The sequence below is a fragment of the Prunus dulcis genome, chromosome 8 (genome assembly GCF_902201215.1).
Source record: "Prunus dulcis chromosome 8, ALMONDv2, whole genome shotgun sequence".
Lineage (NCBI taxonomy): Eukaryota > Viridiplantae > Streptophyta > Magnoliopsida > Rosales > Rosaceae > Prunus > Prunus dulcis.
In genome coordinates, this window is record NC_047657.1 from 14,731,373 (window position 1) to 14,865,354 (window position 133,982).

The following is a 133,982-nucleotide window of genomic DNA, read 5'->3' on the forward strand; positions in this document are numbered from 1 at the left end:
TTCGACTAAATTGGCTCATGATGTACTTGGAAAAGCGACAGCCACAAAATATAATATGCTATGCTTGTCAGCCGCAGTGGGGCTTGGCTTGTGCAAGGGATTAAACATAGGGAACAAGAAAATGAACCACGCCTTTCATAAATATCAATGCCCTTTCAATTATTTATTCCCAACTTTTTCTTTACCTATATTATACAGGGCCGGTCTTGAGATTTTAAAGGCTCTGTGCAAACCTTAAATTGGGCCCTCACATAAGCTAACACAAACTTACATCATTATATAATGCCATACAATAAATGTTTTTTTTTTCTTCAAGTGATCAAAGTACCTACTCCCAAGGACAAAATTGAAATTTCACAAAAGAATTAAATTGGATTAAATCGATTACATTGGGTCAGAGATGTTACACCTTTTGAATAATCACCATGATTGTGACGATGAGTCTTTGTCATAGGTCATACTCAGATATTAAATATTTTTTAACACATAATTTATTTTGTATCAATATTCCAAAAACATCATTAATTTGATGCAATTATTTAGGTTGACTTAGGTGGATGCATTATTTTTGCCCTAAACCCTGAATAGAAGTTGAGGCTCTACAAACCAACACAACTAGAAACGTCTGTGTCAACAATTTGCTCACTCTGTATATATATAACATTTGTTATACATATAGAGTGCTGCTATTTCCACCCACCTGTCCTATTTTCTCACCCACTATGTAAATTTGAAAAATTAAAATCCTACTTTTCCACCCACCATTATTCCTAAAATACCCTTTAATTATTAAATTTTGACTAAACACCATCAACTCCAAGTTAAAAACCTAAAAATTTTAACCCAAAAAAAAAAAAAAAAACATTCTTCATCTTCTTCATGTGTTTTCAACATCACGACCTTACCCTACCATAATAATATTCTCATCAACCCCTTAGCATTACTAGTGGCTTCACGACCGCGACACCACCACCACAACAACATACAACCAACAAGACTACAATGAATTTTTAATTGAAGTGATGTTATGTGGAATAAGGACCCGTATGTGGGTTAATCAGACTAAAAAATCTTTAAAATGGAATAAAATTAAAGGACAATTTGGCCTCTATTATCAACACCTACCAACCCTGACACAATATTAAAGGTGGAGTTGAGAATTTGATTTGAAATTTTTTTTTAAAAACTTTTCAAAGGATTGGGATGGGTAGATCAATGCTCGCTGAATTTGTTGAGGTCAGGAAGATGGAAAGAATATGGAGAGTAAAATAAAAAATTTATTTTCTTTTTAAAATTTGTTTTATTTTTAGGGTTTTAGAAGTCATTTTACATAGAGATAAATTTGTCTTTAAATTTTTTAAAATAAGGTGGGTGGAAAAATATGAGGTGAGTGAAAATAGCAACACTCTACATATATTATACACATGAAAAAAAAATTGGGGCCCCTAATTTTGTGGTGGCACCACTTGCACACCCTCAAGGCCACCCCTGATATTATATTGACCCAAGAGCGACCGACATGACATACATATTAGCTGATCATTCATGCACATATTGCCAATCAACATATGCTAGAAATACACATAGCAGTCATACTAGTCACACAAATTTTTGGTTATATTAATTCATGTGACAATTTTTTATTTGTTGAGAACAAAAAAGAACGCGGTTATATAATTGGTATCTTAACAGTTGGCAATGGTGGATTTATTTGAGGGCGAGTGAAGGCTATTTCTCGTACTCACTCACTCGCCCTTTTGGCTGATTCATGAAGCTCCATTGATGCTCTTTAGGGCAAGGAATGCAATTGGAGAAAACTGTTAGATAAAAGTCCTATGAGAGGGAGTCTCTGGACTGCAATCTTATAAATATCTAGTACTCAAATTTTTTTGCTTGTTGCTTTACATCTAGTTGTCAATAAAAAAAAATTTCTGAATCCGTCGCTCAAAGTTGATTTAATAATTTAATTTCCTCTCGTCCTACCCTACCATGATAAAACTTTCCCAGTAAAAAAAAAAAACAGCTGCCAAAAGTTTCATGGGAATAATTATTGATAAACTTGAAAAAATTGAATGAGGGGCGGCCGGCACTGTATATATATATATATATATGTGTGTCAAAGGGCATTCTCGAATGTAGAGACAAATTGAAATAGGCGGCCTTTCCCATGCATGTTGCAACTTGCCAGCCATGTTTTATTCTGTATATACTTTTAAAAAAAAAATTTGTATATATTTATGATGTTATTTTATTCCGATTAAATTTTGGGTGACATATATAGATCTGATTTTTTTTTGGAATTTTCATACATTTTTCATATGCTTTTTGTAATGGTTCAGTTAGCAAATTGTCATTTTCTCTTTCTTTTTTGTATGTTAATATATATATATATATATTTTTTTTAATTCGAATGTCTGCACGTATATATTTCTTGTTGGTGATTCACGTATCAATATTTTGCCCTAAGTTATGTTCAATCCAATAAAATATTAAACGTGTGGACTTTTGAGTGATTGGGAAGTTGGAATCTTACCTCATCCCTAGAAGGGTTCCTTCCACGGAATATGAGCAAAGACAGGGAAAAGAAAAACAAGATGTGCTGCGAGAATCATGCACAGATAGCTGCAATTTGTATTTATCTTCAAATCATTTTTATTTTTTGGGTAAGACCATGTGAGAGTGATTTAAATTCACATAAATTATAATATGGTGATATGTCACACATTGAAGAATTTTTTTCCAAGACAACGCACATAATCTGTCTATTACTAAAGATATTTAGCATAAATTTCTAGATCTCTTTGACCTGCAGGTTGCTAATTAAATACACACAAATCGACAATCTCAATAAATTAAAATAGGAGTTTGGTTAGACGTTACATCATGGTGTGGATCATGAATTAGGTTTCTAAGTACAGTCAGTACTTTGTCTGTTTAAAATATTTTACAAAAATCTAGCCTATGTCTGTACTTGATTGATCAAGACCTACTATTGAATAAATGGTATTGTAGAACTTGGATTCGCGTGTCAAAATCAAATTCATTGTTAACAATGTCTAACCTAGTGAAAAATGACATTAATTGATTTCACGTTCGAACTCTCATCGCGTCTTAGTAGTGTGTGCGAGAAACCTCATTCTCCTTGTATTTAGATTACGCTTATATGCAACAACAAAAAATCATTAGTTTTTTTTCCTTTTTTTTTTTTCTACAAAAAATCATTAGGTTTGTAATAGCAACATTGTCACATAATATATTAGTGTATTTTGATGAGACTACACTGTTGGGCCTTCTGGCCTTTTCCCAAAAGAAAGAGGCCTCTATTTAGGTTGGGTTCTGGTCAGAGACAAAAGTTTGTTCAATCCAATAAGTTCATTTTTCTTTAGGGCCCTTTTTGGAAGCTTATATAAATAAAGCACTTTTGCTCATCTGTGCTTTTTTCAGAAGCACTCTGTTCAAATTTGTATGAAACACAAGTGCTTTTATGAAAAAAAGAAAAGAAAAAAGGGCACAACGTAAAGCTCAACTTTCTGCTAGCATAATTGTTGTATGGCCCAATTTTGCAAGTGCTTATATGAACATAATTTTCATAAGAGTCCCTGGAGATAAAAGGTTGGACAGCCCAAAGTTTGATTCAATAAGTAAGCCACCAAAGTCAGTTTTATGTATCCCTTTTTGAGGGCCCAAGGGATGCCATATACACTACTGTGGGGGGTTTTTTTAGGGTCATTGAAAATTATTTGAAGTCATTTGGATCTATGAGCCACAAAACAGGTTTTGCTGTACTGATGCAGTTCAAAATATGCATAGATATGACTTAATTTCTTAAATTTTGACCAACTTTAAGTTATACGCGTGGCTGTTCGGTCCAACATAAATTTTAATGTTTTCGCTAATTTTTTTAATAAAATGAGAATATCTAACTCAAAATGAATTTTAATAAAATAAGAAATGCCCAACATCTGTACATTGCGGAGTAGTTTTACCCAGAAACATGATTTAATTTCATCCTTGCCTCTATATTATGCTGAGACACATTTTTTTATTTAAATAAAAATTCAATAATACAATGCCCTCAACAATATTTTTTTTAAAATTTAAATTTACTAAATGCCCTCAACAAATAATCATAAATCATTTGTAATTGTTTAATAAAATAAGATTAATCATTCTAGAAAAAGAAAAAAATAAAAAAAGATTATTAGAAGGGAATAGCGTCTTTACCCAAAAAAATAAAATGTAAAGTAAGATTAGAGCACCTAAACTTTCTCCTTGTGTCTGTTGGACCGGAAATTCCAGGCCTTTGTTCTCTGCCTCTCTCTCATCAGTCTTTCTGTCCGAGTTCAGAGGTCACTGGCAGCACCGTATTTCGGTCTTTCCAAAGAGGAGAGAGAGAGAGAGAGAGAGAAAGCAACATGGAAGATCAAGCAGGTGGTAGATATAAGCCTACTTCTTAATTCAGATAAACAAAGCGAGAGAGAGGATTGAAACGATGGGTCGAGAAATCACCGCTCTGCTTCAGCCACGATCCCTCCTCATCTTCCTCGTTCTCGCCATTTTCCTCATATTCGTCTTCTCTTCCACCCATAAAAAGGTAAGCTTTTTAGCTTTCATGGATCTGAGTGCCAATTTGTAGCTCTTTGTGCTGAAACCTGGGATTTACAATGTGGGTTTGATGTGTTTTGTTGAAATTTTGGTGCTTTATGACCTGGATGATTTGTGTGGGTTGCTTTCTCGTATGGGTTTGGTTGGAGTGTCTTGCTTGTGGCATCTGGGAATCAGAATTTGCGACATATTAGTCACAGATACTCTATGAATGCTTAATTGGGTACTAATAAATTGGAATCTGTTAAATGGTGAATTGGTTAAGAGTGGTTAGATGGGGATGCTGTTCTAAATGTTGGAATGGAGCCTTGTATGTTGGTCAAACTGTGTAAATGCCATTGTTATGTTATATATCCAGAGTGCTTGCCTATGTAGCTCATGTCTATAAGTCTAGCTATTTTCATTGTCATAATATATTCCAGATTCAAGCATTTTGTTTCTTGAAACATAGTTACTAGTTGTGGGTTCTGTTCTCTAGCCCCATGTGGGATCTGTAATGTCCAGAGACTCTGCCGGTTTGCTTAAAACAGATACCAGAATGTAAGTGTAGGTGGGTGTGGGTAGTGGGGGATCTTTGGTTCTTGACATCTGGTTTCTATTTATATCACCCCAACAAAAGAAAACATTACGGGTGTGTCAATTCATGCTTCGTTAAGGATATATATAAGGATGATAAAACATGGCTGCATGTTATTCATGCCTTGTTGGTGTACCAGATCCTGTGAAGTCTTGGTGGGCTGCAAAACTTTTCTGAATAGATGGGTGTAGTTTGAAGTGGTTTATTCTTTGAGTAATGATGTTTTCAGCTTCTGTAAGAGTACAGTGGCCTGTATCTAAAATCAGTATCTACAAAAAAAATTGATTAGAGTCTCTAACTTGATTTGTAGGAGGAAGAGAAAGTAGAAGAGGTGCCTGAAATTACCCACAGAGTATACCTGGATGTTGATATTGAGGGACAGCACTTAGGTACAGCTTCATGTCAATACTATTGCATGAACTACCTTCCACCAATTTCATATTGGTTTCCTATCCACTGATAACTTCTATTTTCTCCTTTACATTTGCAGGTAGAATTGTGATTGGATTATATGGTCAGGTTGTACCAAAAACTGTTGGTACGTGTTCATTTCATGTTTTAATGCCTTTACGTTAGAATTTTAGAAACCTAATTTGTTTCAATTTGTCACAATTTGGTATTTAGTTCACAAATAGGTTGACAATAATCCACCTTATTTTACATATCCAAAGGTGGGAATATAGACAGCAGTTCATGGTGATAAGCTGTAATCCTTCTCAAGCAGTGGCATTTTCTTGCTGATTTTGATTGCTATATTAGAAATGGATGTGCCCACTTGCTTTCTCTTTTGCACCATGCTTATTACATTAGCACTTTCTTGTGAATTGATTATGTTTACCTCATACCACTTAATTGCCTAATACTTGAATCTTTGGTTTGCAGAAAATTTTAGGGCGTTGTGCACAGGTACATGGACCTACTTCAATATTTTATCACTGAAAGAAGCTGTTCTTACTGTCATTATGCTGATTGAAACTTTCTTTAAATTTAGGGGAAAAAGGCAAAGGTGCTAAGGGAAAACCGCTCCACTATAAGAGAACACCATTTCATCGTATCGTATCTGGGTTCATGATTCAAGGTGGAGATATTGTTTATCGTGATGGGAGGGGATATGAATCTATATATGGTGGCACATTTGCTGACGAGAATTTCAGAGTGAAACATTCACATGCAGGTGTTTAATTTAAAAAAGTTTATGGTTGTCACTTTTGTTTTGTTAATGATCTATGGATTTCTAAAGCTCCAAGTTCTCTAATTCTTTCTAGTTCATTTATATTGCTATTCCTCTGAAACTGCAGTTTATGTGCAGGTGTTGTTTCTATGGTGAATTCAGGACCTGATTCCAATGGCTCACAGTTCTTTATCACCACAATCAAAGCCAGTTGGTAAGCTATTCTTTAGGTTGGAATTCTGAATGTTAGGACATGATCCGAAATAATTGGCTCTGTACAAAGTTTCAGAGTGTACAGCCAGACAAACGCATAATTGCTCTTTTCAGAACTTTCCAATAGTATACTTTTTCTTCTTCTTTGAGATAGGTCCAACTGTCCAAGATTGTGTACTTATATTATCCAATCTGCTCCTAAATTCCTAATGACTATTTAACTGCTACTAGACAGCTTCTCCTGTGGTGCTTCGATAAGAGTAGTTGGACTTGACCATGCTTAGTCAAGAATTTTATGCATATGACAGAAGATAAGATCAAAGCTATTATTATCAAATGGAGTTGACAGAACATGTGAAGCAGGCCAAAATTAAAAAATTTAAATAAAAAAACAGGAAAGAAAGTGTCTGTGTTTGTGTGCACGCATCCACATGCTTGCATGTGTGCTTACACACACATCGCAAACAGGAGGTATTGAAAACTTTCTCATGCATCTATGATGCTGATTTTTGAAATCTTACCTTTCAGAATAACACTGAAGTTTCTGAGGATCATCAACTTACATCATTCTAGAGATACGAAATTACCTTCAGAGTGTTTGTAATTGTAGCCATTATAAGAGGAGGAGAAAAAAAGTTATATTGCATGCTATATAGGTATGAGGTTATGATGCACATCTCACCTGAAGCTAGTTATATAATGGCAATGTGTGGTATGCGTTCTACAGGTTGGATGGGGAGCATGTTGTCTTTGGCAAGGTAATTCAGGGCATGGACACTGTGTATGCAATTGAAGGCGGGGCTGGAACCTACAGTGGAAAACCCAGAAAGAAGGTTACTATTGCTGAATCTGGAGAGATACCCCAGAGCCAGTGGGATGAGGAAAGTTGACACTTTTTACAAAGAATTTTTTACTTTGGGCTTACTAGATTGATTCTTAGATAACTGATACACTTTTGCCCCCTTTTACCAAAGTTTCACTAGTCTTGGGCTTTTCTCCTGGATATATTACAGTCTCTCCTTTTGTAATTGGCAGCAGTTGTTAATACAAAACATGTCTGTTGTAGAGGAAGTGAGGAACCGAATAGAAACCACCGTTCTTTTTTACGTTTGCCTCAATTTTTCCCAGGCTTGTATATTTGACTTTCATTCTGAAGTTTGCTTTTGAAGGCATTGAAGTAGCTTCAAAGGACAAGCATTTATTGTTGTCAATATGACTTCCCATTTGTTGTTGCCTGCTTATGAAACCATGTAAACGCTCATATTATGTGAGAAAGTTTAGATAAGAGTTGGTGCGTGTAATATTTTACTTATGTGTAACACATTGGACGGCGACATGTTTACATAGTTTCTTGAATTCTGTGTGTAAATCGACACTCGAGACCGATCAAAAAAATAAATTTGTTCTTCTCTTTTTTCCTCTCTATCTAATTTGCAGCTAAATCATACTTGATACTAGGTCCTACGACTAATCACAACAAAATAATGAAGATTTTTGAAAATAACATATGAATACGACCATTAAGTTGTACTCGTATCTAAACATAAACCATGTCATTATCAAGATGTTGAGTTAAAAATTGTTGGATGCATGTTATTAAACGAATGCATATATTTATAGGACAATCAGATCAGACATAGATTCATCAAAGTTGAAAACTTGAAACCAATTCATGTCTGGCAGTTATGCCTCCCAGGGATATCAAGGACAGAAGCTCAAATGTTTCAGAAAACACACTTGACTTTTTAATTAAATTTCGATCTTTTATTTTTTTTATTTTTTATAATAACGTTTTTAACGAGCAAACTTAAAAAAAGAATGTGTAAAAGTAAGAGCCTCTCAGTCCACTGTTCCGAACCGACCAAAATTTGTATTTGGGAATTGCCAACTCATTCTCTTTGTGCGGCTTATCATCCTCATCATCATCTACTACTCCACGCACTCTCAGCTTAACAGTCAACGAAACCAAAATGATCCTCCTTCTCCACCTTTCCTAAACCCAAACCCCAACCACCATCTCCTTCTCTCTCTCTGAGCTCCGATGGGCAGCTCTGAAGAACCCAACAGGCCCATCTCCTTCTACGACTCGTCGTCTCCCTCCGCACCCCTCCTCTCCAAGCCCCCCAACCCAATAGACGACCCACCGCCGCCACCGCCACCGCCATCCTCACCCCCGTCTTACACCGACCAACCCGATTCAGAATCCGACCCGACGCAGTATCTCCAGATCTCCTACAACCACGGCCCACGCCCTTTCAAAGACCTACCCTTTCTAATCATCTTCGTCCTTTTCGTCCTCGCCACCTTCGCCTTCGGAATCTTCTCCGTCTTTCACCGGAACACCAGTTACTCCAACCTTTCCTCCTTCGTCTACGACTCTGACTCCACCTCTTGCGTCGAAAACGACACTTTGGCCCATCACCCCAACTGGGTCCTCCTCACTCTCTCTTCTTCCTCTTCGTCTTTTCTCAAAGATTTAACATGGACCCTCGTAATTACGTTGATTTTGAGCTTGCCCATTTGCATCAGCTTGCTGTTGCTTCTCAAGCACTACGCTAAGCAAGTTGTCTATGTCTTTCTCCCCTTTTTCATTGTGTTCCCAATTTTCTTCAACGTGTATTGGTTCGTTGCTTGTACTCTCAGCTCAACTTGCAGCGATGCATTGCCTTTACTTTACAGAATTTTGATTTTGATATTTGTGTTTTTGGTAATTGGGGTCCTTGTGTGGATACTTGTGGTCAATTGGCATCGAATTGAGCTCACTGTGAGTATAATTGGGGTGGCCTCCGATGCGCTTTCGAGGAACTTGGGTTTGTTTGGGGTCTTGCCATGTTTGACTTTGGCATTGGTGGTTTACTATGCTCCCATTGTTGTGTTCTTGGTGTTTGCGAGGTTGAATGGGAAGATTGTTCCCCGAGAATCGAACGATGTGTATACCTGTGTGTGGAAGCAAGATAGTTGGGTGCCTGCTTATTATGCATTGGCAATTCTCACTATGTTGTGGTCTCTAACGACTATGGTGGAAGCTCAGGTGTATGTGATTAGTGGGACTGTTGCTCAGTGGTACTTCACTAAGGAGGATTCAACTCCAAGGCGGATTATTAGAAGTTCTTTAAGGTGAATTATTTATTGCTACTTTCTTTTGTCTTTCTTCTATGTTTAGAGTGATTTATATAAGTTCATATATATCTTTGTTATTCTTGAAGGTAGTTGAAACTTGCAATTGAAACGTACACTGCTCCAAACTAGATGAAAAAGAGTAGTAGAGCTTTGTAAAGTTGGTGATTCACTCTGTTGAATTTCAATAGGCTAGGAAAACACAGTCAATTTACTTGCAAACAATGTATATATGTATATTAATCCCTTGTAGGGAAGGTAATCTGTATACATTTTTGTCCGGGAGGCCGGTGGGCCACCAATTTGTATTCTAAGTTCCACCTATTCTGAACCAACCCGTCAGAATGACTATATTGTCTCTAATGTAAATATTTTCCAATTGTGATATAGATACTAGGCAATCTTTGTTTAGCTTGTCTTCATTGAGTCAGATGGGTACCTGCTTCTTGTTTTTTTTACAAATTTGTTTTCTTGATACAATTATTCTTACTTTTCAATCATGTTCTTTATTCTTTGTTTTGTCCGTGAATCAAATCATATGCTTGTGAGAATAGTAATCTGGTCAATATGATGTTCTTTTTATCTTCTTTTTTTTTTTTTTTTTCTGGGGGAATTGGTTGACATATGAATCACAGCCAAGATTTATGCATTACTGTACATGTCATTTGTGTTCATGATAAGATCTTCCCTTCTCATGTTCCTGTAAACACTTGCAGAAATGCCTTTGGCCCCTCCTTTGGCACAGTATGTGTATCTGGATTGCTTTTAGCTGTTGTTCGAGTGGTGCGTGCCGTGGTTGATGGTGCAAGACGAGAGGGTGCACCTGGAATGGTGAATTTTGTATTACGCTGCTGTGTTAATGCCTTATTCTCAGCGATTGACTTCCTCAACAAGTTTACAATCAACTTTGCAGCAATAACTGGTGAAGCTTACTGTTCTTCTGCAAGGATGACATATGAGCTTCTAAAACGTAATCTTCTCTCTGCGGTGTTCGTAGAAACCATCTCCACTCGTCTACTGGCTGGAATTGTTTTTGTACTCTCAGCAATATATGCAATTGCGGTATGTTGTCTTTTCAAATCTCAATCATTCAGCATTCCATTGATTAGTGCATTATGTGTGGTATGTGAGGAACCCGTCTATATATTGAACATTTGAAATTCTTGCAAGTTAGTAAAGGCTCTGCTTAGATCTCCTAGTGCAATTAATGACATGTGACATTCTTACCTTTTAGTCCTACTCCGCTGCACTTTTCGGTGTGGCCTGGCTGAGCAAAGAGAGTTGAGGGTTCTCTTTTAGTTGCATCATCTTTCTTTCATTCGCTTTTTTCCTTAATGTCTCCTGATAATGGATTTGCATCAACAGGTGTGTGCTATCTTAAAGGGTGTAAGCAATCTCGGGGTTGATTCGTACTTTGTGGCTTTGCTGGCATGGGTGCTGCTGATCTTGGTACTGGGTTTCTTTGTCCATGTGCTGGACAATGTAATTGACACCGTGTACGTGTGCTATGCCATAGATAGGGACAGAGGTGAGGTTTGTAAACAGGAAGTTCATGAGGTTTACGTTCACTTACCGATTAGTCGAAACCATAGACCATCATCTATCATCTCCAGAACTCTGGGTGTATAAATTATCCTTGGATTTCAATCTTGTATTGTTGATTTGTTCCGTGTATCAAGTTAGAATTGCCTGCCCTCAAATTGTGTATACCTTTGAGTGTTGCCTTGTACAATTTCTGAGGTTTCATCAATAAAGAAAAAAATTCCAGGCCAGTTTGAGCATCAAGCCAACTATGAACCTGTCAACCTGGTTCTTGAATCAATTGCTCCTGTGTAGGATGTAGAATGCATTTGAACCCCACATCTCCATGAAGACCATAATCCAATAAGTATAGGTTCCTTAGTAGGAAGCAGTTCCTATTTGATAATCTATAATGGCATTTCTGAGGCAGAGGGGCTTAATCTTACCCAAGTTAATTTAAGCACTGTGATCCCGTTTGGTTGACATTTAGCGGAGCTTGGTGGCTTGGTCTGGACTTTAGACTATTTCAATGAAATTGGTTTTGATTGAGCTTTGGTGAACTTATTTGAATGATAATTTACAAATTTAAACCCAGCTATGAAATTGTGACCCCGTCGTCAATGATTTACAATTTTTTTTAATTCTAAACCACCTTAAATTACGAGAAAGGAGATCGAACTCGAGTGCAAGGGAGCGACACACTGCCTTGGCCAACCGGCTTAACTCAAATGTATATCTTGTATTTACAAATTTAAACCATGCTCTAAAATAAAGAACCCGTTAATTAGTTTTCGTATTGAAATATAAAATTGTACTATTTATGGAGTGACTTCTTGATAAATAAAAGAAATAAATAAACGAAAAGAAGCATAACATACAAATCCATTTTGGGAGACACTGTAACTTTACGCATTTACAGAAAACACTGAGATACCTTCTTGGAGTTGTGAAGCCAACGTTCCACAAACTCTGCAATCATGGTTCTCGAGGTTAGCCATCTTCTTCTTCGAAAGTTCAGATCTTTAGGGTTTCTATACGATATTGTATGGTGATTATACTTAAATTTGATGAATTCTCAGGCGACTATGATCTGCGTCGACAATTCAGAATGGATGCGGAACGGCGATTACTCTCCGTCCAGATTACAAGCTCAAGCTGACGCTATTAATCTCATTTGTGGTGCCAAAACCCAGGTTCTTTTTCTCTTAATCAAGTTCTTCCCTTTACGAATTTTTGGTACCAGTTCAATTTTTTCAATAATGGTGTTTGTAATTGGAGTAGGCCAATCCGGAGAATACAGTCGGGGTATTAACAATGGCGGGCAAAGGGGTTCGCGTGTTGGCCACTCCGACCTCTGATCTTGGCAGGATTTTGGCTTGCATGCACGGTATTTTCATTCATTACTAATTTGCTTGTGTTATATGATTCTGATTGGAAAACTTTATATGTTTGCCTTGCTTATAGAGTCAAATAGCTGATAAAAATATATCTTTGAAGCAGTTAAGAATGGTTTTAGCTAAGTATAAGTGATCTTGCTCAAGGGGGGCATTGGTCTTTAGAAAAGCCATATGGGGAGCTCAAGATAATAATTGAATGTTGTTACTTTTGGTTTTAAAGAGAATGTTGAAAGGGCTTACTACTAAATAATATATATGCATTTGAGATTGGGTCTTACTATATACACTGTGAGAAAGTAACAAGAGATGGTTAGGCCTCTGCTTGACTATGATTAATTTTCTTTTGGATGCTGGTTGTTAATATTTTAGTTTAATGGGTACTCTCTCCTCTCTTCTTATTTTTCTATCTCTAATTCCTTATATATAGGTCTGGAGATGGGAGGTGAGATGAACATAACAGCTGCGATCCAAGTAGCTCAGTTGGCTCTTAAGCATCGCCAAAACAAAAACCAACAGCAGCGGATTATAGTTTTTGCTGGGAGGTATAGATAGTGCTGACTTCTGACTTGCCCCTCTCCTTTTTTCTTTTTATTTTCTTGCTGACCTCTAACTTATTTGCTGCCTGTTCAGCCCTGTCAAATATGAAAAGAAGGTGTTGGAAACAATTGGAAAGAAACTGAAAAAGAACAGTGTTGCTCTTGATATTGTTGATTTCGGTGAAGAGGATGATGGGAAGCCAGAGAAGCTGGAGGCCCTTCTGTCTGCTGTTAATAACAATGACAGCAGTCATATAGTACATGTCCCTCCTGGTCCAAATGCTCTCTCTGATGTTCTTATAAGGTGCAGTTTTTAATTTTTGCCCATGTCTGTTTATATGTAAGCGTATAACCAATTTTAAAATCATGTGTCACTGGAACTAATTGGAATATATGTTTAGATTGATGATACTGTTTATAAAAACGATGCATGTTAAACGAAGGAAGAACAGAAAAGTGAGAATAAGAGGTATTGAAAAGACAAGAGGAGAATTTGTGGAAGAACATGCATATAAGCTCAAAGTATTATTTGCCAAATTACTTTTCAGAAATTAATAGGCATAAGTTTCCAATTTTCTTTTTATCTTCACATATGTTTTACGTGTCATGGCCAATTTTTGCTTGTTGAATAACACAGTAAACACATCACACCAGATCACTCTTATTATACGTCTCCAATGATGATTTTTCCCCCTATTTTATGGCAGTACACCTGTATTCACTGGCGATGGAGAAGGAGGTAGTGGCTTTGCAGTGGCGGCAGCAGCAGCAACTGCGGCTGCTATTGGTGGTGGTTCTGGCTACGATTTTGGCGTAGATCCCAATATTGATCCTGAGCTCGCTCTTGCCCTTAGAGTTTCTATGGAGGAGGAAAGGGCTAGGCAAGAAGCTGCTGCCAAAAGAGCTGCTGAAGAAGCTGGTAGACAAGAAAAAGGAGAGGAACCATCATCCAAATCAGAGGATATAACCATGACAGATCAAGCCAATGTTTCTTCTTCCAACGAGGATAAGAAACTTACTGATGATGCGGTTGGTTTCAATTTGCTTGTGTAGTTCTTAAAGTCTATATAATTGTTGGTTTTTATGTCATCATTAGTTATCATTTAAAGAACTGCTGTAATCCAAATTGGCCTTGTCTCGTGATTTGTGTGATAGGTTGATGAGAATGACTTGCTGAAGGAGGCTCTTGCAATGTCAATGAATATCTCTGGAACTGGTCATTCAGCAGGTGATACCGAAATGTCAGAGGCAACTAGTGGAGATCAGGAGTTGGCTTTAGGTGTGTTTTTCTATTTCGTATATCTCAAATTATTTAGTTGTGTGTGGTAACTTTGGTTTCTTGTACTTGATTACTTGTGGAAATTGATGTACAATGTGTTTGTGTTTATTCCATTCCATGCACAATTGAGGGAACCCTCAAGAAAGCTTAATTAAGGGACAGTGCCACTCCGTATTGTATTTCAATGACATTAAGTATTATTGTGCAATTATTCCTTTCATTTGTACAAGTATTCTTGTACGATTTTTGAAGGTCACAATCCTTTCATTTTAATAGATTCTAGTTTATCTCTACAACTATTTGACTTCATATTTCTCCTTTTTTTTCCTTTTGATAAGCAACTTGGTAGCAATACCATCAGATAAATAATCCATTCATAGGTTTATACTTGGCAGTTCTTTCTCTTTACATGTTGAGTGGTCTACTTTCTTCATGTGTTCCACTTTGGGCTGTTCTTACTAGTGGTATCCTTTACTGAATCGCAAATCTATGAGTTATGAGTTCATGTAATTCATAGTCATTGCCATGTACCGCTTCGCTGCCCCGAGACCAATTTGGTGAAGTTGGGCATCAGAATGTGATCACCTATGGTGTGGCTTTTTATTGATTGATTTTTATGTTTTACCTTGTGTCTGGTTAATATGGAATTTGATTTGCCAATATTCGGAACATTGGCAGAGAAATGTGATAATATTTGTTATTTTTGCATGCTGATTATATCTTTGCTGCATGCAGCTCTTCAAATGTCCATGCAGGAAAGTGCCGGAGAGCCCTCATCCCAGTCCGATGTCAGCAAGGTGTTGGAGGACCAGTCTTTTCTTTCTTCTATCCTTGAATCAGTATGTCCAGTTGAACCTAGCCTGTGGTACTATATGTATAGCTATGTTTCTGTTTTTCTGATATGTTATTTTTTCCTTACAGCTTCCGGGAGTTGACCCCAATGATCCTTCAGTGAAAGATCTTCTTGCATCTCTGAAGAATCAGTCTGAGGTATGTTCACAAACCTTACACATAAAACTTCATGGGTAACGGGTTACGCCTCTGATTATTCTATGTCATAAAGCTCATCTTTTGACTTGTTGTTAAGATCTGTTATTGCGAGTTTCTAGATCTACCAACTAATGATAGTTTTTCATTTCCTGTAATCGCTAGTCCCAACAAAAGGATGAAGAAGAACCATCAAACAAGGACAAATGACAATGTTACTAGAACGACTTTTGCATCTTCGAAGTAAGCATTCATATTCAGAATCCAATTCTAACTATGATGACGCCTCCTCTGTGTTGACCTAGATTGATTTTCTCAGAAGCATCTGTTTCCTGTGTCGCAGATCAATGAGTTATTCGTTCCAAGGGAAGGCTTATTTATGTTGTGGGAAGATGATACAGATGCTGATTAGGATTTCTGAGATTATGTTACAAGTTAATCAAGTTATGCTGCATTTCAATTCATGTTTTTTGTAATGTAAGCAATGGGATGAACTGTGACAAACTTCATGGCGTCCTGTATGGTTGTTTTAATTGATAAAAAGGGAGAGAAGAAAAGAACAAATAGATTTCCAGATGCTTTAACTTTGCTCCATCATAATTTGGTTGTTCTCAATCATTCAGCTGTTCAATCAAATTTACGCCATCATATAACAGCTCATCGAAACCACACTTTCTTATTGGCTTCTAATAGAATGGCTACTTGGTATGGATGCCTTTTCGTTTGGAGCCTCCAATCTAAAGCTTTGCTTCTCATTGTTTAGATGTAATTTTTCGGTGCTTAGGCCCCCTTACCCGCGAGACGAACTTGGTCTCTGCAGGAGCTTTTAGAACCTTTCCAAGAACTTTCTAATGCATGGAGGCTTGCATTTGGTAACCGTTGTAAAACTCTTGGTTACTTTTTCAATGCCAAGGTCTTAAAGAATTTTAAAAGCTGATCCAGCCACCATGCTTGACCTTCTTCTGTAGCCTTATCCCTGGTTTTCGCATAGATTTGCTGGCTAGCTGGTTTTGCATGAAAATTATATTTGCCTCTATAGTTGCTAGATTTTTTTTAATATATAATACAAGCGATAGTTTAAACTATCATAAATTAATTTAATCTACGGATATGATGATTCAAACTTTAGTGCAAAATGACGAGTTCACTGTCCTAACCAAGTGGCTTAACTCATGTCTGTTGATAGTTGGGTAGGCATTATGCCATCAGATCAATGTGAACCACCATTTAAGCACTTCCATTAAAAAGAAGCTGAGATTTGTTGAAATGGTATCAAATCCAGGTCATATTATTCCTAACTAAACCTTGCATTGAGCATGCGTACATATACATGAGGCCTATAAACTGAGACCCTAGAAAACAAATGAGCCACGCCCACAAGTTGTGGGGCTGATGGAGCTTTTTGTCAAGGGGTAGGGTCTTTCATATGAAAGGGCATGTTCCCCCATACACGTCCATCCATGCATTTCCTCTTCTTGTATGAAAATTTTCCTGGATTTTAGTGCTTGGTATTTTCTACCCTTTCTCTCTCTCAGATGTGTCATGTTTATCACAAATATTAGGTGTGGATTTTGCTCCATTATTTTATGCGATGAATGTTGGGTTGTTGCTCCTATCTTCATCAGTTTTTATAGACAAATTTGTGGAAGAACTCAAGCTTTGCAATAATTATGAATATAAAAACAAGCAGAATATGATAAAACAATTGGGCACTGGGCAGGCAAGTGAACCTAAACAGAAAAACTCTGATTGGAGAGGCACATACATTGACTCATCTTCACCGGAGAAAATCTATTCTTTTTCATTTTTTATCTGTAGTCCCCCCCTTCCCTTCTTTTACTGCATAAGGTGATGAATTCTCTTTTCTTTTTCTCCTTTGCTTTCACGCAAAGACTCATAGAAGAACACATAGATATTTAGATTGAATGGGAGATTGGGATGTGGGTGTGCGATCCAAGATGGGACCAGCATACCATCTCTTAAGAAAATTTATATATTTAGTTATAATTTGATCATATTGACCAGCTTGTATATAGGTCAGTATGTTATTTCAGTAATTGGGTTAATGAACCTTGCACTAATTTGCTATTGCAGTTTGTGCTCCGATCGTTTCTTTTGCTATTGTAATTTAGGGTGTGGACGATGTGTTTATACTTTAGGATATAGGATTAATAAACATACACGTGTGTTAATACGATCACACTGAGGAATTACTTGTTGGAAAAGGACCTTGGTACAATTATTTGCACAGTAAATTACTGGAAATGGGGTAAGAATTCATGTTTAACTGCATACAATGAGTATAGAGATGAGTGAGAAAGAGTTAAATTTCAACCAAGTCTGCTACTTTTTTCCCCTTAGCACCAACACAACAAATTCATTGGATAACGAAGACAATTAATGGTTGGGATAAAATTTATGCCTTCAAATAGACAGATATTAAAAGCTAAAGAAAATTTTGAAAAGTCATTAAGCTGCAGGCATGTTGCCTTAAGCTGCATGTACTACTACTTTCGTAACACCTTCCTTACTTTCTCTGTATCGTTCTAATTTTATCGGATTACATTTTACGATGGTCCTTATCGACTCTCAAATAAAACCCGGAAATCGAAAACTTGTGATTGGTTAAAATATGAAGTTACATACAGACATTTGGGTGTAAAATACCAACATGGTAAAAAAAAACTCACCTAGAAGGGGAGACAAGAGCCCGAGTGTTACCAACTCGACGACAAACGAAATCTACTAATTTAAGGGCAACTTGGTCATTGAAAATGAGTGTGCACAGCATGGATAGATCTAGCATGGAGAAAGTTGTAATATAAGTGAACATTAATGGGCATTTGAGCAACCCGATCTTTATATAAAGCGCAAAGCACAACTTTGAAGACTCAGCCTCAGAGTTTCAGCAGAGCAGCAGCAGCAGCAGACCCCCTTTCTTCAATTTCAAGTTTTCAACAACCATGGCAATGGCATTCAAGATGGTACAAAGTCAATTAATTTCTTTAAATATTTAATTCCTTCTTCTTCTTTTTTATTTCAATAAATATAATTTGCTCTCAATTTCTAACTTGTGGGTCTTAATCTGTTGTGGCAATTATAGGCTACAACTGGGATGTGGGTTACAGATGAGTGCAAGAGCTCATTCATGGAGATGAAATGGAAGAAGGTCCACAGGTACATAGTGTTCAAGATTGACGAAGGATCAAGGCTGGTCACTGTTGATAAGGTTGGAGGGCCTGGTGAGAGCTATGATGATCTGGCAGCCTCCTTGCCCAAAGATGATTGCAGATATGCTGTCTTTGACTTTGATTTTGTCACTGTTGATAATTGCAGGAAGAGCAAACTCTTCTTCATTGCCTGGTCAGTTTATTTTGTCGTCATTTATATTTCTTTTTTAATTTCCATGGTCATCATCAAGATCAACATCTGTATAATAACGTTTTAATTTTGTCTGTCTTGTGGTAATCATTGAAATTGTACCTAATTAAGCCTACCCAATTGAGAGGCATCACACACCTAATTTTGGATTTCTGATAAAATATTTGCTTACATGGGGACATCAGAAACTAAACCCTTTTTTTATTTTGGAAAATGGGTTATTCTCCTAATGATGATTTATGCAGTTAAGCATTTTGTATTATGGGGGATTTAGAGGTGACGGGAATTTGGGTTTTTTTGGCAGGTCACCAAGTGCATCAAGAATTAGGGCAAAAATTCTGTATGCAACCTCCAAAGCTGGGCTGAGGAGAGTTCTGGATGGCATCAGCTATGAACTCCAGGCCACTGATCCAACTGAGATGGGGATGGATGTGATCAAGGACAGAGCCAAATAATTGTGATTAGAGCAGCTTAATTATGTTCTGGGAATCTTACTTTATATTTAATAACTCCAACCACATGGGTTTTTTTTTTTTTTTTCTTGTTGGTGGCATCTTTTAATTTTCACCTTCTCTAGATTTTTGGCACTAATGTAAGTTAATCCTCTAATTTTTGTAATAATTATAATAATTGTGTGCTGCTAATTAACCACAAAGTACTTGTTCATGTAATTACTTTGTCTTGGAGAAAAGGTGGATTGGATTGGATCGGATTGGATTGGTGTAACTTTCAAATGAATGTTAGATGTGCCTTTGTGATTTTGATGCCACAACACTTTATGTATGCACGCCCTTCTGAGAGAGTAAATGAGACCTTGGCAAAATGACCCTTTACTTTGTTAAGCAAAAGATGGTTTTGTGTGGTGTGGCAGGTCAAACTGACCTTTCACTTTGTTTTTCCTTTTTCTTTTAATACATATCTTTTCCAGAAAGTTGTAGCAAATCGTGTGGCATGATTCATTGGTTTCTATCACTTTTTTGGAACCCGTTTGCCCACAATGTTGACTACACACTCGCATTTTGATGGTTTGATCTTTGATGGGTAAGTCTAAACTTAATCGGATATGATTTGATCTTTCAGGTACGGGGGACATAAGTACTTCCCCGCTCTTATCATCAACAGGGTGGACCCAAAATAACATGATAATCCCCGTATAGAAATGTTGCGGGCCGGGATAGTTGTCGTGAACTACTCGTCGTTCGCTCATGACTCACGGCTAGTTGTCATTTGCAAACGACACAGATAATTGTCATGAGTGACCGACCAATATATTTTGGTGTAATGTGAACACCACATATATCAACCGTTGTAGTTTTTTCGAGTGAATGACTTATAAATATTGATACAAATGTATATTTACATCAACAGTTGTAGTCGGTCACTAGTTCGGGGACGAAAGAGGGTGTCTAGGAAAATATTCATAATACTCTTATGCAAAAAATATAAACAATAGTTGCCTCTTGAAATATTCATTTAAGACTGTTAAAAAAGCATGGATGCGAGGGTTGGGGAAGAAAGCAGGAAAGATAATGGGGATTTGATGTCATGGGCCACCGTTGAAAAAACTCAAATCATGTTTTGGCATCTTCTTGTTAACTTTATCCTCTGAAATTCTTATTACCACCTTCCGTTTTCGTTGTCATGATAATAATTTCTCTTTTTGTTGATTACATTTGGGGCTGTTACAACAACCATCACATTGTAACACTGTTTTAATGGAGTTGCACAATTATTCCACATGATTTGAGTGGCATGCCTTGTGCTAACTCATATGAAGAAAAAAAAACATGGAAGTTGGCGCTTTATCCGTCTTGTAATATCTTGGTTGTATCGTTAAAATTTATTTAGTAAAATTTGCTATTTAATTGAGACTGCTAATTTTGAGTTTGCTTCCAAAGGTATACAATTACGGAGTACTAAAAAGAGAGTATACAATTAGGAAACACTGCTAATATTTGCATATACATACTGAATTAGGAAACACTTGAAATGTGAAATAAAATTTTGAATTATTTCTGACAAAAGTGCTTTCAACAAAAACGCATATAAACAAAAATGCTTCCTAAAAAAACAGAGTATGAGATGAGTTAGTACCTATACATAGTACAATAAACGACAAAAGCCCAAAGTAAGAATTTGGATCAAAACCTCAAAGCAAGGATTGGATCAGAGCCCAAAACAAAAATACAATCAAAACCCAAATAGCCAACCCAAGAATACAAAACAGCGAAGCCCCGCTACCGCAACTGCCATCGCCCTAAACTAACCAGGACCACCACCAACATTGGGCACCCACCAAAAACAAAACCTTATCACAGACATCCCAAAAACATAAGTGAATTGAAAAACAACACATGAGTTTTTTTTTTTTTTTTTTGATAAGAACAACACATGAGTTATCAATAACACATGATAATTTGTATTCCTCCAAAGTGTAAAATACTCTAAACAAAACGACCCATTTCATGAGTAAAACGGCACAGCCCAACCAAACAGTGAAACTTCAGACTAGTTGGGCCTACTGTAGAAGCTTCAGTCCAGTTACAAAAATCAGCGCCAATTACGCCTTTGACTGTGTTTCGGATCGTTGAGTCAAACAAAAACCCAAACTCGGATTTGTCGTCGAACGTACCTGGTCCGTCCAACCGCAAACAAAAACTTTCCAGCTAACAACAAAAAGAGTGTCTGCTGACGTCATCGCAGTCGACACTGAGCTCGCGGGACCCACTCCGTCTGTGGGCACATGACTGAAACGAAATGATCGAAAGCGTGGCTAGTCGCCGAACACTGGCTCAGTCAATGATCATCTCACGTTCCGAGACGCTATCATGACCGTTGGATCGAGCTACAGGTAACAGTGTCAGTGAAAAGGCAATCCTGCAGAAAGTACTGGACCACGCGCCTACAGAGTACGTCCTCAACTACCTCTGATCACTTTGACCTTTAATTAAGCCCGTAAAAAGGAGAAGTTGGTAATTACCTTCATTAATGTGATAAATGTGTTATTGGTATAAAAGTTTGTTTGATTATCTTTGTCTAATAATTGTAATAATTGTTGAATTTTGCATGTGAATTTTACATGAGTCGTTGCACAATCCCGGCAGGTAAATCTCCCAATTAGCATGTATGAACGAAATTTATGAGAAGTATCATACAAATAATATGAGCCCTGTGCTTAATCATTTGCATGATCCAAGACCACAATTGTGCAAAAAACCAAACAATAATCTAAGATTGAATTTGATAACCATTTTGGTTTTGGAGCTCTAAGATTAATTTTTTTTTTTTTTTTAAAGGTGATCTCTAAGCTAAAGCTTGCTATCATGTAAACTCTTACTGCAAAACTTATGCTTCGTTCTTTCAGATTTCCAAGGTCATTGCTGAAGCAATTGACAATCTTTCTGCTTTTATTTTGTGTAGTATAATTTGTACTAGAATTTGTGTTTGATTCTTTTTTAGTTTCTTGGCTTGATTGATTTATCAATTGTTGGATAAGTTGAGTTTGGTACGGCCAAACTAAAAGTAAGGAGGGGGCAATGCTTCCAATGGCAATGCCATGAAAGAAGAAACATGCTCCCTCTTTTCTTTGGTACACTTTTTGTTTGCCCATACCTAACTCAAGTTACCCAACAACTTAGAAATCAATCAAACAAAAAAAAAACAAAAAAAAAGACAAAAATTGTCAATTTCTTCAACCATGTAGGTCCTCAGAAATCAGAAAGAAGGAAGCATAAGTTTCATAGTAACGAGTTTACCTGATAGCAAGCTTTAGCTTAGAGAAACACCCACCTAAATAAAAAGTTACCGAATTTCCATTCCAACATGAATATATATAGTGGATTTGTATTATGTTACTAGAACCTCTTGCATCTCTCATAGGTAATAACTACCCAAAATCCCAAATGATTACATAATTAAACTTTATTTTTCATATTTTGGTATCTTTAAACATTGAATCCTAGTTCCGTCTCCAGCTAAAATAAATCATGAATGTTGATTGTGCCATCTGTTGTCATATTTTATTTATTTAGCTTTCAAATGACACTTATTTCATGACAAATGACATCTAAAGTTGAATGATCATCCACTTTACTTCAATACTCATAGTAGGTATATCTCTCAATTAGCATGTATGTATGAAATAGATGAAAACATCACACAAAATAGATGAACCCATACTTAATCATTTGCATGATACTAGAAAAATGAAGTGTACAAAAAAGCAAACAAAATCTAGCATAACATATGGGATAAACGATTGATAATGGATATGGTATATATTTTAGTGGATACTGTTTGACTCCTTTTTTATAAAAAGATACTCTTTATTAATATGAATAACAGTTTAACATATATACAAAAATAATTTATAAAAAATTAAAAATTAGAAACTTATACGTTGTATTGAGGGACTTATATGGTTGGATAATGTTGTCAGTCAAGTTCTAATTAATTAACAAACAAATAGCCTCCAAAAGAAATCAAAACGACTGAGATTCCGTTCTAAATGCGTCTGGTTGTGTCTCACATCAATCCACTTTAATACTTCTATCCAGCTAAAGAATAAAGATTTCCTGTGTCTGAACTTTAGGAGCAGTCAAATTTATTCCATCCCGGTTATTAATAATCAATTTGCCTATACTATATGCCAAGACTCGTGCATAGCATGGACAACATCATGATCATCTCCACTAATCCAACGGTCATTATTAACCATCATTCATTCCCCCAACTCACACTAATTTCCTCTTGAATTTTGTAAAGGGTAATTATTGTGCATCCGACATCTTGTATTTGAATCCAATTTCTCTACTATTTTTCATGCAACTGAGATTTTGTGTTCGGACTAGTGTAAATAAATTCCCACATTTTTCATTTTTGTTTATTTATGAATACCTCCCTCCATTTGAGGAGTAAAGTAACGAGTAGGAAAACCCTAAAATTGATGGACCGTCGCTTTAATATCTTTTTCTTTTTCTTTCTTTTTATGGGAGACACAAAACGACATCACAATCTACCAGTTTAAATTAAGGACCCTACGCCGTCGTTTAGGTAGCATGATATAAAATCCAACGTAGTCTGCTTTTCTTAGGGCCCGCAGTAAAGGGCTGACTCATTAGGGTCCTTGTCACGACACAATTGTATCATTCATTCACACTCCCCCGCTAAATACTCAAAACTCTCAACGTTTATATTGAAAACTAATTTTGATTAATTAAATTTTTTTTTATAAAAACAATAATCTCTCTCTATTATATCGTCAGTCCCTTCTCTGTCGGTCACTCACAGTCCATTCACTTCACCCTCACTGTCTGCTCTCTCCAATGGCCGCCACTTCTCTCCCCTTCCTCCTCTTCCTCTTCATATTCTTCAAATTTTCAGCTTCGCAAACCGCCGATCAAACGCTCAAGACCTTCCTTTTCCGAGTAGACAGACACTCCAAGCCGTCTATTTTCCCGACCCATTATCACTGGTACGCATCGGAGTTCGCCGACCCACCTCAGATCCTCCACGTATACGACACCGTCTTCCATGGCTTCTCCGCATCTCTCACCCCTGACCAAGTCGCCTCCATCTCCAGCCACCCTTCAATCCTCGCCGTGATCGAGGACCAGCGCAGACACCTCCACACCACTCGCTCCCCTCAATTTTTGGGACTCAGAAACCAGCGCGGGCTCTGGTCCGAATCTGACTACGGCTCCGACGTCATCGTCGGAGTCTTCGACACCGGAGTCTGGCCAGAACGCCGGAGCTTCTCGGATAAGCATCTCGGTCCGATTCCCAGACGCTGGAGAGGGGTTTGCGAAACCGGAGTGAAATTCGCGAGAAGTAACTGCAACAGGAAGCTGATCGGAGCTCGGTTCTTCATCAAGGGACACGAGGCGGCGGCCAATGCCGGCGGTCCGATATCCGCCATCAACGACACGGTCGAGTACCGGTCCCCGCGAGACGCCGACGGCCATGGAACACACACCGCCTCCACGGCGGCCGGCAGGTACGCCTTCGAGGCCAGCATGTCTGGTTACGCCTCCGGCATCGCCAAAGGCGTCGCTCCGAAAGCTCGGTTGGCGGTTTACAAGGTCTGCTGGAAAGAATCTGGTTGCTTCGACTCCGATATATTGGCCGCCTTCGACGCCGCCGTTAACGACGGTGTGGATGTCATCTCCATTTCCATCGGAGGCGGCGACGGCATTTCGTCTCCGTATTATCTCGATCCGATCGCAATCGGCTCTTACGGCGCCGTTGCGCACGGTGTGTTCGTGTCGTCGTCGGCCGGCAATGACGGTCCAAACGGCATGTCAGTGACGAACCTCGCCCCGTGGCTTACGACGGTGGGTGCGGGAACCATCGATCGGAATTTCCCGGCGGTTGTGATTTTAGGCGACGGGCGGAGGCTAAACGGCGTGTCGTTGTACGCTGGATCGCCTCTGAAAGGCAAGATGTACCCTGTCGTTTATCCCGGGAAATCCGGCATGCTCTCTGGTTCGCTGTGCATGGAGAATTCCCTGGACCCCCGCGAGGTCAGGGGCAAAATCGTAATTTGTGACCGCGGGAGCAGCCCCCGCGTGGCTAAAGGTTTGGTCGTGAAAAAAGCTGGCGGCGTGGGGATGATCCTGGCTAACGGAATCTCTAACGGCGAGGGTCTCGTCGGCGACGCTCATCTTATTCCCACTTGCGCTGTGGGTGCAGACGAGGGTGACGCAGTTAAGTCGTACGTGTCGTCCACTAAGACGCCCACGGCGACTCTCGATTTCGAAGGCACTGTGATCGGAATCAAACCGGCTCCAGTTGTGGCTTCGTTCTCCGGTCGCGGGCCGAATGGGTTGAACCCGGAGATTCTCAAGCCGGACCTGATTGCCCCTGGAGTTAACATTTTAGCTGCCTGGACAGACGCGGTGGGGCCCACTGGCCTGGAAACGGACAGTAGAAAAACGGAGTTTAATATATTGTCTGGGACTTCCATGGCGGCCCCACACGTGAGCGGAGCCGCGGCTTTGCTCAAGTCGGCACACCCGGATTGGAGCCCAGCCGCCATAAGATCGGCTATGATGACCACAGCGAGCGTGACAGATAATCGAAACCAAACCATGACCGATGAGGCCACTGGAAAGGCCTCCACGGCTTATGATTTGGGTGCGGGTCATTTGAATCTGGGTCGGGCCATGGATCCCGGGCTTGTTTATGATATCACGAACGACGATTATGTTCGGTTTCTATGTTCGGTGGGGTACGGGCCCCGAGTGATCCAGGTGATAACTCGGACCCCGCTCAATTGCCCGGCCAAGAAGCCCTCGCCAGAGAATCTCAATTACCCCTCAATCGCGGCGTTGTTTTCGACCGCGGGTAAGTCGAGCAAGACGTTTATCCGGACCGTGACAAATGTGGGCCATCCCAACGCGGTGTACCGGCCTAGGATCGAGGCCCCGAGAGGGGTGACCGTAGCGGTGAAGCCGTCAAGGCTGGTGTTTAACGAGGCCGTGAAGAAGCGGAGCTTTATAGTGACGGTTGGAGTAGATCGGAAGAATGTGGTGTTTGGTGAGGCGGGTGCTGTGTTCGGGTCGCTTTATTGGGGCGATGGGAAGCATGTGGTTCGGAGCCCCATTGTGGTGACCCAAATGGATCCCTTGTAAAAATCGGAGGGAGGATCAAAACACGTCGTTTTGATCTTTCGTAAGGGTAGATGTACAAGTTGTGTGTTTACCTATAGGCCCAAGAGCTGGTTTTGGAGGGTTGGTGTAGTGTGAAATTTTCCTTTTCTTTTCTTTTTTTTTTTGGTTTTTTTTTTTTTCTTTCTTTCTTTAAATTATAAAATCTCCAAGTTCGTTTATATCTGTAGGCTGTTAGCCGTCTATATATATATATATATATATTACTGGATAATATAAACTTTATGTCAATGGCCAAATTTGAAATTAAAATCAGTCAATGCAATCGGAAACCATGAGGAAAATGTATATATATTTCAGTTTGGAATTTTGTATAATATATTAATATATAGAATGGTATTGGTAAGATATTCAAAAGGTATCGAATTTCTTGGTTAAAAATTCCTACTCCCACTTGGTAATATTCCATCTCATGTTTTATAATGGCATGGTGGGAAGCTCTCAAGAATGTGGGAGCACTAAATTAACCTTTTCAAATCTTTTAATTTTGTCACATTGAACCACCCAAATCTTTGTTCCTTTTAAAATTAAAAAAATAAAACCATCAACGGTCTCTTTTTCTTATTAATTTATAAATTAATTCAAAGACCCATCAACAGTCGCTTTTTCCTTTTTAATTTATAAATTTAATTTTAAAATCTTATACGAGCAATAATCTTATACAAATTATCATGACGTTTGAACATAAGATAACTAATCTGCAAATCAAAACTAAACCTCGTTGGCACAATCTAATAACCTTACTCTTTCTTTATTGTTGACCTCACACTATTTTCCTTTGATTGATCCTTCCAAAATTCTAGGCTAATTTCTGTCACGTGTATATATATGTCCTATATGTGACAAGTTGGTGACAGGAAGGACGTTACCGGCCCTGTGTTAATCATCTTATGCTATACCTTAGTAATCTAGCATATAAATATCAGGGTGGGTCCCATGATGGGACCTCACTAATGAACAAAAGATTTGTACCCCACAATTCACCCATCTAGTAAAGAGACGAGCAATAACACAGAGAGAAACAAATACAAAAAGGTATGCACTTCATGATATGTAATTTCGTTTGAGGAGAGATGATGATATAAAACTATAATTGGGTTAAACTTTAGGGTTTTTTTTTTCTTCTTCTATTTTTTTGCCCAAGGGTTAAACTTTAAAGTCTAGTGTCACGGATTGAGCATTTTTGTTAGTCAATCCAATCAATTAGTCTGCTAGATGTGATGTTTTTTTCAATTGAACGTAGTCCTTTTAAATATGACTACCTGTGACAAAGAATTTGTAGTTTTGCTTTTCAAGAAAGGTCATGGATTTAAGTCATAGTATTCGTCTAGTGTGTGTGAATTTTAGTACGTTACTGTCCATCTCAATAGAAAAATTCTTTTATAAAAAAAAATCACGACCTACTCAAATTCATGTATTCGATTTTCCATTCTTTTTACCTGTTTTTATTAAAATATATATATATATATATGTGACTATTTGTAACACCACTACTACACCTGCTAAAGGCAAATCAGTTCGTTGAGCATGCTTTAAGTGAACAAGACGATTTATATAATCTTTTACAAAATTGTCTTCAAAGTTTTTTGATTGCTTGCGCTTTGAAGCATTATTTTAAGAACTAACTAGTACCAAAGTAGTGCACAGAGGTGTGGAATCCAACTTTTTTTTATCTAAAGTGCATAATTTAAGATATGTGGACTAAAGAAATTTGTTGTTAAGATGAGATCGAAATTAAAGTATGCACAAACTGCTTGCAATTTACTCTTTCCTTTTTCTTTTTCTTTTTCTTATTTGGGCACAAAATTAAATACGATTTTGATTTGATTCCCGCTTTTCCCATGCATAATTTTTCTACTTTGATGCCATCCAAAGTCATCTTTGAAGTGCGTTCCAAGTTCTGACCACAAAAGCCAGTTTTTCAGTGATTAAAAAAGTTAGAATACTATTGTCATTGTCAGTTTGTGAAGAAGATGGTAGAAATGGTGGGCCTGGGTGCAACACATTGGATTGTATTGTCAAGTGGGTGAGCCAGCCCAATTTTCCCATGGTCCTTTAAGGAATTCAGTTCAAGTTCCCACCTTGATGAGCCAAACGAAGCTACAAACGTACATGTAAAGTTTCAAAACTTGTTATATGTAGGGTTTCGAATTTGAGATCACTGATTTATAAGTTAATTTTATTTTTTACTGAGCTAAACTCCGTTAGCGAAGTTTGTACATATTTTGTTTTACCCTATTTTGTTCTAGTAACTAAAATACTATCATATCATATACCCATCTACTGTATACACTCAGTGTGCATATTCCTAAAGTGTATACGCTCGAATAACAACGTATTAGAGTTTTAACATGGAAAAAAGCTAGAGAGAAACATATTTCATCTACACTAACGACTTGTCTACTGGTGACTCCATGCACATATCAAGATATGTAATTTATGCTCATTAAATTCCTCCTTTTGCTATTGTACATAAATCATCGAGTTCAACATCTTAGATCATATGGATCATGAATTCAGTCTTATTACTTTTCTCAATATTATATTTACAACATAAGCTTATTAATAAAATAATTAACCCCACAAAAAGCAAAAAAAGAGAAAAAGAAAAAGAAAGCAAATTACTTAACTTGACCAAAAAGTAGAAATTTCATTATATATTAGTACCCTTTAAATCCAGTTGAGTAGACAGGAAAGTTGGAAACGAGACCATAGCAAAAGCACAAAAACTAGGTAAGATCTACCCATTTTTTTGCTATTGTAAAATAACAGCTCCACCAAAACACAGACGGCATTTTTCTTGGCAAGAAATTGTGCAGCATTGACCACATAAATTCGTTCAAGCACCGGTCACAACGAACCGGACAGCAAGGAAAACTATGCCAACAGATTCCTCCATCGCAGAGCTTAAAGCTCACAAGTGTGGCATTGGAATTATGGAGCACGAACAATGCTGCTACCTCTATGAGAAGAGCAACAAATATAAGAATGAAGGAGAAGATGGCAGAAATCAGAACGAGAGCAACGTTCGAGAAGTTCAATTCTAAGAACTTGAGGGCCAAGAAGTGTAATCCCCAAATGTAGGTCCAGTTGGATGCAAGAGCATCTGAGGTCCTCAATTTTTTTTTTTTTTTTCCAAATGTAAAATAGGGTTAGAATTTAAATAGATAAGTGGGACTTGCTAGCACTTTATATATATAGAGGGAGCATTTTTAGGGTTTATCAGATAAGTGGGACTTGCTAGCACTTTATATATATAGAGGGAGCATTTTTAGGGTTTATCAGATCAAGTTGAAAGGAGAGTGAGAGTGGTTCAGCTGGAAATTGATTGAAAAATAATCTAGTTGTGGAGCTTGATGTTGATGGTTGTGGAGCTTGACGCTGATGGTTGTGGTGCAATGAGACTTTAAGTGGCTTTGGATTATTTTGAACATTTGATGCACATAAAACCAAGGTACAATATGTATTGGATTTGGACCCAACTGATTAACCCGACCTGAGTGAAGGCATAGCATAAGGGTAGAATTCTATAGTGAGGAACTTAGAGCACTTCCACCTACTTTCATCTATTTGTTATGGCAAAGGGTAAAGGCAAGGAAAGGTCTGCCACTATTCACTATTCACGTGAATAGTGGCAGCCATTGCAAAATGTTGTGGTGTTTCCACCCATTGTCATGACAACCACTATTTACATGAGATATGATGAGAGGAATTTGTATAGAGTTTTGGTGTGAAAAGTGAATAATATGACTAAGTATTTATTTTAAAAAAAATCTGAAAGTTTTTGTATTTTTTTGGTTGCTGACGTCAGCAAACCCAGGCTAGAGCACGGGCTCATTTTGCCTGAGGACTGGCCTGGTTTCGTGGGCCCCAACAGTTGCCCTGGCAGCTTCAGCCTGTTGAAAAATGAATTTGGGGCTTGGGCCCCCTTCTGCCCTGACAAGGGCAACCCGCTGGAACTGCTCTTATTTGAGGCATTATATGGGGGATCATCTAATTGCCATAACTATTGGAAGATCTTTATCTGAAAAAAAAAAAAAACAAAGGAGCAGCTTTTTTGCAATCTCTGGATCAAATCTTATCCCCAATTTTCTGAACAAACAGGCATCTTCTGCATGAGAGGTTTTGAGCATGGGAATATATTATAACCTACGAAGATGGCCAAACAGTCCTCCCTCATTCACCTTCAAGTCATATATAGAGCAGTGCAACACCCAACTACCTCATGTTCCTCCCATTGTCTACTAGTAAAAAGATATTTAGGAGAAATCAGTTTTTATTTTATTTTATATAATGTTTTGTAATTAATAAAAAAAAGATTCGAATATGAGACCCGTCAACATTCGGAACAGGAATACCAGTAGACCAAAAGTCAATAAGTTATTATACTTAAGGGACAAAGAAATATTCATATTGAAGATGCTAAACGGATGAACATATTACTATTTCCCGTCATTCTCCCCGACACCGTTTAATCCGAGTCTTCTACCACATGCCATCTAATTGATGCTTCTTCCTTTATAAGATATCTAAAATATCGATAGATATTTCGATATTTTATCTCGAGTGCAAAAAGGCGAGCACACACATAACCGACTAGCATAGAGAAAATCAATCTTTGGTGCAAAGATGTCGGACACATTGCAGAGGGAGTCTCGTCCAATTCAATCCAAAGTAGACTTCTTTCTTAATAGGCGAGACCCAAATTGACACGTGGCGAGAGCTCGAGCAACCCGAACTAACGAGCAGTTACTTCAAAGCATCGACCTCCACGGTTATTACGCGGCAAATCCAAGTGTCGCCGCGTGTCTCGAGCCTCTGCATTGTCGTCGTCACTGACACGCTTCCTCCATTTTCTTCAGCCCCAAGATTAGTCCAACCCTAAAAAACCCCCAAAATCTCTCGCTGTGTTTTCGCCCAAACCAAACATTGACAAAACTCAGAGACCAACCAATCCAAAACCATGTCTGCTTCAAAACCCATTTCTCCTTCTTCTTCTTCGTCACCTTCGTCTCTGTACCCTTCAGCCGACATGAAAGACCTCGCTGAGAACCTCTTCCCGGAAGACGACGCCGTTTCTAACCGAAATACCCAATCATCCGAAGAACTCATGGTCAAAATCCCAGGGGCCATCGTCCACCTCATAGAGAAAGACTCAAGCATCGAACTTGCCACTGGAGAACTCACCATAGTTAGTCTCCGCCAAAATGGGAACATAGTCGCTGTACTTGCCCGCGTAGGCGACCAGATTCAATGGCCTCTGGCCAGAGACGAAGCCGCCGTGAAGCTCGACCAGGCCCACTACTTCTTCACTCTTCGGGTCCCCGCAAATGGGTCGCCGAAAAGAGACGAAATTGATGACCCGACCCATGAGAAAGGTCAGTTTGTTCTGCTGAATTATGGGTTAACTTTTGCTTCTTCGAAGGGGCAAGAGGGTTTGCTGAAGGAGCTCGATCAGATTTTGGGGATTTACAGTTGTTTTTCGGAGGAGAGGGTGGAGGGGTTGGGGAATTGGGAGGTTCTGGATGGGTCGGTGGGGAGGGACACGTCTCAGGAGGAGAGGGCCGCGGCCTACTGGACTACGCTGGCTCCGAATGTAGAGGATTACAGCGGGAAGTGCGCGAGGTTGATTGCGGCGGGTTCGGGTCAGGTGATCAGGGGGATTTTGTGGTGTGGAGATGTGACTGTGGATAGGTTGAAGTGGGGGAATGAGTTCTTGAAGATGAGAATGGGGCCCACTTCAGAATCAGAGATTAGTCCAGAGACTTTGAAGAGGATACAAAGGTGTGTTATTTGATTATTCAGAATTTTTTTTAGTTGATTAAATCATTGTTTATGGTTTTAAACTTTTGTTAGTTTTGTTTGTGCTAGCAAATCTGCCTATTTGGTCTTTTGCACATTTGAATATGGTTTTTTTCTTTTGACTGCCATGACCAATCTCCACTTGGCAACAAAAAAAATAAAAAATTCCTCCAAAATATTTTTGTGTTTGAATTAAAGAGTCCACCTTGCATCACGTTTTACTGCCCATATTCCATTAATGAACCAGTATAATCGTATATGTTAGGGGAATACTTTTTCAATTTTCATCCTTAATCTACAAAAGTGTCACTTTTGCTGCCATAAATTTTCACTATGTTAGCAATTTTAGCGTGTTTAAGGTACATGAGTTTTAGTTTCTTAATTTAGGATTGTCATATTTGTATACTACTAGACCAATGTCTTTTCCTTTGGGTTTGTACTTATTATGCAGTGAAGAGGGTGTATAACCTTTTATGGTGTAAATATTCAGGGTTAAGAAGTTGACAAAGATGTCAGAGGACGTGGCCACTGGAATCCTTTCTGGGGTTGTTAAAGTATCTGGATTCTTCACGAGTTCTATAGTTAACTCTAAAGTTGGCCAGAAATTTTTTAGCCTTTTGCCCGGAGAAATCGTCCTTGCTTCCTTGGATGGATTCAGTGAGTCTTTTATCTCAAACACTTGAATTATACATATTCTTATGTCATTCTACTTTAGATACTGTAGATTTTCTACCATAGGCTTCTACTAGCTTTAGTTCTCATGCTATACACATTTATAGAAAGGAAAAGAAGAATTATGAATTCTTATTGAAATTATTGTTCAGGAACAAATTTTCTGGTAGGGATTCACTTCCCACAGTTGTTGTCTTGTATTGGTGAGAAATTGGAAGTGTTTTCAGCTTTCCTTTAGATGATCATATTTGAGATGTGGAGGAGCTGAAATCATGCATGTTGCGGTAGGAGTTTCAAACACAGAAGTAGGCTCTTAAAAGAACTAGAAACATGAGATAATATAGGACATTGGCATCTCTGTTTATTCTTTTCCTGTTTTTTTCCTCTTTTTTCTGCAATTGTATAAACTAGGAACTAATGGCATTTTTCCTGTCCTCAATGTTTGTTGTTTGCGTGCAAAACACAGACAAGGTCTGTGATGCTGTTGAAGTGGCGGGAAGGAATGTTATGTCAACCACATCAGTTGTCACCACTGGACTTGTTTCACAGAGGTAAGTCTAAATTTAACCATGAAAATTATTAATGCTTCAATTCAATCCTTATCCCTTTGATAATTTGTACAATAATCACTTTACATCATGAACACCACTTTTCCAATAGTTAGCATTAAATTTTGTGATGATGGTGCTCTGTTCTGTGGATTGTTCATATTTCTATTGAGTGGATGGCTGTTTTTTAATACAGATCTTATCCCACTAATATTGACAGCATCATTCTTGAGAACCATATCTTAATTGCACAACTATTGCAGCTGCATGCCTGTAGCTTGATTTTTAGAGCAAGTTCCATGGTTGGCTGAGACTTGGACTTAGTTCGTGGCCCTAATGTTTGAAACACAATTTTTTTTTCTTTGATATATGATTGTTCACTGGGGAGAGCACATTACTGAAGGTGATTTCTTCATTGCAGGTATGGAGAACCAGCGGCAAAGGTAACGAATGAAGGGCTTGATGCTGCCGGGCATGCTATAGGGACGGCTTGGGCTGTGTTCAAGGTGAGAAAGGCTATAAACCCGAAGAGCGTGCTCAAGCCTACAACCCTTGTTAAAGCTGCTGCTGAATCAAAGTCCTCCAAGCTGAAGTCTCAAACTAAGTGATGGATACTTGGGGTGGTGGGTTGCTCCTTTAGCTGGCCTCTTTTGGTTGCTGTTTGCGATTGCACTTATCCGTTATTTTGAAAATTAAGGGATTGTTCAGATTTTATTCTGTCCATTTTGCCATGATCTGAAAACGATGGGGTGTCTGCACCAAAAATGTAAATGTACTAATAGGAATGTGACCGATTGTGACAAGAGGCTATATCTTAATCTACAGTTAGATTTTTAACCTCATGGGTTCATCGTCATGTCCATGATCTTCATATATAAATATAAATACATATATATATATATATATATATCATGAAAACCACTTTGTTTCAAAAGTAGGCACTGAGTTTTGTTTTCATATTATCATGTTGCTGTGGAATCTTAATAATGTTGCTATCAATTAAGATGCCAAAATTGTGCTTCAGGCAATTACAAGTTGTCTGCTTCTGCAGCCAAGTTGGCATGCATTTCACGAGCAGCGCATAAGATTTTACAACAATAAATAGTAAAAGAAGACATCATATTCCTTATTGTAACTCCTTGCAATGTTTTCTTTTTCTTGTTTTGAAACCCTCTCTCACTCATACACAGCAGTCACTAGATATACACATGCTTTCATCAAATTCCTAATCTGTAAAGCCTTCCATTTCATGAGCATCTTCTTCGGGCTTCAATAGCTAGTTTTAAAGGGTTTATAAGTCTTGAGATCCAGAACCACACCAGCCACAGAACCGACTGCAGCAGCTATGGTGACAAGGAGACAACTGATGCTAAGCATCTTAAGCCCAACCCATCTGCTGCTCCATTTCCCAATCTTCTGTTGAGCAATGTACATCTCAACTGGGAAGTAAACTGTCAATGGCCAGAACCCAAAGGCTCCAAGAATTCCAACCACATCATTGAAGAAAGGCAGCAGCATGGATATGAGGGTTGTTATCATGACAAATATGGTCCTCCATACTAAGCGAAACAGGTTGAGTTGGTAGACGCCATAGAAAGGGATTGGTATGTCATATTCTGCAGTTACAAAGTCACTCTTTGGCCACCTCTGTGCGCTCCATTTCTCCACAAATGCAAATAATGGCTGGCAGTAGACCTGCAGGGTTCACGGGTTTAGAACTTTGAAATAGACAAATATTCCTTTTAATAAACGAGGGGATCTTGTAAAAGGACTCAACTTGATGGGGCTACTTAGAAAAGTAACATTTCTCTATAAATTTTGCAAAGTAATTCGTGTTAGAAAACAATGAGTCTCAAATGCATAAGTTGTTAGGGAATGGGCCAACAATGTATATCAAGCTTATAACTCAATTGAAATTGAAAGGACAGAAACAACCTTACTTAAATTTGAGATACCGGAAAGAATCAAAGACAACAGAGATTGGTGACAATTGTAGAGTCGAGATTGTTAAGATTTTAGCAATTGGATGTATAAGTTGGAGTATTTCGGTCTTTTTAGTATAATATGAGTTTTTTTTTTTCTTACTTAACGAATGCTGAGAAATTATAAAATATTCAATTTAGATTGCAAGACGGGTTTACTATTAATTGTATTGGTCTAAACTCAACAAGCGGCTCGGAGGCATACCTGAAATGCACCAACAAGGTGGACAACAATAGCAACATTGGCAATATCTAGTAGCCAGTAAGGGTTGTAGAATCCAAAGCCAGTCAAGAGGTTGCCTGGGGCCAGGTCACCAAAGGCTGCATACCCAAAGCAACCACAGAATAGATAGAACACTGTGGTCAGAGCTATGCTGAATACAGTTGCCTTCTTCATGGTCTTATGTTCTGCAGGAGGAGATCTTATTGTATCCTGCAGTGCACATCAATTTTGCTAGCATTAACAGTCAGATGCTACAATTAAAAAAAAGAAGAGGATAATATAGTTGTTTCATTTGCTAAATATATTGCAGAAGTACCTGAATTTCAATGAGAACCAAAGAATAAGAGTAAGCAAAGGCAATAGCTCCAAGAGCTTGCATGCTCCTCCACATCTTTTGTGTAGGAGTAACTGTTCCTGCATGGGTTACTGTCCCTATGCTGATACCCAGTAGGCTTCCTTTAAATCCCCCATTTCCTGAAAAAATATAACAAAAATTGCAGCTGTTCGCGTATATACAATTAAAAAAAGGATATCATGAAGTTTATCGACTTTCAGACTTTACTTTACGATTTTTTTTTGTGTCACTTTCATAGCTGAAGTTTGCATATAACAGATTACAAGTATGTAATAAGAATATTAGTTTTACCTACAACTTTGCCAATGCCAAGTCCGAGGCCAACAGAGGAGTATGTGAAGGACATAATGGCAGCTACTATTGAGAGCCACCATACTTGATTAAAATCTGGGATCTGAGAAAATATCACCTCTATGATTCCAAATGTTATCATGTACCCATTGCTTGACATGTGGCATGGATCTTTCCCTCCACTTTTATGGTAACAGTTTGATCTCTTTATTGCCCTAATACACAAATCATATGCTAATAAATTACAGTTCATCTGCTGGTAAGTATTTTCTATGTTCAAACAGAACACAAGAATTTAGTTTACTCAGGCAACTTACATCATGCTGACAGATGAGGCAATGGTGTAGCCAATTGCTACACCAAATAGATTGAAGTACTGGACCAACCCACACAACATGACCTTTCTTCCTCCTGCAACTCCAAATTGGCATCATCACAACCAAAACCAACCATTTCCATAGTTGAAAGGTAGCTAACGAGTAAAGACAATCCCTTACCTAAGTTGGCCTTGATAGCATCCATGTAGGTATAATTTCTCTGTCCTGTGACAGGGTCACCGGACCGGTAGCACATTGCTAGGAGATTGGAAGTGTAGAGATTGACAAGGGCAAAAAGCAGCAGGACAGATGGTCCTGCAACCCAACCAAGCTGAGCTATTGCCCATGCTAAGGAAAGGACACCAGATCCTATAACTGCTGTGATAATATGTGACGCTGAAGTCCAAAAAGTTCCTGCACCAGCAACACCTTGTGATTCTTGAACTATGATTAAGGTACTAATTACTTGATAATTAATATCAACTTATCATAAACTCATAAGTTGGTCCTGCAGAAGAAAAAAAAAAAAACTCTGCTTTTTGGAAAAGATCTTATGCATATATATTTTATACAACTGAATCTATTGAGACCATGCATGCAAATTATCACTTTATGGACCCAAATCAGGAAATAGAATATATATATATAATAATGAGAGTTTTGCCTGAAATTCAACATGGGTTTTTAAGTTCAAAATTAAGTTTATTAATTGAGTTCCATGTAGCTGAAAAATGAAGCATGGTTTTGAAGAAATCACATTACAACATGATTGTTTTTCCTTGAAAAGGAAAGTGGTAAAGCAAATTATTCAAAGATGGGTTCTTGAAGGTAAAACCTCAATGCTAAATTGGGTAAGTGTAGCTACCTGTTCTCTTCAGGCGACCATCATCATCAAAGCATTTGGAATAGCTGGACTGAGGGTTTATGGCTTCAGACTCGGTGACTTTGGGTTGGACTTCCACTTGCAAGTAGTGCCTGATGTCATGCCTCTCTTCCACCTGAAATTGAAATGCAAATAATTAAATACACCAAGAGAAAGAAATATTATTCTAACCTCTAAAGAATAAATAAAGAAATAAAGAACTGAGAGAGAGGCTCTCACAGCTCCATGGTGGATTCTGCTTGGAAGAGTCCTACTTCTTTGCAACATTGCTTCAAGGTAACAGATAGTATTCAGAATATCACAGAGAGAGAGAGAGAGAGAGAGAGAGAGAGAGAGAGATGATTGATGTTTCAAACTATGAAGTGGGTTTTTATGGATGAAGAAAATGAGTTGATTAGAAAGTACAGTACATAAGGGATCGTGTAACACACACACCTTATAATGCTTGTTCCAAAATTCAACTTTGAATCAAATCAAGTTCAAAAACTAAGTATGGTGTTTAGGAAACACTATGATTAACAATACAAGTAGCTTAAGGAATAGTTAAAAGGAACTTAATCAATAATTAGTACCAGAACTTCCGGATAATTCAGCTCTTTCGTGGATGATTTTGTTTAAGACCATAGAAACGTATGTCTGCTAACTTCCTGGAAACATGGCATCATAGCAAGATGCATATTTTAATTTCCAGCCCCATGATATGTTTAAGTACCCATTTTTCACATTTACCACAGTCCTCGTGATGAAGCTTCATCTTTGTACTTTATAAAAAAAATGGTGTAGAAAATCCCCATGTGAAAATGACATGCAAATTTAATAAGAAAAGTTTGAAAGGAATGGGTTGTATATCCGAGATTTTATAGAAGATAATGTTGGAACTTTGGTGATCAATAGTCTTCATTAACTGTTATTTTCCCACACTTTCGACACTTGCTCATGATGACCGTCCCAAATGAAATGGACATATATACTTTTGTTTGTTTTTGTTAATCATGGTTATATACACTTACAAGCTACTTTGAGAGATGAGAAGTAAAACACAAAATTTCGACCGTATGACAAATTACTTCTAACTACTTCAACTACAAATTGTTGTCATTTCGTACTTGTAATGGTTGTTAAGATTTAATTTCTACAGTATTGCATATGAAAATGGTAGTACGTCAATTTTCCACTTTGGGACGTGAAGGCTAAACCATATATATACCTCTTTTTGCGACTGTTCTTACCCTTTTTGGGTTTTTTGGTTTTTGGTTTTTGGGTAAATGGTAAGTGGGCACAGCTCAGCTGCGTAATAGTGAGAAAAATATCTTCCTCTTCATGTGGACAAGTGGAGTCTCTTGGAGTCAACGACTAACATCTCAAAGGAAAGGTCTCATTTCTATAATTTATTCATGGAGCATTTTTGCCCCACTACACACTTTCTATATTATTATGCTTTGTGACTCACCCCTCCACAATCAACAGCTTCAAGAATCCTACTGATACCACATTACTAGAATCCATGAGAGGGTGTGTTTCACAAAGTTATTGTTCATTTTGATTATTGTTGAGTGCTTCCCATTGATGTGAAAAGTAATGGTGTTTTGAGGCACAAATACTATAGCATGCATTCACATTAAAAATAACTCGAGAAAATCTTATTTGATGATCAACTCATTAGAAACGAGTAATATTGTCTTTAGTATATGAGTTGATCGCATAATATAACAGTTGTCGATTAATAATTAATGTAACACGCAATGTAAGAAACAAAATTCGTATGAATACATGCTCAAAATCATGTAGGTTTGTAGCAACTAGGATTGTATATGCTTGTGAACACGTGAGGCACGCACATATATAGCTAGGGTTTAGTGGTGAACAATAATAATTGTGAAGAATATCAGATTTTTAAAATTTTGTATGATTGGAATTGTTGATTATATAGGGGTGAATGAAAAGCGACAAGATAATGTAATCATTATTGTTTTGGCGAAAGGAAACGAACTCGTAATAATAGACTGAATCTTTTGTTTTCAATCCCCTGTCTGCATATCCATCTGTTACCTGAGAAACCTAACCTAACCTAACCTAACCCTCTCAACACAAACTCCACTTGGAAGCTACACAAGTATTCATCGTCCCTACCTACCACTCATATTGCGATCACATGTTTAGTGGATGTACATGTAAAATAATAAATAATAAAAAATGCTACAAGGAAAAAAGAAACATAAAACCCACTAATTTTTTTTGGCCAAGAAACCAACTAAATTGATTGGATTATCACAAACAAGTTCGTCATCCAATTTAATCACATCGATTTAAAAATTTTAGAAATTCAATTTAGACCGCCATATCATCAAAACCGAATTGAATTGGATCTTGAAATCATTAACAATAGTTTTAACCCAATATTAAATCGGATTACCCAAACGCGGCTGAAAAAGAACATCACTAACACACAATTGTAGTAGCAACCTTCTAATGTCATCCACAATATTACCCAGATTACTCCATAGCTCACTCTTTGGCGCAGTTTGGGTTGCAAGAACAACATCATTCTTTCTGGGCTGGTCTTGCCCCTGACTGGCTTGTATCACTGTTGGTAACAGACATGGAGGGTGGGTAGTTATTTTGGTTATCGATTTCGGATGCTGTGGTACTCTTTTTTCTCAACCGGATTTTCTCCATTGGAGGTTTTTATGGCAAGATTTTAATGAGGCCACCTCTTCTTGCATCCATGTTTTGATTGCAAATTGTATGGTTGATGGTTGGAATGCAAGTTTTTTACTCTTTGATCAAAAGAAAAATATATATTAAATCGGATTGAATTGGATTTTGAAATCATTAACGATAGTTCTAGCCCAGCATCAACTTTATAATCAGCAGAATCCTTGGGCTCCATTCATTAAGCCCAAAATCAAAATATGCAAAATGTGAGGCTTAACCCATGAAATATGATCAGGCCTAGCTATATGGGTTTGATGTTGAAACTTAGAACCAAAAGCTGGACCAGGCCTTTTGCTTCACGCAACAAGTTTTCTTGTTCAATTCCTGTGCTTTCAGTGGGCTCAATAACGTGTGCCAAAATTTTCAGTCTTAGGTCGATCTTTTAAGAGATTGTTGGTGATGTATGGTTGGGTGGAATTAAATGATAGGAAATGAAGTAATTCCTATGTTTGGTTCCCACACCGAATGATAGTAAAGCATTCTTATTCGGAAAATACTAACTCCTACATTCATGCTAATAGCAGTATAACATGGTTAGATTTCATGCATGTAGAAATTTTTATTTTTGTATTTTAGATGAATTATTTTTGCACATATATCAAAATGTGATTTGTAGGAAGGAGTATCTCCTTCCAGACAAACAACATACTTCTTATCTCGAAAATAATATAGTACTAGAATGCACATTCTTACGAAAATTAAAGGAATGCAATCATATCTCATTCCAAGTCGGGTGAATTGTTACCAAATTATCATAATACTCCTGAATTTGCAAGAAATTCTTAGAGAAAGGATCTATCAAAAATCTACTTGTTGTACCAAAATTATATCCACACATTATTATGATAAAGTACGGCTATTGCAACTTGCATTCCTACAATTCACTTGGCCATTAATAATTATAATGGTAGACTATGTCCTTTTCTACCTTACAAAAAGACTGTCAAGGCATATGCTGGAATACACAAAGCATTCAAAATCTTTCCCCAAGTATTTCCACAGAAAGAAACTTTTACAACTCTACCAAAACCATGTACGATCTGACCCCCAACTGCATATACTTTTGACCATCAAAAAGTTTGTGTGATCAATGTCTTTGGAGCCAAGCCACCAAACCAGCCTGGCCACACCATCTTGACAGGTTACCATTAATTGTTCCTCTTTGAATATTTTGCTTGTGAAACTCAAATACATGCTTAGCATAAGCAAATTTTTACCCTACCCAATCCCTAAAAGTTTGTTTATTTCGGATCTTTTGAGTGTTGTTAAGGTCAATCGAATGTGTCAATCGAGCAAATACGCGTGACGTGATCTTGATCGTTTATTCATGTGAAGTCTATAATACATCACTTACATCAATAATCAGAATCAACACACGCAATTGGTTGACGATTAATCGAATATGGCTACAATTTCATACCAACCAAGTCATAAAAGTGTCTAGAAAGGTCAATAACACTACTAGAACATTAAAGACTAGAAAACCCCTATAGCTGCGCTGGGGCATACAATATACAACAACTTGTTCGAAGTTTGGAGCATGAAGTCTAAACAATCATAATGACCGCTTGACCCAACTCTTGACAAATATCAGTCACACCCACGGATCTCTCGCCCTCTTTTTTACCAGCTTATCCTATCTAATTAAAATCATACCAATAAACATTAAATTTATTTTATCTGGACAAAGAAATATGTGATGCCTATGCATCCATATAAAATTGACTTACATCAACAATTTGAGACTTAGAGAGCCCCGTGGTTATAAAATTCGAATATAAAAAACACTAATTTGTAAGTTAAAGCTCTTTTACATCGGGTTAATATTGTTGGCGTTCTGTTTGAAGCATTGTTTATATTCAAATTTGGCATGGATAAAATAATGCACCGTTATGTATTTAATTATATTTCGACACCTACCCATTCGTTTGGTCTTCCAAAAGCAATCTTTTATAGGCAATCATGGAAGCCCTGTATACGATTTTACCTACTATTTTGCTCACTCTCTTTATTTTTGTCCTTTCCCTTTTGTTGGATAAAAAGCAATATATAATAATTATGCGACATGATATATACATACATATATGTCCTATTCCAATTGACGCATACCTCACATTACTTAGCATATCTTTGATCCAAATGGGTAAGCTACCAATAGAAGCACACAGGCCAGGATTTCTAATCAGAAAAATACTATCATCAACCCACCCTCCATTGCACCCAACTTCAAATCATTATTATCTAATGCAATGTGGGGTACCCATAATTTCACTTTTTCAATTTTGTTTTCTTATCCGACAATCATACATGTTGTGTTATGTTGTCAAATTTTTTCCGTATATTTGAAGGGTAAACTCGTCAATATGAATACAATTATATCCTCTAAAAAACAATGAAAGTGTTATTGAATGATTAAATTAGAACACGTGAGAGAAATCGGAGTATCAAAATGACTCAAAAACGAATTGAAGTACCAAAACACAGTTCAGAAACAAAAGAGTATTATCTCTTATTTATTATCTTACTAGAAGATGAAGCTGGGTAGAAGAAGATGTAGGGCAGGTTGGGGGATTTATGAATGAGGAGGATGACATGGGGTTAAGATGGTGATGAGAGGGAAAGAAGGGAGGAGGACCCCATAATTAAATTCATGAGAAAATAAGGGTGATATAAGGTGAAAACGACATAAAGTTGACTGATATTCTGATGGACTTTTGGAATCCATCGCCATCAACCAAGCGACCACCACCCAACAACTTCAGCCTCCCTGCATCTCAGCCACACACTATCATTTTGATTCATATCTCTTTGCCTTCTCTCTCTCCCCCAAAATCCTATGTATTTGTGTGTGTGCTTCTTTATCCCATTAATATTAATCATGCAGCTCTCTGCAACTCACCAAACTTTGTTGCTTTTCCTACCAGCTCAACTCTAGCTATCTTGCGCAGGCTTCTTAACCTACGCACCATTCGTTCATTATTCGTTTCAAATGATCACTCCAAATTAACAAGGAAAGATTTTTGTTCTTTTAGTTAACCACATCTTCAAGCACAAGTGTTTTCTATAATCTAATAATTATAACATTACTTTAGAGTTGAGGAATTTCGGAAAATATTCCACTTTTGTTGTGGGAGTTTTATATCTAGTACTAAAATTAAGATATGTTCTCAATCCCAAACATTTACTTTCATATGTACATTAAAAATTCGACTCTTACTCTCCTCTTCTTTCGATTAAAAACAAATTTCCGCTAGACTACCTTAATACCAATAGCATGGGCATCACATTGCTACCTCTCATAATCTAAATTATGAGTAATTAAGTTCTTGTTTAGTGAAAAATTAGAGTTAAACTTCGATGTCCTTTAATGTAATAAAAGTCTACACGCATTGTAAAATCGACCCAACCCAACCAACACTTCATGTCAGAGTTTGCAAAAGTCCAAATGTATTATTGGTACTTTGCATCTGTAAAATATAAAAATATATTATTATAGCACGAATATGGCAGCAGCGGCAGCAGCAGGTAAGGGTTAGGTTTTCTGTATGGCAATCGAAGTCCCATGTAAAAATAAAATAGAGATCCTAGGACACGCAAATTAATTCGTATATTATATTCTTACAAAAAGAAGCCACGACAAATTATAACCTAGTTGCCTAATAAGCATGACATTTCAAATGTACAAAAAGCTCATAGCCATAGGAGTACTAATATTCTTCCCATGTTCTCGAAAAGAATTTGTATGTTTTTAAGATTCGCAAGTAGGCTTTGCATAAAACTTCCGTAAAATATCTAGAATTTGGACAGATGAACACGTCATCGTTTAAGAAGTTTGTAGTTTAAGTAATTAAAGCGGTTATCTCTACACGCAAATTTTTGTATTCGAATCCCCAATTCGATAACGTATCAAAAAAATTACAAAATAAAATAAAGTAACATGCGATCGCCATGCAAGGGAAGACAAACAGTTAGGTGTTATTTGTGTATCATGGTGCATGTTCTTGATTTCTAGTTAATAATTTAACTTTTGTTGTCTTCGAATATTAAGTAGAAGTTTAGAAACAACATTAATGTTTGATTAGGAAAGGAAGGAAGGATCAGAAGAAGTTAGGTCAGGGGATTTATTTTTAAAAAAATAATAAGATTAAGAAAATGACAATTGAAAAGGAAAGGTGAATAAAGAAATGGGGCAAAATATATTAAATAATTAATTAGGTGAACTCATTGTCGTTGAGGGTAGGCGTGGGGCCCACAAGCTGAGTGAACGGTGGGGACCCACCGCCGCAACGCGCACATGAGCCTACGTCGGACGGCTGCCAACTACTGCCCGAAACGAGGGGAGTTGGTAGCGTGTTGGACAGAGACGCTGTCCTGTTTTTTATTTTTCATAAATAGAAAATAAAAATAATATACCCTTTGCTTTCTTTTCTCTATTTTGCCCTTTCATCATCAACAAATTTACAAACCTGTCATTAGTCATTAGACTCCTGATTACACTTTCATAATGCGATTGTAAACTTTAACAACTTACCAATTAAGTGCGAGTTGACTCAATTTGAGGTAGAAGTGTAAATCGAGTCAGGTTATTATCTAAATGGGTTGATTGTTTAAAACATGAGCAACACGGTATAACACAACTTAAATCGTTTATAAAAAACAAAAATAAAGATTCATATCAAACATAATTGTAGAATGACTTAATAGTTCAATATTGCAGCATCTCTAACCTATCTATATACTCCTTAGTCAAACTAACATTTCATAATTTGAATCAAGTTTAATTAAAAAAAGAAGTTGAATTTATATATGTAAGTGCACTTCGGTGGCGTGTAAACTTAAGTAAAAAACGTAATTCATGAATTTAATAATTAGCATCAATCAAGAGAAGTGAACCTTAATTGTTCAGCTCTCGGCAATGTTTTCAACCCTAACATAATAATTAGCTGGTTGAACCTTTGTGATGCCAAATTTCCCCAACCCCCACTCTTAAAATAATTTGTAAAATGTGATTATAACTTTTGTATTATTGGGGTTTGGGGGGGACAGGAGGAGGAAGGATAGGGCAATGTGGAACATACAATGTGAAATCATTATTAGCCTTACACACATGTGTAATCCATATTCATATAACTTGCACATTATTTTGTCATTAAAAGTAGGACATGCTGTGATCTAACAACAGTTGGGATATAATAATACCTTTCCACCAAACTAAAGGTTTGCATATGTTCAATACAATTGTTTAATAATTGAAACCCTACCTAAGGCCATTTTAGTAAAATCCAATTCAAGATCTAGAACAAAACCTAGAGGACCCACTATAATTTTTTTTTTTTAAATAAAAAAAACCCACATATGTATATATATGTATCATGCATATATGATGTTGGTGGAAGTTGAACCCATTAACAATATAAGGTGGAACAATAATTACCATATTGAGTGTGTGTGTGTGTGTGTGTGAGACAGAGAGAGAGAGAGAGAGAGAGAGAGAGAGCTTAAATGATTAAGTTAAAACAAGTCTTGGTAATCAATTTTTCTCGGCATAAATATCTCCATGGAAGCTTCCGATGCTTCTACCTAACACCTTTGAAAAAGAAAACGCAAAGTAGCAAAAGGGTTGAAAAGTTGGCTCCTTTTCTATGTGGGGGGAGGGAAGGGCCATTGTTTTTTCCATTAAATTTTTATAAAAAAAAATAAATAAAACTTGTGGTATTTTGTTGTTTGGATTTTTCTGGTGTGTCCTTTTGCTCATGACCATCTATGTCTTGAGACCCTTTGATTGCTTTTGGGAAATGCGAGTCTTTCTTCTTTGGGAGATTGCGCTTTATCATTTTGTCTGCTTCTTTTGTATTTGTTTTTGTTTTGCACTCATCTCCAAACTAAAACATATTTACGTTGCTAATACATCCATAACACAATGATACTAATTACTCTATTAGTATATAATTAATAATTATTTCAATGATTAATAATGTGAATTTGAATTTGTCGTTCTGGTTGGACCCCAATGACATACATAACCATTTGAATGAATAAATGCTTGTCGATAAAAATTGGGTGGTGGATATATGAATCTCATTGACTGCACACATTTGATCCAGTTTATAATCATGAGAAAATTACAACTTGATAAACACGCTAAACACATTTATAATCTTGACATACTAAATTCGTTTCAAACTCTAACAGGGTGTGTTCATAAATTTTGGTATATTTAGATTTTTCTGACGTTAGACTTGAGCGTGAGAATATAAACACACTAAGAAGAGTTCACGAAGACTTTAAACCCAATTGTTTTTCATAGCATTGTTTATTTGCATCTTCATTTCCAACTATCTGGGCATACATGTACTCCTAGTCTTAGGTGCAGTTTGAAATGATAAAATGAAAAGAAAGACTCTCTGTCATCCTAAAAAGAAGAGGAAAATAGGTAAAAGTTGACAAATTTTTCAACAAATAAAGCCTTCAAAATTCTTCTGGTGGCATGCCAAATTCAAAAATCTTATGGTCCCTTAAATTTGGACCTAACATTTCGAGCTACAAGTTGTTGGGGCACAGATGACAGATCGGCAATCAAGCAGACTCTTCAAGGTTTGAGGCCTTCAACTTAAATAATTATCAAAAGAAAAGAAGAAAAAAAAAAGGCAAAGAGTTGACTCTTCAAGTGTAATCAATTTGTTAGCAGAGACTTAAATTCATGAAATAAATTTTAAATCTGTATAATCACCGAATTCTTGTTTCATAATTCAACCAAAATATTCCATATTGTTTATTAATTTATCATTCCACCAATATACATATATAAATGAAGGTAGCTGGTAGCACCAACCTATAAGCAAATATTACCAAAGCAATGTTATAAACTAATGCAACTAAGATATAGGAGATAGTAATGTAACTCAAATATATATAGGAGATATGTTTTTGTTTTAGATAATGACATGTTATGTTACTAGACGATGATTTTACATTTTATATTAATTGATTTTTCATCTAATATATCATAATGTGTAGTAAAAGGACAAATCCTTTGAAAAAATTCATGAAAGGTTTTTTTTTCTTTTTTAGATTAAGTAAAGGAATACCTTTAGACTAGAATCAAATTCTTGTCATAGAGTAAAATATTATGCCATTCAAGCAAATAAGACTACACAATATTCATTGAAGGTTTTATTGACTTCAATTCAAATGGTTAAAAAATTCTATGAGATATATGAATTTTTTTTTAAAATCAATAAAGGAAGGAGGATTCAAATTTAAGACATCTTTTAATATTGGCATGGAGGAACTCGTGGATCGGAGAACTGAAGAATAAGGGAATAAGCAATAGGAATCAGATCAATTATTCCCCCTAGTTGATTTGATGCCTAATTTTGAGGGTATTTAATTATGGATTTTAACATGGAACCCTCATAATTTTTCATTCCTTAGATATAAGTAAAAGTAGGGGAAGTAAGGAATTGAAATCATTCTATATCCATGTGTTAGTAAACACAGAGGAAGAATGAATCATAATGATTCTGAAACCCAGTACTAATATGTAGGTATAGAAGAAAAGTGTCACTAAATCAATAGCGAAGGGGTGGTGGGATATGGGGTTTAGTTTCGTGCTTGTTCCAAATTTGGTAATTAGGGTGATAATTAGTACACTACTACTTCAAACTTCATAGAATGAATTCCCTTGAAACTTATTTGGAAAAAAAAAAATGGTGGGTGTTGTGCATAATGAGAAAAGAAGAATCAAATTATTAAGGGCCCCAAATCTAGCTAGGGTTTCCATCTGCAATAAAAGAGTATGGTAGGTTGGATCAAGGCTTTGATAATTAAAGTTGGGAGGTTGGTAGAGAGAGATGGTACACTACGGACAGTTGTTAGTTTCCTACACTTTTTAAATAGGTTTTTTTGGGGCCTTTTAACTAAAGAAGTGATTGGTTACCCACCACCACCCCTATCTTCCTTATTTCTCCTCCTCTCAGAGCTTATCCATTTCCTTCAAATGAAACTCAATCCCTTGCTCAACAAAAAGACAAACCCCAATAAAGAATCTAAGTATTATTTCAAAAATCAAAATATGATAAAATTATTGTGAATTGAAATATTACATTGAATATAAAAACCATTTTGCAGGATATTGAAAATTTAAATTAAAAAAAGAAATATGCTTTTTTGAATATCTCCAATAAGAGAGAAATACTTATGTGCAACGAGAATAATATTGTTTTGCTATTCCCAATCAATCACGTTATACCACGACTTGTGATAACTTTTCTACTTGGCATAGCGTAATTGGTCTAGAATAACAAAACAAAAATATCCTCATTTCTTTCAAGTTTTTCTGCCAATAAGGGTGGGGTTAAGAATTGACTACTACATTATTGTGTTCATGTGAAAGTTTCTGTTTGACAGAACATTGTAGAGTGATCATTTGTGCTTGGAAGAGAAAATACAAAAAAAATCTCAGCAACCTCTTATTTTGAGTGCATAAAGAAGCCAATAGGAACTCATATTATTTACCAACCCTTACCTAAATTTGCTGGTGACAACCACCACCATAACCTAGCTAGCATTAACCCTTTTGATTTGAAGATCTGGTATGAATCTGACAAATCCCAATTTGTCCTCTCAAACGGATAAAAAAAATAAAATAAAATAGAATAATAAAACACTTGGCCTTGGGCAGACAAACTCATTCTAGTAAAGGATCAAAGACATTTCCATCATCAATCAGCTGTACTGGTATTATACTAACATTCACTAACAGTCATAAAAATTAGAGGCAAACGAGAAAATAATCAGAGAGCTTTCAAGGGATATAATTAGCCAAAGCGATCTCTTTTTTTCTCATTTTCTCTTCCCACTCAGCCCCAACTACATATGACAATATTTTCATGACCTGAAAAACCAGTCTCATTTCATCTCCAAGCTTCTGTAATCCAAAACCCCACTTTTCAAGCCCAAGAAATCATAACCAACATTGGTGGTACCACTGGTAGTGCTGCTGCCAATAGTGTCAATTCCACAGCTGCAATTCTTTGCATCTTGAAGCCCCAAACTGCAAGAAAAGCAAACGCCCCTACCTCCACTCTTCAAAGGCTCACTGGGTTGTTGTGGCTGGCAAGGAGGGCTGATTTGGAGCTCAAGGTTCAAGTCTGGGCACCTTTCTTGAACTGGTTTCTTTGAGTCTTTGCCCAGAAGCCCATTAATAATGCTGCTTTTTTGATCTTCTTCTTTGATATTAGCAGAAGCTGCAAAAGAAATTGTGGTGGTAGCAGAATCCTGAGCTGCCTCATTGAGTGCTCTGTGAGTTGTAGGGTCGATACCTCTGGTCAAAAGCTTCCTTCTTATGTGGGTGTTCCAGTAGTTCTTTATCTCATTGTCTGTTCTTCCAGGTAGTCTTCCAGCTATCAAAGACCATCTGTAACATAATCCAAACAAAACCCATTAACGTTAAACAACTCAAAAACTTGAAAGTGCAAAAACTCTGTTCCAAAAAACAGAGGATATGATTTGTTGGGCTTACTTGTTTCCGAGGAGGCTATGGAGTTTGATGATGAGCTCATCTTCTTCTTCAGTGAAATTGCCACGTTTGAGATCAGGTCTAAGGTAATTGATCCAACGCAGCCTGCAACTCTTCCCACATCTAAGGAGACCAGCAGCTTTGGGGAGTGAGCGCCAGCAGCCTTCGCCATGGGCTCTGATGTAGGCAATGAGGCGATCGTCTTCTTCTTTGGTCCAAGCTCCTTTGTTGGTGTGAGCCTTTTCACAGCAAGGAGATCTTCCCATTTAATCAAAAACTATATAAATAAAAAAAGTTAAAGACTTTTTAGAAGAAGAAGAAGAAGAAGTAGGAGCAGCTAGAGCTGTTGTTGTTTTTGTTGTTGTTTTATGTTGTGTTTTTGGTTTTAGCTACAGCTGAAGTAGTGGTGGAGGTGGAGGTGGAAAATGGAGGCCTTGTTTTTTGTATTGCTGCAACATAAAGGCCGGCCCTTGCGAGGAATTGGCGTATGATTTTATAGCCTTTTGACCCAGAGAGAGAGAGAGAGCGAGAGAGAGAGAAGGGGCCCTAATTGCTTCTAGATGTGAGTTGGTGAGACAGGTTAGAGGGAGTGGCTGGTGGCCTCTCTGAGCTCTCTCTCTCTCTCTCTCTCTCTCTCTCTCTAACTTGATGATATTATTATGGCATCAATCACATATAATAAGTTAAAGGGACATTAACTACGGCCCTACGAGTAACCTTCAGTTAGGTGTAAAAGTAAGGTAATATAAATATAAAATCACATCAAAAAAATAAATTAAATTAGGGGCAAAGACATGGTTTGATTTCTGCCATTCTTTTTCTCATGTCTCAAAACTTTTTAGATTAAATAATTCCAATTACCCTCTTCTCAAAACTCGCCCAGACAACATATACAATAATTACACGTATACATGGAACTTATATTATAACATATGGTATATAATATTAATGGTGTAGTTGGTAAACTTGGTACCAAGTGAATTGATCATACTGGCCTATTTCTTGCAGCTCTCTGAGTACTTTGTCATTTGTCCCGAGGCAAATTTTTGATTCTTTCAACTGGTTTCTATTGCCCCACAGTTGAACATTTTGAATGCCTCAGAGTTGGTTCCATGTATTGTCACGAGGATGTGAAACACTTATATGAAATAGAGATAATATTATTTTGTTATTTTTGATCAATTATAATATGTTATTCGTGATAATTTTTTTATATATGACATTTTGTGATTAACAGAGAATAGTAAAATAATATTATCCACGTTTCTACAAGTTTTTCTACATACGACCCATCTGAATATATGTGGATTGGGGGTTTTGTACTAAATCAAAATATTTCAGGGCTCAGAGATGGAAGTGAGCTAGGTTTAGAAAGTAATGGCTTGTTATTTTAATAAGTTGGTTGTAGTGGGTTTTTGGGAAGAAATGTCACAAGTGGTTTGGCTATTCTTGTGCATGAGTACAGAGAGGGTAGTTGTGGTTCTTTATTCTATTGGTGATGCATGTGAGAGAGAGTGAGAGTGAGGGCTTCTAGAAGGTTAGAAGTTGGGTTTCAAGGGCAGGATGATGGAAGAAAAGGAGAGAAAAGGAAAAAGATAATGAGTGTGGTTGTAGTTGTATGTGGGCTTTGGTTCACCCTCCACTTTTCCTTTTTTTTCCTTTCCCCCAACCTTGTGGTGCAAGTTTAGGCAACAAGGGGTAGGGTTAGGGATGGGAAGGTTGATTTACCTTTTTGTTGTTATCTTCCTCCCCCTTCCAATTTGCAAATTATTATTATTTGTTACCCACCACCACACCACACATACACGCACTCTCTCTCATCATGAATTTCAAGTGGATGGTAGGAGTTAAGGATCATGGGCAGAAGTTGTTTTCAAAGAGAGAGAGAGAGAGAGAGAGAGAGAGAGGTCCACTTGTGTTATTATCTGTGTGTGTATTTCACCTACCTTTTTTTTTTCTTTTCTTTCATCCTTTCTGACTGTCCTATGGCACCCAGTCCAACTTCCTCTTGCCTTCACTCTTGATGTTGAACTTTGGCATGATTTATGATATCTCATTCCTCCCCACAAGGTACTTCTCTCTTTCCCTCACAAAACCCACATAGCCTTATCCATATGTTATGCATTAAGAGAAAATGATAAAGCCACTTGAGCGCGGTGGATGACTCTTGGCTGTTGATGCATATATTGTCCCAAACACGGCTCATGAGTGCGAGTGGACGACTCTCAACTGTTGATGCATATATTGTCCCAAACACGGCTCATAAGCATAAGTGGACGATTCTCAACTGTTGATGCATATACTGTCTCAAACACGGCTATTTGCATTAAAGCCACATAGTTTGTATGTAACTTTCAAAAAGAGAAAACCCCAAAAAAGTTAAAACCAAATGTAACTTGCATTATTGAATGTACCTGTAAAAATAAATCTCCAAACTCTTAACGAACTGAGCTCAATGATTGAAATCTGTTAGGTTGTGTGTAGACACCAGAGATTAGCGCAATGGTCTCTGTCTGCAACCGGTTTTTCCAACAAAATGCCCACATTAGCACATGTACAATGCAAAGAGAAAGACAATCAACGTGGAAGAAAAAAAGAATCAAATCACAATTAGGTAAATGGGGTTTAAGGGGCTATGAGGAGGAGGGTATGGCTCTAGATCGGCAAAATTTTGTATGACAATTATGTATGGTGAGAGCCAGCACACCAACACGTGGAGGTCATGTGCTTAGGTATAGGACAGTGGAGGGCTGTCCTAAAACTCTTACCTACCTCCTTGGCTGCCCTCCCTCCCCCCATGTGGGGCTCTCTCAACCTTAAGCGCAGGGGAGGGGGTCTATTTTTTAATGACCCACATGGTAGATAAAGCTTCTGAAATGGCCTCCTCCTAATTACTTTCCTAGTATTTGGTACCATTTTTTTTATATAGACAACGTCTATTTCTGAAACAATTAATTAATTTAAAATTTTGCAACTCAATTCATAGATAAGAACACATGTGGAACTTACATGTAACGAGAATGCAACGGTGGGTATCCCAGCATCAATTGAAATGCTGGACCCAACTCAGTTCATGAGTTTTATGGCGTAGGGCTGTCATAGGGACCCATTTTGCCACCAAGCTGTCACATTGACTGATACGCCATCTTCCATCTTCCTATCACAATCTGACTGACCTTGTTTTAGGGATTTTACTTTGTTTCGAGTTAGATAGGTAAGGCCCCTAAATGGCACTAAAAAAAGGGTCTAAAAAGAAGCGGATAAGCTACCAGAGTGAATTAGCTTAAGCAATGTATAAAGAATAATAAGATCCCTAGCACATCACACGCACACCAGGATACAAATGTAGAGTGCTTGTAAATCTGCACACAAGCCCCAGATGCATGCATGTTTGTATTACAGTAGGAAACGAAGTAATCTGTACGCCTAACAATCGAATGCATACGTTAATCCGCTTTCTTTGAAAGAGTAATCCGTGCGTTATGTTATTTACTTCAAAATGAAGAAAAAGTTCACTAGTATCTTTCTACTACACCAATCTAGCTACCAAGCTGAAAAGGCATGTGACAATCCTCCTTGTTATACAAACCTCTCGGTTAAACCCAAAGAAAAACCAACAGTTATAATCATAATCAATGTCATTTATTCATAGGGGATCAAGGTAATCTCCAGCTGAAAAAGAAAAAAACAAGGTAATTGGCTAAGCAAGTCTACTTCAGTCTTTTCTTAGCTTCATACAAGTAGCCTAGGATCACAACAGCAGCAGCAACTGCAACTCCTACTGCACCTTGTGCCAGTATGGTGCTGTCCTTTGCTGTGTTAGTAGAAGAGGAGATTGGAGTAAACCCAAGCTCTGAAAGTTTTTTATGCGATTCGGCATAATCTCTAAAAAATGCGTCTTCATCCTGCACCGTATGCCAAATTTACGTAAGTAAGAAAAGGAATGTCAAAAGAAAACAGATATATAAACAGACAAAGATATCTTATTTTAGGAAACATCAAAGCATTGGGATGGCACAAGACACAATATAGTCAGGATCGCATTCACTATCCCAGCCTTGCCCTAAAAAATTTTGGTCCCGTCCCCACTCCGCGTCCCACTTCAAGGTAAACATTCACCGCCATCTATGCCTCAAGGGGTGTATTGATTCCCGTCCTCGCATTTTCCGTCCCACCATATTAGCTAAACTATTGTAATAATATGATAAATATGCACAGTAGGACCAGACAACACAAGAGAAGACCATCTACATCATGCCCCTGGTTTTAATTTTAAAACTCATCTCCATGAGTTAAGTCTCCCCAGTTGGGCCAGGCCCCAAACCTTCTCATGTGCATCACTAGCCAAGTAACAAAGTTTAATCAATTCAACCAAACACCAAATTGGGGGTTTGGTATCAACTGCAAATGGTTCCTGCCTCAAGACCCATCACAAATGTCAAACTTAGCCAAATTAGCCTCAGCTTCGAAGGGGCCACAATCATCTGAAGAGGTGTTGTGTTACTGCATAGTAGAGCAAGAGCCTGATCTAACCCAGTATCAGTTAAATCAATTCAGAGAAAAGCCCGGCCCAAATTGATGTCAATTTTACATAAAAGCATAATTCACAGGAAAATAACAATTTTTTTTAACTTTATAGAACAAAGCAAGGAGAGATGATAGGATTGAGTAAGCTCCACTGCAAGTTGGTGAAAGAAAAAGCTTTCAATCTGCCCAAACCTGTTGTTATAGGATTGCTTACAACTTACCAGGGAAATATAAGAAGTAAGGCATCTTATAAACGGTTTGAACTAAATTTACCAGTTCCCAAGTGGTTGGCGTGTCAGGGTTGATCAGTTGATCAGATTATATACACCACGAGAACATGGGTAAGGCCACATTTGATTATTTCGTAAGGGCAGCAACCAGCTTCTATAATAACAAGGACTAAAGTAATTCTAAGAATTCTGAACCAAGAGTGTTAATATAAACAAGCAGTGAAAAATTCCCCAAACATTTTTTCATAGAAAAATAGAACTGAACAAGCCCAAACCCAAATTACCTTCGCATACAGATCAACATATTTACGGAACTCAGGATCTTCCACTAAAGCTGCATCTGTTGGAAGTTTCAACAGCCCCTCTGATTCCCCATTTAACAGTTCCCTGGTATCAACAATGAATACGAATGAAAGTTCATAACCATAGACACTTGCGCATAATGCATAATGAGTACAAATGCATGTTCATGACCAAGGATTGAAATATCGGCCAATACACCGATATATCGGTACTTTCAACGGTCGACACCGATACTGGGGGGTAAGGCCATATTTTCCCCTGTATCGACGATATATCCCCGATAAGTGTGATATCCCTAATATTTTGCCGATATGCCCGATATTTCCCGATACCCATAACAAAACCCAAAAAAAATTCAGAAGTTTTGAAGACAATTGAAGCAAATTGAAACCCAAAAATAGCTAATCCTTGCTCATAACCCTATAATTTATTAATATGAAGAATCTACGCACAGTCCATTGCCCACATACCTCCAATCCATCTGAAGAGGACATGGCGATTAGTTTTGGATCTATGAGCATAGGAACTAGACCTAGTACTAACTCAAATGAATCTTATGATGGCTAAGGTTATGTCATGTCTGATTATACATAGTGGAACTAGTTATGGAGCTCAAGATGATGAAACAGATTATGGACTTATTAGTTGGGTTGATCCTAACTATCCCATATATGAGAGGACAGTAGGGAGCTGAAGAGAGAACTATGTGCACCACGTTCAAACATGGCTTACAAATTGCTCGGGTTACATGACTTGGTATGACTATTGTATGAATCTAGATAGTTGTTCCTCATTGTTTGAACCTTATAGGAGCTCTTTATTTATGTACATGGACACTTATCTTTAAACAAACTATGGATTTATGCATGGTTTATTCATTCTAATCAACATTTTATTTTCAAACTTTTCATTAACGCGCATTACATACCACTTATATTTCATCATATGTATATCTTATTATTAGTAAATTTTGAGTTTTATTTGTTCAATACATTCATTGATAATGTACATAACATTTATCAAAGTTTTACACCAAAATTATGAGTTTCAATGCCTACATCTGTCATTTTTGTTGATTTTTTCCCAATACCTAAAACGATAACAATATATCCCCCGAAATATCCGTAAATTGGAGGCCCAAAATTATCTGCATAGCCGATATTTTAATCCTTGTTCATAACCACACCCATGTTGAAAAGTCTTACACAAAGTATGAGTTATCGAACTGCAGAGGTTCCTTAGTCCAAGGACCATCAAAACCAGATCTCTCAAGATGTGCCCTTCCCTATGACCACAGAACATGACAGAGAGTAAACATGTCTGTCAAATACAAACGAAGACCATATATAGATGCAAACAAGAAGGAATAATTACCAGTGTATGACCCCCAGATAGTGCAACAATATCCTTGTCAGACAACCCCATTCTGTAGAATTTTTCCCTCAGATGTGGTGCACCTATAAACCCAACAAGAAATTCAACTCTCTTTTATGGAAAAAAAATTGTCATCTTCCAAACAATTTAACTGAAAATCATACGCAAGCAAACAGAAGCAAGCGTAACAACTTCAGCATGCTTAAATACATTAACAAAGATAGAAGAGAGAGTGGGGGGAAGGGGAAGTGGGTTGAGTTGTCACATGAAAGCAGCTTATAGCATGGGATAATTGAGAAATCCCAATTATGAGTTATAATTCAATCAAGATGCTAGTATATAAAGCAAACCGGAATACCAATACATTAAAGTAGGGTGAAATAAAATTTGCAGATTGGAATAGACCTCGTTTAGCATCTGGAAGTCGTCCTTCCTTAGGAGAGATTTTTGAATCCTATAAAGGACCAAAAAGCAAATGAAAACTTGAAAAACAATGATAGGGAGACTAGCTATGTTTCTTGAAATAACTGACCATTGACCACAACATACCTTTCTGCCAGGAGAAAAATCAATGGCAGGGCCTCCAGTCAGCTCAACTGCAACAACACCCGCAAGCTGAGAGTACAAGTAATCATGTCCCCTAATCAGTATCTTCATTAAAGAATCCACGCTATGTCCAACAAATTGAAGGGAAAAAACTCTTATGATCTTTGTAAAATCTCTTAATTTGCAAGTGGATGAACTAAAATATAGGAAGAGTAACTCTTGCAAAACTATAATCACCTGGTAAAGGTCTGCATATGAAATCCTTGGATGCTTAGACTTCACTTCCTCTGACACCAGAAAGAGAAGCACCCAGAAAAAAGAATAAATAAATGAAGAAAGCGATGAGAACATTGTATAACAGCCACAAGAATGGTATTTTTACTACACAAATATTGGCAAATGTAGGGCACCTTGGAGGTAACCTGATATGCAACATATTGACAACTGTTATACATGCTTTCTTATGCGCGGTTTCAATGTAGTTCCCTTTTCTTAGAAATGAGAGTCTGAAGCTAAAGTAAGCACAAAGCGAATGTAAGCACAATGCGAGTCTGCTGAGCTACATATGCAATATAGTAAAACCATCTGAACTTGCTAAATTCCCCTTTCATCAAGGATTAGAGCTATTAATTGCAAACAATACCAATAGTAGCATAGTTGCACTATTTAAACAACAAATTATATTTGGGTTCACTGCTCATATCTAAGAACAAATACAATACTCCTCAAGATCACAAATAAATTCAAAAAAACAACCCATGGACAAATTATCAGCACACACAACACAGAACAATTATCTTAGTTTTCACTTCTCATGTACCCAGCCTATGTTTAAGGTGTAAATTTTACAATTTATACGATCAAAGTTCAAAAAATCGAACAAATATTGATAAAATAAAGCAACACAAGCATACCGCAAAAATCAATAGCCTTCTTCAAGCCATTATTAGAACCATGAGAGTACTCTTCCTCAGTCCTAATCGACCCATTAGGCCCGCCCGTCTTCGTCTTGGCGTCGTAGGTGCCAGCATCGTGCCATCTACAAATTCACATATCCAAGAACAGTCATAATTTCAACAAAATCGACACAAACAATGACATGCAAAATATTTCATTTACAAAAACAAACCAAAAAAAGCTCAATGTGTAGATATGATACACTGAGCTACTGAGAAATCACAGGAAATGAAAACAAATATATATCTCGACTCAATGTTTCCTTCGGATTGTCTTTTCATCGCAATTTTTTTATCGGGAAACAAACACAGAGAGAGAGCATACGCCAAGCGAAGCATGAGGGGAGCACAGCTTCTGCTGTATATCAGAGCACGGAGATCACAGCGAGCCTTCTCGATTTCTTTGAGGTACTCTTTGTCAACGAGTGGTGACGCCATTGAAGCCCGAAACTCAGAGCTACTGCGACTCGGAGCAGAGAGGAAACGATTAGGGAGAGTGACTGACAGTAATGAGATTGAGATTTTGGTAGTTGGTTAGACTGGCTGAACTGGCCGTGGGTAATGGGTTCGCGGGCCGGGTCCTAGTTGAAAATTCTCGGTGATACCCGGCCCCTAGTTGAAAATTCTCTTTGCTTCCCGCTGGGTAAACGGGTTACCCAAACCCGTACCCACATTATTACCATATGAAACTCATCCAATATTTTGATTCCTTGGCCAAAAAAAAACCAATATTTTCTTTAGAGTAATTTTTCACCTCTCTCCAACATTTTTTTAGTATGTGAAACTCATCCTCATATTTCAAATTATGAAAAAACTATATATGTATAATTTACATTTAAATAGAGGGACGAGACAGACATAGGTTAAGCCAATGCCCTTTACGTTCAAGTTCGAATCCCATCACGGTAAGGAATGAAGATTTATTTTTTCTTTTATTTCTATGTTTGATTTTTAAGAATAAAAAGAAAAACAAGATCTCTTCACTGCTTGGAAATAATTAAACACAACAACGCCAAATCCAAGCTAAAACATGAGCAACGCAAACCCAATAATTGATAATACCAAGGATTTTATGTTTTCACTTTGCAATAAGCTTCGCTGTAAGATTATTACAATCATTTACATGAAGAACAAGCAAATCGATATGATTTGATGACAATGAAGTATAGAAGTTCCATATCAAGAGGTATGCTAAGACTCAAATCTTGAACCAAGTTCCATATGAAGGGTATAAAGGGGAGAAAACAAAAAAGAAGAAAAAGAAAGTTTGAGCTCATTCAGCAGTTCTCCATTGCAGCTCAATCTGGATCTGACCATTCTTTGAGTCTATAAGATGGTACTTCTGGTTGATCCGTTTGTTGGACACAACGTCCGAAAGACTGATCTGAACATACCCCAGAGATTCCTGATTCCAAAAGAGAAAAAAAAAAAAAAAGGTTTCCATCAGGTGTATAAACAAAACAAGGATGTGAAAACACAAAGCTGAGTGCAGAACAAGATAATGACTGTTGCCCAAACCATTGAAATGAAGCATGTGTTCCCAGGCATATCCAGTTTCATCTTGTAAAACAGTCAATACAGGAGAATTTCCAAAGGGCATGCCAATCGGACATAAGCAGCATGACCATATTGTATTATGACAGAGGAATTTATGATATTGTGCAAATCAAAAACCATGATTTGCTTTCTATTGTAACATTACCAAAATGAATAAAGTACCATGAACTCTTAAGCAAAGGGAATTCTAGCCTAAAAGTTAAAAGTTGCATACTTTCTGATAAACTAAAATGCAGCTTGATTGTCCCAGCAACTACGTGCAGCAGAATCCATGATAACTGCCCATTTTTATATGTAAATATTGCATACTATGCAAAAAAGATATTTGATCCACACCTTTGGATGCAGCAAGCCCATTCTTGATGAGGTGCTGACAACTTCCACATGTAATTTGTCATTGATGGGAGGTTCCTCACACATAAATTGAAAATCCTCAGCCCATCGTGGATCTCTGCTTTTCTTTAGTGGCTGCACAGTTAAAGGGAAATCCATCAACATAATAAGAAGCAATCTTAGAATTTAGAACTTCTATCATTTTTTACAACTCCGTTCGTTAAAACAAGACGGCCAATTCAGAGTAAAATTTGGAGATCAAATTGTCTAATGTCACCATTCAAGTGAAGAACAAAGATGCATACATCCTCGTGTGTGTCAGTGTTTGTATGTGCGTATGTAGGATAAGAATAAAGATGTATGAAAACTCCTTTAAGAATCATAGACTCCTTTGTCCCTTCTCTTCTTTTGACACCCAAAGAAGAAAACCATATAATATTAGGCATAAAAGTCTACACAAGGCATACATTGTAATAACTAAAGGCTGAATGTTACACAGATCATTCCCATGACCAACCATTTAAGATTACAAAAGAGAAGGTATATAAAGGGCTGCAAGAATCAAAATCAAGATACCTACAAAAATTTAACAAATGTTCTCAAAATCCTCATACCTTGGTCCTTTTTTCCTCCCCTCTTAAAATAAGTCGAGCAGATGGATTACAGTGGTGCTTTCCTTCAAGATCTTGAGCTTCATGAACTACGATAACAAGCAAACCTCCACCAGCTGGAGTTCCCTCAGGAGCCTTCTGTACTGTCAGTGTTTCTTCAAATCCTTTTTGCATGTCCTCCTCTTTAAAAGGTTTATAAGTCAATTCCACTTCAAGCTGCCCACGCTGCTTCTCATTTTGAGCATCATTTAAGTCCATATTTTTAAGAAGGTCGACAGTCAAAACTTTTGGCTCATCCTTGGGTAGATCTTTCAGAGGTACTACATTCATACCCATTTTTTCATGTTTGCCCACCTAAAATAAGGGATAAAATGCTTCAGACACACATAATTAAAACAATACATATGACTTCTGATTGATAAACTGAAATAATATACCTTCTCCCAGTCATAAACAAGAAGTTCTAAAGCCTGAGACTGCGGATCTTTAACAACGATGTTAAATTCCTCATTCCATTCAGGATTCAGGTTCTTGTGCTTGACACTGGTCTTGTGTGATGGAAGATTGTTCTCAGTGAGCTTTAGTTTCACATAAGGGTCCGAAGCACCAAGAAGATCCTTCTTTTTTAACTTCATTGCCCTCAGAACCTTCACATGGAGAATTCCTACAGGCCTGTTAAAGGCTCTGCAAAGTCCAAGTAGGTTTTTCAGCCAAACTAAATAAAAAGTATATGTCACAATAAATTTCATAAAAATGCAGAGACGTACTTCGCTGGGTCCATTATTGGTACTTCAAGAGTTTTCGGCCACAGATACATGTTAGCAACCTGATCTTTGATAAGCTCCTGCAGAAAACCCCGTTCTAACACAGTTAAAACCATTATTATGAAACTGTTAAGCATCACAGCAAGGAGAAGATTCTTTTGCGAAAAATCAGCTTAAATAATGAACTGCTGCATAAATAGACCCAATCATTCAACTTCCACCACCAATGTAGGGGCCACAAAATGTAAGAAATAAAGCAACATTAAGCTTCCCGTAATCTTTCGTCTTACTGATCAATCTATGTATGGCATGTGTGTTTACAAAATAGGGGGATACATATGTGTAAAGGACAGAAACAGAGAAAGGCATTCTACCTGGACGAATCTATAAAGACCAGGTATTGACATAAGATCAGCTCCTATTAGCTTTAATCCAAAATCAACATAAGGCTGCAAAACCACAAGAAAATAATCAAGGAGAAGATTGGACTAGTAATGGAAAGCATACGATCTAAATTAACAAAAATTCCGGTGGAAATCATGAACCAACACTAAATAGATTCAACAAATAATGTAAAATATTAATCTGGACTTCAAAAAATGCCCACTTTAAATGTAAGGTAAAACTTGTACGATAAGGAGGGGCTGCAAAATTATAATAGACCAGGACTATTTAGCTGCGGTTACAATACTGTAGTCAAGTGCCAAAATTAACCAGATAATCCAACTCCCAAATATGCCATTATTAAAAATTTATTTCACCGCAAAACTAACCTTATCCATGAGAGATACGTTTATTTGGGCAAAACAAGGAAAGCTTGGAACCAACGGCTTCAAAGTAATACGTGGTGCAGCAAAAACTTGTAAATCCACCACCTGAAATGAACCAGACAATAATGCAACGACAGAAGCATTTATATCTCTTTATCTCTCTCGTTTCTCTCTTACCTGCATACAAATAAACTAACAGTAGAACATTTTCCTAGCAAAGTAGAGCATAAACCTGAACAGTTGCTTTCAATCCAAATGCTTTCACAGCAACAAGGACATTAGGATTTCCAGCCCATTTTATGGAGGGTTCCATAATCAACTCCTTCTCATCAGTGACATAAACTTTCATCCCTAAAACCAATAAGATGCAAAATTGAAATGCAAGCTTGGGAAAACACGTCGTATGTACAATATAGGAGTGTGTGTGTGTATGTGTGAATATATATCCAAAAACAAACACAAGACCAATAAAATACCTAAAAAACATTAAGTCAACCACTTTTCCCATTACTTATAAGTAATCAAGTGAAGAGGTAGGTAGGAAGAAACAACGGCATCTAAGTTGCCTCTCGTGTAAACCTAGTTCACTGATTTGGTAGGGGAGTCAGAACTTCTTTTTCTTCTTACATTCTACGTTTCCAAAACGGATCCTATCAAAAATTTCTATTTTTCCTTTGAATTACTCATATAAATTAGCCTCAAATAGAAAAAAATTTATTTAAAAAAATTCTCCTCACAACTCAAGAACACAGTGAGCTGCCAAAGCTGGATCTGAAGTTCCCAATAATTCTCAGACGAGGCGTTTTTAATAGAGAAACTCTAAAGTGAAATCTCAAGTTTACAAACCTTGAAAAGTTGGTGGTAAGGAACCTAAAGTCAGTGTTTCAAATTCAACAGACTCAATCTTGTATTTTGGAATTTCCTCAGCTATTATGGGCTTTGCAATTTCTTTTGCAGTCTTGCAGATTGCCTACAAAAAAATTAAATAGAAAGCCATGAACCATCAATAAGAAGTAAGGAATAGATGACAAAAGCAAACTAAGATTGAAAACATAATATTCCAAGAACAATCAGACAATATAAATCACCTTGTCCAGATAAGGCCACATATATTCAAGGAATTTGTTTAGCCAATCAAGCTTCACATGGAAAAGAATAAAATATCAATAACAGTGTAAGTGCTAAAACACTAGGTTGTTAAGACCCATAATAAATAACATCAATGAATAGTTACAGACATTTACTTACACGATCATAGTCTGGATTTTTCACCCAAAGAGGTATCTCAGGAAGCATCCGCTGCAACGTTTCTGTATCTTGATCAACCAAAGGACGAATTTCGGGATTCTGGCCAACCCAAGGCAATCAATTAGACTTAGACAAACACAGATAGGCACGCCATACTTTTCAAACATATGCAACACACACTGCGCATGTTTTTCCAGTTTTTCTCTACATTTATATCCTTTCTCTGTAAAACCCACTTGCAGACATGATGTGCTAAAGGCTTCAAGCCTCTGTGAGTACTGAGTTGTCATAACTGCAGCAACAAGCACAGAGCACCTACATTGCTTGCTTCATGATTGTGAAGCTCACTTAAGAATCTCTCGTACTCCACCTAAATGCAGGACATATTTGTTTCTGACCAATTATTTATTTATTTTTATACAAACGATATTGGGGGAGGGGGGAATCGAATCTAAGACCTCAAGTACAGGGTAAATGCTCATTAACAATGCATATAAGAACGCAGCATTACACACTCACACAGTATACACATGCACATAAGATAAATGTATATATACCAATAGCCATTAATTTCTAAGGAACTTGTTATTTCTGTGCACTAAATCAACAACACCACCAAATGGCAAAGAGAAACAAGCCTTTGACAAGCTTGCATAATTTGACAAGAAAACGAAAACTCAAAACAAATCATAGCCTGGTTGGTTCTGAGAATTCAAATGAGACACAAATCAATTCACATTCCATTTGGCTTTTCTCACAGCATTAAATTCAGCTAAAAGAATGAAAACCCAATATAGAAAAAACAGTAAAATATATCAAAACGAAGGTAAATTGAGGATGTTATATCAAAAAACAAAATGTAAGAGAGAACCTGAACATCGGTAGATTGGACGTAGATGAAAAGGAAATAGCCAGCCACAAGACCAATCGATATACCAAGTCCAAATCCACAAAACCCAAAAATCGTACTGAAGAATCCCATTTTCTCAAATCACGGTTTTCTCGGCTTACTCTCTCTCTATATCTTCCAGAAAACGCTCATTTTCAACTTTTTTCAGATTAGTGCAGATCAGTATATCAACATTGCTTAATTAAGAGCAAAAACGTTTAATATTCTTGAAGATAACTACGTAATTTTACTTAATTGTCCTTTTGTGGAGTGCAAGACCAGGTGGGATTTGGCAGTTTCGAACAGAGGTTGAGGCAGAGGCAGAGGCACGCAATCGGTGCCTTCAAGGCTTTTTTGGCCAACTCGCGTCATACGTGGAGTGCAGATCTGATTTGATGTGGGAACAGTGTGGTGGGGTCGTACACGTGGCGGCCTGGCGTTTGTGTCCGAAAAGATCGTATCTGATTGGACGAGGAGGCCCCACGTGGCTCAATCGGGTAATTTCGTCTGCCGGACTGCAGGGCAAAAGCCTGATTATTTTTAAGATGTGTGTGGGCTCCGCAGTTGGGGCCCACTTTGATTTCGTCCTTTTTTTGACTAGTGAGCATAGATGCGAGTCTGGGACGGCGACGGATGTTTCTATTTATACCCAATTGTTAACTACTTGTTCTACCCAGCAAATTTTCTACATCCAATAAGATTTTAATAAAAGTTCAATAATTTACTCCCCGTACCCAACCAAAACATAACCAATGGCCTTTCCCACCAAACCCACATCTTCTCCATCAAAATTCAAGCTTAATCCATATTGTTGTGTAAGGGCCAGTTTGACATTGTTATGCTGTGAAAATAATCGCTATTAGATTTGTTGGGAAAGAAATCAGCTGTGAGATAAAGCAGTTTGGTGCATGGTAAAATTTTTATTAAAAGTGTTGTTGGTATTGATTTTACGCATAATCAAAAAATAATTGTCACATAATCATTAAATTTAGCGTCTCTTCGAAACTAATTCCTGTATAATCAGAAAATGAAAGCACCTCATTAGCTGTTTTCCCTTATAGCTTTCTCTCATAGAAATTTTTAACAATAAGTGATTTTTTCATAGGTTACCAAACGGGTTGGGCTTCGCAAAATTTTTTAAAAATCACTTATTACCCGAAATAAGCATTGCCAAACAGTCACTAATTCCCAAATTTAGGTCATATGATTAATAGACCCCCTAAAGATTTTTTTGTCTTAAAAGTTAAGTTTTATTTGTATTGGTGTCATCATGTCATGCCAACAATAATCAACAGAGTCCCACTAACTTTGTATCATGTACAAGTCGTGGTATCTTGTTGTATAAAAATTGTCTTCCTTGATATTGACTAATCATTATTGACTAACCATTACATAAAGTATTTAAGGTTAGTTTGTTATTAATGTATGCATATATAGTTTTCGTCTGCACAAATAACACGTGTAGTATGATGAGTTTAGAATACACAACTAAGAGAGAGAATATGCGAGATGAATGTAGATTATGTTGATTGCAATGTTCTAATCCTATTATTTGATTTAATTGAAAACCTTAGCCCCCTCTCTCCCAAAAAATACTCTACATACGTATTCACTTTGTGTGGAGAGGAAGCCACTGTTCTTCATCCCCTCTTCCTCCCTTCTCATCTTTTTCCCACTTTTCAAAGACAAAAGGTTTTCTTTATTTGTTTACATTTTGTAATGATTTTTCTCCACTCATCACAGGTGGATGCATCTCGGCATCGGATCTCTACTTGTGTTTTGTTGTTGGATTTCTACCACCATATCTTTTGCAGTTTCTTCGTATTTGGAATAAGTCACAAAGACTCTTTAGATTTTATGTGTAGTTTTCACCTCTTATTTTGTGAGAGTCTTGCACCTCTCATCTGAGAGCTTTTTTTGTATTGTTATGGCTTGGTTTTTTCAAGCTTGATTTATTTTAGTCGTTTTGAATTTGCACTCTTAGTTGGGAAGCCTAGCTAGAGTTTCTTCGATTTTGTGCGATCATTAGTAGATGAGCCCCATACTATCTTAATTTTGATGTTAGATCACTCCCTTTGTGCTAATTTGTACTTTTTTGGCTAAATTATAAATATATCTCATAATTTCTTTATATAATAAAAAGACAACTGAAGTCGAAACTGATAATCTATAACTTTTATATGTTGGGTTAGATGAATTTTTATTATTTTTTTTAAAAGAATGTTTGGTTAGATGATAATCTTTAATATTGAGGATTTAATGAAAATTTAATTTATAAATTTGGAATTGTCAAATATAAATGTATGGGGAAAGGTCAGAATCAGATTGCGGTCCATGATTTGCTAAAAGAAATATATAGTTTTTTCTGTTTGTTTGTTATTCAATTAAAATTTGGCGTTAAATGCCAAGTGTTTGGTGGTCAATAATTTGTTCTTATCTTTTTTATGTTTTCAGTATTTTGTACTGAGAGATGTGCCACATACCCATCTAATCTGCTCCTCACAACGAATGACAAAAACACCTCTTCATGATCGTTCAGATTTGATCTGATGTGATGCTCATGCTTTTGCTTGCCCATTTCTTTCACCTTGCTGCAAATGTTTGCTCATATTAGCCATTTTGTATCCCTGAGGATATGGTGTCATAATTTACTTCGTTTAGATGTGGCGAATCTACTAAGATAAGTGCATTCGCACACCTCAACATCAAGTTCTTAACCGAAGCATCCATCTAATTGTGTTTTCTTAGTCACCTTTAGAACTATATTTTGGTAGTTAACGACTTTTTAGTATAGTAGCATAACACTTACTTCACTTTCACGAAAACGGTTTAGACAATCACCATTTTATACTCGTTGGGTAAATAGTAAGGATATAAACATGGGAACACAAATGATAGAGAGAAACTTTCTTGTATTGCAATATATTTTTCTTTCTAATAGATTTCCTACACGTACGATTTCTACTGAAATATTTTTTTCACTACTTGGTTGGAACCGAGAGTCTCGGCGGAGAACCGACACCGAAACACCGACGTCTTCGGTTAACTGGAACGAACAGTTGTATTACATCTCGAATTTGTTGGGAAAGCACATGTGACTCTGATGGGCATAATGGGCTTTAGAGTATTTTTGCGTACGTGCTGGACCAAGTCATGTTAATCCATGATTTGCATATATTAAGTGATCGGCCCATTTTGGATTCACTAAACTCAAAGGTGAATTTGGTGACCCTTTATTTATAAAAGTGGATTTTATTTTATCATTATACTTTTTAAGTTATTAATTTAGAGAAAAGTGATTAACCAGTTATGTATCTTTTTCACCTGCAGAGTACTTAAATTATAAATGTTCAAAAGATAGATAAATCTACCAAAAGATAAAAAATAAAAAATAAAAACATGTGCTAAAGCATATCCTTTATGGTATTATAAATTATATAAAATAAAATAAATCAATAGTATACAATAACATATTCTAGTTTTTTTTTTTTTCTCTTCCGGAAAAATAAGGGATGTAACACGAGGACTTCCCAGGAAGTCACCCATCCTAATTCATTTAGACTAATTTGCAAAAGATTAAAACCGCAACTGAAACAAACTATTACGGTTAGATTTGATTTTGAACCATTTGAATTTTTTCTTCATAAAAATCAAACAAGACCAAATCGACCATTTCGGTTTGAATAAGTCACTTTAGCAGATTCGGCCAAATTGATGTCCACCCTCAATTATATCACTAAAGAGATCTAACGAGAATGAGTTTGGAAGAAGAATAATAATTTGGCTAGGGTGGGTTTTTTGTGTGGTACCCGACATGCTAGATATATACCTATTGAAGAGGCCACGACTTGAAGGATCTTGCACAAATCCAACATGACAGTGACACCACCAACTTATATATTTTCTCATCCACACCTAAGGATGTAAGTTGGATGGGAAATTCCGATTCCAACTTGTAAATTTCCGAATTTGGCTAGTTTAAATCAATTCTGGCATTTGAAAGTTCCGAAATCCGAAAATTTTGAAAAATATAATTGAATTGGAATTGGAATGTATTATAAGATCATGTAACTTCCGAATTCCAAAATCTATTGTGGTTTCATGCTTAGATTACACTTTAATAACTAACTAGCCTCCTCTTCGCATGTGTTTCCTTGCATGAGAAAGTTTTTTTATTTTTATTTTTAAATTAAAAAAATAATGGGTAGTTATGTTCCATAAAAATAGAATTCATTATCTAAATTTTATTTTCATTTTAATTTTTTTAATATGAAAAAATATGAATTTACCATATTATCCTCATTTAATTAATATTTTCAATTCTTAATATTTGCATTAACCAATGACATTTTTTAGTATTTTAAATATTTTACCATTCTTTGCCTTTTACTTTATATATATGGATTTCATGTTTAACTAAATTTGACTTAATGACTAAATAGACATAGACAAGTAATTTCATAAAAGATAACAACATATAATAATTTTTCGAGTTTTTTGTATGAGTCTTCAATTTTGAGCCAATTTGAAGCTTTTAAATCGTGGGATATGTTTAAAATTTTAACCATTTGTAAATTTCCAAATTTTTTTTTAACAGAATTGGAAACTAATTTTCATTCCAAAATATTTTGGATGATTCCGATCCGTCCGAAGACCAGCCATACCTACACCAAAGAGGCCACGACCAATTTGCTACTTGGCCTTTCACAAAATAAACAAATAATTAATGAAAGTAAAATAAGAACGAATATTTGTATAAAGGTCTCCTTTCCTTTATTTTTATTCTTGCAGTCGCTTTGTTAGGGTTTCATTCCCCCATTTCCTTCACTCTTTCCTTCACTTCGTCTCTCTAATCGAAATCGAACTGGAAATTCAATCCAAAATCACTATTTAATTCAATCAATTTTGTCTTCGAATAATACAGGTTCGCGTTCAATTGGGGATTTCTAGGCTTTATTTGTTCGAAAAATTTGATAGAGTGAACAATCTAGGGTTTCGGATTTGGGGTTTTGCTCCTGCTGAGCTGAATTTCGCAAAGATTTGATCTTTTCTCCCCTTCGGATTCTCAATTTTGATGCAGGGGACAATCGGATCCGGTATGGTGTGATCGCCGCTCCGTGGCGAGCGAGTGAAACGAAATTTGGGGGTTGGGGTTCTTGTATGGAAACTCGGAGCCGGAAGCGGGCGGAGGCCACCTCAGCAGCCCCTTCTTCTTCATCGTCTGGTCGTACCACTCGTTCATACAAGCGCACTCGTCTCTCTGCTTCTTCTTTCTCTTCTGTTAACCCCGCGCCGATCACGACCCGCTCTCGCGCCTCTCGGACCCAAACTGAACCCGCACCAGCACCCATGGACCCCACCATTGAATCGTCTGGCTCGCGTGGTCGCCGCAACAAGAGTTCTGATAAGGATGGCTCCGATAAAGGCAAGGAGAAGGAGCACGAGGTTAGGGTTAGGGATAGGGAGAGGGAGAGGGAGAGGGAGAGGGAGAGGGAGAGGGAGAGAGAAGCTGAGCGGAACCTAGGGTTGAATATGGATGGAGGGGGAAATGGCGATGACGATGACAATGATAGCGAAGGCGGTGTTGGGATTTTGCACCAGAACTTGACTTCCGCGAGTAGTGCCCTTCAAGGGCTTCTTAGGAAAATCGGTGCCGGATTGGATGATCTTCTTCCGTCTTCGGCTATGGGTTCAGCTTCATCTTCGCACCAGAGCGGGAGACTCAAGAAGATTCTATCTGGGTTAAGAGCTGATGGGGAAGAAGGGAAGCAGGTTGAGGCTTTGACTCAGCTCTGTGAAATGCTTTCCATTGGTACCGAGGAGTCACTGAGCACGTTTTCAGTTGATTCGTTTGTGCCTGTGCTTGTGAGTTTGCTTAATCATGAGAGCAATCCCGATATTATGCTCCTTGCAGCTAGAGCACTCACCCATCTCTGCGATGTGCTTCCGTCTTCTTGCGCTGCTGTTGTCCATTATGGTGCTGTTTCTTGCTTCTGTGCAAGGTTGTTAACGATAGAGTACATGGACTTGGCTGAACAGGTTAGTATGTGTTCTGCATTAATTAATTTGATGAGACTGAAATGAAAATGGGTATTGGTATTTACTCAGAGGTTTTAATGTTGTGCATTTTTGAGATATACTTCGTCGGTACTGATATTTTTGGTTGTTATGACGTAAACAGTCACTTCAAGCTCTGAAGAAAATATCTCAGGAACACCCAACTGCCTGCCTACGAGCTGGTGCTCTTATGGCAGTCCTTTCTTATCTGGATTTTTTCTCTACAGGAGTCCAGGTGATCCAGCTAACCAATTTAGTTTATAACACTTATTAGGTATGCTGAGAGAAAAATTTACTTTCCCTTTGGATTTTATTCAACTGTTGTTATGTTTCAGCGTGTGGCATTATCGACTGCTGCGAATATGTGCAAGAAACTTCCTTCAGATGCAGCTGACTTTGTGATGGAAGCTGTCCCATTGTTGACAAACCTTCTGCAGTATCATGATGCAAAGGTATGCTCATCTTTTCTGAGTTTCAATTTTAAAACCAGCACAACTGCTTTCTTGTTTTCCTTTTCTTTGCATGATGTGCTCTTTTGTTATTATTGTAGGTTTTGGAGCATGCTTCTGTATGTCTGACACGAATTGCTGAAGCATTTGCGTCATCTTCTGACAAACTTGATGAATTATGTAACCATGGGTTAGTTACTCAATCTGCCTCCCTTATTTCCACCAGCAATTCTGGAGGTGGACAGTCATCTCTGAGTACGCCTACTTATACTGTAAGTCCAATTCCCAATTCGTTTTTTCAAATTTTGATGCTTGAACATAAGCATAAGCACGCAATCTATGTACAAGAGGGTTCCAATTTTTACTTGCAAACCATACAGGGCTTAATCCGACTACTTTCAACCTGTGCAAGTGGCTCCCCTTTAGGTTCCAAAACTTTGCTTCTTCTTGGGATCAGTGGCATTCTTAAAGATGTACTTTCAGGTTCTGGAATTTCTTCTAACACATCAGTTTCTCCTGCTTTAAGTAGACCACCAGAACAGGTAATTACAGTTTCATTTGGAGTTTCTCATTGTACCTTCTCAGTTTAATTATTTTGCTATTTTAGCAAATTGAAAAGTTCTGTATTGATCTGAGTCTGTTCCTACCTTGAAACTGTGAGCTATTTATTAGATCTGAAAGTTAATATATTTTCTGCATGCGTATAAGTTTATGAGGTTGACCCTGATGAATTTGAGTTGGGGTGAAAATGGTGTCGACAGTACTGTTATTTTTTTTAATTTTTTTTGAATTGGGCTATTGTATGTTCTTTCAAATGGAGTTCATCCACGAGAGAGCATCGATGCAGGGTTTGCAACCTCGTGGTGTGTTAGGACATCTAGACCCACATGAGACTTTATTGTACCTCTGATTCATGATTGGTTTCTTTATATAATTCCAATGCGAATTTATTTAACTACCCATTGCGTGGCTCGGTTCTTTGAACAGTAACAGCTAAACAGCAGTAAAATCGGATGGTTTTAATTTTTATGGGGGTTCCAAATTGTTAGCATAAAGCTTATTGTTCAATTGTACCATTTTTTTACACCTTGCAACTTTATCCTTATTTTTTATTCCATTGCCTAGATTTTTGAAATTGTCAATCTGGCAAATGAGCTACTTCCTCCATTACCACAAGGAACCATCTCCATTCCATCCAACATCAATTTATTTATGAAAGGACCTGTTGTGAAAAAGGCATCTGCTAGTGGTTCTGGGAAACAAGAAGACACCAATGGAAATGGGCCTGAGATTTCAGCTCGTGAGAAATTACTGAATGAGCAGCCTGGGCTTCTTCAGCAATTTGGAATGGATCTCCTTCCTGTTCTAATACAGGTCAGTTGTTAGCACTCAGCTGAGTTATAGTTTGTTAGTTGTTGTAGTTGATAAATGATTTTTGTATACCATCCCAACAGATTTATGGTTCTAGCGTTAATGGCCCTGTTCGCCACAAATGTCTATCAGTCATTGGGAAATTAATGTACTTCAGCTCTGCAGAGATGATACAGTCTTTATTAAGTGTGACAAATATTTCAAGGTATCCATATGTCTTAACCAGATCTCTGATATGCTGATAGCTTGCTAGTACAGTTACTAACTTGTACATTATAAATGATTCTATAGTTTCTTAGCTGGTGTTTTAGCATGGAAAGATCCACATGTCTTGGTTCCTGCCCTCCAAATTGCCGAGATACTCATGGAGAAGCTTCCCAATACTTTCGCCAAGGTGTTTATCAGAGAAGGTGTGGTTCATGCAGTGGACCAACTTATCTTACCTGGTACTCCAAATTCAGTTCCTGCCCAAGTATCTTCTGCTGAAAAGGATAGCGATCCTGTGCCCGGAACATCATCACGTTCTAGGCGTTATAGACGACGCAACAGTAACCCAAATCCAGACGGAAATTCCTTGGAAGAACCTAAGACTCCTGCTTCAGCAAATATTGGTTCACCACCAAGTTCAGTGGAGATTCCTACTGTTAACTCCAGCCTTCGAATGTCTGTCAGTGCATGTGCTAAAGCTTTTAAAGACAAGTATTTCCCTTCAGATCCTGGGGCTGTTGAAGTTGGAGTTACAGATGATTTATTACATTTAAAGAATCTCTGCATGAAGTTGAATGCTGGTGTTGATGACCAAAAAACAAAAGCAAAGGGAAAATCAAAAGCTTCTGGGTCTCGCTTGGCTGATAGTTCTGCAAATAAGGAGGAATACTTGATTGGTGTGGTATCTGAGATGCTATCTGAACTAAGTAAAGGGGATGGTGTATCCACTTTTGAGTTCATTGGTAGTGGTGTTGTTGCAGCTTTGCTGAACTATTTTTCTTGTGGGTACTTCTCCAAGGAGAGAATTTCAGAAGCTAATTTACCCAAGCTTCGTCAACAAGCACTTAGAAGATTTATGTCATTTGTTGCTGTTGCTCTTCCTTTCAGTTTTGATGAAGGAAGAGTAATACCGATGACTATCCTTGTTCAGAAACTCCAAAATGCTTTGTCCTCCTTGGAGCGTTTCCCTGTTGTGCTGAGTCATTCATCTAGGTCATCCACTGGGAGTGCACGCCTCTCCTCTGGACTTAGTGCATTATCTCAGCCCTTTAAGTTGCGGCTCTGTCGAGCACAAGGAGAAAAGGCTCTCCGAGATTATTCATCAAATGTCGTACTGATTGATCCATTGGCAAGCTTAGCTGCTGTAGAAGAGTTTCTTTGGCCTCGAGTTCAGCGAGGCGAATCTGGTCAGAAGCCTGCTGCATCTGCTGGAAACTCAGAATCTGGAACTACACCTACAGGAGCTGGTGCTTCATCTCTGTCGACTTCAAATCCTGCTCCCACCACTCGTCGTCATTCAACTCGGTCCAGAACATCTGTGAATATAGGGGATGCTGCTAGGAGGGAACCATCACAAGAGAAGAGCACAAGCTCATCAAAAGGGAAGGGTAAAGCTGTTTTGAAGCCTTCTCAGGAGGAAGGAAGAGGCCCTCAAACAAGAAATGCAGCTCGTAGACGAGCAGCTCTTGATAAAGATGTTCAAATGAAACCTGCAAACGGGGACACTACTTCTGAGGTTTGTTATTGATACTCAAATGACATCCGAAATCATGAATGTTGAATTATGCAGTTGTTTGGTCAGTTTAGTTCATGCTGACAGACACTTCATGAGTACTCTTTCACCATTCTCTTTCATTGCGTATCTGATAAACTAACTAATAATATTTTATGCTAACTTGCACTAAGAACCCATCTTTCATGTTTAGCATTGGGTTTCTGATATAGATTCAGTTTTCATGCGACCTCAGGGTGTTGTAAAGTAGAGATAGAATTACTAGAAAGTTCTGTTCTTTCAAAATGTCTGGTGCATTAGATTTGGTGTCGTTATAATGTAGCCTCACCCTCTCCTCCCAAACTCTATTCTCTTAATGCTAGCATTTCTTTATTTGTGGGGGTGGGATTGGATATCAGATAATTGGCTAACATTGGTTGGTAGTTACTTCTATAGTCATATGTAATTTATATGGTTTTGTTAATACACTAGATTATTGCTTGTGTACTGTTTTCTTTTCTTCTTTTTGTTTGGTTTGGAGGAATAGGTGGTCTAATTACCCCTCCTTTTTACATTTCTATCTTAACAGTTCCTTTTCTCTGTAGGATGAGGAATTGGATATATCGCCTGTTGAGATTGATGATGCATTGGTTATTGAAGATGATGATATCTCAGATGACGAAGATGATGACCATGATGATGTATGTTCTGTGTCTTTAACTTTTTTATTGTACAGGATAGGAGTTATTGGATACTTGCCTTGACTATTGTTCTCTTTTGGTATTTTGGGTTGTCTTCAGGTTCTAAGAGACGACTCTCTTCCTGTTTGCATGCCGGATAAAGTGCATGATGTAAAATTGGGAGACTCAGCTGAGGATGCTACTGTGGCTTCAGCAACAAGTGACAGCCAGACTAATCCAGCTTCTGGTTCTAGTAGCAGAGCTGCTACAGTCAGAGGCTCAGATTCTGCTGAGCATAGGAGTAGTAATTCTTATGGTTCAAAGGGTGCAATGTCATTTGCTGCTGCTGCCATGGCTGGGCTTGGATCGGCTAGCAGGGGAATCAGGGGAGGCAGAGATAGACAAGGACGCCCCATTTTTGGTGGTTCTAATGATCCTCCTAAGTTGATTTTTACTTCTGGTGGGAAGCAGCTTAATAGGCATCTGACCATCTATCAGGCCATTCAGAGACAGCTTGTGCAGGATGATGATGATGATGAGCGGTATGCTGGTAGTGATTTCGTATCATCCAGTGATGGTAGCAGGCTGTGGAGTGATATTTACACTATCACATACCAGAGGCCTGACAATCTAGCTGACAGGGCATCTGCTGGAGGAGCAAGTTCTACAACTGCATTGAAATCTGGCAAATCTGGATCCGCTTCCAATTCCAACTCTGACTCACAATTGCACCGAATGTCACTTCTGGATAGCATTTTGCAGGGAGAGCTTCCTTGTGATTTGGAAAAGTCTAATTCTACTTATAATATATTGGCACTATTGCGTGTACTAGAGGGCTTGAATCAGCTTGCACCTCGTCTGAGAGCTCAGATAGTTTCTGACAGTTTTGCTGAGGGGAAAATTTTAAATTTGGATGAGTTGAGTACAACTGGTGCGAGGGTTTTTCCTGAGGAATTTATTAACAGCAAACTCACTCCCAAATTAGCACGACAAATTCAAGATGCTCTTGCATTGTGTAGTGGGAGTCTTCCCTCTTGGTGTTATCAGTTGACAAAAGCATGTCCATTTTTGTTTCCTTTTGAGACTCGAAGACAGTATTTCTATTCAACTGCTTTTGGATTGTCACGTGCTTTGTACCGTCTTCAGCAGCAGCAGGGTGCTGATGGTCATGGATCAGCAAATGAACGAGAGGTGAGAGTTGGGAGAATGCAGCGCCAGAAAGTCCGTGTCTCCCGAAACCGGATTTTGGATTCTGCTGCAAAAGTAATGGAGATGTATTCCAGCCAAAAGTCTGTGCTTGAAGTAGAATATTTTGGTGAAGTGGGCACTGGGTTGGGTCCTACACTTGAGTTCTACACACTTTTAAGTCATGACCTCCAAAAAGTTAGGCTTGGCATGTGGAGGTCAAATTCTTCAATGGAGAAAACATCAATGGATATTGATGGAGATGAACAGAAAGATGGAAAAAGCAATGGTGACATTGTCCAAGCTCCTCTTGGGTTGTTCCCTCGTCCCTGGCCTCTGAATGCTGTTGCCTCTGATGGTAGCCAATTTTCAAAAGTCATAGAGTATTTCCGACTGGTCGGGCGTGTGATGGCGAAGGCTCTTCAAGATGGGCGGCTATTGGACTTACCACTATCAACAGCATTTTATAAACTTTTGCTTGGTCAAGTAAGCCAATAGAAAATATATCCCTTTTCATTTCACCTTGTTGGGTTTAGAGTTATATTTTCTTGCTGTGATCCAATGGTTTTGTTCTATACTTTCATCGACATGGTTCTGACGTAGATATTTAACCTCTATTCTTTCCACCCTCCCATCCTTCAGGACCTTGATTTACATGATGTTCTTTCCTTTGATGCTGAGCTTGGAAAGACTTTGCAAGAATTGCATAACCTTGTGTGCCGGAAACTATATCTAGAATCTAGCGGTGATAATCGTGATGCCATTGCTGAATTGCACTTCCGTGGGGCTTCAATTGATGATCTCTGTTTTGATTTTACACTTCCTGGTTATCCAGATTACGTCTTGAAAGCTGGAGATGAAAATGTAAGCAAAAAAACCTTCTAGTTCATCTGTATTTTCTGAGCCTTTATTTACTTGTTTCAGTTCTTCTGTGCTTGTAAAGACGTCTTTAACATATTGTTCAAAATTCCAGGTTGATATCAATAACTTGGAAGAGTACATATCTTTAGTTGTTGATGCGACAGTGAAGACTGGAATAATGAGGCAAATTGAAGCATTTAGAGCAGGGTTTAATCAGGTTTAGTTTTTTTTATCTGATCTTTACTGAGTTCGTAACCAAATAAAATCATTGCATTTTGACATTTCCGTATGAGGTGTTTGTGCTTGAATTCTTTAAATATTATTTCATAGTTCTATCTATGTCCTGCTGCAGTTATAATTAGTACGCATTATTTTTTGTATCTTACAACTCTGCAAATGAGTTTCATGCATAGGGAAGGTGTTTTTGGGGAAGTGGGGGGAGGGGGAGAAGTGGAGGAATATGAAAAGACCTTTATTAAATAAAAAAGGGGATCTCCTTTCTGACGTTGAATAACCTCAACTGGTCTTGTAGTAGGTAGCAGGATCATGATTCTTGCCGTAGTTTATTAGGCCCCGTTCGGTAACGTTTTAAGGGGTTGTTTTCATTTTTAGAGAACAAAAATGAGGCAAAAACATGTTTGGTGGCCCAAAAACAGAAAACACTGAGAATGATTGCATAAAATGAAAACAAGTTCTTGTGTTCTTGTAGAAAACAAAAAAAAGTTGTTTTCATTCTCATGGGAAATGTTTTCATAACAATAACTCACATATTATTATTTCAAATTGTACTACCAGACACGTTTTCATTGTTTTTATTTTCGGAAGATGTTTTCTAATTAATCTACTAGACGCATTTTCATTTCCTGAAAATGCAAATTTGTTTTCTTGTTTTCATTCTCTGAAAATATTCTAAGAAAACATTCTCCGAAAACGTTACCGGACGGGCCCTTAACTTTTTTGGTCTGGCGCTTGCTGTATTTTCATGTTTTAATATCCTTTGTATGTTTTTCTGTATTCTGTGTGAGAATTGTTTGACACTGTCCAATACTTAACTCCTCTTCTCGTGTACTACATGTCTATCAGGTCTTTGACATATCGTCTTTACAAATATTTACTCCACATGAGTTGGACTATCTGCTTTGTGGCCGTAGAGAGTTGTGGGAGGTATATTTTTTTTTGCCTTCGCAAATTCACACTATTTTATTTGAAGTGTTGTTATGCTCATTTCATTTGTTTCTATTATATGCAGGCGGAGACCCTTGTTGATCACATAAAGTTTGATCATGGATACACTGCCAAGAGCCCTGCAATACTCAATGTAAGTTTTTGTTCTATATTGAAGGTAGTGCTTTGGAGATGAATGATTCCGTTTTTGTCTTATGGGGCCTTGTTTATAATGTTTGTAGTTGCTTGAGATTATGGGAGAGTTCACGCCAGAGCAACAGCGCGCCTTCTGCCAGTTTGTTACTGGTGCACCGAGGCTTCCGCCTGGTGGTTTGGCAGTGCTGAATCCAAAATTGACCATTGTGAGAAAGGTATGGTACAAGTGATTTAGATAGAGGTTTTGAGTGCGATATTCTGAAATTGGGGGTTTTCTTTTTGTGGCGTCTGTAGAATCATGTCAAACGCTGACTGTACATTATATATATAGTAAATAATGTTTTTAGTGGTTGTGCTAATTGGAGAGTGAGTTAATGTTTTGGTGTGTGCAGCATTCTTCGACCGCAAATAATACTGCAGCCAATGGGACTGGGCCTTCGGAGTTGGCGGATGATGATCTGCCAAGTGTCATGACATGCGCGAATTACCTGAAGCTTCCTCCTTACTCTACCAAGGTATTATTCTGTTCGGTTAATTCATCAGCCATTGACATTCTTTTTTGCAACATATGATCTCACTCATTCTGGGATTATTATTATTTTGTGCTTTAAACAGGAAGTTATGTTGAAGAAACTATTGTACGCAATCAGTGAAGGGCAAGGATCCTTTGATTTGTCATGAGAGATTTTGGGACTAGCCGTATCGATTCCGTGTATATTAGTTACATCAAAACAATTAGGAGTGGTTTTGTCTTTTGGTTGCAATTAAATTAGGTTTAGCCTTGGAATGATATGGTGTTGAAAGTGGCATTCCTACTTCTCTACTCAAATAATGGCTTCTCATTGGTGCGGTTCTAAACTAAACAACATTGTCTGAGGTAAGTTTTTCGTACGTTTTCACATGGGTTAAGGTTGTATAGTTGGCTTTTTTTGGTCCCTTTTTTTTTCATCTCTTCCTCTCTTCCTCTATTGATTTACACATTTTTATTTAATATTCATGTTTTTTTTTCTCTTATCTGAAATTATTTATTTGTGGTTCTGAAGGGTTAATTGAATTAATTTCAGGTTGGATCGATGCAATTTTAAACTGTAAAGAGAGTTTTCCGAGAGGGCCGTTTCAGCCGCCAGGGATTGTAAATAAATAGGAAATCTTGATCTTCTTTTGTTCTTTTAAATTTCGGTTTTGTTTTCCAATCATGTAGGCTGGTAGAATATACACATGTATGGCGTAAAAGTATGAAAGGGGAAACAAACATCAGAAATATTTTTATGCCTTTTATTTCATGCCAATTCTGATTTCGAAATAAATTCGTTACAGTTCCATTTTTCTCTTGTTTAAATCTCTCACTTATGCCTTATATGTGGTGTATATGCTGGTAATTTATCTTATGTTGCACGCAAGTTTTAGGCATCGTTTGGTGGCTCGGCTTGGACTGTATTGGAGTTGTGTCCTAGTTTTTATGAGCCTCACCCCGCAGCACATCGTATTAATCTTTGGGAAAAGGTGTCTTAAAAGAAAAAGTAATTGCTATAACAACCAAACCGAACTGCCCTTCTCCATTTATACAATGTTCCTTGGTTTTCCTTGGTAATGTAGAGGTTGCCCAAACTGCTCAAATTTCACTAATGGATTGATTTGATTCGATTAACCCACCAATTTGGTTCATCATTAAACAATGCAATTTATAGGAAAATTTCATATTTCAAGTTACAATTTTTGAAAATTAAATGTACTTTTACAGAATTTGGATCCTCTCCAATTATTCCATACTCTTTTTTCTTCTAGCTCTCCAAGCTTAGAAGCGCATGATAAATACCGCCAAAGCCCAATACTGCAGAGGAAATTAAGTGAAGTACTCCAGACACAAAGTATGGAAAGGTGTCTAGAACTTCCCCGCCCGGAACAAAGCGCCGTGTAGAGCAACACAAGTCCATAGACCGCCTAATTGACACCAACGAGTAAAATCTCCTTGTGCTTCAGGACCCCATAGTAACAACAAAGAGTGTGCTAAACTACTAGCTGGAGTGGAAACTGCGGCGGCCACCGGTTTATCTCTCCATCGAATCAAATTAGCCAAAGGTGTGCGTTCATGAGCCCATGCTAAAGTTTCAATCAATTCCTGCCAATATCCACGCCACTAAAGCAAGATGTATCGGCAAAAAATGGAGAAGTTGTTTCCATAGTTGATTGTTAACTGAGGCAACATTAACTAACTAATTACAATGAGAAAAGTAGTTTGCTAGAGTACTTTGGCTAGAGTAATTCTGTACTCCTATGCAGCTTGCATTTTTTTTGTAAATTCTACGACAACGAAAGCGAGTGATTTTGAAAACTGAGAATTTATTTTCAACTCTTATGTTTCCCTTTCATAAATTTTTAGTCTTCTTGGCAAATAGTTGTTTTCATGAAATTATGAATAAGTTCACATGGATATTTTTGGTTCAAAAGTATGCATGTCATGCTTCTTGGCTGTCTGTGGGCTCATTTTAACGTGGATATGATTGTTACTGAAAAATTACGTTTGCTTAGTTTGCTATATATATATATATATTGCAACTGTTTGAACTTTGAAGAAATATTTGAATTGAATGTGGAATTAAATTATAGCAACTTGGGAAAGATTTGCATAAAGAAAATGAATGACTGACTAAGTCAGCCTCTATATTTATGAATGAACATCACAAAAAGAAAAATCTGGATACATGTTTATGAGAACTAAATTACCACAAAGAACAGATTTGAGCTTCTAGGATCTTCACAAAGCTAGCTGTAGGATCTTCACTTCAATGCACGACGACAATCGATCACCCCAAAAAAGTTCTCTATAAAACTCTCTGAACCCCTTAAAAGGCACAAGTTACTTGGATAGCAAGTGTCTTGATGTTGATATCTGGGCAAGGATCAGCTTTGAAGAAAAGCCTGGGGTCCACAGGGACTGCGCATGAAGTCTGTCCCAAGCAATGCTGCATAAAGAAGACCAAAACAGAAAAAGAGAAAGATTGGTTAGAACTTAATGTGGCTGAGAAGTCTCAGATTTTTGCATGATCAAGGAGCTTTTTACCTCTTCAACAACCTTCCTGGTTGCCGGAGAGTCGCATTTGCCAGGTTTGTAGGCTCCGCACATGCCCTCAGGAGTGCCAAAGCTTGCAAAGTCCACACCAACAATCTTTTTCAAGTTTGGACACATGAGCTGAGCACTGGCTCCGGAGACAGGTCCAACGGTTTTGAGCTCGCCGCCCTTTCTCTCCCACGACTTCACGTGTGGAGGATGCATCTCTGTGCTTATGGCACAGATGGTGTCTCTGTTGACGGTCAGGATCTCAATATCTTTGGGGTCAGCCTCCTGCTCCTCCAATACAACAAGGAAATTTTCACCTGGCTCAATGAAGGCTCTTGGGATGTGGTACCTGATCACAAGGATTGCAAATTAGAACTTTTAGTTTGCAATTTCCATGGTGATTTATTTCGCTGCAGCATACTTTTTCATGTAATTTTACTTACTCGGATTGGGTAGGCTGTCCAAGAGGAGAAAGGAAGGACATCCAGTGCCGGCCTATGCTTTTACCATTCACCCAAATCATCCCTTTGCCCATACCAGCCATCCGGATAGCAACGGGGTCTTTCCCTTCAGGAGCCTCAAAATTTGCCTGCAGAAAAAAAAAACATCGGATCTTAAATGCTGCAACAAAAAAGGAAATAAAAAAGTGCTTGTGTACAAGCACAATTTAGAATTTCTTAGGATGAATCTAAGTTGAATAGGCTTGCTTGATTCAGACTTACCTTGTACCATGTGAGGGCCCTTCCTTTCCCAGCTGCTTTAGTCCATTGGACTTTTTGTGCTCCCTTCTTAGTGAACACTTGGAGATTTTCACCATTCAGGCCAACCTGAAAAATGGAACCAATATAATTAATATCCAATGCTCATTTTTTATATTTGACAGATGGGAAAGAAATTCTGTGGTACCTACCCTATGCCCCCAGCCATTTTGTGAGAGATCGATTGTCCCGGTGTTCAATCCCAGGACTGTTATGGTACGGGGTCCTGCATATCTGTGCTCCATGTAGGCTCCACTGTCCTTCATTGATAAACAACAGATAGTCAGTGTCTGCTTTCTACCACAGTGATCAAACAGTACTAATTCCAAGTTATGAGCTACTTACTGGGAGTCCCACTGTCATGCAAAGCAGTGATATGTGGTTGACCCCTTGCTTGAATGTAACAGGTCTCTCAAAAACAAAACCCTTCTCCGCATGGCTTCCATGTTCCGTTCCTGAAAACATTCTCAAATTGCTTCGTCATCTGGTTATCGGCAAGTGACAAAAGTATGTATGTAATTGTACTAATAATGTATGATGTGTGCTATTGTTTCCTTACCAACAAATTCACCATTGACGAATACACTCATTGCGTGACCAAGACTTGGAATTCGTAAAACTGGGCGAATACTTTCCTTCATTGGCAAGTCATATGGACCCAGCTCAAGGCTGCAACCAGAGTACAAGATCAAATCAGCAGTAGAAGCACTTACACAAGTTATACAATAATGTTTATGAGAGTAAAATCAATCTTGTTTTAAATTTTTTGACTTCCTCACATCATACGGTGCTTAAGCTACACACTTGCACTTACCTACTGGTGAACCATCCATAGTCTGTGGCATCTTTTAGCAAGTGATACAGTTCCTGTGGACTCTTGTGGTTGACTGGGATTTGCACGGTGGTTGGAATGGGTTCTGAAAACCTCTCCCAGTTAAATTTGTTAGCAGCCTTCGATCGAACAAAGTTCCTTGAATTATGCTGTGATACAATCTGTTGACTGTTGAAGACCACAGTCTTGCAATCAGGGAGGATGCTAATAGAATGTGGTGGCAGGAAATATTCCTGGCCACGCCAATTCACAGTTGTTTCAATTGTAGAGTGGTTGTTTGCCAAGAAAGCAACACATATGTCTGTCCCAGGTCTCTCATAGAAACGAGCCTGCAAAGCAGAAAAGTTTTTTTTTTTCCTGTTAGTGACAATTTCTTCTCCCTCTCTCCCTCCCTAACTCTCAATTTTATGGAATATTTAGATACTTGCCTCTGTTTCTTTCCCCAACCTTTGTACTCCAGGAGTTCCTGCAAAAAAAGGCTTCTTGCATAGATTCAAAGCCCTGTGCAAGTCCTTGAGGTGACCCCATTTAGGCTCCCTTTGCAAACCTGCATCACAAGTAAAATCAAGACCCAACTTGATCCATATATGATGAGCAACCTTGTTGAATCATCATTACAGATGTAAACAAATTTAAGATCTTTACCATATTCATCGAGAGGAGCTTCGTCATAGTAGCGAGTTGTTGTGAAAATAGCACTTGTTCTTCCAAAATTTGTCCCACCATGGTACTGCAAGTGTAATATAAGGGTGCTTTATTATCTCGTATATATATCCAGGGGAGTAGCATTCTGTTAGTGGTGATTTTATGAACGACTTAAAGAGGTGCCAAGTTACCATATAGTAGTTGGTTAGGGTTCCATCCTTCGAGAAAAAACGCGCAACTGAAAATGCAATGTCTTCTGCTGATCTTTGTGAAGGAGGGTCACCAAATACTCTGTACCTGTAATTATGAAAAGAAACGGAAAAATGTGGTCAGCAATCCATAGAAGCCAAGAACAGCCAGAAGGAAAATGAGATAAGTACTTAAACCAAAATCACTTTAAAAATAGATTCCAAGCTTCATTTACTACTCTGATGTCTCATCTTCTCCTTTTTTATTCATTTACAGATATCATTGACAGTAGCTAAGGGGTATATACTCACTGAGCAGTCCAATTCTCAGTCCATAGAGTAGGCTTGTGGGGCTTGTTAGGGCCTGTAAAAGTATCTCCACAGTGTCTTCCATTGCAAGTATTAATCTGCACCAGAAAATAAAAAATAAAAAAATAAAATTTAAGGCCAAAAGACAGAACAACAAATAAAACTTTGTTCTACTGGGCCAATTGTAATGCAAAATTTCTCTTAGAATCAATGAAAATCAAATTTGCGCACTTACCACTGGATCAGGAGCATCCTTCTGCTTGCACATGATCCATGGTACGCCGGCATTCTGAGACAGTGCCATATTTGCTGCCCACTGTATATAACTGTTTCCCAATTCTTTATATGCAAGTTGGACATGAGTGTACTCATTTTCAATCTGTGTCATGAAACATTATAGTTCAGCCATAAAAGAAATTTACTTATAATTATTATAAGGGTTACTTATAATTTTCAGAGAGGAACCATCCAAGTACCAACCTGTGCTAAGATGATTGGACCTCCCTGTGGAGCAAATAGCTTCTCATGTTTCATCATCGCAATTATTTTCGTTACGAACGTCTCCATGTGGTGCTGCAAATAGAAAGCTCTTAGTGATCATTCAATGTGGCTCCTCAAATTGTAGCATATCATATTGTGCAGATAGTAGTTTTGGACATTAAGGTGGAACAAACTGATATACCTTGTATGATGGATTATCCGAACGGAATATGATGTCGGGTTCCTCCCTCAGCCAATATGGAAGCCCTCTAAAGTGACAAAGAAATATGTATAGATAGATTAAAAAATAATTCACCATTGCAAGAGAATTAGACGATTTCAGAATTAATAATTATTTACATACCCATGGTTCCATTCTGCTTGGATGAATGGGCCAACCCTAAGGGTGACATACATTTTGTGCTCCTGTACCAGCCTAATGAACTTCACCACATCGGCGTTGCCCTCGAAATTGAACTGCAAAATCAGAACAAGATTTAATGCAAGCCACAATTTTCACAAATGCTCCATGTACTGCAAGCAACAATCTCTACAGCATTTCAGTACCTTGCCTTTCACAGGCTCATGAAGGTTCCAAAAGACATAAGTTTCGATCACATTCAAACCTCCCAGTTTAGCCTTCTTGAGAAGATCAGGCCACATCTGAAGAAACCCAATTCAGCAGAGACATTAAAACATTGAATTTCATTAACAAACACATCCATTAGAATAAAATATAAGAGAGGTGGCATACAACTTTGGTTATTAAGAGCATTTACTCGTGCACCCGAGTTAGAGTTTGAACCTCTTTCCCATTTAATCTCCTTTGTACAAAAAACAAAAAAACAGAAGATGGACATCACAAACTTACTTCCACCGTGCTCCGTGGATAATGAATAGAACCCGAAAAGAAAAGCTTCCGTTTTCCATTGATCATGAGGGACCTGGCATCATATGTCACCTCGCCAACTTCTAGCTGCTTCTTCCCTCCCTTTTCAGCTACCAGATCGTCCCCCTCGTCCCCCTCGTCCCCCTCCTCCTCTGGAGCGGGCGTCTTACCTTTGGCATGGACTAATGTGGCCGAGGCCACCAAAAACACAAGAGCAAGCAATAGCACCCTGCTTAGTACCACCATTATTATGATTTTGTTCTTCAACTCTCTAACTTTTACAAGTAAAACTGGTTCCAAATTTCCATCAAACACAATGAAATGGGGAGTTAAAAACTCGGGTTTCTAGCAAAAAAAAATTTAGGAGTTTGATTGTTTCAATCTCCTGATCCTTATTTCTTGCGTTTTCTCTGACGTTTGTCTGCCTCACTAGTTGAAGTGTTTGAATATCAAGGGTTCACTTATACTAATGTTAGAAGAAAGAAAAATCCGATGTTTTTGGGGTTTGAATGTGGACTGTGGCCAGGAGGGAATGTGTGGATGTGTGGCTTCCTTCACTCTAGTGAGATGCAACAGTCCATCCGAGACTGAAGGCTAAACCAGATTTCCTGTATTACTCTTTGCATGGCATATATGGAAACTTACTGGGCACAGATTTAGCCATGTCTTTGTCCGATTTTTACGTTCATTATTTTTGACTTTGTTTTCTCATAAATCAATCATATCCCACAGAAATATGCTTCCACTTGGGCACTTTCCCTTTTTTCTTTTATTATTGTTATTATTATTTTTCCATATTAATTGTGTCCTTCCATGTCAAAAATGGTTTTAAGTTGCGCATATATTGGCCTACAAGTAAAAGATTTAAATTTGTATCCCCACTTCGATCCATTTACAAAACCAATTCAGTTTAATGGTTTTCAAATTTTTTACCACTTATGTGCACCATCAGTTTTATGAGAAAATCTCTTGATAGAGAAAAAAAGCTGACCACTACGAATCTAACTAATTTTGCACGATTCATCTTGGCATTCCATAAGAAGCATTGTGGGAGGCTCGATACCGTCGAAGAAGGTTATTTATTAAGGACCTCAAGGACCAAATGTGATAATTTTGTGAATCTCAGAGATCATATGTGAAAATAACCTTTTATTTTTAACGATAAATGAGTGTAATGCTAGTCTCACAAAATTTATATACTAAATTATTAATAGTCGTTCTATGGTGAGAGTGCCATACATAGACCATAGATGTGGACTTTCATATTAGCCACATAATTCATCTTACTTAAGTTTAATGAAACGATGGATAAAAAAAATATTTAATGAAATGATCTTGTGGCTCAAGAGGGTCCTTATATGAAATGTTTTGAATAATGCAAAATCTATAGTGAGGCCGTCTCCAGCAATGGGCTATATCCCAAATATAGTCCTAAATTAATGCAAAACCCATATGCAGCCATGGGCCAAATAAAATTTTGGCTAGCCGTCCAACCGGGCCAAATGTAGCCTAGCTTTGGCCTAGGCCAAATTTATAGTGGACCCCATCCATGTGCTTTTCAACAACCAATCATTAAAGTACTCCCCACTCCCTTGTCTGAAAATAATAAAATATGAAGGACCCTAAAATATAGCCCTTCATGGCTGGAGATAGAAAAATTTAGCAATGCATTATTCTTTAAAAAATTAATATTGGGGGGGGGGAGGGGTAAATTTTTAGCTCTGGACTACATTTATCTCTATGACTGAAGATGGCCTAAGTGTGCCTAATATAAAAGTCCACATTAGGGGGTTGAGGAGTCCATATATCGCACCTTTACTATAAAATTTCGCATTGAGTAATAAGCCCAAGGTGTATACGCCAGGCCGAAATTTGATCAAGTTAATATGGGCCAAATCAAGCTACAATGGGCCAGGCCCAAACCACATTTTTACAACGTGTGACGAAGCGGTGTCGTTTGGTAACTTCCAATTCACGTTCCCTCCAAAATATTGAAACTCTCCCTCCACGGCCCCAACGAATCTTTTTTGACCTCCAAAATTTTCAGTTTACACACACAAACACCGAAACTGTCTTTGCCTGATACATTCTTCTTCTACAACAAAATTCACAAGACACAGAGGACAGAGAGAGAGATCCAAACCATGTCAAATCGCCAAGACGACCTTGATCTCCTTCTCTCTCTTCAAGATAGGGTTTTGGAAACCCCTCCTGGTTCTCCTTCCCATTCAGCAGGTATATTTTATACACCTACCCAACTATTTTTCTTTTCTTTTCAATTTTTATGAATATTTTTTAATTGGGTTGCTCATTTTCGGTGAAAATCTTGGAAATTCGATCTGGGGTATCTCTCAATTTGTTGAAAATTTTAATGGGTCTCTCTCAATTCCTTGAAAAGTTTAATGGGTCTCAATCAATACTTCATTTTTACTTTTTGCAGGCTACTTATCGGACGATGAATTTACGGGCCAAAGAGGGCGGGTGGACATGTCCGTGTTCAGGGACGCCGTCGAGGACTGCCTTGATTACGAGCCTAAACCGGTTCAGAAGCCTGGGAAATTGAACCGGCCCAGTGCCTCCACTGATCCAGAAGTTGAGAAATTTTCGGGTTTGCGAATCAGGTAATCCCAATACTTGTACATGATGCACATTGTAAGAATTAATGTGAGGAAACTTGGACGTTGTGTTTGAGTTGTTTATCTTTTTTTCTTTTCGTACAGGAAGCAGTTGATAACTCCTTTAGAGCTTAATGATCACTTTTCAGACATCCGTTTTGTTCGGTTATCCGCCATAAAGTAATCTTCTTGCTTTTCACATCTTTGCATATTTAGGAATTGTTTGGTTAGAAACTTTAGAGTGATATTCTATTTTTCAGAATCCAAAATCAATTTTATCGTACATGTTCAAACTATGATTGAATTGGGTTGTGATATACATTTTTTAAATGGGGTTTTCTAGGAATTTGCTGCGTGGGGATACTCTTTCAGGCTGTTGGGCAACTGTTGGAGTATTGACTGAGAAGGGGAATCCAAAAACTAGTTCCACAGGGAAGAGTTATTCTATATGGAAATTTGGGTGTTTGGATGAAGATACCATTTCTGTTTTCTTGTTTGGTGATGCTTATGAGATGAACTGCAAAGAGCAGGCTGGAATGGTGTTTGCGCTACTTAATTGCACCGTACGCAAGGATGCTATGGTATTAATTTGTCAATCAGTGTTTTTCTTTTATTGACCTTTTCTTCTTATATCACTAAAGATGACTTTTCTTTAATCTGTTTATGCAGGGTGGTGGTTTTTCTTTGAGTGTATATTCAGCCAATCAAATGCTGAAGATGGGCACTTCAGTTGATTATGGAGTTTGCAAAGGGAAAAGAAAGGATGGAATGGCTTGTACTGTAGTCATAAACAAGTATGTAAGATCCTGTTCTTTGATCACTTTAATTCAAAGACAGATGGTTATAATCACTGCCATCTGACTGTTATCTTCACTAAGATATTGAGGTTTATGTTTTGAATCATCTTTAACCCTAATCAAGGGCACTGGATAAACATCTATACATACACATCAGTGCTTTCATATGGAATTTTGTCACAAAAAGATATTTGCGTAATAAGTTGCACCATATAGATGCTCTTTTACCAGAAACCAGATACATAAACCAAGTGAAAAATAATCTTTTGGTGATCTCCATATGAGCACAATCTAGTATGGTGTCTTTAAGCACTTTCTATGGTTTTGCCAACCAATAAAGTTTTGAGGTTCTTTTGTATCATTATGTACGTCTACATTTGCAGTAGTTTTGTACCATTTATTTCTTAATATTTTTAACACTGGTTCCTCATGTGATCTCAGACGCCGTGGAATATATTGTAAATTTCATAAATCGGTAAGCATGTGAATTTAAAGCATTAATCTTTGCTTGCCTGATCCGTCTTCAAGGCAAACTTATTAATATTTCCTGTATCTCTAATTTCTTCAGAAAGAATCACAGAAATATTCCACGATGACAATGCGAACTGAGCTCAATGGAGGGTAAGTGATGAATGCTTTGCATGATCTGGTTCTCTTTAATCTAGACTTCACATTTGTGTTATGAAATGACCCCCTTTGTATAATATGTTTTAGTTTATTTAACTTGGTGGTATATTTCATTTGATTATGCATATTTTTTTAATGCTACCAGGAACTTGCGAACAGCATTTCGGACTCCTCACAGTAGAGAAGGGATTTTTATGGTTGATCCTCTATCTGACAAATCAAACGCGTGCAAGCGAAAGCAGCCAGTGAAGCTATTGTCAGTGGAAGGGCTCAAGAAGGCATTAAGGTTTGTCATAGTCAGCATAGGAAAGAAAAATATTTAAGCATCATTTGATTATGAAGCAATTCAGCAATGCTCTTTAGTTGTCAATGATACAACGCCTTCTCATCTTGTAAATTATATTAATCCATCACCATCTAGAAACCAGAGAACATAATTACTCTCACATTTATACTTGCAAGATGTGCAACCAGAAATGAAATCCAAAAAGGTGTTCAATATAAAAGACATCCGATTTTTTTATGGTAAGTTTTATAGGATTCCGTCAAATGGTCTGATTAGTGATTTGTATGAACAGCAATGCAGGTAAAGTGACTACAAATACACACTCACAAGGAATAAGGTTTTTGGCTGAGATGACAGGTTAAGTGTATGATCCCTCTATGCTCTTGCTGGCAGTGTTGTGTGCAATTTCCTCATTAGATACCTTTGCAATGCAGGGAAGACAGATCCGAAAGATGCGATTAAAACTTCAAAAATGCAAAGCAAACCGATCTCCAGTTCAGAGAAGAGGTGATTCATATATAAGATTATTTTACAATATTTTTATTTATACAATGTAAATTGTTCTTTTTCCTTGTTACTGAAGATTTGTTTATTGTTCCTCAGGAAACCATCTAGTATAAGCATGGATCCATCTGCAGTCATAAAAAACGAGCAAATGGATTCAAAAAGAATGAAAACTGGGAAGGAGAAAATTTTGATAGACAAAACAAAGGAGGGCATGGGAAAGATGATTGAATTAGAGTATATAAGCTCGGATGAAGGATTCTGAGCCTTGGAAGCAGTCACTGTGAACCTAAATTTTGTAAGCCAATACATTTTGGACCCGTTCACTCTTTTAATTGCTTTAAAATGGTAAAGGTTGTGAGCTGACATTTCTTTTTTGTTTTTTAGTGTAACATTAATGAGGGAATTGTTCTATTTATTTATTTTTCCAACCAGAACTGATTCTTCTCATTAGTTAGATAGGTGGAAAAGAAATAGTCAATGAATTTGCTTTCAAATTTTCTTCCCAAGTTTTGAAAACTTTTAGAAAGGAATGAAAAGCTGTATATGCTTCTGTTGTACGTTTCTTTTTTTTTCCTTTTTCTTTATGATTTGTTTTTGTTTTGACTTGAACTTGTGACTAGCTTGTTGCCAGGGTTTCTCATTTTTTAGCAGCAACAGTTATCTGACTCATCTTTGAGTGCTCAATCCATTGCTTTGTAAGAGTTTGTCTGGTTTTATGATTTTATCTTTAGTTACAGCAACCTTTTGTGTCACGGGTGTTGGCTTGGGCAGTGCATATTATTGATGCCAGATTTGTAGTTTTATATTCTACAAAGTCGTGTACAATCGAGACTTATAGCTCAAGTGATAAATGATAAAGGGAATTAACTCTAAACCCGTTTGATGTCCTATGTTCAATTCTTTTATTGTTTGTTTTAAAAAAAAATTCTCATACATCACAATCATTTCTCACACATTATGTCATAAGGGTCACAATTCCAAGCACGTTGTTTGACTATCAATCTCTATAGTTAGAGCTATAAGCCAAGCTCTAGGTCAGCACATGCTAGAAAACTGGAACATTATGTGTTATTTGCTTGGATAAAAGTTAAAACTACACAATCGTGGCTAACTAGGTCTAGTTCAATAAAAAAAGGATTTTAATTTACAAATTAGTGATTTTATATTCAAACTCTTATGATAGCTTGATAATGTATATAAGAAACTCGTCTCCTGCTTATAATTTAAACTTTCACTTGTATTTATTTTTTACAAAAAAGTACACAATCAAATTATATAAAATTGATTATGGTCCTTATTATGGGTAGGGGACCATGGTATCTTGACAATGAGCCAGATGTAAAGATGTTGATTTGATAGGAGTTGGAGGGATGGTCATTCATGCACATGCACTTATGGAGAGGGTGTAAATCTCCCCATGTGCTACTCAAATTTGTATGATTTCCCACATTAATTTTGTAGGCATAAATAATTAGGTAATTGGGATTTTCCAAAAAGTTTTTATTATTAAAGTACATTTAGCAAAGATTCTTTCTCCTTTTTCCTAAAGATTATCAATAAAGACAACATCTTCCTTCGCTTAAATTGATAGAGACTGAACCCAAAGGGTTTGGCAAAGATTTCTTTTTTCTTTTTTCCTTTAATTTTGAATATACGTACCAAAACAACAAACAGAATAACATAGAAAAATTAGAGACAGAACCAACTAACTACAAAACAAAACTTTGAAAGAAAGCAAATTAGTTTATTGTGTAGTAGGTGATCAATCCTCCAAGTTTTCAAAATTCCAATCATGGAAAATGCCCACCCTTGAACATGCATTTTAGTTTTATTAATTAATTACACCATTGATAAAGAATGTTCATCTACTTCTTAACCCTCCCCCCACGTTGTGTTAATTCTTTCTCAAAATTAGCTTTTAATCTATGAGATGCCATGACAGGGCCTGCAACTAATAGACTGCACCACAACCAAAATATTATAATCCCATTTTTTTTCCTCCTAAAACTATGCTATATATCTTTATTTTTTTTAATAATTAAATTATGCTTTTTCTCTTATAACGTCATGACATTATTACCGTACGAACACCACTATAAACATAAAGAAAATACATAACGTTCGCATAATAATAATGTTCAGCGTCAGCACTGGAAAAAATCTATATATTTTTATATCTTATAATTTGTCTTCCAATAAGTATGATGTGGTGGGTGGACTGGCCATTAACGGTTCAACCACCTCCATTTTTATTTAAAGAAATGCGTGGTTGCAGAGTAGCATGATGGGTCAATAAACTGAAAGCCAAGCCAAGGACCATCCTAACCAAGTCAAGTCCCTTTTTTTTAACCTTCTACTTGTTTTATTTTTCTCTTTTTGGTCCATAATAGTACACATTATGTCGGGTAAGCTTGAAAGCCAAGGAACCCTAGGACCCCATATTATGATTTTCCATTGATTTGCTTCAGAAGAAAGCAAAATGTTCAAAAGAAAATTTAACATTGCAAATTCAGCCATAAAACTTGTCAGCATCTACCATAATATGGGTTTAACTGGCCATCTTTTTTTAGTTTTCGTTTTGATCGAACTTGGGCTCACCATTGAAAACGAAATTTGAACACATGCACTCATTTCTCATGCATTCACATCCATCTTATTCACCACCTTTAATTATGTAACCAACCTCACACTAGGTATCAGTTTTTGGTGCTGTTTCGTGGGGCTGTAATGCGTGCCTAAAATTGTGCATCAAACTATGATTTATTTAATCTATTAGGTTAACTACCAAGTTCAAGTTTGAAAACAAAGGCATTGAGCATTTCTAAGTTTTTTATTTGTACAATATTATAGAATTTATGTCCCAATGGAAGCTGCAGTAACACCCAAAATGCACCTAGCTTAGCTAAAAGTAAAACGTTGGTTGACTTTTGAATATAGAAAAACAGCAAAATCACGACTAGATATCAAACACATAATTATTATCGTATTTATGTGAGTTGAACTTGAAACATCATGTAACTGATAAAAACAACTGCCACAAAATCAAATGCTAGATGTTCTCTACATATATGGTTAAGAATATAAAATTATTTTGACATATTATTGAAAAGCAGAAAAGGAAAAGGAACAGAGAAATGGAAGAAGGGGAATTGCCAATTTAGGAATGCAGCACTGAGCACAGAGAGCTTTTATGTTTCACAACCCCACACCACATGCAAACTCGTTTGACAATTGACACCCCCACAATAAGAAACACAGAATAAATCAGATTCAGCCTTCATAACTACATGCCACCAAATTAATAGCCTAATATTCCTTTGTTTCCCCAATAAGTAAACTTCTTCCCAATCAGTCAATGACAGTAAAAAAACATAAAATAAAAGACAAATGCCTGTGATCTTGTGATTTTCTTTTGGGTCTTTTGAAATATAAAAGAATGCCCAAGAGGACAAATTGGTTGTTTTGGTTGGTGGAGTTTTACTGAGATAGAAAGAAAGGTTGAAAACTTGAAATGGGGCCTGGGATTGAGTCTTTGAGGTACACAGTAACACATTAATATCATACTATTATTATAGCTGGCAAGAGCTGGCTCTTTAGGCCCAGCACCCTTCATCTTTGCCTTACCATATCTCTCTCTTTTCTCTCTCTCTCTCTCTCAACTAAACTGGGTTGTGGTGGGGGTTAAGAAACCTCTGCTATAATCTGAATTAGGGTTTTTGTAGAAGCATAAGTTGAAGAAGGAAGGGATAGAGTTGGGAGGAAATGAGTGCCTCCAGGTTCATAAAGTGTGTCACAGTTGGGGACGGAGCGGTGGGCAAGACTTGCATGCTCATCTCCTACACCAGCAACACTTTCCCTACGGTAAAGGATTCTTCTTTCTTTTCTTCTTGTTTTGTTTGATTGCAGAGAGAAAGTTTAAGTCTTTGAGGTTTGTCTTTAGTTGGGTTGCTAAGCTGAGCCTGGTAGGGTAGTTAGGTTCTCAGTGTGGGGTTAATGCAAGATTCTTGAGCACAATTTACTTGCTTTTGTTTGGTTTTCAAGAAAACGTGGGACGAAGAAAGCAAAGCTTTGTTTTTTTCTATTCTGTTTCCTCGTTTGGGTGTTCAGAAGCAAAATCAGGAAATCACATGAAACTTGAGTCCCATAGAATTCGAATTTCGGTTTTAGCATGATCAGGGCTTTTATTTGTTGTGGGTCATTCTTTTTAACATTTTCAATTTACCCTGTTTGGTATGTATAATATAGCGAAGAAATCTTAAAATTTCGATCAAGTTTGAGTCTTTATGTTTGAATTGAGCTGATCAGAGCCCTTTATTTTTGTTCACTTTGTTGTGGTGCAGAATTTATTAAGAGGGTTTTCTTGGTTTTGTTCAGTGACGTTGACCCTTTCTATAATTTGTCATTCCTGAACCTATGTTGAATCATATCTCTGGATTAAGCCTAGTAACTAAGTTGAATAATAAGCTCAGAAAAATTTCATGTCTACAATTTTCTCTTACTTTTTGTTTATTTTTCTTTCTTTTGTAGAGGCGTAGCTAAGCGTACATATTTCCTTGATTGATCAGAATCACTTAGTAAAAACCTTTCTGCATTATACCTGTTCAATAGACTAGAAGACTGTTCGGTGTAAGGTGCTTTGTGTGATATAAAAAAGTATAGCATGTATGTAACTTTGAGAATTTTCTCATCTATATTTTGCATTGCATGTGATTATTAAGATTCAAAATTTTGCTTTTCGCATTTTTTTTCTGTATGAGATTAATTTTTCTAGAGGATGATTATGATTTTCTGTTTTTGCTTGCAATATGTTGGGGAGCAGGATTATGTGCCAACTGTGTTTGACAATTTCAGTGCAAATGTGGTTGTGGACGGGAGCACTGTTAATTTGGGATTGTGGGATACTGCTGGTTAGTTAAAATCTGAAAAATATTCCTTCTTCATAGTTTTGTCTTTTTCTAAAGCTTGGGCCTGATGTTTAAAATTATGGAACAGGACAGGAAGATTACAATAGATTAAGACCACTGAGCTACCGTGGGGCAGATGTCTTCCTACTTGCATTCTCTCTCATAAGTAAGGCCAGCTATGAAAATATTGCCAAGAAAGTAAGACTCACACTATCCTCAGAGTTAATTCTTTTCTTTCCCCAAGTTTCTTCAACTATTGTTTGATGTCTAAGTTTGCTGATGAGGTTTTTTTTTTTCCTTCCATTTCAATGTTTAGTGGGTTCCTGAATTGAGGCATTATGCACCTGGTGTTCCAATTATTCTTGTCGGAACTAAGCTTGGTTAGATCTCTACTCCCCTGCTTTCCTTTGTTTCCTATTACGCTACTCGTGATAAATATCAGTTGATTCAACCTTAATTGAGATATTATGTAGCACTTTTGATTTCCCTATGAAGTTCTTTCCTTGGCTATTAGCTTTGCCTGCTTATGCTAACCTAAGAATTCTGGGGGTGCCATTTAAGTATAATTGTTTCGAGATACAAATGGTTCAAGTGCAGCTTTTGTGTTGTCTGTTTCTGTTTTTTGTACACCTTCTAGGTAGCTTTCTCATGTAATCTGAATTTACTATTAGCTTTTTGAGAATCTCAATGGTAAATTCTTGGTAAAGGTTGCAAGTTTTCATTTTGATGAACACTTGTATCTCTCTCTCTCTCTCTCTCTCTCTCTCTCTCTCTCACACACACACACACACACAGATTTTTTGGTCTATACTGACCACCTGTTCAATTTTAGTGGCACTGAAGTTTTTGTCAGGAGGTGCTCTTTGTAAATCCCTTGCAGATCAGCATTTAGATATGATAAAATGTAATCATGTACATATGCTGCTACATTTACATGTGCATTTTGAAGTGAAGAGATCTCTCTGCTATAGAGATTAACAGAGGCATAATCAGTATCTTCTGATCGGATCATATCTGATTCTGTGTTACAGTAGTGATCACATGTACTCTATTAGTCCATATCATGTTGTATTGCAGTATCTTACTGGACATAATCTTTATCTTGCCCATTATTTGTGCTTTGCTTCTCATGACTGCTAAATTTTCTTCTTATAGATCTTCGGGATGATAAGCAATTCTTTGTAGATCACCCTGGTGCAGTGCCAATTACCACAGCCCAGGTATTTTCTACTGCAACCTGAGTTATAGTCACAATTTCTTTTCTTAACTATTCTTGTTACATAAAATAATTATTCCACAAACTCAAACCAACTAATGGGATTAAGACCTGATTTTCTACATCCCTTTTATTTTGGGGGTTCTTTTTGAAGGGAGAGGAACTAAAGAAGCTGATTGGGGCTCCGGTTTACATTGAGTGTAGTTCAAAAACACAGCAGGTTTGTAACTTCAATTCAAATCACTTGATACCTACAGGGGAAGCACGCCATGATCTCACACTGATGACTATGTTTATGTTAAATACCCCTTGTGAATGCAGAATGTGAAAGCAGTCTTTGACGCAGCCATTAAAGTGGTTCTCCAGCCACCAAAACAGAAGAAGAAAAAGAAGAGAAAGGCACAGAAGGCCTGTTCTATATTGTGAGCAAGGAAAGAATAGTGTTGGGAAGAAACTGTGACTAATTAGTCATTTATCCATTAATGCTCTTCAGTCCCTGTTATATTTTTCTGTCCGGAGGAAGCAGCAAGCTGGGCATCGTAGTTTCGACTGACAGATGTAGGAGCTCTCTTTATGCATCAAGTTCTTTGTTTATGCTGTCTGGGCAGTGTTCTGATTTTATTTGTATATTAATGCTTTGCATTACGTGTTTGTTAACATGCTGAACCCTCTTCTCTTTGGGTTTGATTTCCCTAATGTATTGTCTCTATGTAGTACTGATATTTTACTTTTTAAGCCGTATAAAATCCACGTCTTGTAACTGATTTAGTACACGTCAAATTTCAAGAATATATATAGATGGTTATATTTTCATGACATACAATCTTGAATGTTAGACAGTTTGACATCCTCTATTATCAGGATTGCGGATTGTGAGAGGCCTGACAAACGACCATATTGCCAGCTGACCGGCCTCTCATAGTTCACAGTACGAATGTCTGCACCTGAATCTTGAATAGGCATATGTATATGCATATATGTGACTGGTTTGAAAGGAAAATTAACCAATCCAAGAATGGTGACACATGATTGAATGAAGAGACTAGAAAGAAAAAGGCAAAACAGAAAGCAGAATCAAGGCAAAGGAAGTGGGGCTATCAAAGTCCTTATAAGCTATGGCTAAACTGTGTTTGTATTTCATTTGAGAATATTTTCTAAATCTTCTTATGCATCCCCCCAACTCATCAACTTCAAAATTGTCCCAGATTCTCAAGAACTGAGCATTTTGAGCTAAGCACGAATATCTTTTTCTTTTGGGTAAGAGTTGCTTTCATGGCATATAATTGGCCTAAAGATCTTTTCCTTAAAAAACTTAGCCTTCTACTTAAAGTAAGTAAAGCATGCCCTCACAATTAGAATCGATGACCTTCAGTACTTGTTATAAAGAGATTGTGGCATGAATTTCTGCATAACAAAACAATTAGAATTTTGTTTGGTCAGCAGCTGTTTATTTATGATATAGAGAGATTGTGGCAGCAGATAATCTTTGAATTTTTGTTTTCTAAGTCTCTTGATTCTTTTGCTTTCAACTTTGTTCTGGAACTGATTCTGTTCCCACTTTCATCAGCCCACAAGAATTCATGAACCTCTCCTTCTCACCTTTCATTAAATACACCAACACCCCAACCTACCATTTTTCAGGGTGTCAATAGATTGTAATTCTTTTGCAAATTAATCCATCCTTCATCCTTCTGTTCAAGTTCTTACGCAAAACCAGGAAGCTTCATCTTTGAAACTGCTTCAATGGCCTCAAAGAGAATATTGAAGGAGCTCAAGGACTTGCAGAGAGATCCACCAACTTCATGCAGTGCAGGTAAAAGAACTGAAAAAAAGAGGGCTTATTGCTTGGAAAATGGATATATATATATGTAATTTCTTATGGTGTTTTTTCCTTCTTTCAGGTCCTGTGGCTGAGGACATGTTCCATTGGCAAGCAACAATCATTGGTCCAAATGACAGTCCCTATTCAGGGGGTGTGTTCCTTGTAACCATCCATTTTCCACCTGATTATCCTTTCAAACCTCCAAAGGTATATACAACAAATCTATCACCAAATTCTGTTAACAATCTTGCATCATTTTGCCATACAAATATATTCTGATGCTTTGCTGTGGGATACAATAAATAAATCTTTTGCAGGTTGCCTTCAGGACCAAAGTGTTCCATCCAAATATAAACAGCAATGGCAATATCTGTTTGGACATTCTCAAGGAGCAATGGAGTCCAGCACTCACCATATCCAAGGTGACACATATGAGTTTTAGGTGGCATTAGACCTTAACATACATGAAACTTATACCATCACTTAGATCGACACGTTTTATGTGTTTTGAGTCAGGAATGGATCAAGAATTTCAAAATAGGGTCGGTTTAATTGACCTTACATGAAGGAGTTACACATGAATGGGTCTTATGGGTTAGTTAGTGTCTCTAATATTATTGTTTTTGTGACATGCAGGTTTTACTGTCGATATGTTCACTTTTGACCGACCCGAACCCTGATGACCCTCTTGTTCCGGAAATTGCTCATATGTGCAAGACTGACAAAGTCAAATATGAGTCAACAGCTCGGAGCTGGACCCAGAAGTATGCCATGGACTAATTAATTAATTCAGACCCTAATTAATCTTGTTTAAAAAATATATATCCAGCTCCTATATTACTATAACTTGTCTTATATATATTGAATTGAGGCCCCCAAATTGTAATTTGACCTCCTTTGCTTGAACATGAATATTATGGCTGCCAAGTTTTTGAAGCTACACTTCAACATTACTGTTGTTTTCTTGCTTGGAAGAATTTTCATAATTATGATTGAACTTTTAATTTAATCACATGTTGATTATCGTTGGTGAGACTCGAACGCGTTTTTCGGCTCATAAGCAAAGCCCATTGGACCCATTGCAATAATTGGGCTTCGGCCTAAAGAAAAGCCCATTGAAAGAAATAGCCACAGAAATGGGCACATTCTGCTTATGATCTTAGTCTTAATAATAGTTAATCTATATATATAAAGCAAAAGGCAAAGAATGATGAAACATTCAAAATATCATAAAATACACTTGGTTAATGCAAACATTAAGAATTAAAATTATTAATTAAATGAGGATAATATAATAAATTCACATTTTTTCATATTAAAAAAATAATAAAATTAAAAGAAAAATAAGATAATGGATCCTATTTTTATAGAATACAACTATCCATTATCTTTTTTAATTCTAAAAAAAAAAAATTATTTATTTATTTATTTTTTAAATCTCTCGCAGGCACAGAAGCGCGCAAAGAGGCTAATCTTAATTAATTTTCCGTCATTATCCATTCGGTTAGGAATCAAAGTCGTCATTCTTCTTTTGCAAATCTCTTTCTCACTTACCAATCGAATCTCAGAGGGCGGTTTTTCCAATATAATTATAGTTCAATCAATACTCATATGTAACAACTATATAGAATATAAATAATAATGTTACAAGCAATGCATATTAATATAAACGTGCATTGATTAATGCATGCATGAATTCCCATTATTTTCCACGGAATTCAAACGAATCATATTCAAAATCAAAATCAAATGATGTCATTCATGCCAAAACGAGGAGTTTGATTATGTGCGAGCGTACGTGTTTATCATTTTCGTAGTTAATTCTTCTTTCGTTGGTATTCATATCGTTGATATTATTATTATAGAAAGGAAGGTTAGTAGGTTTATATATCTTCTTGACCTACCATATATTCTCCTAACAAATAATTTCTTTGCATGGCTCCAAAAAATGGTGATGTAGCACCATGGTCCATTGGGAAGAGCAGTTAGCTCCCTTTGTTAGACCAATAAAACGTGGTGGAAAGTGGAAACCCTACTTAATTTCTTAATTACGAGCTTAATTATGATAAGCTTTTGCCCAAATGGGTTTAGGACGATCCATTTCCAAATAAATAAGTTTAGAAGTTGTTCCACAGTTTCCTAATGTAATTTAGCGAACCAATTTCAGTTCAAAATCTACTCGAATAATGTGTTTGATTTTTCTATTTGACTTTGTAGATGCAACTTTTTTATTTTATGTTATTTAAATTTAGTACTTTTCAAATTAAAAAATAAAAAATAATATATTGTACGATTTAGAAATATGATATGTAAAGAAAATTGGTAAGTTTAGTTTCAATAACTTTTGATTTAGTAGTTGGTCATGATTAAAAGTTCAAAATCATGTTTTTAGAAGTATAATGCGTGTGATGTGTACAATATTTGTAGCTACTTTATATAAATTTTGATTTGAGCATAACATGGTAATTACAATAACTACTTGAGTGGTACATACTTTTTTTTGTTGAGAAATTCTAAGATTGCATTCATAATTTAGTTTTAAAAAAAAGCTATTAGCTACAAAATGACCAATACAAACTAGCCACAAAGGGCCATTACAATAATAGAGCGGTCTAACATCAAAAGTAAGACAATTTGGTGCGTCTTCACTAATGATCACGAATTATTGAAGAAACTCTAGTATAGACATCCCAACTAATATTGCAAACTCAAAATAATCAAAAAGAGACAAAACTTGAAAAAACCAAGTCATAACAATATAAATAAAACTCTCATAAAAGAGGGATGAAAAGCTCTCACAAAAATATAGGTGAAAACTACACATAAAGCCCAAAGAGTCTTTATGACTTATTCCAAATATAAAGAAACTACACAAAGAATAATGATGGAGATCCAATATCAAAACGCAAGTTTTACATACTTTAGAATATAATCTTTGTATTTGTGTAATTTAATTTAACAAAAAAATTACGTGCATATTAATTTTTATTTATTTATTTATTGTAACGTAAGTATTACGTGATCAGTTATTATGATAATGGTCACACATTATACATACAATGTTTCACACCTTCTATCAAGTGTTAAACATGAAATTTGGTCCAAAAAGATAGAAAAGTTGATTCTATAACTGTTGATTGGATGGATTGCTCTCATCTCATGTCAATGGGTCATCCATTTACTTGTCCTAGCACATATGTTCCATGTGTTGCCCTACCATCCTTTTGTCGGTAGATTCTGAAAAGATGTGGGGACACGTGGATGAAGCAGACATCGGAACAATCAAATTAGCAGGAAAAAAAAAAAAAAAAAAAGCATCCACACGAAATACTTTCAAATGCAGGCGGCCTTTTAGAAACAAGAAGAAAGAGAATATAGCTTCGACCATAAAAAAGGAGAGAGAATATAGCTTAGAAGAGACCTATGAATTTTTCCAATCCACCCTACTATAGTTCCATTCAAACACGGAATAAATCTTTTTCTGTCAAATTATTGACTACTCTCTTATTTTATCTTTTTATTTTTTTTTTCTTTCGGCCAAGTCTGATATTGATTAAATTAAGTGTTCTGAGTAATTAGAATGAGCGGAAAAATAAGTTGAAATTAGAATGAGTCAATGATTTGATTTCTTCCATCAAAATTACAACAAGACATAAATTTTAAATGAAAAAGTTATAACGCGTGACACATCGTGATAGGTTGAAAATAATAAAAAAATGTTATTCTCGTTTCACACAAGTGTTTTTCCAGATATGACTTTAGTCAATTTAGCTAGAGTAGATGTACTCCTCACTCCGCACCCCCTTCACATAATTTAGATTAATTAAACGTAGATTATCATTTGTATAAATAAATAAAAATTCGAGTTTCATCTTGTAATTTGATAATACCAGCTATTTTCAATTCTACAAAGTCTTAATCTCAAAAACAGACCACTAATTAATTAAATCTCAAAAAGACTATTGCATTTAACTCATAGATATGACCAAAGCTAATTTAGGATTTATTAGGAACAAACCCAATTGAAAATAAATACGCCAAAAATTTTCCTCCAAGAGTAACATGATAACATTCTCCAAAATGATTGATGTGACTGCCATATTAAACCTGCACCATCACTCCTTTTTTTTTTTTTGGTTGAAATTTTTTCTTTGCTCAGCAGTCGTTTATTTACTTTATTTGTGTCAATTAATTAATTATCTTTTTTCTTGGTCAATAAATAAATAATTAATTATGATTAGTTGAATTTAAATAAGAAGTGGTACGGCAACGGCCGTCTACAGCCTCCTGTTTTCGTTAATCCGAGAAAACTGGTTGAAGCCCGCATGTCCTCTTTTGTCGCATTTCTGGGATTTCCCGCGAAAACTGCTGCTTTTTAACGGCCTCAAATAAGCTCTTCAATTTCTACTTTCACTTTAAACAAGAACCAAAGCCAAACCAGAAATCAAAACAAATAAAAAAACCCCAAAAAAAATAAAAAAGAGAAGGGCTTTGTCCACTTTTGGCGGGAATTCACTCTCTCGCCGACACAATTCCCAAAACCCAGCATTTTTTTTTGTTCTTGTTTTCCTTTTTCAGAATTTTTGTTTTTTAAAAGCACCCATTTGCTCATCTAAGCTTTTTTCGTCAGCTTAGCACTTTATTTTGTTAATAGTTATTTTGAATTCTGGGTGTTGAATTTAGTTGCAGTAGGTAGGCTGCTGATGCTACTTGGGGGCATTGGTTTTTAAAACAACATGTTGGGATTTAGCCACGAGTGGGTACAAGATTTTTTAGGTACGTGTTATTTTGTCTGGTCACATTTATCTTCTTCTTGATTCTGCTTTCTTTTCATGGTTTTCTTCCTTTTTTTTTATATGAAAGGACTTTAATTTTCAAATGGGATTTGTTTGAATTTTATAAATCTGCTATATTTTAATGGGATTCTATGTGTTGATGGGCACCATTTATATCCACAAGTGGCAGCTCCGGAAATGTTATGTTGTAATGGAACATTGGTTTTTCTGGTTTCTTCTGGGCTGAGTTACCATGGTGGCTTTTTTGTTGTTGCAGGGGTTGAGACGTTAAATTCAAGAAGTGGGAAGTTTGAAAGCCAGAAAACGTTTATAGAAATTTTGAGATTGTGATAGAAAGAGAAAGAGGGGGAGAGAGAGATTTTATCAGAGGCATAAACATAAGAACACAATGATACTTGAGGAGGTGTTCAAGGATCTTATAAAGAAGAAGAAGAAGAAGAAGAAGAATGTTGTGTTGGTTGGGATTCCAATTGGTAGCCAGAGTAGAGAGCTGCTCGGCTGGGCTCTGGTGAAAGTCGCTGAACCTGGAGATTGCGTCATTGCAGTTCATGTCTGTCGAAGTTCTGGTAATGCCTGCAGATATAGTTTCATTTGCATATGTGTTCCTTTGTTATACTCGTAAATAAAATGTTATGTTTCTGTCAATCTGAACTATCGATTAGGTAAATCTTTTTTATATGTGTAGTTCCGATTGAGAGTCCGAAAACATAACATGTCATTAAATAACATTATGTGTTATGTTAATGAGTACAGATTTCGCCTCGAAAGCCAAGACGATATTGGATGGTTACCTAGAGGGTTATGAGGGGCTATGTGATATGAAAAAGGTTCGTACTTCTTAATCCTTGTTCATTACTCTTGCACTATTTCATATGTTGCAAAATTTGAGATTGATTATGGACTGTCATACTTAAAATTTCAGGTAGACCTCACCACTCAGGTCTTGACAGGAAGGTCAATCCAAAAAGCTCTAGTTAGAGAGGCAAAGGACCATGCTACTCTGGCCATAGTGGTAGGCACAAGCAAGCCAAACACTCTTGGGTAAGGGAGAGAGTTTGGAACTGAAGAAAAACTCGCATTGGTTTTAATGTATGTGATTCTTTTCTGATTACTCTAAGCAGGATTCATTTGCAGGGGTTGGGATTCTACGGCGAAATTCTGTGCTAATAAATTGCCACCAACCACTGATGTTGTGGCCATCCACAATGGGAAAATTGTGTTCAGAAGGTGCACCAGTAATCAACTACCAGGTTGGTGTTTTTAAGTCCAAGAAAATACCCCACCAGTAGGTCTCTCATGAATACTAAATTGTGTTTCGGTTATGGTAGGTTTCACAGGTGACCCAAGGCCAAGTCTTTCTCAGATTGAAAATCTCACTTCTAAAGGAAGCTCATCTGAGTTTGGTGACTTTGAGGAAGATACAGAAACTGTGAAATCATTTTCTGATATGGCTCAGAGCTCCCAAGATGGTTCAAAGCATAGTAGTGAAGACTTGAAGAACGAACACAAGAGAGTCCCTTGTAGATCAACTTCACTTGGTGCAGGAGAGCATGTGGGCAAGAGCCTTGGCTGGCCCCTACTCCGCAGAGCGACTTCTGCGAATCCACAATTCCCAGCCCCAAGAGACATGTCTGTGGTGCAATGGGTGATGAGCTTACCGGACCGTTCTCCACAGCAGTCTCCTCAATGTTCAACTATCAAAGAAAATCCTTTTGAAAGAGGTATTAGTGACATTGTTGATGAGGTTATCAAGGATAGTTGTTCTGGTTTGGATGAGCTACCAGAAAAGTTAAAGCGTCTCCTGGAAACAAACTCATCTGGTTGCAGATGGTTCAGTCATGAGGTTCTGAAAAATTCCACTTCTCAATTCTCCTCAGGTTTTTAACATATACTTTCTCCTGAGAGTGCCTTTTCTTTAACTTCCCGTCTCTCTATTTAGACTTTTGAGTATCTCTCTATCTAACTTCCTCTTCTTCTAGCAGAAAATCTTATTGGGAAAGGAGGATGCAACCTTGTGTTCAAGGGAACTCTTGCAGATGGCAAGCAAGTGGCAGTAAAGCTGATGAAGTCATCCAAAGAAGCATGGACGGATTTTGCCCATGAAGTTGATATCGTCTCCTCATTGAAGCACGAACACATTTTGCCTCTGCTTGGTTTCTGCATTGAAGACAATGTTCTAATCTCTGTTTATGATTTCTTGCCTAAAGGAAGCTTAGAGGGAAATTTACATGGTAAAGTTTAACTAATCTAGTCCTCTTCCATTTGCTTGGTAAAAATTGTCATAAACCATGTTGATTTCAAAATGAAAGGTGATGCAGGCAAGAACATAGGCAAATCCGTATTGCCGTGGGAAGTCAGATTTAATGTTGCTGTTGGGATTGCTGAATCCCTCAATTACCTGCACAACGAATGTTCTCCACCGGTTATTCACAGAGATGTCAAGTCTTCAAACATTCTTCTCACCAAAGAGTTTGTACCACAGGTACTGGTTAACCAAATGGTGTTTAAAACATGATCACAACCTTATGACATTGGCTAATTGGTTGCATCTATGTGACAGTTATCTGATTTTGGCCTTGCAATTTGGGGACCAACAACTACATCTTTTCTGACTGAATGTGATGTGGTTGGAACATTTGGTTATCTTGCTCCTGAATATTTCATGTATGGAAAGATCAGTGACAAGATTGATGTCTATGCCTTTGGTGTGGTCCTGCTTGAATTATTATCAGGAAGAAAACCAATTGGCTCTGAGACTCCCAAGGAACAAGAAAGCTTGGTCATGTGGGTAAGAGCCACCTCCATATTTTGATTGTTTTTATTTGATTCCTTGTAACTATCTTGGATAAATTACATTGAATTACATCTCAGGCAAAGCCTAAAATAGATAGAGGGGATGTAAAAGACATACTGGATCCAAGTTTGGGTGGAAAGTTTGATGAGGTTCAGTTGCTGAGAATGGTTCATGCAGCAAAACTCTGCATCACACGCTCAGCTCGGCTTCGTCCTAAAATGAGTGCGGTATGAAAATGTCATATTCTTATTAATATGTAGGCAATAGGTTTCTGTTTGTATTACTGTAAATGAATTCCAAGTTTCATGCTCTTCTTTTCCTCAGATTCTGAAGCTCCTGAAAGGGGATTCAGATGTTGAAAAGCAAGTGAACTCTCAATCTTTTGATCTGGAGGATTCAGAAATCCATGACGATAATGATGATGATGAAGTTTATCCAAATTCATGTGCGGCGTCACATTTGGGTCTCGCACTGCTTGATGTCGATGATGATACAACATCATTCAGTAATGTGGAGCGGAGCAACAGCGTTTCTTGGGAAGAATATTTGAAGGGAAGGTGGAGCAGATCATCAAGCTTTGACTAGCTTCTTTTGTACTCTCTTGAATTCTTTTTCTCTTGTTTTGTAAGTTTGTCACATACTTGTGCAGACATGAAATTAGCATCTGTACAGCGTAGGGGAAGAAAAATATGTGCACCCAATGGTGGGGTGGATTGTAGATGTAAATAAAATCTAGAAGTGATAGTGTGAAAAGGATGGAAATCTGTAGCTTGTTAGCTTGTCAGAAACTCGGTTTTTCAACATAATCACAGAATGAGATGGAATCTGTAGCTTGTGGGAAATTCAGTTTTCAGCATATGGTTTATCTTGCCAGATGGAGGTGAACATATTTCCTCCACACAGGTATGAATAAAAACAACAGTTTCCAATGATCTACATGGTTCTGCATAAATGATCAAAATCTTTAAAATATCAATCTGCAAGTAATTACCACATTAAGGAAAGTCCAATTGTAAAAGAAATCAGATATCTGAATTCAGGGTTAATCTTACTTCGATCCGATTATATTAAAACAAACCAGCTTACAAAATGGCATGAGTTTCTCACACTCATTCCTAAAATAGCATTGTAAATGGATAGCACAAATGATCATTGATAGCTTCAATTTTCTTTTTTGTGTCATTCCTGAGTGACACTCCATCATAGAGCCACTGTTGATCTTGATCATTAAATTCACTGCTTGGATTCTCCAAGGGAGGAGGAACCCAATTCAAAACCAATTCTTTAAATCGTGATTCTATCTGCAGAGAACCATTTTGAGAGAAGCTGGGTACAAGAACAGCGTCAGCCTTCTCATCAGCTATAGAAGTTTCCTTAAACTTCTCTTGCACAGCAGTGTCTGTCTGTGTGGGAGTTGAACAAACTGGTTTTCTATATAGCACTTGATCCAGCCATTTTTTCAGTTGAAAAAGACATGGCAAGAGAAGATCAACGTCTGCATGAAGGGAGCAAACCCAACAAGCACAGAAGCTTCCAGAAGAGTCATGTTTCCCCTCAAATTTCTTGGGCTGCTTAACCTCTCCAGTGAGATTATCTTTTCTTATTTTACTGTCAGTTGTTTCTTGAACTTTCTTCTCTCCATCAATCTTGTGCCCCTTATCCTGCAGATTTGGCCTTTTCTGCTTAATCTCTACATTTTCCTTTCTCTTCCTCTTCTCTTTCCTCCTCCTCATATTTTCCTTCTTTCCTTCCTTATCAGCCTCCACCTTTCCTCTGTTCAGCTTCAGAACACGAGAAGAACCAGCATTATAAGAAATTATGAGATCAAAAGTAAAGAAGAATATCAAGCGAAAGAGATGAGAACATGGGATGTAAAAACAAAAAACAAAAATGCCAAATAGATGAAACAAAGCAGATAAAAACTATAGGCTTTGGAGTTTGAAACTGATATCTAAGAGAAAGAATTCAACCCTTTTTTTTCTTTTTCTATGCACTATCTTAAATATGTATGCAGAAGACTATATGCACCAAATACCATGAGAGCATAAATTGCTTGCTTGGTAAACAAACCTTGATCAGTTCTATAAGAGCTTGTCCACCCACACCCTTCCACAAGTAACCTGGTGGAGGGAACGGCATGCACCGATACATTAATTTTGATGTTAAAGACAGTCCATAACCTTTTTTCTTGTGGTCTGTTCAAGGGTTCAATCAGAAACGCATGCTAATATGGCATGGCAATAAAATTGTGACTGAATCATATTGAAAGTCTAAACCCCACAATTCGTATGAAAGTTGAAAGCCCATTCATGTCATATTACTGAATCCTTGCTCAACATCCAACGATAAGAAGACGAATTAGTTTTCCTTTTATTTCAAATTCATGAAAAAGAGAGTGAGATTCGAACTCTTGCCGTAAGTGCAGTGGAATAAGCGTTCCACCATTGAAAAAGCTCGAAAGCCGGCCCAAAACAGGAAGACAGGGCTGAAACCAAAGAAGGAGGCGGGCCTAAAAGCCCGAGACCCAAAATCAAACATAAAAAACATGATATGTACAAAACAATTGATAATTATTTTTGTAACAAGAACCTGTCTATGTTGGTTTCATATATAAAACAATTTGAAAAGGATGGAAGGATAATGTCGCAACACTCTACATCAACCTAAAGTCAAACAAGCATCATCTCTCTAAAATATTCTTAGCATTTTCATTCCAGCATGAAAGAGAACGTTTTCTCTTTTCTCCCTCAACTTCAATCAAACGAGAGTATCATTTTCAACTATCATAATATTTATTAAAAATAAAATAAAATAAAAAACAGGATTAACACTGCATTGCATATGACGAACTTCTCTGTTTATTATTTTCGTTTGTGGTAGTTTAAAAAAATTGGAAAGTGGTTTTAACAAAAATTTCAGTGTTCTTTTAAGAAAACCGCTTCTTTTTTATGGAATTTGGATGCATGGATGCTCTTAATTACTTGAGTTATAAACCCTTTGCAAGAAAATCGTTTCTAACAAAAGAAGCAATTCCAATAGAGTTAAAACTGCAATCAGTTGTCAACAGAGTCAAGCTTAGTGGAAAAAGACTTTGACTTGCAGACAAAAGGTCTCAAGTTATAATCTCCACGACATCTTATTAGTTGTGTGTGTATGTGTGTATGTGTGTCTGAGAGAAATCGTCCTCCCTTTTAGTTTATAATACCGCTTGTACTCCAAAAAAAAAGGCAATAAGTTTTCTTGGGCCTTGTATTGGGCTGTACCAGGCCTAAGCAAAAATGTTCTTCTCAGGTTTCCGGGTCGCACGTGAGGTCTATAGCATATAGCAGTGCCATTGTATCCATATGCAACCAGAGTCGCAAAATCACAGGGTGCTAAATATGCAGCACACGATCTATTCAGTTAACGGCCAGGATCAACATTCACCACAACATTTATCTTCTCAATCGTTACAAGTTTCCATATAACCCTAGTGCCTGACGTACGAGATAATTATTCCCCAAATATTTTAATTTCCGATTTTCTTAAATACCTATATATATTGCGAGAGCGAGGACATTTCCGCAGTGTCATCTGACTTTTGAAACAGAGGTGAGTTTCGCGGAATCTCTGAGCCACTTGACAATCCGTGGTATGTTCATCTTTTTGGTTTTTTCACGTCAAGATGTTGCCATGTTTGTCTCTCTAGAGTTTTCGCTATAGCTTTGTCTCTCTCTTTGTCACTGGCTCTCTGTGTTCCCTAGGGTTCCATTATCAAATCCTTTAACTTTTTGCTCTTTTCCTTGTTTATGTCAGCCACATAACTTTAATCGCAGGGAATAATTCTTTAATTCATCTTTTAGCTTTTGAATCCTCCATACTATTTGTTCATTTGGGCTGAAAATCTTTGGTTTTCAGCCAATTTAACTGATGATTAGACTTTGGGCAGATGAAATCTCATCTGGGTCGTGATTGAATTGGGAGATTAGTTTTGAACTACAAGTGTCCATCTGGGTTTCTCTGGTTTCCGTCGATAAGAGTAGAGGGCTCGAAACTTCATCTGGGTGGAGGCCAAAAGTTTGAAATTTTGCTACTGTTTCACTCAATTGGAACTTTTTGCTCTTAGATCTTCGTGTTCTTTGCCTAAATGGAGGACGGAGAGCTCGATTTTTCGAACCAAGAGATGTTTTCGGGTCCAAACATGGGGGGTGAACATCCGAGTAGTTGCTCAATGGACAGCTTCTTTGATGACCTTCTTAAGGACACTCATGCTTGCACTCACACCCACACTTGCAACCCACCTGGCCCTGACTACTCTCATACACACACTTGCTTTCATGTACACACTAAAATCGTGTCTTCAGCAACAGGAAGTGAAGACAAGGCTGGAACTGATGACACTGCTGAATCTGGGGAAAAGAAATCGAAGAAACGTCCTTTAGGTAATCGAGAAGCAGTTCGTAAGTACCGCGAGAAGAAGAAGGCACGGGCAGCGTCTTTGGAGGATGAAGTTGTGAGATTGAGAACTCTGAATCAGCAGTTGTTGAAGAGGTTGCAAGGTCAGGCTGCATTGGAGGCTGAGATTGCGAGGCTCAAGTGTTTGCTTGTGGACATTCGAGGAAGAATTGAAGGAGAAATTGGATCTTTTCCATATCAGAAATCAGTGAATCCCAACCTGCCCAACCCAAACATCCCCAGTGCGTATGTGATGAATCCATGTAATCTACAGCGTGATGATCAGCTTTATTGTCTTCATCAAGGGGCTGATGGAAAATGTGGAGATGGGGCGGTGATGAATGGGCAAGGATTTAGCGGTTGTGATATTGAGAATCTTCAGTGTTTAGTAAATCAGGATGGAGGATACAAGGAGCTTTCTGGTTGTGGACTTGGAAATGGGGTGTCAAATGGTAATTCTTCTGCCACAAATAAGAGGAAGGGTGAGACATAAGATTCCTTAACCTAAATGGCGTATTTTTATGACTACTTTACATTAGTTAGTCGGCTAATTGGAGTTATTTATATGGTTTTATATTCATATCTGTTATCTCATATATGTTTCCTGTTCTATTGTTATAGTTGGGTTTTAATCATGAGCAATTCTGCATGTTTGATATACACAGAACTTGTCTCATGAGTCTTTTGTGCATGCATTGACAAGATGGTTCTCTAGGGCACTACATCTAGTTGTAAAGGATTATTTTCATTGAGCCCTGATGAAATCAGTTGCATTCGGAATTGGGTGGTACTTTATGAAGTCTTTTAAGATTTTCTTTTATTTGTTTCCCCTCGATGTTTGGATGGTTGGAATACAAATTTTTGTGCCTGTAATGTTGTAGTTAGCATATTTCTTTTCAAATTCATGAATAACGCACAACTCATCTTGGTGTTTGTGTTGTTACATGTCTGAAATTTATCATAATTAGCTATAACCTTTAAAAGGATTGGCTAAATTATCCTAGTTTGTGAAATCTTCTCTGTAAACTTGGCTTTCTCCTGGAAGATTGAATTTATCATAAGAGTTGGAGGATGTTCTTATTCCGTTCTGTTCAGGACCCTTTACTCTGTGGAGAAAAGTGGATCATGAGATAGAGCTGGAATTGGAGACTTCTTAACTACAAAAAATAAAAGAAGAGTTCAGTAGGAGGAAGTACAAAAGAGTCAATAAAGGGTTTGCATGTCATGCTGCTAGACAAAGACTTGCACTTGTTTTGGCTGGCTGTATAAAAAAATCATCTCTATTGATTCGGTAATTGGCAAATTGGGGTTGGTTAAGCCCTTTATATTATGAGTTAAACATTGTGCATTACGAGTTGTTATCTTCCTCCTGGGCAGGTGGCTGAAGATTCTTCTTTTGTTGACCTTGAAATGAATAGACCTGAATACAGCTTTTGGAACTTGGAAGTGTGCAATTCTTTTCACTGATTAGATGGTGTTTGTCTTTTTAGGAGGGGCTCGAGCCGCAGCAGCAAACTGAAGGGCTGAGGAAGGAAGCAGTGTCATTATCCCCAAGAGTACATATATTGCCCTGCAATAAGTAGTTTTTCAAACTGCAGCATCAGCTCTCCATCAGGTCGTTTTGTGTTTTTGGTTAAATTTTTTTTTCTATTTCTTGAGCCATTTGTTTGGTTCTTTGCAAGGGATGGTTTATTTACGTAAAGCTGAAGTTTTGCTGGATCTGCTGTTATTTTGTTCAAGTTATAATATGAGTTGGCATGTGCTGTAGTGCTGTAAACTTAGTTTATGTGTAGCCAGTGAAACTTATGGCAGAGACAACTTAATGGTCTTCAATGAAGCTCAACTTCCTTTAGGATTAACCTTCTGATAGTCTTAGGCTACATATATCAGTCAAATTACCTTTGGTTCATGTAACTTTGCGAAATTTTCATTTCAATATGCTATAAGTAGTTCTACATCCATTCTTTCTCTTTCTGAGCCACATGAATTCTTGATTGCTGAATTACAGACCGTAGAGAAGGTGGCATGTGATTTCTATCATGTTTCAGTACTATGAGGTGTAAACAGGTGAGTCACAATAATCACTTTGTGAGATCCAAATTTGTGATCTGTGTGGAAGCTTGCGTAGTTTCCGGCTTTTGTTGGTTTACTGTTTCTCTTCATCAAAATAACTTAAGAGCTTAGCATTTTGGTGAAAAGGAATAAAAAGAATGCATTTGTGGGTGACTGACTAGCGGATAAATTTCACAGTACATTGTCCTTGGGTGATGCATCTGGCCATTGTGCATGTCAGTGGACACCCTATTTCCACCATTGACGATGGCAAGGAGAATCTCTGTAGGTTCCTTGCCTTTGGATGGTCAGTATGTGCTTCTGCTAACCAACTTATTTTTAGTGACCTGGATGCAAGTGTAGACAGTGGGCTTTTAATATTCGCTGGTGAATTTATTATAGTTCATTCTCATCTATATGATGGGTAATATCATTAGAGAGAAAAGTGAAAAGAGTTGGTGTATATTGATATCCCCACTAACGGGATTTTGATCATTGAGAAACGAATAAAGTTTTTTCTTCTTCCTTTTTTGAATATTTGATTCCTGAATGAGGGAAGGGGATTTAAAGTGATGGAAAAATAACCCAAAAGTTCCCTTTACAAAAAGAGCTGCTGTAAACTCTCCTTGAAAAGGTGATATGATATTTTGATAGTAATTGCGGAGGACAAAATGATAAAGTTTATATTTAGCGTTGATATTATCCTATTTCAAAAGAAGGCCAAGCGAGAAACACAATCTTCCTAACCAGTGGTCTTATATCCGAATCCCAATGACACTTTGATAGCGTGCGCATCATCTTTAGAATTATTGCTTGTATTAAAAAAGAGTGAAAAAACAAGACGTTAGAAGGTTTTAAACTCAAGGGCAATGGTTTGGCATAGGCTTAGTCGATCAAATCCATCAAGACAAACATACTCATCCAAAGATGGTGAAAAGGAAAAAACCAATTCTGTCAAATCCATCAAAATATAAACTTTTTCTTTTTCTTTTTGAAGATACATAATTTTCTAGTCTTGTAATCATCTCAAAAGAAGTGTCTTAACACGGCACCTAACAACAACAAGAGCCTTACACTAGTCAAGGAGGTAGGAAAATTATCTTCTAAGCTGACGGTTGAGAATTTACGATTAAACATCGGAAGCTTGCACATCATAATCGTCCCCATATATGCTGTCAGCAATTTGCCAAACTTGAAGAGTGTTGTCTTCAGCTACACTTGAAATGACCCATGGCTCATATTTGTTCCAAGAGAAATCTGATATCTTTGCTTTATGGCCGCCATGTGAGAAGAGAAGTTCTGGCGGGCCATCATCACCATCTCCCTCCAACTGCTCATCCCCAATCCTAATGAAGCATGAATGAAATATGTAAAAGCTGCATAACCTAGAAGATAAACAAAAGCAAAAGCACTTCTAGCAGCAGCAATCTCTGAAATCAAATACCTGTTGAGGTCCCAAACCATCAACCTTCGGTCATCAGCGTAAGATGCCAACACAGTTTCATGATTCGGATCCCATTCAACCTGGAACACCTCCTCTCTGCAAGGAAAGAACGAGGAATTTCAGTTAAAACACTGCAAATACTTTGTCTTTACATACGTGACTGTTACATAAGTATCAGACTGCTGCATCAATCCTAAGATACTGGTTTTATGCACTTCAACTACAAACGAAAAATAAGTAATTTTGCAAATTGTAACATTAAGAATATGTCTTAGTGTTTAATTTGGATTTTGATATTAAACTATGGACCTAACAGAACATGGAGCCAGAGAAGTAGAATGATATCCAAAACTTAGTAACAGAATTCTTGACTGTGCACAGATCAAGAGAAACATACAAAGGCATGAAAGAACATAGATGATGATAATATAATTGATTTGTACGGAGAGAGAGAGGGGGGGTGTGGGGGTGTTGGGGGTGGCGGGGGCATAAAGAGCATACGTGTGGCTACTCAGAACATGCAATGGCACAGACAGTTTCCGCATATCTAACAGACCAATGGTAGTATCTGAAGATGCTGTCGCCAGAATCCATTCATTATACGGATTGAAAGAAAGATAGTTCACCTGAAAACACCCAACAAATGGGAGAGAGGGAAAGTTTTCAGTAAAAATATTGAAGAGAGATAGTAATAGAAAGATAAAAGAGAAAGCAACAATGATCTCTTCACAAACTACAATAATACCCATAAGTGAAGCAACAAATAGATTCATATTTCTGAAACTGATACCTTTGCTAGCTACAACTTTGGTTTCACTTTCACCCTAGGTGCCTGTTTAAACAATTCTCCAAATCTTTCCTGAACTAACTTTATCTGATTATTCAAATTGTTTTTCCTGATTTTGCTCTCCTTTGTATGTTTACGTTATGGTAGTGAATAACATATGCGTTAAACCATCAATAAAACTTCTAAAGAACACCATCTATAACTCAAATCATTGAAATAAGTTAGTATTAGTTGCACCAAACTGCATATGTGAAGTTTAAGATACCGTATATGGAGCTAAACTGCATGACAGGTAACATGCTTAATTCCCAAGTGCATGTGTAATTCAAAAGGGTATGAGATTCGTGAATGCGATATCATACAGATAGACTGAATAGCCACTATCATATAAATGATATTGTTCAAAGTTGTGTGACCTCTTTCTCATGAGCTTTGACAGAATGCTGCGTTTGGTTTGTGCGTAAGTCCCAAATCATCAACTGACAGTCATCCCCAACAGACCCAAATAGGTTCTCGTTCTTCGGATGCCATGATACATCTCCAACCACACTTTCATGACGCTGAAAAGAGGCATTCACAATTCCCATAGTCAAAGCATTAGACACCCCATAGCCAAAACATGTATAGTACAAATGCCAACAACTATTAAGTTTAGTCCCAAATTTACCTCATAAACATGGATTGGATCAAGCACTTTCTCTTGAGGCGAAGCAGACACATCCCATAAACAAATTTTACAATCATAAGAACCACTCAAAAGGTAACCCTCCTTAAAAGGGCTCCAGGACAAGCCATATCCTTCTTTATCATGACCCTTTAACCTCACATCAGGATCACAACCACCCTCTTGAGGCTTCAACCCATGTTTCGCAGAATCAAACACATACACCTCAGCACCGCTGGTCTTCGCACCCACAATAGTTGGTTTCTGTGGCATCCACCGTGCCCTATTCACTTCCCCATCAACAGGAATCTTCTGCGTTATTTCCACCTACGTTCACACCAGCCATACATTCAGACATTTTCAGCTAGAAATTTTAACATACACTAGGTGCCCACAAAAAACTTCTTCAAAAATACCGATTACCCACAATTCATTTCTCTGAAAATACTCCGAACCCACATCAAATTTCTCGAAAATAGTAGAAAATACAAGGTGCCGACAAATTTTTAATTTGAAAATGAGAGAAAAAGCACCGATTTTGAGTACCTTAGGCATCTCAGGATCTTCTTCAGAAATGGCGCCAAAGTTGGGTTGGGATGTGGGGAGGAGGGCGTCGGCGACCATGAGGAAGTTGGGGTAGCCATCGGAGGTGTGGGTACCCAGGACGAGCTTGTGTACGGCGAAAGATGTTTCGGCGTGGGGCTGTGGGGCCGATGGCGCCCAATGGACGGTGAGAGATGGCCATTCGAGAGGGTGAGAGATGATGAGGTCGTAGAGGAAAGGGGTGTTCTTCTTCCACACGGCGTACTCTTCCTCAAGGAGAGCCGCATCTTGGTCCTGGTCCTCCGCCATGGCTGTGGCTGCGGCCGTCTCTTTGAGCTCCTTTGACTTTTCTGCTTCTTTCTGCTTTCCCGCCAAAATGTGGTGAGTGTGTGAGAGTGAAAGGTCGTGCGGGTACGAAGTATGGTTTATAAGAGGAAGTAAATTGGGTTAGCCCAACGGGTTTGGGCACAACTAAATAAGCCCACTTTGATGAAAAATATTGATATATTCAACTTCCTAAATAGAATTGTTATTATTTACTCCAAAACAGTAAAAAAAAAAAAAAATTGTGTGCGAGGATCACACCGGCACAACTCCCATTCCAAATAGTTGATGTCTATAATGCTACTATTATTCGTTTAATAGCCAAGCGGATTGCACATTTGAACTTTTAATTTGTGTTAAGACATGTTAGGAACAGTCGTTCACGCGCGCATAGATGATTGTCAATCGTTAATATAAATAGAGTGTGTTGTCTAAAAACATTTTCCTATTGCTATGGGAGACAAATATTCCATTTATTAGGCTACGTACCGAAAGTATTGGATAATTAAAGCAATATGACCGAAGTCGTTTTCATTACATAATTAAACCATGAGCAGTTTCGATGACTTGGGGGCACGGAAACTTGAACCCCAAGATATGGGGCGGTTGGATCATTATATTTTCTTCTATCCAAGAATTTTCCGATGACACGACGCTTGAATTTGGAGGAGGGGTTGCGTCCAATTTTCGTCAAGGGTTTGATTTAGATATGGAACTGTTCTTATGAAACAAAGGCTTATCTTCCATAGAGCCACTGAGGCAATAGTGTGATTTTACTGTACAGCCCTTATGATGAAAGTCATGATTTAAAACTGAATTATATACCACTTGAAAGCAAAGTCCCATCTATGCCATGTTCCAGATCAATTAATTCCATATACTTTACCGAGTTTCAATTAAGTGATCATGGCTGCACTGCAAGTGCTTTTTTGTGATTCATAGGTAAAATACAAAAGCGCTTTTGCACCTTTACCATATTCATCACGACATTTCAATGGAAGTATGATTCAAATTTGAAACATGTTTGAATAACAAAACGAATCTCAACTAATGATGTATCGTACACTCATCAACGGTTGAAAGCCGCTCAATTTCAACCGCTCAATTGAATTTGACGTTAGAAGATCATTTCCAATATTAAACTTTTTTTTTTCTTTGTTTGGTATACAAAATACCAAGACCAATTTACAGGTCAAATATCCAAAATATTCCACAAAATTCGACCACTTCATATACAATCAAAAGCTCAAGCTTATAGCCAATTCCATAGTGATGATTTCTTAACAAACCTATAATGATAAAAAGGAAGAGAAAAAAAAAAATGTGCAACACAGCATACACATTTGACATTTGACATATCTAAAAAATATTCTAAATAAAAAATAGATTCCATCCATGTCACGTCACAAATTGACAGCTCACATGACAGCACAGGCGGCTGGGTTTTCATCACTGAATGCCGTGGTGTAACGCACTTCCGTGGAGCTCGCACGTGCGAGGTTCCGGAGCTGCGGGTCCTCCACGTTCCTCACGTACCCGGACGGAGCCTTCTTGTCGTACACCCCAGCGGCGTACGGGTGGGCAACGACGTCGTACGGGACGTATGGCCAGAACTCCACCTTCTTACCCGTCCGATGTGCGACACGTGCCAGCACCTTGCCCGGGTCCACGTATCCGACGACTGTGAGCTTGTGGGCCTTGCGCTCCACGGTCACTTGCGTCACGCCTTTCATCCCCTCCACAGATCTCCTCACCTTCCTCTCGCATCCTTCGCAGTCCATCTTCACCTTGATCTCCACCGTCTGATCAAAAACCAAACAGTTCGACACGTAAGTTAGATTGTATAGTTGGCTTTGTACACGTGGCAACAGCCCAGTTGCTTTTTACTAGGTACTGTTCTGGAAGCTAACCGTCAATGAACAAAGCAACAGAGATGCAGTACCATCCAGCTCAAAAGATTAAAAGACAGATTTTATTCACACAAAAAGAAAAAGCTCACAACTTTTGAGCTTTTGTGATCATTTGCTTCCGCTTTTGGAATTTCCAAGATTCAAAATGAAAAACCCTCCAGCAAAAAGCAAGTAACAAAATCACTTATTTTCAGGCCCCCAAAAAAAAAAAAAAATTTAAAAATCACTTCGGATTTTCTTGATCTACTCTTTATAAGCACTTTCTGGATATGGAGATTTTGTGAAGAAAAAAAAATACCTGGAATTGCTTGCGTTTCCTGAGCCTGGAACTCCCACCTGAGCAATCAAAGAGATCTGAGAGATGATCTAGAGCACCCATGGCAAGCCTTTTGATTCAGCACAGATTGGAACCAAAATTACAGGCCACAACAATATATAATATAAGCTGTGAGAAAATATGAAGGATCCAAAAATTTCCTAAGAGCTTTGATTTTGAATTTGAATTTTGGAGAGAGAGTAATGGACACAAGTGAGTAGGGGCTTCGCCCCACTTTTATAAGCAACCCCTCTTGAGCCTTGGGATCTTTTTTATTTTTAAAATCATCTGGGTCGTCCGTATGGGCCATCAAGAGATCTGGGTCGTCAGTTGTTGTCAGTGGTCTCCTAGTAGGGTTTATCGCTCTGGGTTTGCGCCACGTGTCCCATCAGCTTCGATGTCGACGAGCGCATCAATAACGGACGAGGCTATCCATGCACCGACCGTGTGGGCCCTGCGGTTTTGGCGGGACATTACAGGTGTGGGTCCCAGGAACCAAACCGGGACCCGAGTTATAAGATCCTTTTCAAACGGGCCCCACAAAGGTTATGTGTGGTGGGCCCGGTTTGAATATGAGGGTCCAGCATGCGTAAGGGCGTGTTCAAACGTGTACGTACAGTGTGGCACTGGGATCTTTCGTGCGTAGATGCGAGACACAGTGGGATTTCAAACTTCAAAGCAGTGGCCCAACCGTCCAACCATCTCTTTTGTTTTTTTTTATAACATTGTCAGTATTTTTTATTTATTTTTTATAATGTGAAAAATGTAAATCCCTCATCAACTATATTACATATTATTTCCGAAGGATCAGTTAGTTATGAGGATATTACTTAGGTCATCTGATTTATTTCACATTTGCGTTTTGGGTTTAGAGTTAAACTTTCTAAATTTTGAGCTTTCTCAACAATTCGATAGTTAAAATCTAAATTATAAACTCTTGAAAGATGATTCTACACTTAAAAATAATCAACTTTGTCGAAATTGAAGTAAAAAACTCAAGAGAAAAATACACTAGTCTTGGTTTCCAATCGATTCCGGTTATATATAAGGTGGCTAGGGTTTGTTGCACACATGGTCGCATAGTGAGATTCTAGTCTAATATGGATATGGTCCTTCCTCCACTTCCTGCCTGTCAAACTTGGGACCGCATGTATATGATGGTTGTCAAGCACAAGCATTCGGGTTGTCTCCACCCGTAATTGCAGGATTCCGCAACTGAAGCTCTCTCAATTACAAATGCCTTATCCATTTTCATTCGGGGCAGTGCTAAAACTTGACCCTTCAATCTCAAACAAACAGTGACGTTGAGTGGTTTTGTCATTTGATTCTTTTGAACGTTCCTTCCACAGCTCTGAAAGCCAAAATACTCTTTTGTCGAACTAATGTGAAAGCTAGCTATGACTTCTTTCCAGCTATATGTACCCACAATTCGCATTCTGTCTGATTATCAATTTCTTAATTAACTTTCCATAGTATAATGATTATTATAATCTTAACCATTCTTGTATGCGCCTTTCTTGTGTCTGTAAAGATGTTTCAAATTCGATATCGCTTTTCTGAACATAAAGAAAAAGAAACCCATAGAGCAGATTTAATTTCATCATCATAGATCACATCTTTTTAGTCTTTGAGATTTGCCTGGCGTATGTTATAGCTTTGGAACTCTTTTTTGGGTCAAATAAACTGTTATTGTATAAGTTGTTGGAAACTGAACTTATTCACATGCATGGTTTCGATAATGATAAAAGATGGAGATAGATCTCTACCTCTACGGCATATTTTAAAGTTTTAGGTGGCAATAATCTTGACTTTTATTTTCTTTCTTATATCTTTTGGGGTCAGCTAAGCAAAGATCTAGACTGGCTTTGCAATGTTATAATGCTCAGATGATACTCTTTTTTTGTCTTTTTTATTTTGTTTAAACGGCTATATATAATATCTTCAATTAATGTTTTCATATGGTCGAACAAGGTGCATGTTTGGTGGCGGTGGCTGATTGTTGTTTCTAGAGTTTGATTTTAGGGCTTTTGTGTTTGGGGGTTTTATAGAATATGGTCACGTGGTATATCTTGTACACGTGTTATAATATAAGTAGACGATATGGTTTATTTTCTCTCTCTTTTAGGGAATAGTATTTATAAATATCCATTTATATTATAATACGCGTACAAGATATACTAAGTGGCCGTACTACCGTAGTATTCTATAATCCTTCGTTGTTTTGAGCCTAAATTTTTTATATTTTAGATTGAGTTTTTATTTTGTTTGGGCGAGCCCTTGTTCTTATTTTTCTGACTTTTGTATTGGGCTTTTATGTAACTCTCTATGGCAATGACATATTCATTCCTTTGACCAAAAAAATATATTTGATTAACTAATTTTTTATTTTTATACGAACGATATTAAAAAATGGAAAATCGAACATAGGACCTAGAATAAACGAATACACGAATCACACAAAACTCCAATTACATGTACTACAATAAACTATAAAGACTATATATTCCCACAAACCACATGAGATCAAAACCAAGAAATCAGAAAGCTATCTTGATCCCAACAATTCAATCCATGCGTGTCACCTGCAATTGCTTCACGCGGTTGGGACCTCTGCTCCCATTTGAGCATGCTCACCACGCTGCCTCTGCTCCTTCTCCCATGCTTCCTTTACTATCCAACTTGTCGCTATCTCAGTGTGTTAGAGGAACCCCAGGTTGCACCAACCAACCATGATACTTAAAAGCTAAATAGAAAGCATGTAATGGACTAACTAAAATAACTTTGGTTAGAGATTCTCTAAAGCTCAGCCGTAATTAAGTAGAGTATTAAAGTGATTGTTGTGTGACGGAAATTAAGTTACATGAGCAAGACGTTCGTAATATGTTTACCGTGTTTATACCATCCACTATGAGTGTGGGTAGCAAAACAAACATATTGCAAAAATTGGGTTTGTAAATTAGATGTTAATTTGTGATTATAACTTTTGTGTGGTTTCATTGACTATTTAACATGGTCACAAATTCACAACTTAAAACAAATTTCCCGCAAAATTGACCGGATTCTAATTGAAATTCAAGGCCAGCGACAGCTTTCAAATTACCCCACTTTCTTTTTTCCGTCCATGTATATATATAATTAAAGGCCAATTGTAGAAACCTGACAACGAAATTGAATTTGAAGTTATGGCAAAATGCACCCTCCTCCTTTTAGGCCTCCTGCTTGCTCTTGGTTGTGCATTGACAAGTAGTAAATCTATCAAGGCAAAGCATCTAGATGCTGAATCTAAGACTTTGGCTTCCCTCAACCGGAGCAGTTTTCCGAAGGGTTTCGTGTTCGGGACAGCTTCATCCGCCTACCAGGTACCTCTTAGCTAGGCCTTTGATCTTTGAATGTTCTCATTAGATGTCAAGCTTGAGATGATTCATTTAGATGATGTTTGATAACCATTTCAATTTTAGGTTTTAGTTTTCATTTTTTATTTTTTATTTTTGTGCTAGAATATAGAGGAACAAGAGGGAGAATGGAAGTGAGAATGAGAGTGAAGATGGAATTGGAGAGGGAAGATGAGAGGGATGAGTAACAAAAGTGAAAACACCTATCTCATCCTTTCTCTCAATCTCATCATCACTCTCATTCTTACTCTCATTTTCCTCTATACTCCAACACAAAAAATGAAAACTAAAAATTAAAATTGAAATAGTTATCAAATGTGCCGTAACTTTATATTTGTGTATTTATTTGTATATGAATTTTAGTATGAAGGTGCTGCAAAAGAAGGTGGTAGAGGACCATGTATATGGGATACATACATGCACAAGCATCCAGGTCTCTTCAGTTCTATTCATGTCTTCAATTTTGTATCAAAATCATCATTTAAAGAAAGAAAGAAAATAAATTGAATGAAATTACTGAAATTCACTGTGTTTTAATTGAAAAAAACAGAGAGAATAACAGACCACAGCACCGGAGATGTCGCCGTTGATGAATATCATCGCTATAAGGTACAAGAAGAAGATGGTTATCTTCTAAAAATTATTCTGAATGAGTTCTCTAATTAATTTAATTATATTTGGTTTACAGGAAGATGTTCAAATTATGAAGGAAATTGGTTTAGATGCTTACAGATTTTCAATCTCATGGTCTAGAGTGATACCAAGTAATTAATTAGACCATCAATTTAATTACTTTAATCTTTTACATAAATTATTCGTATTTTTTTCTGACTTTTTTCTGTAAAAAATTAATTTGTATTGTATTTTGATCATGATCAGAAGGAAAGCTAAGTGGGGGTGTGAACTATGAAGGAATCAACTATTACAAGAACCTCATCAACGAGCTTCTAGCTAATGGTTATGCATGACTCCACTGACTAATGAAGAAATCAACCAACAAAATTCATTAATTAAAATTTTTAATTTATTTTTTCTGGATATTAATTGTTGAATATGGCAGGTCTAACCCCATTTGTCACAATTTTTCACTGGGATCTTCCCCAAGGTTTGGAGGATGATTACGGTGGTTTCTTAAGTCCTAATATTGTGTAAGTGAAAATCAAATATATTTTTCTGTTGGAAAACTTATCATTCTGGTTTTATTTTTAAAATTTTATGATGTAATATATGACAGGGATGATTTTCAAGATTATGCAGAGCTTTGCTTTAGAGAGTTTGGTGGCAAAGTTAAGCATTGGATTACATTGAATGAGCCATTGAGTTATAGCAAGAATGGGTATGCAACTGGGAAGTATGCACCCGGACGATGTTCTGATTGGCTAAAATTAAATTGCCTTGGTGGAGATTCAGGGACGGAGCCATATTTAGTGACGCACTACCAACTTCTAGCTCATGCAGTTGCTGTAAAATTATACAAAGACAAATATCAGGTCTTGATTGCACCCAAAATTCAATGGTTATAATTTATCTTCTATACAATAATGGATTCTTAGTTGTGTTAAACAATCAAATGTTGAACAAGCACAGGTATCACAAAAGGGATCGATAGGTATAACGTTGAACACAGATTGGTTTGTGCCAGTTTCTGACGAAAAGAAAGACAAAGATGCTGCATCACGAGCATTGGATTTCTCTTATGGATGGTATGCACTTATAAAATAACAACTCAAATCATTCTTATTGCAGATGAAGGTTGAATTTGATTGATCTAGATTTCATGTGGTCTAGTGTTTAGGTAAATTTTCTGGTCAGCTGTCATGAGTAACTTTGAAATTGAGTAGCATCAATATCCTTCTATGTTCAGATGGGCTTAAGTTAAAGTAATATTTTGAATCTTGGATTTGATTTTAGGTTTATGGATCCCTTGACAAAGGGTCACTATCCACAGACCATGCAATCTCTTGTTAAAAACCGATTGCCCGAGTTCACTAAAGAGCAATCCGAGATGCTAAAAGGTTCATTTGATTTTATTGGACTAAATTACTACTCAGGAACGTATGCAGCAGATGTACCTCGTCAAAATGATGCAAAACCAAGCTACAAGACAGACGCTCTTGTTAATCAATCAGGTAAGTAGAAAACCTTGAGTTTAAGCTGCCCCAAATTATGGCTTTTTCTTTCTTAATTTTACTATATATGTGGATATATACTAACAAAGTTTCAAACATGATGGTGTGACAGTCGAGCATAATGGCGTCCTCATTGGTCCACTGGTGCGTACGTGTTAATTACCATGTTAATCAAACCCCCTTTAAGCTTACCATGAATTAATTATATGATTTAATTTGCATAAATTGGGTTGGCAGGGTGCTTCTGACTGGCTCCATGTTTACCCTAGAGGATTTCGAGATTTACTACTTTACACAAAGCGAAACTATCAAAATCCACTTATTTACATCACAGAAAATGGTAATTAGGGCGTTAACCATCAACATATACATTATTTCAACATTTTAAGGGTAATCTCATGCATGTATCAAATATTACTATTTGAAATTAAACAAATGTCACCTATTATTGTAGGGTACGATGACCCTAATGATCCCAAAATTCCAATGGAGGAATCCCTTGCCGATAAGAAAAGAATCGACTATCTTGATCGCCATCTTTATTATCTTCATAAAGCGATCCAGTAAGTGCACGTTCCTAGTAAAACCAAAGATTTCTTCTCCCTCCTTGGCCAAGAATTTCACTAATGTAGTTGTTTTTGACTCCTTTTTTGAGCAGAGATGGTGTTAACGTGATGGGATATTTTATATGGTCATTATTTGACAACATAGAATGGAACACCGGTTACACCGTTAGGTTCGGCATCAACTACATAGACTTCAAAGATGGGCTGAAAAGACATCCTAAACAATCAGCGAACTGGTTGAAGAAGTTTCTTAAAACGGAAAAACATGTGGAACTTTAAACCTAAGTTCTCTTGACATTGCTTTGCTGAGGGTCTTCTAGGCTGTTGGAAACTGGTGTTTGATAACATATGGATTTTATAATGGTAAATTATGGAGATGCCTGGGCCTTAACTTGAGAAACACCACAGACGGCAAAAACAGTTGATTAAAAGTTTAAACTGGCAATGATTTAGACTATTTATGAAATGTTTAGGAGCTAAGATGTTACTCTTTTGTCGCCTTCCTCTGTTTTTCAACAACCATATATATAATTATATATGATATCTTTCGATGACTATATATAAATATTAATGTTGGTCCAAGGTGCATATGATGCAATTTTTCTAAATTCTAATAATATTTACAAACGATAGTTTACAAAGAGTAAGTTGGTTTCTCACACATATTATCAACGTGCCATGAAATTCGAACCTGAGACCGCCAAATTCTAATAATATTAGTATATAATTTGGCACCAATTTGCTACATTTCAGTTTGGCCCAGAAAGGATTTGATTTTGGGCTTTATGGGTATAACTTTTAACCTCCAGTGAACTTGAGCCGTATCCAGGCTACCAATTAACAGTGAAGGGGCCCAATATTATTTTATTTATGTAAAATGAGGATGCAATGAGTAGAATTAGGACAATGTTTGAAAAAATACAAAAAAAAAATAAAATTAAGAGGGTAAGGTTGTGGCTTTATGGATCCTCTTATGTTTTCAGTTTCTAATGAGCTGAGTCTTCACGATGTAAAATTGTTTTTGCAATAGTTGTGGTTATTATTTTTATCTTTTATTGTTTACAAGAGCTCTTTGCGGGATAAAAATCTTGTAATGCCCGTTTATTAATGGAACTGTTGCGGCTATTTTTTAAATAAAATAATAGGTATGGAAATTAGTTTAAATTAAACAAAACTATGAGATATGCATCTACATATAATATATGAATGATTAAGATAAAACAAAAAAAACAAAATTGATCGATGAAATAGGAAAAAGTTTAGAATGACACTTGTTAGTGATAATGAAAATTTAAAACATTAAAATATTGAACAAGAGATATTGCATATAACGATAAGGAATTGGAAATAAAGATTCATATGATCAAAACCTTTATGATATGGACAAAGGATGATAATGAAGATTTTTTAAATTTAACATGCCGGGCCTACTTATTATAAGTTGTAGTTTATTTAGTCAAATTTTCGATGTGAGACTTTATATTATTCAATAGGATTTATATGACGCATACCATTTTGATATTACCGTAACTTTGTACGATAATATTACATTTTTATGTTGACATAAATGAACATTCACGAATAACGTATTAAAGTAAGCAGTCTCGTTTTCCGGGATCCTTCCAATCGTTAATAGAATTTCTCTAACTTCGAAAACATGTAAGAAAACTAGTCTTCCCATGGTCAAGTTCACACACATATTTAGAAAAACTATATCTGAAAAAAGAAAAAACACAAATTAGATTGAAAACAAACAAGAACATCATGCTATACGTTACACGTCAAAGTTAGAAAAAGCAGAGTCGAAGACGTGTTCATTTGCTCAAAATCAATTAAAGGCAAGCAAAAAGAAGAAGAAAAAAGTACAAAAATATAATATTATGCATGCATGACTGAGACAGTGTGACTGAAATGAAAACAAAATCATGCAGTCAAAGTCTGGAAGATGCACGAGAGAAGTAAGCACCACAAAAGCTAGCTAGATATGTTACTTTAATGATAACTTTTTTTTTCTTTTTTCTTTCTGCATAATATATATATATATATATATTTTTTTTAAATTGTGGTTTTGGGTCGACAGACAGGACCAAGATTTTGAAGTTTGAAGAGAATAATACATTGGGAGGAACTGGCTGTAAAGAAACTTCACATGACTTGCGTGTGTCGGTCTCCAAGGTAAGAATATGTGAAATCAAACCTGACATGATCACAATTATCAACTATTTATTTTCCCTTTATGAGGGGAGCAACATGGAAGAAACTTGGGGCCCTTTTCCCAACAATACAAACATAATCCTTACCTAATTACTACTGATTACCAAAGGAACAAGAAAGAGTGATGTATAACTCTCGACAAATTCTGACCGTTGATGTATAGTTGATTTTATATGCATTAAGGATCAGAAATTATTCAACGCAATTTTATTTGTGAGAATACATGCTATATGTAATTACTTTCAAATTAGACGTGTAATCCGAAATTTGAATAAGCAACTCGTTTTATACTATTTTTTTTACTATTGTGTCCGATCATGGTTGTTGAAGGGGAAAAAGTAAAAGGATTACCCCCCATGTCTTTCAAGAGATTAATTCAAGTAGAATGACCATTAATTTACTTGATAATAATATTTATGTTTGAATGGTGGATCTCACTAGGCACTAGGTGTTGTTGGTTCCAACCTCACTATTATAATAATTCAATTAAAGTCCGAAAACATCGATCAAATCTCCAATGTCTTAATATTGACTAATAATTATACGCGTGTACCCATAGAAAAACGATTTGAAAATTGAAAATATTGAATTTTCATGTTTTTTTTTTCTTCTATAGGTACCTAGAATACCAAAAACATGACTGCCGCACGAAAAGGGACAAATGAAATGATGCCGTTGTGAACTTGTGAATGCATGAATGTATGACCTTACTAGGTTACCCAGGTGAATCTAGACAAAACCACTTGGCTATGGCTAGCATTGAACCCACAAGATAATGTTAAATTGTTAATGCCCCATCAAAAGTGGGTCTACCTGTTCTTCAAGTCATAATTTGAGGCATGTCAAGACAGAGTCTTCCATATCACACCCTTCTTTGGTGGGTCATGAAGTAGGAGCCTTCCAACCATAAATCAAACCACCTATTTTGTGACAAATTATTGAATGTATTTGATTACCCAAAAAAAAAAAAAATTTTTTTGTAGAATTGTACAACATTGTTCCCAACTTATACAATCCGGATTCATTATAAGTTAAATTTAAATTAGTTTTGATTCTATTAAGCGAATCATCTATTTCCGATATAGAATTATGTTTATTTTTTAACTGAACTATTATGACATTATATTACACGATAACAACAAGTCTTACATAAATTTGAAAAGAATAAACGGGATTGAATTTGGAATTGTTTTTCCTTACAAATGACTTTGCGAGTTATATGATTGCAAAGACTTATGGGTAGGGGGAGATTGGCCCCAATTATGGGAAGGGGAGAGAGAGGCAGGACATGTAGAGCGTCCATATCACTTTGCCGAAAGCTACAAAACAAAGAGAAGCAGTTGGGAAGCTGCAGAAGAAACTTTTGCATCGAATTCTATGAGAGAGATGAGATGATGAGAAATGGGGTTTTGGATTTTTGCAGATTTCACGGCTCAGAGACTTCAAAGACTCATCAGGTCATTCAATTCAATAATAATAGAAAACTAGGCAGTCAATGAAGTGGTGGATGGGTTCACATGGATTGCACATATTCATTGCAGAAACAGTCACAACAAAAGTATCACAAAGCCCTCATGTCCTCATATGGGGTCCTAACCTAAAAGCTCATCACCACATGGCTCCTCACCAAACTGTAAAATTTTCTGCAGCAAAAAAACAACAATTTAACCTTTCTTTTTCTTTTTTCTTTTTTCTTTTTTTTCAATTTTCAATGACTGAATAAATTGGTATTTGGAGTTTTAGTTTCAATGGAGTTTAGTGGGATAACTCTATCTACAAAAGGGATGGAAATTGAGATCATTTCCTAGGTATAAATAGCGGTCCAATATTCAAGGGAGAAGAACAAAACAATAGTTTGATATGGCAGCTGACAGAAATATTTATTTTGAGTCAAGTTTTCCTTTTTTCTTCTTTCTCTATTGTCACTTTCAGGGGTGGAAGATTATGAGTCACTTCCTTAATAGACTTCCCATCGAAAAATCATGAATGATAAGTTATGGGATCACAATATGGGTCTCTATGAATAAATTAGGAAAATAGTTAATAACTTACATCTTCCGATTTCATTGCCCTCTATTCAATCTATCTGTTTGCATTATCGTGAAAAGAAGACGATGCAACACAAATATACAAGTTTATCTTCCGAAGTAGAGATATTTCCCATTATAGTCACGCAGGTCCAACTAAATCAAAATAAAACGGAATAGAACAACTCAGAGATAATTCATGCTCCCACAGATAGGACGGAGCAAGACCATAAACTAAACTTGCAATAGCATCAGCCGTGAAGTTAGCTTCCCGGAACACATGCTTAAAGGAAGCCTCTTCCCTAATATTAAGATTGTTATTACAAGGGATATTAGCTGGAATCTCTACATTAATCATCTGTGCTAGCTTCTAGTATAGCCTATCGTTTTCCTTGATAGTAATCAATTGATATGGTATGAAAGTAAGTTGATCTCCGAGTTGGTGTGCACGTCATATTCCTACTAAAAATAAACTTTTGTTAATATTTTTATGAGACCCATTAACGCAATAAGTGTGTTATCATTAGGTAAGTCACAACAATTCATAGATTTACTAAATATTATGCACTGCCTTGTAGCGATGTTCAAAAGGTCATATACAATTAAATTACTTCCTTAACTCCTACGTTTGGTGTACTTTCCTAGCAGCAAAAGGGGAAAGGAAAAAAAATAAAAATAAATTCCGCGCCCTTTTTCACTACAAGAATTTATGTGAAACACAGATCTACGATGATAAATTTTGAGGATTTGAAAGGAAATTGTGATATAATAATCAATATTGTTTAGAGGTTCAATCTGATTATTGGTTAGAGGATTTCTGGCCGCTTTTAGTTCTATTTCTGAATAAAGTTTGCCCTCGTATAGTCGTAGTTCGATGAATTGATAATAAACCAATTCGATAAGAACTCAACAAGTTAACCACATCATCATGATAAAACAATGCCTTGAAGATATCCTAATACCAGGAAATCAAACAAACTGATTAATACGCCTGCCTACAATATTTTAGGTATTTTTTGATACATTGAATTGGTTCAAAACAAATCCATTTGACTAAAAAAAAAAAAAAAAAAAGAATTAGTTGCAAAAAGATCTCCTACATTTAATCCTGCAACACCTAGAAAGATTAACAGGCAGGACTTTCCCAGTAATTTTACATTCAGAGATCACACCTGACATCTTTCTGTCAATTATCTTATAAAGGAAGAAGATAATACTGCCTTATTGAGATCCAAATTTCCAGAAAAATCTTAAGCATGTTTTCCAAAACTTGGGTTATAATACTTCAACAGATTAGCATGATCACAGCACATTCTGAGGTGCAATGTTCCTGATTAAGATTACAAAAGGAGCCCAAAATAAGTAAAAATTATAAATATACATTTCCAAGATTAAAAAAAGGGGAAAGTGTATGGAAATAGGAGAGAAATAAAAGGATCCTATTCTGGCTAGTCTCAGCCTTTCCAGATGACCAAACTGACAAAAATTACTAATAATTCTCTCTCTCTTCTTCTCTCTCATCTTTTTTCTGAGATATAAATATGAAAACTGACTCATTCACAAGAGAGAACAGAGAGGCCCCTCTCACTCTCACCCACTTGGAATTGAATTCTTCTCTCTCTCTCTCTCTCCCCCCCTTTCTCTTTCTATTCAAAAACAAACGCTTCCTCTGAAATCTCTGACCCGATAGTTTAGTCACAAAATCTGCATGTGTACGTTGTTGCTTACCGCGTCCCATACATCTCTCTCTTTTTAATGCTAATATATACAAAACACCATCCATCCACAAAGAGAGAAAAAAGAGGCAGAAAAAGGCAGTTTTAAAAGACAGAGGCAGAAACTAAGCATCCTAGGCCGCATCTCCTTACCCTTTTCCAAGTTTCCTGTTACTTTATTTATTCATTCCCCAATTTTCTACACTCCCTCATTAATTAAAACATTTTTTTTTATGTTTTCGGTTCCATTCTTTCCTTCACATATTATATATATGCTCCCCACTTCTTGTCCACCACCTTTGTGAACATATTCCTCAATCAAGAGAACTAGTTTTGGCTTTGGTTTTGGTTTTGGTTTTTTTGGGTCCAAGAACTGGTTGAGAAGAAAGCCTGAGAGATCTGAAGAGAAGGGTTTGTTTCAAGTTTTGATCTTTTGGGTTGGTTGATTTAGATGGCCATTGAAGCTCAGATGTGTTCAGAGAATCTTGGGTTTCCATTGTGTGGCTCACAGGATTGGATGGTAGACAATGGTTGTGGTGGCGGTGGGTTCAGTCACTTCTGTTTCAATGTTCAACAGAAACACCAACTTCAACAACAACAACAACAACAGCAACAACAGCAACAACAACTACAAAACCAGCAGCAGATAAATCAAAATCTCTGCTTTGATACCAGTTTTCTGGTTCCCACTTTGCAAAACAACAATACTTGTAGCAGCATTATGGCCTCCTGTTCTCAAACTATGGAAGCTCAGGCTGCCAAGCAGAGACAAGAGATTGATCAGTACATCAGATTACAGGTTAGAAACCAATTTTTGAAGTACAATTTGTGATTATATGACTTGTGTTTCATCCAATTTACTTGAAATTGCTTTCGCTTTCATGGTTTTGGATTTGTTCTCAATTCCCATGTTTTTGTTTTTGTTTTTGAAAAACAGAACGAGAGATTGAGATTGGTACTTCAAGAACAGAGAAAACAGCAGCTTGCAATGCTGTTGAAGAAAATAGAGTCTACAACCCAAGTACTATTAAAGCAAAAGGATGATGAAATAACACAAGCAAACAGGAGAAGAATGGAGCTTGAAGATTTCTTGAGAAAATTGGAGGCTGAAAACCAAGCATGGCAGAGAGTGGCACAAGAAAACGAAGCCATGGTTGTGTCCTTAAACAACACTCTAGAACAGTATAGAGAGAGAGTCTCGTGTTGTCTCATTAATGGGGCAGACGATGCAGAGTCTTGCTGTGATAACAGAGAAGAAGAAGAAGCAGAGAGTGATGGTGTTGATTATGAACAGATAAGGATGAAGATGAAGGTTTGCAAAAGCTGTAATTCTCGGAGTTCGTGTGTCCTGTTCCTTCCTTGCAGACACCTTTGTTCATGCAAAGCTTGTGAGGCGGTTCTTGATTGTTGCCCTGTTTGCAGAACACCAAAGAAAGCCAGCATAGAGGCTTTGATTTTCTAGGCTGATTTTCCGGGAAAAAGTGGAGAGAGAAAAAAAAGGGAAAGAAAGTGACTGAGAATTCTTGGTTTTAGCAGGATGATGTTAATGATGATCATTGATGATGGAGTGAACAGAACCATTTTGGATACAAATGGTTTTTTTATTATTTTATTTTATTTTATTTACTTTTTTCCTTTTTAGGGTCTCTGAATTTAGATTTTAGTTTGTACTTTAGACGACCAACAACCCAATTGAACAGAAAAATACAGCACAGAGCATCTTTTTCCTTTCATGGAGGGTGCTGCTTTTTCCTTTTTCAATATTTTTGCTTCTCTTTTTCTGTCAATGGTGGATTGATTTGATTATTCATATCAGATTTGTACACCAACTATTTTGCATTTGGCAGGTCATCAATTTGCATTGACAGATTTCATTGAAAGAAATGTCAGATTAAAAAAACATTTTCATGCACAAAATAATTATTTTTTATTTAATTTCTTGCAAAGTCAATGAAAGTTTTTTAAAGCTAAAAATTAGCAGCTAAACTTTGTAAACAAGGGACTTGGATCTTTTGCTTGTTTTGCAGACTCACTTGATGGTGATATAAAATTCACATTGAAACTATCTAATAAGGAAAAAAAGAACATTTTTTTTTTTAAATTTTTATAGTGAGCAAACAAAAAGTCAAGTCGGCATCTTAAACATGTGGGGATGGAGTTTTTGGAATTTCTTAGGTCCACATTATCATATAGCCGTCGTTCGAATATGCATCATAATCGCCAAGCATAATATGGTCCATCTTCTCCACGTTTTACCTTTCATACTTCTCCTAACAGCCTCTTGTTCAAGCTAAGAAATTTCTCTTCTATTCCAAGATTTTCAATATTGTTAGGTACTTAAGTCGGTTGAGCACAGGGACGGACTAGAGATTTCAGAATAAGATGGGTTAAATTTATCTAACGTACAAACTTACTAAAAAGATAAAAAAACTCAACGATATAAGTGAATCATTTATAACCAAAAAAAAAAAATATAAACCTAACTAAGAGTGAAACATTCACTTCAACTTGACAAAAAAACTTCATTAACTATGAGTGTTAAAGAAGTTTTGTTTCTTTTTGGATAAGCTCAATGCATGTTCAACCGAATTGAATTGGGGTTTGAGCTTTGGCATCCATCCATAATACCAAAAGAAGAAAATATATATAAAATTTAACCTGAGTGCGTTGTTTGGTAGAAGAAAGAGAATAGGTTAGAAAAGGGTATAATTGAGTTTTGTTTATAAAAAAATATTTTAACTTGGTGGTAGGTATGCTACATGTATTTTACTTCTATGGTCCGTCCCTGGTTGAGAGGAGTTTTAGAAAATTTATTTTCGAGAGTCGTTTCAGTCTTTCAGCTCAAATTATCAGAGAAGTTTTACTCATATTTGCTATATTATTAGAAAAAAAATCTCTTTACAGTCTATATCCTTTGTATTCTTATTAATCTAATAAAAAATTATCATCTTTTTATAAAAGGCTATAATAAAATATTAGTCAAAGGTGTATTGTCATATGGTGGATTTGTTGTGTTTTTGTTAGGGTCGAACACATTGTATCGATTCATGATGATAAAGTGCATCTGTTCACAACTAGTTAATTTTTGGTATAAACACAATAATCAAAGCTAAAAAGATGAGATCATTCGAATTAATTTCCACTAAGATTTGGATATGCTCAAAAAACTTTGTATCATGCCATGTTAAATGTGCCATAAAATGGAAAGAAGAAAAATTGGTAGTTTCGAAAATTAATTAAATAAAATAGTCGGAAGTAATTGAAGGTTTGCGTTTTGGGCAAAACAAAAAAAGAAAAGTAAAAAAGAAAAGGGGTAAGCGTTGACGGGAGATTCTGGTGCTGTGGTCCTCCTAGTTATCCGCTGTTTACAGTAGTAGCCGTACAGCGTTTTTCTTTCTTCTTTTTTTTTTTTGCACTTTTTTTTATTATTTAAAATTTATTTGATGTGGGGCTCTGATTCAACTTGTTGTGGGTGCAATCTCATTTCTGTGATATTTCTCTCTTCTTTCTGTGTGGGGCCCTTTTCACGATTTTGTGAGGACAATTTAATAATAGTAGGCAGAGATTTCGATTCGCGGGTTTGCTGTTTTAGGAGAAATTGAAATAGGAATTCTCTTTCTCTTTTGTGTACGCCAAGCATAATGGTAATATCTCAATTTTATGTTACAAATTCATTTCAATCATAACACATATCGAGTTATTTATTTATTTTTTATTTATTTAAATATTTAGAATTACATTCATAATTCAATTAAAAAATTAACCACACAGAACTAATACAAACTAGCTACAAATAATTATTACAGTAACACAACGGTCTAACATCAAAATTAAGACAATATATAGTGTGGTTCCACTAACAATCACTCATAATCGAAGAAACTTTGGCACATGTATCCCAACAAAGATTGCAAACTCAGAATAATAAAAAAAAGATAAAATTTAAAAAAACCAAACCATAACAATACAAATAAAACTCTCACAAAAGATAGATGAAAAATTCTCACAAAGAAGAAATAAAAAGCTCTTACAAAAGAGTATCAAATTTAAAGTTAACAATAATAATTATATGAAATAATTGAATTTTGTAACACTATGTTGGTATGTCAAATTTGTTTTTGTTTTTGTTTTTGTTTTAAATATGTAACACTACGTAACAACACTGTTAGAAGAGGTTTCTAGTTCGAAGTTCATAAACGAGAAAGTTTTATATCTTAAAAAAAAAAACTCAAGATATTTACTTTGTGAATTATTTGCGTATGCTTTAGAATCTAGATCATGTAACGAAGATAAGATGTCTTTCCAATGAACCCAACGTACGAATGCATGCACTTGTAATAATTAATCAAGAGCATGTTGCCTCTGACAGTAACGTGACAGATACCTATAAAATTAGCAAGACTCTAGGCTGCTGGAAAAATATCAAGAAGTGATATGTCAACAGTTGAGAAAA

The 133,982-nt window shown here is 37.0% G+C and overlaps 21 protein-coding genes across 30 annotated transcripts; 14 read left to right on the forward strand and 7 right to left on the reverse strand.

The window, feature by feature from the left end:
* Positions 1 to 4,249: 4,249 nt before the first annotated feature.
* Positions 4,250 to 7,869, forward strand: LOC117637075 (peptidyl-prolyl cis-trans isomerase CYP21-1). The gene is made up of 7 exons (XM_034371843.1): positions 4,250 to 4,594; positions 5,493 to 5,571; positions 5,673 to 5,720; positions 6,065 to 6,088; positions 6,174 to 6,356; positions 6,492 to 6,567; positions 7,294 to 7,869. Exons 1-7 carry the CDS (start codon positions 4,493 to 4,495, stop codon positions 7,454 to 7,456), a joined length of 675 nt encoding a protein of 224 aa, XP_034227734.1. The 5' UTR covers positions 4,250 to 4,492; the 3' UTR covers positions 7,457 to 7,869.
* Positions 7,870 to 8,434: 565 nt separating this feature from the next.
* LOC117638152 (CTL-like protein DDB_G0288717) lies at positions 8,435 to 11,383 on the forward strand. Its single transcript, XM_034373263.1, has 3 exons — positions 8,435 to 9,683; positions 10,400 to 10,745; positions 11,049 to 11,383. Exons 1-3 carry the CDS (start codon positions 8,608 to 8,610, stop codon positions 11,310 to 11,312), a joined length of 1,686 nt encoding a protein of 561 aa, XP_034229154.1. The 5' UTR covers positions 8,435 to 8,607; the 3' UTR covers positions 11,313 to 11,383.
* Positions 11,384 to 12,051: 668 nt separating this feature from the next.
* On the forward strand, positions 12,052 to 16,063 carry LOC117638084 (26S proteasome non-ATPase regulatory subunit 4 homolog). Of its 2 annotated transcripts, none has more exons than XM_034373178.1 (11): positions 12,052 to 12,193; positions 12,284 to 12,397; positions 12,486 to 12,591; positions 13,029 to 13,143; positions 13,232 to 13,441; positions 13,845 to 14,166; positions 14,293 to 14,416; positions 15,152 to 15,255; positions 15,338 to 15,406; positions 15,569 to 15,646; positions 15,747 to 16,063. In XM_034373178.1, exons 1-10 carry the CDS (start codon positions 12,182 to 12,184, stop codon positions 15,611 to 15,613), a joined length of 1,221 nt encoding a protein of 406 aa, XP_034229069.1. In that variant the 5' UTR covers positions 12,052 to 12,181; the 3' UTR covers positions 15,614 to 15,646; positions 15,747 to 16,063. The 2 variants fall into 2 exon arrangements, with proteins under 2 accessions (XP_034229069.1, XP_034229070.1); XM_034373179.1 differs by having other exon boundaries at positions 12,061 to 12,193; positions 15,723 to 16,063.
* Positions 16,064 to 18,255: 2,192 nt separating this feature from the next.
* Positions 18,256 to 19,556, forward strand: LOC117637908 (actin-depolymerizing factor 5-like). Its single transcript, XM_034372959.1, has 3 exons — positions 18,256 to 18,387; positions 18,507 to 18,766; positions 19,089 to 19,556. Exons 1-3 carry the CDS (start codon positions 18,367 to 18,369, stop codon positions 19,237 to 19,239), a joined length of 432 nt encoding a protein of 143 aa, XP_034228850.1. The 5' UTR covers positions 18,256 to 18,366; the 3' UTR covers positions 19,240 to 19,556.
* Positions 19,557 to 24,034: 4,478 nt separating this feature from the next.
* On the forward strand, positions 24,035 to 26,612 carry LOC117638098 (subtilisin-like protease SBT1.6). Its single transcript, XM_034373193.1, has one exon. It carries the CDS (start codon positions 24,109 to 24,111, stop codon positions 26,413 to 26,415), a length of 2,307 nt encoding a protein of 768 aa, XP_034229084.1. The 5' UTR covers positions 24,035 to 24,108; the 3' UTR covers positions 26,416 to 26,612.
* A 4,443-nt stretch (positions 26,613 to 31,055) lies between these two features.
* LOC117636756 (protein EARLY-RESPONSIVE TO DEHYDRATION 7, chloroplastic-like) lies at positions 31,056 to 34,323 on the forward strand. Its single transcript, XM_034371415.1, has 4 exons — positions 31,056 to 32,235; positions 32,744 to 32,910; positions 33,392 to 33,476; positions 33,895 to 34,323. The coding sequence occupies exons 1-4, from the start codon at positions 31,415 to 31,417 to the stop codon at positions 34,079 to 34,081; spliced, it is 1,260 nt and encodes a 419-aa protein (XP_034227306.1). The 5' UTR covers positions 31,056 to 31,414; the 3' UTR covers positions 34,082 to 34,323.
* A 128-nt stretch (positions 34,324 to 34,451) lies between these two features.
* LOC117636755 (amino acid permease 3-like) lies at positions 34,452 to 38,179 on the reverse strand. Its single transcript, XM_034371414.1, has 9 exons — positions 38,097 to 38,179; positions 37,744 to 37,793; positions 37,507 to 37,639; positions 36,822 to 37,055; positions 36,642 to 36,735; positions 36,325 to 36,539; positions 35,995 to 36,152; positions 35,661 to 35,888; positions 34,452 to 35,168 (listed from the first exon to the last, which is right to left on the reverse strand). The coding sequence occupies exons 1-9, from the start codon at positions 38,146 to 38,148 to the stop codon at positions 34,743 to 34,745; spliced, it is 1,590 nt and encodes a 529-aa protein (XP_034227305.1). The 5' UTR covers positions 38,149 to 38,179; the 3' UTR covers positions 34,452 to 34,742.
* Positions 38,180 to 48,897: 10,718 nt separating this feature from the next.
* On the reverse strand, positions 48,898 to 50,359 carry LOC117637533 (myb-related protein 308-like). The gene is made up of 2 exons (XM_034372443.1): positions 49,763 to 50,359; positions 48,898 to 49,657 (listed from the first exon to the last, which is right to left on the reverse strand). Exons 1-2 carry the CDS (start codon positions 50,023 to 50,025, stop codon positions 49,150 to 49,152), a joined length of 771 nt encoding a protein of 256 aa, XP_034228334.1. The 5' UTR covers positions 50,026 to 50,359; the 3' UTR covers positions 48,898 to 49,149.
* A 2,859-nt stretch (positions 50,360 to 53,218) lies between these two features.
* LOC117637594 (L-ascorbate peroxidase 3-like) lies at positions 53,219 to 58,244 on the reverse strand. The gene is made up of 9 exons (XM_034372523.1): positions 58,021 to 58,244; positions 57,654 to 57,778; positions 56,977 to 57,026; positions 56,743 to 56,808; positions 56,599 to 56,647; positions 56,194 to 56,276; positions 56,025 to 56,104; positions 54,801 to 54,903; positions 53,219 to 53,664 (listed from the first exon to the last, which is right to left on the reverse strand). The coding sequence occupies exons 1-9, from the start codon at positions 58,131 to 58,133 to the stop codon at positions 53,470 to 53,472; spliced, it is 864 nt and encodes a 287-aa protein (XP_034228414.1). The 5' UTR covers positions 58,134 to 58,244; the 3' UTR covers positions 53,219 to 53,469.
* A 482-nt stretch (positions 58,245 to 58,726) lies between these two features.
* LOC117638236 (synaptotagmin-1-like) lies at positions 58,727 to 64,205 on the reverse strand. The gene is made up of 12 exons (XM_034373369.1): positions 63,850 to 64,205; positions 62,979 to 63,077; positions 62,819 to 62,869; positions 62,577 to 62,700; positions 61,963 to 62,081; positions 61,734 to 61,835; positions 61,335 to 61,409; positions 60,964 to 61,040; positions 60,634 to 60,880; positions 60,200 to 60,550; positions 59,589 to 59,720; positions 58,727 to 59,100 (listed from the first exon to the last, which is right to left on the reverse strand). The coding sequence occupies exons 1-12, from the start codon at positions 63,958 to 63,960 to the stop codon at positions 58,969 to 58,971; spliced, it is 1,620 nt and encodes a 539-aa protein (XP_034229260.1). The 5' UTR covers positions 63,961 to 64,205; the 3' UTR covers positions 58,727 to 58,968.
* A 4,442-nt stretch (positions 64,206 to 68,647) lies between these two features.
* Positions 68,648 to 78,816, forward strand: LOC117636510 (E3 ubiquitin-protein ligase UPL3). The gene is made up of 18 exons (XM_034371047.1): positions 68,648 to 69,906; positions 70,049 to 70,159; positions 70,260 to 70,376; positions 70,475 to 70,645; positions 70,754 to 70,915; positions 71,499 to 71,747; positions 71,828 to 71,949; positions 72,036 to 73,467; positions 74,049 to 74,144; positions 74,244 to 75,794; positions 75,951 to 76,172; positions 76,282 to 76,386; positions 77,253 to 77,333; positions 77,419 to 77,487; positions 77,576 to 77,704; positions 77,882 to 78,004; positions 78,105 to 78,366; positions 78,554 to 78,816. Exons 1-17 carry the CDS (start codon positions 69,028 to 69,030, stop codon positions 78,168 to 78,170), a joined length of 5,685 nt encoding a protein of 1,894 aa, XP_034226938.1. The 5' UTR covers positions 68,648 to 69,027; the 3' UTR covers positions 78,171 to 78,366; positions 78,554 to 78,816.
* Positions 78,817 to 80,065: 1,249 nt separating this feature from the next.
* Positions 80,066 to 85,090, reverse strand: LOC117636511 (beta-galactosidase 11-like). Its single transcript, XM_034371048.1, has 18 exons — positions 84,631 to 85,090; positions 84,327 to 84,422; positions 84,124 to 84,236; positions 83,962 to 84,028; positions 83,760 to 83,852; positions 83,515 to 83,658; positions 83,283 to 83,377; positions 82,974 to 83,079; positions 82,783 to 82,867; positions 82,566 to 82,684; positions 82,120 to 82,466; positions 81,865 to 81,974; positions 81,651 to 81,760; positions 81,458 to 81,565; positions 81,270 to 81,374; positions 80,991 to 81,136; positions 80,551 to 80,896; positions 80,066 to 80,452 (listed from the first exon to the last, which is right to left on the reverse strand). Exons 1-18 carry the CDS (start codon positions 84,892 to 84,894, stop codon positions 80,333 to 80,335), a joined length of 2,574 nt encoding a protein of 857 aa, XP_034226939.1. The 5' UTR covers positions 84,895 to 85,090; the 3' UTR covers positions 80,066 to 80,332.
* Positions 85,091 to 86,723: 1,633 nt separating this feature from the next.
* Positions 86,724 to 89,924, forward strand: LOC117636512 (protein MCM10 homolog). Its single transcript, XM_034371049.1, has 11 exons — positions 86,724 to 86,883; positions 87,089 to 87,269; positions 87,369 to 87,443; positions 87,607 to 87,844; positions 87,933 to 88,057; positions 88,502 to 88,535; positions 88,629 to 88,681; positions 88,833 to 88,973; positions 89,266 to 89,330; positions 89,408 to 89,480; positions 89,577 to 89,924. Exons 1-11 carry the CDS (start codon positions 86,793 to 86,795, stop codon positions 89,740 to 89,742), a joined length of 1,242 nt encoding a protein of 413 aa, XP_034226940.1. The 5' UTR covers positions 86,724 to 86,792; the 3' UTR covers positions 89,743 to 89,924.
* Positions 89,925 to 93,044: 3,120 nt separating this feature from the next.
* LOC117636513 (rac-like GTP-binding protein 5) lies at positions 93,045 to 96,416 on the forward strand. The gene is made up of 7 exons (XM_034371051.1): positions 93,045 to 93,341; positions 94,300 to 94,387; positions 94,473 to 94,582; positions 94,701 to 94,764; positions 95,540 to 95,604; positions 95,755 to 95,820; positions 95,922 to 96,416. The coding sequence occupies exons 1-7, from the start codon at positions 93,243 to 93,245 to the stop codon at positions 96,024 to 96,026; spliced, it is 597 nt and encodes a 198-aa protein (XP_034226942.1). The 5' UTR covers positions 93,045 to 93,242; the 3' UTR covers positions 96,027 to 96,416.
* Positions 96,417 to 97,201: 785 nt separating this feature from the next.
* On the forward strand, positions 97,202 to 98,372 carry LOC117636514 (ubiquitin-conjugating enzyme E2 28-like). Its single transcript, XM_034371052.1, has 4 exons — positions 97,202 to 97,413; positions 97,502 to 97,629; positions 97,740 to 97,844; positions 98,059 to 98,372. Exons 1-4 carry the CDS (start codon positions 97,344 to 97,346, stop codon positions 98,200 to 98,202), a joined length of 447 nt encoding a protein of 148 aa, XP_034226943.1. The 5' UTR covers positions 97,202 to 97,343; the 3' UTR covers positions 98,203 to 98,372.
* Positions 98,373 to 101,723: 3,351 nt separating this feature from the next.
* Positions 101,724 to 105,887, forward strand: LOC117612239 (probable serine/threonine-protein kinase PBL5). Of its 2 annotated transcripts, none has more exons than XM_034341004.1 (11): positions 101,724 to 102,198; positions 102,475 to 102,784; positions 102,972 to 103,045; positions 103,141 to 103,259; positions 103,353 to 103,468; positions 103,547 to 104,095; positions 104,201 to 104,449; positions 104,528 to 104,700; positions 104,779 to 105,006; positions 105,090 to 105,239; positions 105,337 to 105,887. In XM_034341004.1, the coding sequence occupies exons 2-11, from the start codon at positions 102,607 to 102,609 to the stop codon at positions 105,595 to 105,597; spliced, it is 2,097 nt and encodes a 698-aa protein (XP_034196895.1). In that variant the 5' UTR covers positions 101,724 to 102,198; positions 102,475 to 102,606; the 3' UTR covers positions 105,598 to 105,887. The 2 variants fall into 2 exon arrangements, with proteins under 2 accessions (XP_034196895.1, XP_034196896.1); XM_034341005.1 differs by having other exon boundaries at positions 104,537 to 104,700.
* Positions 105,888 to 108,460: 2,573 nt separating this feature from the next.
* On the forward strand, positions 108,461 to 112,035 carry LOC117637092 (basic leucine zipper 23). 8 transcript variants are annotated; one of them, XR_004587147.1, is made up of 4 exons: positions 108,478 to 109,928; positions 110,937 to 111,061; positions 111,455 to 111,513; positions 111,697 to 112,035. XR_004587147.1 is itself a non-coding variant. In XM_034371872.1 (3 exons), the coding sequence occupies exons 2-3, from the start codon at positions 109,139 to 109,141 to the stop codon at positions 110,963 to 110,965; spliced, it is 819 nt and encodes a 272-aa protein (XP_034227763.1). In that variant the 5' UTR covers positions 108,477 to 108,603; positions 108,941 to 109,138; the 3' UTR covers positions 110,966 to 111,402. The 8 variants fall into 8 exon arrangements, 7 of the variants coding, with proteins under 7 accessions (XP_034227765.1, XP_034227766.1, XP_034227764.1 ...); XM_034371872.1 differs by lacking the exons at positions 111,455 to 111,513; positions 111,697 to 112,035 and having other exon boundaries at positions 108,477 to 108,603; positions 108,941 to 109,928; positions 110,937 to 111,402; XM_034371871.1 differs by lacking the exons at positions 111,455 to 111,513; positions 111,697 to 112,035 and having other exon boundaries at positions 108,492 to 108,643; positions 108,930 to 109,928; positions 110,937 to 111,402.
* A 315-nt stretch (positions 112,036 to 112,350) lies between these two features.
* Positions 112,351 to 115,337, reverse strand: LOC117612152 (WD-40 repeat-containing protein MSI2). Its single transcript, XM_034340900.1, has 6 exons — positions 114,940 to 115,337; positions 114,397 to 114,720; positions 114,146 to 114,289; positions 113,444 to 113,568; positions 112,943 to 113,038; positions 112,351 to 112,844 (listed from the first exon to the last, which is right to left on the reverse strand). The coding sequence occupies exons 1-6, from the start codon at positions 115,243 to 115,245 to the stop codon at positions 112,628 to 112,630; spliced, it is 1,212 nt and encodes a 403-aa protein (XP_034196791.1). The 5' UTR covers positions 115,246 to 115,337; the 3' UTR covers positions 112,351 to 112,627.
* A 1,060-nt stretch (positions 115,338 to 116,397) lies between these two features.
* LOC117636885 (heavy metal-associated isoprenylated plant protein 26) lies at positions 116,398 to 117,789 on the reverse strand. The gene is made up of 2 exons (XM_034371598.1): positions 117,469 to 117,789; positions 116,398 to 117,062 (listed from the first exon to the last, which is right to left on the reverse strand). The coding sequence occupies exons 1-2, from the start codon at positions 117,547 to 117,549 to the stop codon at positions 116,679 to 116,681; spliced, it is 465 nt and encodes a 154-aa protein (XP_034227489.1). The 5' UTR covers positions 117,550 to 117,789; the 3' UTR covers positions 116,398 to 116,678.
* Positions 117,790 to 120,447: 2,658 nt separating this feature from the next.
* LOC117636642 (cyanogenic beta-glucosidase-like) lies at positions 120,448 to 124,118 on the forward strand. Its single transcript, XM_034371245.1, has 13 exons — positions 120,448 to 120,845; positions 121,242 to 121,311; positions 121,429 to 121,487; positions 121,567 to 121,642; positions 121,758 to 121,835; positions 121,939 to 122,026; positions 122,113 to 122,368; positions 122,466 to 122,581; positions 122,790 to 123,007; positions 123,120 to 123,151; positions 123,245 to 123,347; positions 123,462 to 123,570; positions 123,666 to 124,118. Exons 1-13 carry the CDS (start codon positions 120,669 to 120,671, stop codon positions 123,850 to 123,852), a joined length of 1,569 nt encoding a protein of 522 aa, XP_034227136.1. The 5' UTR covers positions 120,448 to 120,668; the 3' UTR covers positions 123,853 to 124,118.
* Positions 124,119 to 129,375: 5,257 nt separating this feature from the next.
* Positions 129,376 to 131,290, forward strand: LOC117636643 (probable BOI-related E3 ubiquitin-protein ligase 3). Its single transcript, XM_034371246.1, has 2 exons — positions 129,376 to 130,328; positions 130,467 to 131,290. The coding sequence occupies exons 1-2, from the start codon at positions 129,981 to 129,983 to the stop codon at positions 130,989 to 130,991; spliced, it is 873 nt and encodes a 290-aa protein (XP_034227137.1). The 5' UTR covers positions 129,376 to 129,980; the 3' UTR covers positions 130,992 to 131,290.
* The last annotated feature ends 2,692 nt before the right edge of the window (positions 131,291 to 133,982 follow it).

What these genes read in the sequence shown, in the direction of transcription:
- LOC117637075 (XM_034371843.1), top strand. Translation starts at nt 4,493, where the DNA reads ATGGGTCGAGAAATCACCGCTCTGCTTCAGCCACGATCCCTCCTCATC. An exon ending in TATTGAGGGACAGCACTTAG is followed by an intron (nt 5,572 to 5,672) that starts GTACAGCTTCAT and finishes TTACATTTGCAG; the next exon opens with GTAGAATTGTGATTGGATTA. An exon ending in GGTTGTACCAAAAACTGTTG is followed by an intron (nt 5,721 to 6,064) that starts GTACGTGTTCAT and finishes TTTGGTTTGCAG; the next exon opens with AAAATTTTAGGGCGTTGTGC.
- LOC117638152 (XM_034373263.1), top strand. Translation starts at nt 8,608, where the DNA reads ATGGGCAGCTCTGAAGAACCCAACAGGCCCATCTCCTTCTACGACTCG. An exon ending in ATTATTAGAAGTTCTTTAAG is followed by an intron (nt 9,684 to 10,399) that starts GTGAATTATTTA and finishes AAACACTTGCAG; the next exon opens with AAATGCCTTTGGCCCCTCCT. An exon ending in CAGCAATATATGCAATTGCG is followed by an intron (nt 10,746 to 11,048) that starts GTATGTTGTCTT and finishes TTGCATCAACAG; the next exon opens with GTGTGTGCTATCTTAAAGGG.
- LOC117638084 (XM_034373178.1), top strand. An exon ending in CTCTCTGATGTTCTTATAAG is followed by an intron (nt 13,442 to 13,844) that starts GTGCAGTTTTTA and finishes ATTTTATGGCAG; the next exon opens with TACACCTGTATTCACTGGCG. An exon ending in TTTCTTCTATCCTTGAATCA is followed by an intron (nt 15,256 to 15,337) that starts GTATGTCCAGTT and finishes TTTTCCTTACAG; the next exon opens with CTTCCGGGAGTTGACCCCAA.
- LOC117637908 (XM_034372959.1), top strand. Translation starts at nt 18,367, where the DNA reads ATGGCAATGGCATTCAAGATG. An exon ending in TGGCAATGGCATTCAAGATG is followed by an intron (nt 18,388 to 18,506) that starts GTACAAAGTCAA and finishes TGGCAATTATAG; the next exon opens with GCTACAACTGGGATGTGGGT. An exon ending in AAACTCTTCTTCATTGCCTG is followed by an intron (nt 18,767 to 19,088) that starts GTCAGTTTATTT and finishes TTTTTTTGGCAG; the next exon opens with GTCACCAAGTGCATCAAGAA.
- LOC117638098 (XM_034373193.1), top strand. Translation starts at nt 24,109, where the DNA reads ATGGCCGCCACTTCTCTCCCCTTCCTCCTCTTCCTCTTCATATTCTTC.
- LOC117636756 (XM_034371415.1), top strand. Translation starts at nt 31,415, where the DNA reads ATGTCTGCTTCAAAACCCATTTCTCCTTCTTCTTCTTCGTCACCTTCG. An exon ending in TGCTTCCTTGGATGGATTCA is followed by an intron (nt 32,911 to 33,391) that starts GTGAGTCTTTTA and finishes TGCAAAACACAG; the next exon opens with ACAAGGTCTGTGATGCTGTT. An exon ending in ACTGGACTTGTTTCACAGAG is followed by an intron (nt 33,477 to 33,894) that starts GTAAGTCTAAAT and finishes TCTTCATTGCAG; the next exon opens with GTATGGAGAACCAGCGGCAA.
- LOC117636755 (XM_034371414.1), bottom strand. Translation starts at nt 38,148, where the DNA reads ATGGTCTTAAACAAAATCATCCACGAAAGAGCTGAATTATCCGGAAGT. An exon ending in TGCTATCAAGGCCAACTTAG is followed by an intron (nt 36,736 to 36,821) that starts GTAAGGGATTGT and finishes TTGGAGTTGCAG; the next exon opens with GAGGAAGAAAGGTCATGTTG. An exon ending in GCCTCATCTGTCAGCATGAT is followed by an intron (nt 36,540 to 36,641) that starts GTAAGTTGCCTG and finishes TTTGTGTATTAG; the next exon opens with GGCAATAAAGAGATCAAACT.
- LOC117637533 (XM_034372443.1), bottom strand. Translation starts at nt 50,025, where the DNA reads ATGGGAAGATCTCCTTGCTGTGAAAAGGCTCACACCAACAAAGGAGCT. An exon ending in CATAGCCTCCTCGGAAACAA is followed by an intron (nt 49,658 to 49,762) that starts GTAAGCCCAACA and finishes ATTATGTTACAG; the next exon opens with ATGGTCTTTGATAGCTGGAA.
- LOC117637594 (XM_034372523.1), bottom strand. Translation starts at nt 58,133, where the DNA reads ATGGCGTCACCACTCGTTGACAAAGAGTACCTCAAAGAAATCGAGAAG. An exon ending in CATATGCAGACCTTTACCAG is followed by an intron (nt 56,809 to 56,976) that starts GTGATTATAGTT and finishes TTGTACTCTCAG; the next exon opens with CTTGCGGGTGTTGTTGCAGT. An exon ending in ATGTTGATCTGTATGCGAAG is followed by an intron (nt 53,665 to 54,800) that starts GTAATTTGGGTT and finishes CATACGGTGCAG; the next exon opens with GATGAAGACGCATTTTTTAG.
- LOC117638236 (XM_034373369.1), bottom strand. Translation starts at nt 63,960, where the DNA reads ATGGGATTCTTCAGTACGATTTTTGGGTTTTGTGGATTTGGACTTGGT. An exon ending in CTTACCACCAACTTTTCAAG is followed by an intron (nt 62,082 to 62,576) that starts GTTTGTAAACTT and finishes TATTGGTTTTAG; the next exon opens with GGATGAAAGTTTATGTCACT. An exon ending in TTGTTTATGACTGGGAGAAG is followed by an intron (nt 60,551 to 60,633) that starts GTATATTATTTC and finishes CCCTTATTTTAG; the next exon opens with GTGGGCAAACATGAAAAAAT.
- LOC117636510 (XM_034371047.1), top strand. Translation starts at nt 69,028, where the DNA reads ATGGAAACTCGGAGCCGGAAGCGGGCGGAGGCCACCTCAGCAGCCCCT. An exon ending in TTTTCTCTACAGGAGTCCAG is followed by an intron (nt 70,160 to 70,259) that starts GTGATCCAGCTA and finishes GTTATGTTTCAG; the next exon opens with CGTGTGGCATTATCGACTGC. An exon ending in TAAGTAGACCACCAGAACAG is followed by an intron (nt 70,916 to 71,498) that starts GTAATTACAGTT and finishes TCCATTGCCTAG; the next exon opens with ATTTTTGAAATTGTCAATCT.
- LOC117636511 (XM_034371048.1), bottom strand. Translation starts at nt 84,894, where the DNA reads ATGGTGGTACTAAGCAGGGTGCTATTGCTTGCTCTTGTGTTTTTGGTG. An exon ending in AGCTCCTCTCGATGAATATG is followed by an intron (nt 82,685 to 82,782) that starts GTAAAGATCTTA and finishes CTTGTGATGCAG; the next exon opens with GTTTGCAAAGGGAGCCTAAA. An exon ending in TATGGATGGTTCACCAGTAG is followed by an intron (nt 81,975 to 82,119) that starts GTAAGTGCAAGT and finishes CTCTGGTTGCAG; the next exon opens with CCTTGAGCTGGGTCCATATG.
- LOC117636512 (XM_034371049.1), top strand. Translation starts at nt 86,793, where the DNA reads ATGTCAAATCGCCAAGACGACCTTGATCTCCTTCTCTCTCTTCAAGAT. An exon ending in TTTTCGGGTTTGCGAATCAG is followed by an intron (nt 87,270 to 87,368) that starts GTAATCCCAATA and finishes CTTTTCGTACAG; the next exon opens with GAAGCAGTTGATAACTCCTT. An exon ending in GTTCGGTTATCCGCCATAAA is followed by an intron (nt 87,444 to 87,606) that starts GTAATCTTCTTG and finishes GGGGTTTTCTAG; the next exon opens with GAATTTGCTGCGTGGGGATA.
- LOC117636513 (XM_034371051.1), top strand. Translation starts at nt 93,243, where the DNA reads ATGAGTGCCTCCAGGTTCATAAAGTGTGTCACAGTTGGGGACGGAGCG. An exon ending in CCAGCAACACTTTCCCTACG is followed by an intron (nt 93,342 to 94,299) that starts GTAAAGGATTCT and finishes GTTGGGGAGCAG; the next exon opens with GATTATGTGCCAACTGTGTT. An exon ending in TGCCAATTACCACAGCCCAG is followed by an intron (nt 95,605 to 95,754) that starts GTATTTTCTACT and finishes TTCTTTTTGAAG; the next exon opens with GGAGAGGAACTAAAGAAGCT.
- LOC117636514 (XM_034371052.1), top strand. Translation starts at nt 97,344, where the DNA reads ATGGCCTCAAAGAGAATATTGAAGGAGCTCAAGGACTTGCAGAGAGAT. An exon ending in ACCAACTTCATGCAGTGCAG is followed by an intron (nt 97,414 to 97,501) that starts GTAAAAGAACTG and finishes TCCTTCTTTCAG; the next exon opens with GTCCTGTGGCTGAGGACATG. An exon ending in ATCCTTTCAAACCTCCAAAG is followed by an intron (nt 97,630 to 97,739) that starts GTATATACAACA and finishes AATCTTTTGCAG; the next exon opens with GTTGCCTTCAGGACCAAAGT.
- LOC117612239 (XM_034341004.1), top strand. Translation starts at nt 102,607, where the DNA reads ATGATACTTGAGGAGGTGTTCAAGGATCTTATAAAGAAGAAGAAGAAG. An exon ending in AGCAAGCCAAACACTCTTGG is followed by an intron (nt 103,260 to 103,352) that starts GTAAGGGAGAGA and finishes ATTCATTTGCAG; the next exon opens with GGGTTGGGATTCTACGGCGA. An exon ending in AAGAAAGCTTGGTCATGTGG is followed by an intron (nt 105,007 to 105,089) that starts GTAAGAGCCACC and finishes ATTACATCTCAG; the next exon opens with GCAAAGCCTAAAATAGATAG.
- LOC117637092 (XM_034371872.1), top strand. Translation starts at nt 109,139, where the DNA reads ATGGAGGACGGAGAGCTCGATTTTTCGAACCAAGAGATGTTTTCGGGT. An exon ending in TGCCACAAATAAGAGGAAGG is followed by an intron (nt 109,929 to 110,936) that starts GTGAGACATAAG and finishes TTGTCTTTTTAG; the next exon opens with GAGGGGCTCGAGCCGCAGCA.
- LOC117612152 (XM_034340900.1), bottom strand. Translation starts at nt 115,245, where the DNA reads ATGGCGGAGGACCAGGACCAAGATGCGGCTCTCCTTGAGGAAGAGTAC. An exon ending in TCAAAGCTCATGAGAAAGAG is followed by an intron (nt 113,569 to 114,145) that starts GTCACACAACTT and finishes GGGTGTTTTCAG; the next exon opens with GTGAACTATCTTTCTTTCAA. An exon ending in ATGGTTTGGGACCTCAACAG is followed by an intron (nt 112,845 to 112,942) that starts GTATTTGATTTC and finishes ATGCTTCATTAG; the next exon opens with GATTGGGGATGAGCAGTTGG.
- LOC117636885 (XM_034371598.1), bottom strand. Translation starts at nt 117,549, where the DNA reads ATGGGTGCTCTAGATCATCTCTCAGATCTCTTTGATTGCTCAGGTGGG. An exon ending in GGAAACGCAAGCAATTCCAG is followed by an intron (nt 117,063 to 117,468) that starts GTATTTTTTTTT and finishes GTTTTTGATCAG; the next exon opens with ACGGTGGAGATCAAGGTGAA.
- LOC117636642 (XM_034371245.1), top strand. Translation starts at nt 120,669, where the DNA reads ATGGCAAAATGCACCCTCCTCCTTTTAGGCCTCCTGCTTGCTCTTGGT. An exon ending in ATGAATATCATCGCTATAAG is followed by an intron (nt 121,488 to 121,566) that starts GTACAAGAAGAA and finishes TTTGGTTTACAG; the next exon opens with GAAGATGTTCAAATTATGAA. An exon ending in TTCTTAAGTCCTAATATTGT is followed by an intron (nt 122,027 to 122,112) that starts GTAAGTGAAAAT and finishes AATATATGACAG; the next exon opens with GGATGATTTTCAAGATTATG.
- LOC117636643 (XM_034371246.1), top strand. Translation starts at nt 129,981, where the DNA reads ATGGCCATTGAAGCTCAGATGTGTTCAGAGAATCTTGGGTTTCCATTG. An exon ending in ATCAGTACATCAGATTACAG is followed by an intron (nt 130,329 to 130,466) that starts GTTAGAAACCAA and finishes TTTGAAAAACAG; the next exon opens with AACGAGAGATTGAGATTGGT.